A 144,179-nucleotide genomic window follows, 5' to 3' on the forward strand; every position below is an offset into this window, starting at 1 on the left:
TTATAAAAAAATTGCCCCCCCCCTCCCCGAAGGCAATCGTGAGGAAGTGCGAATGCATTTCTTGCGCCGAGAGTACACGGCGTAGCAATTCTGCCATCGCCTTGAGAGGCGCAGTACCGGCGAAGGGGAGCTGTCAGGCGAGGGGAGAGGCGCGCGCCGAGGGTGAGTGCAAACCTAACGGGGGGAGAGGCGCGCCAGCTGCAGAGCATGTGACGTCACGGCGCGAGGAGAGGGGGAGCAGACGCAAAGGCGCCAGCGCGCGGTCACGTGGGAGTGTGACGTCACGGCGCGAGGAGCGGTGCGGGAGCCGGCGTGGGCGCGCGCAGCCACGGCGCGGGAGGCGGAGCGCGCGCGGGTCACGTGGGGTGTGACGTCGCTGCGCCGTTGCTACAGACGCTCCTCTCCGCTCCACGCGCCGTTGCTAGGGGAGAGGAGGAGGAGCAATGCGGACGGCGGAAGGTTCGGGGTCGCTTATAAAGTGCATCGCACTTTAAACGTCGGGGGTAAGGTTAGCTGTTGTCCGCCAATTTTTTTTTATTCTGAAGTGAAGTGCAGTATTACCCAACATCGATTGAATAATTACGGATTTTAACACACCGACGCTACACAGATGATGAAGTGCGCCGTGGTAGAGGGCTCCGAAATAATTTTCACCACCTGGAGATCTTAACGTCCGCTGAAATCTCATACACAGGGTGGCTTTCTCTTTTTGTATCCATAAGAAATGTGGCAGCCTATCATCCAACATCAAGCGAACAACCACCGATAACATACTGTACCGACGTTCGACCGCAGCAGCAACGTACAAAGGAAAGGACTGTCGGGACAAAAACGGACGACCACAAAGGAAGAAAAAGTTTGGCTCCGATCCTCGCTGTGAAGGTGGTTGGACTGCGAAACTGTTAACAACAGCCACAACGATAACCCATGAGACGTCACTTGAATTCACACACGTGGCTTTATAAAGAGTGAAACCGGAGACTCTGGTAGCTGTTCTGTAGCTTTCGCGGTAGCGGAGCCCTGACCGCAGCAGTTACAGCACACAGAAGATGGACACGAGTGTCTCGCCACGAGTAGGAAGGTGGACGGCAGGCATGCGCGGCTATGGCGTCGTGCTTTTTCTGCCTTCTCCACACACTTGTTCACACTTACTTGGTACCGGGGTACCCATGATCATAGGTGGGTGCCAAAGATCACCCTCGCCACCTCCCTCTGGCCAGACGCTGTTCGGTTTGCTGCTATTGCAAACCATGTTCCCGTCTTTATTATACATTACGCAGTGTGCCCTTCAGTGGTGGGATTAAAATGAGAGCAGGTGGTAGAGCCGTTACTGTGATCGTTGAGAACACCATTTGTCTCCCCGTCTCCTCGTGTGGGCGTATCGTAGTCAGTAAGGCGACGGGCTATCGCTTCATTACTCTATTGAGGTCCCGGTTCGATTACTGGCGACGCGAGCAAGCTCTTTTATTTAGCCTCGGAGTTTTCTGGTGACGCGGACACGCAAATTTCTTTGTCTGATAGTGGTATACCGCTTGCAGTAAAAGCCATTATCGCGGATCCGAGAAGAAAAGCTACCTATGCGAGCTAGTTCGGCCAATGAAAATGGCGTATCAACCTACCGGGCGGCCACGAAGCGATTTCCGCTCGTTCAACGCCGTCGGTGTAAAAACCGTTCACGTCCTCCGCCGGCTGCTCCCGTCCTCCTCCACATCACGATCTACCCGCATTTTGCTTCCTCATGTAACTGGGAAGAAGGAGACAATACCACGAAATAAAACAACGAAAGGCATTCTTTGAACCCAAACGCGGGTGTAAACACTTGGACTGATGATGGAGCGACGAAAACCTCGTCTAAAAAAAGAAACATCGCACAGCGTTGCCCTCAAACGTCCTTCTGAAAATGTCCCACCAATTACTTTACCGAAACATACTACTTCTTTGCACACGTCGGAAGGCAAAACACGCGCGCGCAAGTTTGCTGTGCAGCACAGTTCATGGCCCGAACACCTCAAAAAAGCTCAAAAACACCTCAAAAGCGGCTCGTCTTGGAGGGCGGGCACGTGGCTGACACCGAATGAAACTACTCACGAAAATACCCCTCAATCACTGGGAAGAATACGAACTCGGCGAAGGCCGAATGGAGGACTAGGTGCCCTTCTAGCATTTACACTCATGGCCTTTGACGCGGAAAGGCATGAAACAAGTAAAAAGGAAAACGAGGGTACTTTATCTACTGCTGCTTATGGTCGATGAGCCGAGCACTCAGCGAAATGTTGCGGCCGCGTTTAATAAATCCCTTTATAGGTTATTGGCCGTTTCTTCTTTCCCATTACAAACTCATATTATCATCACTATCATGATTCTTTTTTCTCCAGTGCAGGTCGTACATTGCACAAACATATTGAACAATACTCCAGATGAAGTTGGTAAGAAATCTCTTACGATATAAAAATTTTGGCCACTTGCAGGCTCGACCAGAAGGGAAGATCCATATTCAGCATCCTGGTACAGATGTCGCTCAATATGAGTTCCATTCGCCTGCATATTCAACAAACACTGCACTTTTTGAATGTCAAATTATTCTACAAACTTTGGCACTACAACTTACATTCATGATCGCGATACCACCTTTGGTTTTCTGTTGAATCAGTATTACAGGGGACAAAACGCTGCTTCTTTCCAAATTTATACATGTGTTTTCCTGGAGGATGAGCGTCTTGCGTCTTTCGTTTCCGCGGTCTTCGTAAACCACTGGGTACACACTTACTCCGTCAACATCTAGGCCTTCAACAGTGAGGGAGCCTAGAAAACAAAATATAGAGAAAAATTTTGTCACCAAAAAAATCATTTGTTAACTAAAAGCTTCAATTTGGTATGATTTGCTGTCATCATCAGTAGATCTACCTTTAAATAAAGTTCTAGACAACGTGTTTTTGTAAATTCATCTTCCTAGGAGAATTTTTGGTTCACTATCCGCTCGTATTGATGTTGTTCCTCTCAACATTGTTCAGACATTTTTTGCCATGCTACTACACACTTAAAAAAACTAATTGAGGCGGCCAACATATATACATCTTGAAATACTTCGACCTATTTTACGTTCTTCCTTCCCAATCCAGCGTGGGAAAATGATTTTGGTTGCTACACACTAATAAAGGCCCGTCAACACTTTCCACTTAATATTCTCCGCTGTCTGTACTTCTCGTTACTACACTGTCATTTATGCTACTGTAGTGAATCGTGGGTGCGACCTATTTAATTCCACTGCAGCGATTACAAAAGCGAGCGTTAAGAATAATAACATATTCTCCATTCCATCACCCGAGCAACACATTATTCAATGAACTTAGAGTGCTTTCTTTCACATCTCTCCGTGATTACAAAATTGCCCTTGTAGTCAACACCATAATAAATTGTAACTATCCCCTGCCTTTAACTTTGTTTTCTTTACCCGTTCGTAACACTAGACAAGCTACAAATGGTAATTTCAACCTCCCGATTTGTAAAAATGTCTATGGTGAAAGGTTAATTGAGTTCTTTGGTGCGAAAATCTGGAATGTGCTAACAATCGAAACTAAACTTGCAAGAAATTTTCAGTTTACCTGTAAAATGGTTTTCTTGTCTAATCAACCTGTATAGTTTTATCTGATTACGTGTGCCTTGATTTTCTGGTCTAAAATGTTTTTCTTGTCTAAAGAACTTGTGAAGTGTTTCTCTGATTACGTATGCCCTGTATTTTTCTTTTCTGCGTTGTGCCTTGTTTTGCTATTCAATAATGCATTTATGCTTTGGACCGGACACTAGCCTTCGGCTATCGGTCCCAATATTTTTGTATTGTTTAAGAGATGTGTTTAATAAAGTTGACTTATGAAAAAAAAAACATGAAATAAATCGTCCTGTCCGTGCTCGATAATTCGCATGTCGTGACACCCCTCACGTACTGTTTGAACCGAAAAGATAAACGCTCAGTCGCAACTAACCTCAACTGCATTAATTTGACTGCGAGGTTCCAAATTCAAAGATAAACACAGAAAAACGGAGTGGGGCCGCACAACACCCCAACATGCTGCAACGAAAAAATGCCCATACTCCAGACGTTCAACAGCTTCCCATACACCGACGACGACCAGCCCCAAACCGCACCCAACGCAAAGCTGCCTTGATACCATGCCACTACACAAAGCCTTGAAGACAAACACGTGATGAATCAGAAGTCCATTTCACACATACATTATTGGTGATGATGTACACGTTCCGCGACTTTCCTCACGTGCGGAAAATTTTCGTTCCAGCAGGCAACTCTGCCACAACGGGAGACAGTGGCCATATAAAAACCGCCGAAGTTTGTCTACTTACGCCAATTGAAAATGGCGCAGCACAGGTAAACCCAAGAGGCTTTGCCTAAAATGACGGTCTTTATTGAAACCCTTACTTTTTCCGCAACTAAATTATGAGCCCGCAGTTAATAGTGAATGGCATCAAAAGAGATCAATGGCTAAAGCCAATAGTGTACACTATGGCTAAGCCTATGAAAATGTAGAAATGGCGCGAACAGCGAGGACAGAGCGACGCTACTAACCACGTCAATTGTATTGTAAGCATGAAGAAGCTCCCTCCACTGTTAAGACGTTGGCCCCCAGTTCGTTACACTTAGAAAAGCCGCCAAAATTTGATTTATATCAACAGGGCACAATAGAAAGGGAGATATTAAATGAAAATCAAGAAGTTTGTTCCAACCAGTCTGTTACAAAATCCAAAATATAAGACAAATTCGCGAAAACGACAGACACTATAGATACCTGTAATAATTTTATATGGCAGAATACGCAAACTGACGCAATATGCCACAGATGAACACAACCGTTGCAAATAGTAGTTAATTTCATATACAAAAGTGGGATGGCCCGTCGTCTGTAGGCCTAATGTAGTACACGCAGGTGAACGTTTGTAGCCGTTACCGACAGCTGTACGTAGGATAAAAATGACGTTGATGTCCAAGCCGTAAGGATGTTCGCTGCTTTACGTTAGGGCAAAAATCGCATATAGTGGTTGAGGATGTTCTGCCTAAAGTCACACTTCGAGGCTTAGCACATTGAGCTGGCGCTCATTCAAAAAAAGTTAATTATGATCCCACCCTGCTGAAGGGGATGCCCAGCAACGCTTATGTAAAGCACTCCAAATTGTGATGGACGAGGATGTGAAATGTTTTTCATCCTCTCAACAGGCTTTTCGATTGCGGTGGGTTAGTGTCCCTATATAAGGGTGCGAGTATTCGCCCGCTTTTCCGCTATTGTTCTGTGCCCCTACAATGATCACTAGAGAGTTCGCATTACTTGACTTTTTTTTTTACTGCGACGGTTGATGGGCCCACCCATTATGTTGTTTATGTGCTTTTAGTGGGTAAACTCTGGTAGGCTTAGCTTGTCCTCCCTATCCTACGCCTGCGTGTAACTGACTTCATTCCAAATGCCAATCAAAGATAATGCGTGTACTAGCATTTCAGCAGGAGACGTTTGTCCAAAGATGCGGCAAATGCTGGGTCCTGCCTAGCCTGATCCATGAGTTCGGTGTCTTCTGGAAGAACTGCTCTATTGTATGACAATAGTCCGGCCTATCGTGCAAACATAATCTGGAATCATAATCTTTACTATAAATCAAAAGGTGAGAAAGAGCCATTGTTCAGAGGCGCCATATTATTCATAATGCGATTTGCATGCTTGTTTTGTGCTTTCCTTAAGAAAATTCTGTGCAATGTGCGTTATACCACATTAGCCTGCACATGTGCTCTGAACTTTAGGCATTGGAGCCTTGGCGTTTATCCAAAGGAGATCATTATTGCCTCTGGCGTTGAAACCACTGGCGGGTAGAGGTATACAGCTTTTGTGTGAAAGTACTCACAGCACGCTAAGCACCTGGTACCGAATCGTGGAGATTGTCACACATCAAAAGGTTGGTCCTACGGAGTGCGCACTCAAGAGTTGGTGCTCTTATTCTCTGAAAGTGGTGCATACATGCAGAGTATCACGTAATCGCAGAGTGGAATGGGCCAGCGAAGGAATCGCTCAAGTGAAACCTTCGCGTTCAACCATCTTCGTGGTTAGACGGAAAAGTTGCCTTATTTCTGTTTGCCGAATTCTCACTCCTTCACTTAAACAACTGTGAACCTGATAATGAGTGGTAATTTCTGCTCATAAGCTACGTTTTACGTTGTAAAAGCAAGGTAAAATTACCTTTGTCTCAAGATTCTGCCCTTTCATTGTTACTGAATTTCTGCATAAAAATGTATGTTTGAATTGCGAAAACAATAATCACTGGCGTGTAAAACGCAATGCAAGAGTTGAAGGTTCCAAATTTATAGCCTTTGCGTGGAATGTGATTAGTTTGTAAGTAGCAAATTTACGGTCTGCCGCCAATGCTGCTTTTATTGTTTAACGTATGTCGCCGTAGGGTTACTTCGTGGGCTCTTCACTCCAAATTATTGTTTTATTAAAACATAATTGTGAACGCCAAAAGGCCCAATTTTATTGCAACCGTGTACCAATTTCACTCCCGCTGACGCGTTTACAAAACCTGGCAGTCATCGAGTGGGTAGCAAGCTGCCAGAAAAGCAAAAAACAAAACGACCAGGTATATCCACGTGGATCAATAACTGATGCTCTAAAAGTTCTTCAATGCCGTCCTTCGCCACCTTTTTGCACAGTTTTAACGGTACCACAAAAATTGTGATCTTTGGCTATCGTTCAACAATAACTCCAAAATGGCGGCCTCTTTTCTAATGTTTATTTCCTTACTTCACAAAAAATACCGTATTTGTCACATAATGTTGACCTCGCATTGTATCACCTACATGACCTTCATGTTCCCTACTAAACACGCAAAGCGCAAACTTCTGCAGATTTATTAAATGCCCGCGTTATCAAAGGATGGCAGCGAAATTCATGGCTTGAAACTCAGTAATTGTATGGTATTCTCTTTTAGGCAACAGGTATAGCTAAGAAGAATATATAACAAAGGTTTCTGTTTTTCATTTCCGGCTGGTGGATCATTGTCATATCCGCACTCAAATGGCGAGCAAGTGAGTGTATCGTAAATTTTCTTTTCGTTTTTATCCTTCCCAAGAGAATGTCTTTTTTAGCAAAATTTCGTTCATGTGCTAAATGACAGAAAATGTCGCGCGCGTAAATAAGGTTTTTTTCAGGAACTCAACCGTGACGTCAAATAGCACTCCCAGAAGGGTGGGGGGGGGGGGAAGAAAGCCATGTTAAAAGAACAACTGGCTTTTACTCACGAGTGAGCAGCGCTGCTATGAAACTGCCACGATAATACGTCCCACGTGAAGGGTTAAAGACTTGCGGCTGCCGCACGATCTTCTCGTTTCATCGTCCAGAATCCAGCATCGTCTAGGTCATTCCTTACCAAACGCGAGTTTAATCTACTCACTTTTCCTTCATTTGTTTAATCATGTAGTATTTATTATTTAGTTATAACCGCAAAGACAATGGCCTTAAAAAGGCGTTTCTCTCCGCAGTCACACAATGGATATTAAAGTCCAAAGTGATATTTTCTGAAGCTACTTCGCCGCTCATGCATTAACTACGCGGAACAGAGGGCCTAGACTAAAACATTCTCATAAAGTGTCTTAAGCAATTCTAAAGATCGTTGCTGCGCGTAATCCTGTCTAAAACGTTGCATTTTAGGAAAGAACCGAGGCTAGGAAGGAAAAAATTATTGTTGTATTTTGGATATTTTTTTTAAACTTCTGGCGGTCACTTCCCTCCCTGAAGTCACTTGCCCTTGGAGGAATCAAACCTTTAAAAAAAGGGCAATATAAAAAAAAACAAGCTTAATAAATATTGCCAATGCCTTGTTGACACGAGTTCTATATTTTAAAGATCGTTCTATTTGTGTTGACCCACAACTGCCGACAGATTAAAAAATGCCGTAAAGGTGCGGCCCCAGGTAAAGGAATACAACGTGCTCCGCGAAGCACCACGATTGGCGCTGCAGAATTGTTGAGCTGCACGCGCAATCACAACCAGAGGTGGAAGTAGCTGGCAAAGGGAGGCATTGGCTACCAGAAAATCAAACACAGGCAAACGGATTGGCACCGGATTCGCGAAACGAGCCTGGGCACCCAAATCACGGACATTGAAGACTGGGCGGAGATTCTGGTAGAGGCAACTTCGCAGGCTACCACAGAGGTGGAAACGGAAGACACCATTAAGCGTATGGACCCTCGCCTCGCTCACATGATCGAGGCGAGAAAAGCATTACAGAAGAGATGGAAGCGGCAGAGGCACAACCGCAACCTCAGAAAGAGGGTAGCGGAGCTGAACCGCAGCATCAAAAAATACAGCAGGCAGCTCTGCGCTCAACAATGGAACGCCATCTGTAATGAAGCGGACGGGCAGTTACACGCTGGCCGAACGTGGAATCTGCTCAGGCACCTGATGGACGAATCCAAGAGCAAAGACTACCACCAGCACATACTCTTACAGATTGTCTACGCTACCACCAAGCAACTCGGAGAAGAGGAGATGTGTAAACGCTTGAACGAGCGTTACCTCCCCAGCCCCCCGCGCGAAACGCACATAGACTACCAGGGACCGCCCAACCCCCTGCTCGACTAGGATATTGAAGAGTGGTAGGTTCGCAAGGTGGCCCAAGACCTCAACTGCAAGTCCGCAGTCGGCCTTGACTAAATCACCAACAAGGCCCTGCGAAACCTAAATGACGAGGCCATAACGGCCCTCAGCAACTACTACAACAAGTGCTCGCGCCGGAACACTACCCAAGCAGTGGAAGGCAGCCAGAACAATCCTAATACCAAAGCCGAACAAGTCACCCGGCATTGAGAATCTGAGGCCCATCTGCCTCACTTCGTGTGCGGGAAAGGTATTGGAACATGTCCTAAACAACAGGTGGCAAAGGTTCCTAGAAGTCCAGAACAAGTACCCGCACATGATGCTAGGGTTTCGAGAGAAGCTCAGCACGCAAGACGCATGCTGCTAATCCAGCACGAAGCCATGGACACCACCACAGTCAACACCGGGGACAACCGCGTCATCCTCGGCCTAGACCTACAGAGCGCCTTTGACAAGGTACGCCACTCTGCGATACTGGCTCACGTCTACAGACTGGGGCTCGGAGAGAGGACCTACAACTACATCAGGGAGTTTCTGTCACACCGCACGGCGATGCTGCAGATTGGAAACCTACAACTGGAAGAGCGGAAGCTGGGCAGCATCAGAACTCCGCAAGGCGCAGTCATCTCGTCATTTCTCTTCAACCTGGTGATGATTGGAGTCGCCGAACACCTGAACCAGCTTCCTCAAGTCAAGTACACCATCTATGCGGACGATATTACCCTCTGGGCCCCGGGGGTAGTGACGGCCACATTGAATCGACACTACAAGAGGCAATCGACAACATCGAAGACTGCCTGAAAGACACGGGACTACGATGCTCTCCGCAGAAATCGGAGTTGCTGATACTACCACCGCCTGGGCGCCTCCGCAAGCGAGCAGCGGAGGACGCCAAAAAGATCACGCTGCGCACGGTGGACGCACAGTCATGCCCCACGTGCAAATCATCAGAGTGCTCGGCATGGACATCGAAGGCAGCCGCAGCAATACAACCGCAATCGACCGCATGGTCACCAAGATGGGGATCGCAACGCGTCTCATCAAACGAATATCTACGCACAGACAGGGAATGCGAGAAGCTAACCTGCTGCGCCTCTTGCAATCATTTGTCATGAGCCACGTTACATACATTGGTGCGTTCCACTACTGGAAACAACAGGAGAACGATAGGATCAATGCGGCCATCCGCAAATCCTACAAGGCAGCACTGGGGTTTCTCAACAGCACGAGTAACCAGGCCCTTGCCGAACTGGGGGTACACAACACCCTGGACGAGGGGAGTGAATCCCAGCAGGTCTCCCAGCTCGAACGCTTCGGTTCCACCAAGACCGGCAGGGCCATCCTCGAGAGGCTGGGCATCAACCCACCTCAAGTTGACCAACATCAAGATAGGATCGTTCCCATAGAGGACGACATCATTCGCAAGATCAAAGTGCTCCCCTTGCCGCGGAACGTCCACCCGGACAGGAACGCGGAGAAGAGAGCGGCGCGAGCCCGAGCGCTCGCCGAGGCACACAACAGTGACGAGGGGGCAGTATACGTGGATGCAGCCAAGTACCGCGACCGCCCCAACACATATGTGGTGGTGGTCGTACGAGCCCCCAAAGGGGAACTACTGAACGCCTGCAGCATCAAGGCCTGAACGGCCGCGCAGGCACAGGAGGCTGCCATAGCCCTAGCGCTAGCGAGCAGCCCCACAATCACCACGGTGCTCAGCGACTCGAGGACCGCAGTAGCAAGCTAGGCCAGGAACGCCGTGTGCGGGACTGCAGCGAGCCTGCTCCCCGAGCGCAAGGAGACTACAACGCACATCCGCTGGTTCCCCGCACACGTGGAGGGCATTGCGGGTGGCACCGTCAACTGCAACGAGGAGGCGGACGCCATCACACGCGAGCTCGCGCACCGTGCGGTGCCCCCCTGCCCATCGTCTGCGGCGGAGATCATGGAGCCCCTGACCAACTACGGGGACATTCTTCACTGGCATCGTGCGGGAAGACGCACCCTGCACCCACCTCACCCGAGGCTCAAGAGGGACGAAGCCGTCCTCCTCCGTCAACTACCGACTGGATCCGTGTAGACTCCAGCGCTCGCGCACCACGTGTGCCCTGGAACTTACGAAAGTGCAGTGTGCAGTGTGTGCGCGTTGGTGAATGCAGACCTGGCCCACATCATGTGAAGATGTGAAAGACACAGTGCAGTGGGGAGCCCAAAAGAGCTACCACAAGACATTATAGGACTCGTGAGATCGCCGAATACGAACGGCACCTGCTGGCAGTCCAGAGGCTTGAGGCTGCTCTGCTACGTCAAAGGCGAAAAGGAGACCCTCCTTCGGTAGGGGACTCGCCGAGTAGACTGAACCGGTACCCAGGCATAGCTTCGGGGTCTGCTTAGTACATAGACAGGGGTTGGCGAAGCCCTGCGGGGCCTGACCCGCCTCCCCGCCGGAAATTTTCAATAAATGTCATTTTCTCTCTCTCTCTCCCACTTCGGCGAGTGCAACAAAAGTACCAAGAGTTACCCATGCTGCTGTAAATAAAAATAAATTCAAAGTTAGCTGACAAAATGCTTATTGCTTCAGAAAAAAAATTAAAATTCGCCGTACGCTTACCCGGGAAAATTTTTGTATACAGAGGTCTAGGTTCAGCAATTCGGTTATGCAAAAAAAATTGTACAAGGAACAACGTTGATTTAGGAAATCCTGGTTTCACACTTATGAGACAATGTCTCTTGCATATGTGCCTCGATAAATCAGTTGGAATACTTCTAGAGGCCGCCATGGTAGAGTGCTTGTATACAAAAGTGAGCGCGGCGAAGTGGAAGGTAACGTAGAGGACGACGCACAGCTGCCTCCGCCAGTGCCAATGATTGGGCAATACAGCTCAAGGTCGTGCAACTGACCGAAGCTTCCGCTCGAGCCCAAAACGTTCAGGTTGCAATCTGAGGGGGAGAAATCCAAGAAGCCATCCACATGCCCTTTTTCTTTTCTCACAATTTTGGGAAAAGTCGAGTAAATATCATCATTGCGCTTGTGCCGCAAGATTAACGCGTCGCCCGCTTAGGAACTTCGCTGAGCGCGAAATACAAACGCCGTGTCAGCTCTAAGTGACCGCAGCTGCACAATGCGGCGTAAAGTTGTGCAGAAAATGCATGGTTTAGGGTGCTGCCCCTGTAGCAATTTTAGAATCAAGAGAATAGAGAACGAGCACGTTTCTTCGAAGTTCGAATTATGAACAAATATGTTGTGCTACTTACCAAAGTTTCTAAAATCGAAATAAAATGCCTAAATTATACAAACACTATATTTCTGTCTGGAATGACAGTTTGTTCTTTTTTGCATGATTAATGTTCCAAATAAGGTTTCCCTTGGTGACATGTCTCCGGTAAATGTGTTTTCCCAAATCAGAAGACAGCATGCATGAGCGAATGCGGCAAAGGTTCACAGAAATACGTTCAGAAAAACAGAGAACTTGGTACTTGCGTAAAAGTGACGAGACCAACGCGATTTCAACAAGAAATAACCTCATCCAGCGGCGCAAACCGAAAACTTTGCTCATCTAATCTTTCTGGAAATTCTTTTTTAAAGATGCGTTTAGCTTCAGTGTGGAACAGTCGCCGGAAGTATAGTAGAAGTGAAGAAAAAAAGCCCGAATGTTTCCAAGAACTAAAAAGAAAACACCGACGAGGCTCACTGCTAAGAAGTTTGAAAAGGAGAAACGTAGTAATATTTCTCTTTAAACGGAGACGTGCAAAAGAAGCCTCTGATATACCCAGAGAAAGAGTGCGTTGACCCTTGAAGAATTTAGCTCAGATTTTTTATTTTGATCTCAACTAAGTGGGAAACATCGTTTGGAAGATGATTTAGATGGCCCTTATAAAGATCGCAAAGTTTTTTGACACCAACATTTTATCTGTGGCTGCCCTCTTTTTGAAGTACATTGTTTGCGGTGATTAAGACGGGCACAAATATAAATGACTACTTAGGTCATCACGTGTGATATTCTACTCGCGAAGCCACGTGGTGAATACAATTGTCGCAGTTTGCCAACGGAGATAATGGTCGGCGGTTTTCGGAGAATAGTGGTGATAACGATGATAAGCGCTGGCGATGAAACACAGATACACATATTTTTTGAACGGTATGCCGTCGTTGTATGAATAAAAAAACGGAGTGAATAAATTTATCTGATCTGCCGCTGTCTGGGCTTGTGCCCCATCTCCTAACGCAGAAGCTTGGGATTTAAACGATTTAAGGGGAGGATCAAGACTGCGCGACGGGATATTTTTCCTGTGAACAACGCCCTATTGCGGCGGAAAAGCAACTGTTCCGACACCTTAAAAAACCCAACCGCCGAATCCCGTTACAAAGCGTCGAAGATATTGTCACGTAGATACACAGGACGCAGATGTCTTAAAAGAAAAACGAGTTTATTGGAGTGAACTTGTGCTCCCCTAACAGCTAAAACAATACACAAGGGGCGAAGCAGCAGTCACCAAAGTGAAGTTCGTAGGCGAATGTAGGCGAATCGAATGCCGCTCCGTCGTCTTCGCGGCAATTTATCTTTGGGCGTGAACGTTTCTGGAACCGCCAAATTACATAAAGAAAAAAGAAGATTAGTCTAGGCCCTTCAAGTTAGTTCGGAACGCTCTCCTTATCAGAAGAGATAACACATTGGGCATAGAAAGAAAGAATGGAACACATGGTTTCCTTGGCACCGAGATAACATAGATAACAAGACCAGAGCAGCCGGGCGGCAAAAGCAAAGCACAAATAAACAAACCCAATGCATGCTTCGCGATATTACCCCTGACCCTCTAAGAGTACATCGACCCGATGCTAACATAAGCGACAGTACGAACAAATAAAAAATCAAAGTATGTTATCCTGCTTAGAAAGGTTTCAAGCGATCCACGTGGACAACTTCGGGCCGCGTGCGTCGTCATCATGTTCCGGAATCACCATCGGGGATCACCTCGTAGGTAACTTGGCCAACACGTCGTAAAACAAGGTAGCGTTCGAAATACCGTTGTAGAAGCTTCTCACTGAGTCCGCGTGGTTGGACGAGAAACCAAATCAACACTCGATCTCCGGGTGCTAGTCGGCGTTTCGCATCCACCAGCTGCTGGTTCATTATGCGCACTGGAGCGACATTTCCGGCTTCCCCCGCACGCTGCCGGTATCCTTGGACGTCGGTATTGGGGTCGTCGTCTTCCACATAAGGAAGCATGGCGTCAAGCATCGTAGTCGGCCGTCTTCCGTAGACAATGTCGAACGGTGTCATCAGCGTAGTTTCCTGGATAGCCGTGTTGTAGGCAAACATGACGTACGTTAGCTCTTCGGCCGAAGTCTTATGTTCAACTTCGACCTACATAGACAGCATATCCGCATATCCGCGTTCAGACGTTCAGTTAGTGCGTTCGTTTGGGGACCCCGTCTTTCTTCGGTGATACGTGTTGCTGTAGTGTAAGGTTTCTTGCATGAGCTCCGCAGTGAATGCCGATCCGCGGTCCGGGATTAAGACTTGAGGGGCTCCATGTCGACGCTCAACTTCGTTTATGAAGAACTTGGCGACTGCTTTTGCAGTACCCCTCCGAAGAGCGGTGTTCTCTTCGGAGCGGGTTACGTAGTTTGTCGCTATGACAATCCGCTTGTCCTGGGAACGTGAAGACAGGAGAGGGCCCAGGAGATCCATTCTAATCTGTTGAAAGGGCCTCATTGGGACGGCGATTGGCTTTAGAAATCCGGCGGGTCTTGTCGGTGGCATTTTTTGTCTCTGTCTGTCACCGCACCTTCGAACGCAGTGGGTGACATCGGATGTAAGACTGGGCCAGTAGTACTTCCGCTTGATTTTTCTAATAGTGCGGGCGGTGCCAAGATGTCGGGAAGACTGGTCGTCATAGCACGCTTCCAAAACTTCGTCACGAAGGTCTGGGGAGATGACAAGCAGCAAATATTTTCTTGTTCCAGTTCTGAAATTCTCTTCACAAGGACGGAGTTTTTGAGGCTGAATGCTGGTAAGTTCCGTTTGAACGCCCTAGGTACGGTGGCGTTGCGACCTTCCAGGTAGTCGATCTTGACGCGCTACTCCGGATCGAAAAAGCTGCTGGGCGGCTATGTCACTCTCCATCACTACTACGAAAAACCCGCTGTCTTCATCGGAGTCTTGTGGTGGTGGGTTGACGGGGGCGAGGGATAGGCAGCCAGCGCCGGAGTGTTTTCTGCCGGGTTTGTAGACGATTGTACCGTCGAACCCTTGCAGGCGCAAGCTCCACCGCCCGAGACGACAAGAGGGGTGCATGAAATTGGCGAGCCAACACAGCGCATGGTGATGTGTCACAACCTTAAAGGTTCTACCATACACGTGTGGGCGAAATTTGGAAATTTCCAATTTAATTGAGAGGCACTCGTTCTCAGAAGCTGAGTTGTTTTTCTCCTTCTTCAACAGACCAGCGCTGACAAAGGCGATCACTTTTTCGTAACCGCTTTGCTTTTGGTCGAGGACGGCACACAAGCCCATATCGGTGGCGTCCATGCGCATTTCGTTTCGACGCTTTTGTCGAAATGAGCGAGTACGGGCAGATTTTGTAGGCGTTGTTAGAGTTCGCAGAATGCTTGTTCTTGGCTGCTTTCCCAGCTGAAAAGGGTGCTATTTTTGTCAAGTGCATGAGTGGCTGTGCAATGCGTGGGAGAGTTTGAGACGAACCGCCGGTAGTATGCCTAAAGCCCGAAAAATCTTCCGAACCCCATTTTGTCTTTAGGTCTTGGGAAGTTCGCTATTGCTGAAGTTTTCGCCGGGTCCGGCAGGACTCCCGCGGTGTTGACATCGCCCAAAAACTTCAGTTCTCTGTAAGCAAAGCGGAATTTTTCAGTGTTCAGCGTTACCCCCCCCCCCCCCCCCGAGCGAACAGCCTCCAGTACAGACTCGAACTCTGCAAGGGGTTCATCAAAAGTCCTGGCGAATACCACAACGTCGTCGAGGTATACGAGGCAGGTGTGGCAATTCAGGTCAACCAGCATAGTGTCCATGACTCTTTGAAACGTTGGTGGCGCCCTGCTCAGCTCAAGCGGCATCACCTTGAACTCGTATAGCCCCTCCAGGATTAGAAATGCAGTCTTCTCTCGGTCTTTCTCGTCCAAGTCAATTTGCTAGTAGCCTGTCTTCAGATCCACCGATGAGACGTATTTCGCGTGGCAGAGGTGCTGAAGGGCGTCGTGGATTCGTGGCAGTGCGAACACTTCCTGTTTGGTGATTTCTTTCAGTCGTTTGCAGTGAATGCCGACCCTAATGTTCTGTCTTTTTTCTACTTGAGTATGACCGGTGCAGCCCATGGGCTCTTCGATGATGTAAAATTACGTCGCTGAGCATGTTGTCGAATTGGGAACGGATGGTTTCCCGCTCGTGTGAAGACACGCGGTACGGTGACTGTCGTGTAGGTCATGCTGCGCCTTCAGTAATTATTCGGTACTTCGCTAAAGGTGTCTGCCGTATTGCTGAGTTCGACGAAAAACAGTCTCTGTAGCGACGAAGCAAAGCCAACAAAAAAAAAACTTGCGCTTTTCTTGCGGTACTGTCGTATTCATGTCGAAGAGATGCGGAAGCATGAGTCTATCTTCGGATGCGCGTTGAAAGTAGACGACCGCGATCACGTCACGTACTTTTTGCGTATCTCCGAGGAACAAAATTTCACTCTCATGTTTCAATGCTGCTACTCCTCTTAAAATTTTAACCAAAACGTGGTATTGGCGTTGCTTAAAGCGCGCAATGCCTCTTGCGACGGAAACACCCTGGTCGAGAAGCAACCTTTGGTCACTTGCTACGATAGAGTGTAAATCAAGAGCAGCATCTTTACAGTCGACGGTGATCATGAAGCTTGCTCGGGGTGGCAGTGTGACATGATCATCGGCGATCCTTACTGCGGCACGGTGTTCGGGGTTCAGTTCTGGCTTCATGGAGTGAACGGCAGAAAAAGTTATCGAATGGGTCCGCAGAAGAAACATTGCAGCCTCGTCCGTCAAAAAGTTCATTCCAAGGATTACGCCGCTGGAGCAGTTAGGCAAAATGACGAACATGGAGGGTTACGTGGTGCCGTCGATGGTGACGCGTTATGTGCACGTTCCACTTGGAGTTACGAGATCGCCTCCTACTGCGCGTATGTGCGGGCCTCACATCTGGACGTAATTTGGTTCAGCTTAGACGCAAATGACCCGCTCATTACTGAGTAGTCGGCTACAGTGTCTATGAGGGAGTGAGTGAGTGAACAACTTTTACTGAGCTTCAAATAAAGAATGGTGCGCACAGGCACCAGATGGGGTGGTTCCCTATTCGCGGGACCCATATGTGTCCAGTAATTCTTCTCCTCGAGCCACCAGCTGTTGCTGAATGGCGAGGTCAGAGCTGGACAATAAAGTCGCCCATCGCTCGACGGGTTAGAATTGGGGGAAGGGGGAAGGGTTTAGGGGGATGTCTTGCGTTTTTTGTACTCCCCAATAATGTGTGCGAGAGTGCCGTCTCCACGGCAGAACGGACTTGTGTTGTCGTGTTCTGCAGGGTACATTTTGTGCAGAAGCGCCGGGTGTGCGGGCGACCCTGCCTGTAAGCGGCGCCATATCCTCTGCTGCCATTGCTTAGTTGCTTGTGTGGCTTCGGAAGCCTGGATTTATTTTCTTTGTATAGGCGGACGATCTCCTTATAACTCGTGACAGGGTGCGGTTGCTCTTCCTCGGCCCGGATGTCTAGTTCTTGGGCATAGTGGTCGGCGGTGACGTTGCCTTCCACGAGCGAGTGAGCCTGGAGCCACACGAGCTCGGTGACTCGTCCCGGTGTTGTGGGATGTTTCTCGAGTATAGTTGCTGCAGCAGAGGAGACAATCCCCTTCCGATAGCTTGCGTACGCTTTCTTGTAGTCGTTAACCATTGTGGGTACCTCCGGTATGGCTAGGGCCAGCGCTATGGCTACCTCTTTTTGCATGGTCGGGCCCGTAGTCTTCCCCGACGTGCAGGTCTTCAGCTCGTCGATGTCCGCCATGCCACCACGGCCTTTGTTCCGTGTTTTGGGAGTAAGAAGTCCACGTACCGGACCTGGGGGTGCTCCTCTAGCTTCCGGGCCAGGGCTTTGGCCCGCGCCGTCCGCGTGCCTTTGTGCCGTTCCACTGTTATGTTGCGCGGTAACGGTTTGGTGGTGATGGTGTCAAGTCATCCTTGAGGGAGTGGTGCCTCTTCCGTCTGTGGTTCAACCTGCCATCCTATCTTGTGTAGGACGGCTCTTTCGTGTCTGTCTTGCTCAGACGAACTCTCTGGTTGGACAAGTGTGCTTGGATGAGTTCATCCGTGGTGTAGAGGGTGCCAATGTCCATCAATCTTTTCGTTGACCAGTACATTGGCAGACCCATGGCTATCTTGGTGACTTTACGCATCGCCGTGTCCAGCGCTTCCCTGTCCGCCTTCGTTAGCCGGAGGTACGGGGCGGAGTAGGTTATGCGGGACACGACGAACGCCTGCACTAGCCGCAGTGCATCTTCTTCTTTCAGACCGCGGTTGCGGTTCGCAACTCTACGTATCATGCTTGCGATCTGTTCAGTCGAGTGCTTCATCTTGGTGACGGCGGCCGAGGCTTTTCCATCTCCCCTGAGTAACAGGCCCAGGTTCCGAATCTGTTCAGTCGGTATAATTTGCGTGCCGTCGATGGTTACAGTTACGCTCGGGGGTCCTTGCTTCTTTGGCCTGCCCAGCTGGACGATGAGCAGTTCTGACTTATGCGGGGCACAGCTCAGGCCGCAGGACTTGGCGCATCCGTGGACAATCTCCGCCGCTCTCTGCTGCACTCCTTCCATCCAGGCGTCAGAGCCCACGCGCTTGGTCCACACCGTGATGTCATCGGCGTATAATGCGTGGCTCACACCGTCTATTCGATCGAGTAACGAGGGCAGCCGAACAGGTTGAACAGCAGAGGCGACAAGACAGACCCCTGAGGGGTGCAACTGACCCCGAGCTCCACGGGTTCTGACTTCTTGCCAATCCCGATCATTGCTGTTCTTTTGGTCAGAAAGTCTTTGATGTAGCCGAACGTATGCCGGCCGCATCCCGTCCTTTCTAGATTTTCCAGCATGGCCGCGTGCGACACGTTATCGAACGCCCCTTTCAGATCTAGGGCCAGTATCGCTCACGGTGCTGTCTTCGTTGCTTCCTTCACCACCAGTTCACTAAGCTGGATCATCACGCCTTGCGTGTTTAGATGTCGTCTGAAGCCCTACATCGTGGCCGGCATCTGTCCCGTCTTATCTAAATGAGCTTGCAGCCTCTTGAACACCATGCGCTTGACCACCTTCCCCACGCAGGAGGTCAGCGATACCGTTCGCATGTTTTCGATCTTGAGCGGTTTGCCGGGCTTCGGTATGAACCTGAGTTCGGCCGTTTTCCATTCGGGTGGTAGCCGCGACTTCTCCCAGGTCTTGTTGATGTGACCCAGCAGTTTTCTTGCCGCCGCATTTCTGATGTTACCGAGCAATTTGTAGGTGAACGTGTCCGTACCGGGAGCACTCCTCTTGTTACCTTCGTCTATTGCGGACCAAAGCTCAGCCGTGGTGAAAGGTTCGTCGAGGTCCGGGTTCTCCGGCCCCACATACTCGTCAGGGATCGGATACTGGCCGTGCTCTGTTTTGAAGTATGTCTGTTCCAGGTCATTCTGCAGGCGCTGTCTGTCCCCGGTGTAGGCGTTCAGTGTCTTGATCAAATGGCGATCGCCGGCTGTCTTGCTGCTCAGCGGGCCCATGACATGTCTCAGGAGACACCATGTCTTGCGCGCCGACAGCTTGCCCTGCAGGCCATGAAACACGCTGAGCCAGTTTTCGCGGCATAGCTTGCTTCCGTATTCGGCTATTTTCTTATTCAACCTCGCTATTCTTTTGACAAACTTCTTATTCTGATGCTGCCGTTTCCACCTTCGCGTGAGCGAGTGGTGCGCCGCCCACATGTGCGCGAGCCGGGCGTCCACGAAGGGTGTTTGCGCAGTCGTCGCAATTTCCTTAGTGAATTTGTCGAGCCTTGTCTTTTGCTGCCGGGCCCACTCGGCGTACGTTTGGTTGCTTCTTTCGTTCCAGCCGTATTCGGTGTCCGAGTCTTCTTGATTGGCTTTCTCTGCGGTGTGCTCTCGCATCCGGTCCCAGTCCGTTACCCTGGCCCTGCCCAGCTTTGCCCGGTAACACGGTCCTTGAATTTGAATGTAGATAAGGTAGTGGTCGGACCCGAGGTCTTGGTCATCGCACTGCCAGGCCACCGGTGCCGTTCCCCAGAGCCACGATAGGTCCGGCGTGAAGTCTAGGCAGGCGCTGTTGCCTCTCCGGGTGACCGTCCCCAGCTCGTTCAGGAGTACCATGCCTTGGTCTTCAATTACTTGCGCTAATTTTGTCCCTCTCTTGGTTTGATGCTTCTAGCCCCATTTCGAATGAGGAGCGTTAAAGACGCCGAGTATCAGGAGCGTCCTGTTCCCGGCAATGTTTTTCGCTTCTTGAACAATCTTGTCGAAATCATACTGTTTTTGCAAGGGTCTGCGGTACGCGCGCATAATAAACATGTTTCCGGCATTGCCAATCGTTCTCGAATGTACCTCCATCAGCGTGTGCTCGCAGCCGCTCTGGGCAGTTACGTGCTGCGTTGTGGACACGTTCTTTCGTGCAAGCACCGCCGTGCCGTGCTCCGTCGGGTCGGTGTATGTCACGTACCCCAACAGGCGCTCTTTGGCGTGCGTTTCTTGCAACGGAATCACGTCTGGTTTGAGGTAAGTACATTTAAGGAGGGCCAGCATTTCAGATTAGCATACATAGTCCCTTCACTCGCGTTCTGTCAAACAACACCAGCAGTAGATCAACACGTGTGAGAACAGCTCAGCCGGGTAACAATGGAGGTACTCTGGGGGTCGTCACCCCTAAGTAGCCATCTCTACGCCCCGTGCCCTTCCACTATTCTTAAAAAGCAAGAACGGGAGGGGGAGGAAGGAGGCGGGCGTGGCCACTGCCACCAGCTACAGGTGCCAGACGTGGGGCCTGGTAATTTTTGCTCTCAGTAGACCTCCGCCCGAAGGAAACCGCAGTGGGCAGAGAGTAGTGATTCTTTCAGTCGCTTGGCACAGTGGTTCGAAAGGCACGAAGAACGCAGGTTTGCCCTGAGTTCTATACACGTATAAAGCACCGGGGGAGCACACGTCTATTAACTTCTACGTATAGTAATTAATACAATTGTCCTGGCGATGATAGTATCTTCTTAGGTGCATAAGGTACTCACTTGTTTCAAAAAATTATCAACAGACTGTAGTATCCCTCAGGATGCAATCAATTCTTCTACTTGCTTCCCCATAGCAGGCCACCAGTATTGTTCTCGTAGTAACTGTTTGATCCTTGTTATTCCCGTATGGGACTCGTGGGCTAGGGCAATAAACAATGGTAATAGAGACATAAGTACAACAAATTGGTTTTCACGAAGGAGGAGGTCTCAAACGACTGAGAGCTGAACCGGCACCTGGCCAAATGCAACTGCCTCGGCAAGAAACGCCTTCTCTGGAGGCCCTGCTAGAGTCACCCACTTTATGACCTATTGAAGCAGAGGGTCGTGCGTTGTTTGAACGATAAACCCCTGATTACCGCATCTAGGGCCAACACGAACCATCTGTCATCTCTATCCCACCTCTATATAACTCCGAAGTGGCACCCTCACAACAGCACTTGTAACAATGTCGTTGTCACCCTTCTGGTTTCCAATGGTAGAGTTGTATGCTAGCAGCCTGGTTGTTGTGCCACCTTGCAATCTCGAAACGACTATGACCTACTCCCTTTTTTGCTGATGAGTGCCACCAGAGCCTGTTTGCTGGTGCGCATGTCAGAACAAAAGCTCCTGACTTTTTTCAGCCAACCCTTTCCACAGGGGGAACTTCCCGTGCAAGCCGGGTGAACTTTCCAAGCGTTGTTTCCCACACAAGGCAGAGTGCCAAGCCTGGAAGTCGCTTCAACTTCCCAACCGCTGGTGTCCCACACAAGGGCAGAGTGCCAAGCCGGCGACTTGCTTGTACCTATTTTACCAGTAGGTGCTCGGGGCCACCAAGGCACACGAATGCACATGGTGCGTTCCAAAGCAATGGTCGACGCTCAACTCAAAACGCCCTGTTGCAGGACATGCCACCAGAGTCTTTCACCCGGCAATGGCGCATCGCCGAAGGATTGCCGGGTCCCAGCCAGACGAACCAGGTTCAGGGGCCTCTCGCAAATGCAAATGCAGCTTTCCAGGTGTGATTCCGCCTCTCCAAAGGTCCGCACTCAGTCAGGGACGCCTGAACCCAATAAAGAAACCGGTGAATGCCTGGGGGTACGCGGATTATAACCTGGTAACTCCCCCATACGAGGCGAGTGCTGTACAGTGGTGATCTCGCTAAGGGTGAACACGGGAGCGCGGGGCCGCCGGTACTATCAGAGCAGCCTACCGTGCCCAGCGCGAACCATTACGCATGCGCTATGCGTGCCTAGCGAGACTATGCTTTCAGCGCGCGCACAGCGTCATCTCAGCGTCTGCGCGTCGTCTGCTATGTTTCTTGCGCGTGTAGCGGTGGAGCTATCAGCCACAGTGTGGATAAAAGGAAACTAGAATTCACATGAAAAATGTTTCCGTGTGAGCGTTAATTCGTTGTTTAGGTTCAATATAATGGTTTCGGCACAGCAGCGTAACTCGCCAGCTTGTTTCAAACAGGTTCAGTCAAAACATCACGCAGATTTTAACAGCACTTTATTTTTGCAAGTGCTTACAAAAAGTCTTTGAAATGTACATTGAAGCACGCAATTCAAGGCTTCGAAGGTTGTTATTCAAATGTGGCGCAGGCGCTACGACGTTCATTCAATATACGGAGAAAACTATCATACTTTATATTTTTATATTTGGGTGTTTTCATGCAAAAATCCAGGCATCGCGGATCAAAGCAAGGTATTATTAGCAGACGAGACGCAACATAGCAGACGACGAGCAGACGCTCCGGTGACGCGATGCGCGAGCTGAAAGCAAAATATCGCTCGGCCCACACAGCGCATGCGTGATAGTTCGCCCTGGGCACGGTAGGCTGCTCTCATAGTACCGGCGGCCACGCGCTCCCGTGTTCACCTTTAGCGAGATCACCACTGTACATCTGAGCCATCGCTGCGGTCAAAGTTACGACCCCTTCCACAGGGGCATTTCACGACAAAGTTGAGCGAATGCTTGTTCATCAGTGCTTGTACCAATTTTTGTACTGCTTGGTGCCGAGCAGTACGAGAGTACCTACGGTTTTTTGGTAACAAAGGATAGGGTAGAGGGATAGGGTAATACCCTTGTGCTATTACAGTTTCCAGAATCTCCTGCATGGTAGGTGCCTGCACCTACTTTTATTCGGGTAAGTCACCAGGGACTCAAGTCGGGGAGCAGAAACCTACCATGTCTGCCGCAGAGGTGCTGCGTGTTCAAGCACTTTATCCCCTTCACAGACAGTAGAGAGGGCACTTGTCCCCTTTCGACTGGTCGGTGCGCAGTGGTCTCTCACCCCACCCATAGGGGCTTAAAGGACCTCCTACATGCCCCCCCCCCCCCCCGGCGGCTTGTGGCCCTGGTCCAAGCGAGGATTTCCACGTCCAAAGCGTCCAGGGGCTCCGGGGAAGTTTGTATACCCCTTTAAAAAAACCGGTTGGTATCCGGCGGCCCAGGATCCGATCATGGTACCTCCAGCATACGATACTAATGTTTCACCACTCGACCATCACCGTAAATGTAATTAAATTAACTGAATTAGCGTCTTGACTGGGGCCAGTTGGTTCATTCTGAACTTAAATAACAGTGCAAAAGACAAGAACTAAGGAAGAAGCACAAACAAGCGCTGACAAACTGAGCGTAATTTATTGCGGCTCGCTTATAAATACGCTTGTAACACATAAAATACAAAAAAAACAGAAGATTTACACAACCATCAGAAAACGTAATCACGTCTTGTCGTATCTACAGCCACACGTTTACCCATTAAGGTAATTTATCTCTTTTTGTGTTAAAGCCACCGACGGCTTACTGACCGGCCTTGTCTTTTGCGCTGTTGTTTAAGTTGAGTAAATGTAATGTATATGTATCGCTGATTCCAACATAGGAAAGTTCATGTTCGCAAGAAATATCGGCATTTTTTACGTTGTTTTTGTTGCAACGAGGCATGTTTGCAGCAGTTGCACATAAAGTAGGTTGCAGATGCAGGGACGTAATCATGTTGTTGCGCTTTAATTATTCTTGAGATACGGCTTGCTTTACCATCTATGTGCAGCTGTATAGTGAGCAGTGGGCCCGTCCTCTGCCTTCTGCTTTAGCGGATTGGTTGTACAAAAGCATTCTTAGATATAAAATCCTCTGTTCAAATAGAGATTTAACTATTTCGAAATTTAGAGGAATGCAATTAAAATCACTGTAAGAAGTGCAGAGCAGTGATTCCCCATTATGGGGTAAGGTGCCGTTATCCGCTCACTCCTACCACCCATCATGCTCTTCGCCGCCCTGCCTCTTTCCTTTTCTTATGAATTCAAAGTAGGTTTGTCCAACGCAATTCAATATGCCGCCGTAGCAGTTCTCTTTCACCCTTACCAGAAACTGCACCAGCAGGAGTTATGATCTTTGTCTGCTTGCTTTTATTCCCGAACGTGCCAGCGTTGCCGTGCCAAATTTTTCGCATGCTATCGTAAAAAACCCACCCAACGAGCGTTCCAAACTAAACGAAGTTGGCGCTTGTGGTTAATATAGTACATTTTGCCCCAAATGTACCTGCAGTTTATTGCGCTTAACAACAGGGAGATGAATGCAAGCGCCAGTGGTTCACGAGATTGTAACGCTTCTGACCATATAAATGAGCTTTGCTCTCGAAGCCTCTGTGCGACGCCGCGACGCAGCCACTATGACGTATAGCCGTGTGGTTCATCTTTGATCCTGCGATCGAGATACGACGACAACGGGTGCCCCTTAAATGCTCTTCAAAAAAACTTCATTTTTGTTAATATCACAGCTTCCTTCTCAGCACAGACACGACCGAAAAACCTTGTCATTTGTGACGCCATTTCTAACAATGCTCATTGGCCTATCTATTATCCTGCTCACGGTCAAATTTAGGGAAACTAGTTTATCGCGGTGAATACTCGCGGTGAGTATACCTGCGCGGGTGAAAATTTTCGTCAGTAGAAGAAGTTTTTTTTTACATTGTCTTTCAAAGTAGGATATTGCTCTGCTTCAAATAAAGAAACGTCTCTGTGTAATATAATCGGATATTTTCAAGTGTCACCTGTTAGTTTTGGGTAATTGCTACCTAAAGTTGTATTTTCTTCTACCACACTACAATCAGGACAAGTCAGCTCTGCAAGCTTTGCATTTCTCCCAAAAAATTAAGCATAAACAAAAGCTTCTACGGCAACCCCAATCTAGCTCAATCTTACGAAAGAAGACTTGTAAAAAAATCGTGGTGATATAAACCCAATTTTAAGGATTTAAGATATCATGCTTTACTACAATTGAGCAGGATAAATAGCTATAGATTATTATAAGATATCCACTTCACTACAAGTGAGGTATATAAATATCAACAGATAATTCGTTACCTGGTTGATATAAAATCTTCATTCACAGGCTCATCCTGTTACAGGACGATTAACGGCGTGTGGAAAGAATATTAGAGAAAGGGATACGCACGTTCAGCTCTTAAAATATAGCCGCATGCTTAATTTAAAAATTTAAATCGATTACCCTGAGATTACTAATAACTAATGAAATGACAAAGTAGACAGTCCTCTTGCAGCTCATCTATAGAACCACAGTGCTCAGATGTCCTAGAACATTGTTCAATTTTCCCCAGAATTTTCTCGTTACGGAACCCTTGAAGATTGTAGAGTTTTGTTGCAAACAACACAAATGATGCAATAGCACCCGAAACCAGAGGAACGTTTAACAACGGATGGCAAGGATGTATGTAATAATTAGGGTTTTTACTATTCTGGACTCCGAATAAATGATTTTGAAACATGTTTTTTAGTTTTCTACTTTCAACCAAAAACATCGCCGCGTCGTTTATTTGCACATGCTCTTCAAAGAGGTAAGTTATCCCAGAGTGTCATCCAGGCTGTTTTCAGTCATTCCACACCACATTTTTGCGTGACACTTGCCTTTGCAACACCAGCCAAGTACGTCTAAGGTGTCCGTCTGCAGAAAAAAAAACCAACGTAATACATTTATAATTGTGTATGTATTCCTGCCAAAAAGCACAAGCAGAGCAAACATGACAACCTTAGGGTAATTTTGTGAAATGTTACGTTAACGCTTGAAGCCAATTTCAAGTATATATTGTAGCTATTTAGGGAAGGCGCATGGATTCCTACATTTTGTGGTTGTTCCTTTCAGATTTTTTTATACGCAGTGTATTCTTTTTATTTTCATGTCGACAGACTAACATCACGTATCTGTTGATACAGTACATCCTGATTTGTAAATGGTTACCTGTGTTAGAGTATTACAAATTTGGCCTCGATAGGGCCTACTTGTTGTTCTCGTTTGAAGCAAGTCTACTTTATCTAGCAGTAACGCTTTGATCACATTAAAAGAACCATACCAGTTTATGTTTTCACGTGGTTCAGAAATGCCATCCAACGTACTTCCTGTGCTGTCTTGTAATTAGCTTCAATGGCGTGAACCAAAAATATCGGACTAGGTGGCGTAATTTTAAGCACATGTGTAAAGACCCTCGTACCGAAAATACCTTCATCCTCACTGACCCAAACTCAGAGGGCGACAGGAGAATTACCGCAGGTATTAACTGAGTCACCTAACTGTGCAGGAAAGAAAGCATGGGTACTCTAAAGATGACTGTAGAGAATGACAGCAAGAGCACCTAAAAATAGCATGGATGCGTCATTTGCTGCGCGGCCTCGGAGTTATAAGTTGTAGACAATGAATTGCAGCTGGTCTTCACTTCAAAATTTCCCAAACGACAGGGACCCCTGGTAGAGATATTTAATACGGAATGCACAATTTAGCCACGCAATTTCTTGACTAACAGGCATCAGCGTTACAGCTGAGGTTAGAGAAAAATTCCCCCGGGGGCAGGGTATCAACCCACCAGTCTTGCTCTTTTCTTTCAAAAGTGTTTAATTACAACGTTGCGGCGTAGCTGGAAAATATATGTTCACGTTTGAGTTTTGATTGACATCAGTATTGTGAGGCTTTAACCAGTGCTTCGCCTTGTTCAATGCCCGTTGCGTAGTGTCATTGTAGGAGAACGTTCGCCGTATGTTCGCCGATGCGTTTATCACACCCAATGGACTATTTAAATTTATCGTTATGCCATTTGGACTCTGCAACGCCCCCGCCACGTTTGAGCGTTTCATGGATACGGCACTTCGGGGCCTGAAGTGGGAAGTGTGCATGTGCTACCTCGATAAAATCGTTATTTTCGGTCGCCCATTTCGTGAACACAAAACGCGCTTGGCCACTGTTTTCGACTGTTCAGAAAAGGCGGGTCTTGTCTTGAACTAAAAAAAAATGTCGATTCGAAGAGCGGCAAACACTTGTCTTAGGCCTCGTCATCGAAAAACATGGCGTCAGACCGGATCCACACAAGATACGAGCCGTTAGCTGCTTTGAAGAACCCACCTCTGCGCAGGAACTTCGCAGCTTCTTGGTACTTTGCTCCTATTTTCGTCATTTTATCTGTGGCTTTGCTGACATAGCCCACCCTCTGACATGTCTTCGGCGGAAAAACGTTCCATCCAAATGGAGTACCACCTGTGCCGTCACTTTTCTACACTTCAAACATCTTCTGACGTCCGGACCGATTCTCCACCATATCGATGCCCAAGCGCCTACTGAAGTTCACACCGATGCCAATGGGGTTGGAGTTGGGGCTGTGCTTGTTCAGCGCCACAGTAATGGTGAGCATGTTATTGCTTACGCCAGCCGAACTCTCAGCAAGTCGGAGCGGAGTTATACCGTCACGTAGCAAGAGTGTCTGGCAGTAATTTTTGCCGCGCAGCGATTTCGCTCCTATTTCTATGGGCATCCTTTTATCATCGTCGCAGACCATCACTCACTCTGCTGGCTCGTCAACTTTCGTGATCCTTGTGGGCGGCTGGCACGCTGGGCTCTCCGTCTGCATGAGTATGATTTCACCGTATCATACAACAGCGGCCGCAAGCATGCCGACGCTGACTGCCTCTCCCGGCTGCCACTGGAATCAGTGGCCTCTGACGAAGACAACTTTGACCAGTATCTCGCCTCCATTTCGACACCTTTCTCTGATCCGGCTGTTCTCAAAAAGGAGCGGTGCAACGACAAAACTTTGGACGCGCTTTTCGCTTCAACCGATGAATCGAAGCCTACAGCCGTTTCTGCATGCGAAACAAAATACTTTACAAGAAGAACTATTCCGCTGTCGGGCCTCGTATCCTACTTGTGCCAGAAACCAATGTACCGCTGTCTTAAGTTTTGTGCATGACGACGTCACATCGGGCCACATGGGGCTCGCGCGCAATCTGAACCGCGCTCAACAACGGTTCTACTGGCAAAGGCTATTGAGCAAGACTATTGCGCAAGACTATGCGCATGACTGTTGAGCGCTATGTCGCTACTTGTACCCAATGCCAACGGTACAAATATCCAGCAACTGCTCCAGCAGGGCGACTCCATCCTGTTGACCCGCCAAGTCGTCATTTCCAACAAGTTGGGATTGACTTGTTAGGGCCTCTCCCCCGCTCATCGCATGGACATCGCTTGATCATTGCATGCATGGATTAACTCTCTCGCTATGCTGAGACGGGTGCTCCACCATCTGCCACTGCTACAGATTTCGCCGTCTTTTTGCTTCGCTACACTTTGCTACGGCATGGACCACCCCAAGACCTAATCAGTGATCGTGGACGTCAGTTTACTGCAAATATCGTTGAAGAGTTGCTTCGCCTTTGTTCCGTTCAATTTCGCCATGCTACGCCGTACCAAACACAAACAAATGGACTGACGGAACGCTACAACCGCACGTTAACGAGCATGTTATCTATGTATGTCAGCTCGGACTACAAGAACTGGGACGATCTCCTCCCATTTATCCCATACGCGTACAATACTGGGAAGCACTAAACCACCGGCTACAGCCGCTTCTTCGTCCATTATGCCCGGCAGCCCGATAGCCGTCTCGACACCATTTTCCCTTTCTTCAAGCATGACGACCCTTCCTTAGCTAGGATGCTCTGCCTTGCCGAAGGAGCACGTCCACTTGCCCGCCTACAAATCCTGGCCTCCCAGAAGCGCTCTAAGCAGCGTTACAACAGTCGTCGGCGTCATGTAACATACACACCGGGTGATGTAGTGTGGCTTTGGACACCGCTGCGTAAGCGCGGCTTGTGTGAGAAGTTTCTGGCTCACTACGTAGGTCCGTTTCTTGTACTACAACGTCTCAGTGATGTCACATACGTCATCTCGCGATTGACTTCGACTGGCCGACAGAGCAAAAAAACCCAAGTAGTCCATGTTGCCCGGCTCAAACGCTGTGAAGAGTGCTCCACAAGCTGACTCGCCCTGAGGGCTTCGTCTGCGACGTGGGAAATGTTACGCACACCATAAGTGCCGTATATTCGCCGATGAGTGTGACATTTCAACGGTCAACCATCTGAGCAAGCTGATCGGAAGAAGAGGAGAACGAGATTGCACACCGGCTTGGCACCATCATTCACGGACCGCTCTACCATCTACGCTCGTCCTACACCGTCCGAGCTCACTGTAAATAAATCCATCTCGTAACAATATATTAGGAGAGATAACTTAAAAAGCCTTAGAGAGACTCGACGCATCTGCGATAAGAAAAAGCTGCGACCTTTCTCAACACACAGCAAAGATACAGCAGTTCTCGAAACAAAATGAACACTTTTTGCGGTGTAATATGAGCTGTGCGTATGGTATCTCCTAGAGGACTGCCATCATGCGTACGAGGTTTCCTTCAAGCGTGACTAAAAATGCAATGATATCCGATGTTGTGCAGACAACACGTCAGAACAACTTTATGAGCAAATCTTTAAGTGTGTAACATTTTTCATGCTAGGCGAAAATGGATTCTTTGGCTTCCAGTTCACTGATCAGTTTTTTTATTTTTTTTGCTTATCAGGGCGGTAAAGTTACGGGATTGGGGTAGCCTACGAACAGCAGCTGTCAATCCCACATAACTGGTAAATATTTATTATGGCCACCTGGTTCAGCTTTCCGTGTCTTGAACAAACAATCGTAAAACGTATCTTTATGATCTGCGAAAAATACAGCAGACCGCAATGGCTTTTATGAGGACAAAAAACCTGGTATTGTAGCATGTTTTCTTCTTGCCACGGTTTTGCAATGTGCTTTATACACGCTGTATGGCAAAGGTTATTACACATACGGCTCTCGTTTTGTTTGCAACATCATCGCTGTTATTATAATGTGGTGTCCTACCATTCCTAGAGCAATAAAACAGTCCTCGAGACATGCAACATGTACAGTACTATTGGGTGGTTTTCGAGCTAAACTTATTGTTTGCCAGTTATCAGCCAGTTTCAATATTGCTCTGCGGTGGTACCAGTTTCCGGCGGAAAACAGCATTGTGTGTCATAGATACCTATGAGGAAAGCTAACATGATTCTTTTCGCCTGTGCATCGCCTAAAAAATTAAGAAAAAGTTCCTGCAACAAAAAGCTAACTTTATTTCTAAACCTTTGCAGCTATGAATGATCACACAAAAATATTCTTCCCTACATAGTAATTGTCGGATACCAAAGTTAAGCATTGTCCTGAACAATATTATAAGGCACTGAATTCTTCGTTTTAAGCGAACAGTGGACGCGAGAATGAGCCTTGCTTTGGTGCCAATAAATTTTCTTTATAATTTTTTTTTAATGAAGCAAATATTTCAGAAAAGAAAAAAAAGTTATTGTACACTACCGGATTAGGAATATCAGACCTCGCCCGCATATGGGGTTGCTGTATTAGTGCACATTTTATAGGTGTAAGGATGCCGCTAGAAAGTTAATGCAAAATAAGTTTTGAGACGTCTCTCCATGGAATAGTTTTACAACATAATACAAGTATAGGATTTACCTGACATGTAGTATTGCCCGTGTATGATCCGTGGAACCAGAGTCCATCTTCCTTACAGTAGTTATGGCAGTCAAAAACTGCATTTCGCTGCAAAGGTGATAGCCAAATATTTGTACGCCAAAAACCGCTCACACTGTTTTGAAAAAGTGATACCAAAACATGCGTGCAGGAAGGTTTAAATAAATCAATAATAATACACCTGCTTCAAATTGAGAAATTTTATGTACTGGGATCTTTATTGTACAATTTTGGAGCGGAAGGTTGACAGAAAACAAAACAATTTGCAGAATGTTTTTTTTTTAATTTTGAACACTCCAGCGGCAATTCAGCCGCAATACGGTTCTTGCGTGCAAGACTGACATTTTCGACGAGATTGTGCACAATTCTGCGCAAAAATTCATTCATATCAAAAAGTGTCGGTCCAATTAAACAGTGTTGCAAACATATTTTAACCAATTACTAACTCATATTAAATGAAGAAATTGAATGAGGGCAGTATAGGAAAATTTGTGGCAGGAAAAAGATAGTTTACAATTTTGTTAAGCCCGCGAAAGAGTAGAAATACGTAAATGTAAGAGTACATTGAAGGAAAATCTACTCATCATGCGTTGCGGATACATTTCAAACAAATTAGGGACAACGCTGGTGTCGGCTACATCTTGAATGCTATTACAACACCGAGTATTCCGCTAAAAAAGACTGTTCACAATCAAACATGTTTCTTACAAACAAGAGAACAAAATGTTTCAATACTTCTAACTAATTTTCTGAAAATCAGACGTGGAACAAACCAACACTGTAGACCTAAACGTTTAAAGATGGCATAAAAGCGAGTGTTCAAGCAATCTCGTGACTCATAGACACCGCACCTGCCGAACGCATGGTGTGTGGCATCCCGCCAGCCCGTGTCTAATATTAAGCTTGGCTGCAGAGCCGCACTACATGCATTGAAGAGAAAGGTGCGGTGAACACACTCTTAGAAACGTTTTGTAGACATGCGAGATTTAGGAAAAAACTTAAAACTAAGCAAATACAAATATAAGCGCTTTGTCTCAGATAATGAGGGGATGATGTTAGTTGGGAGGAGAGGCTTGTGAAAGATCAGTTAGAAGAAACCAGATGGAGCTAATTGGTGAAGTGGCAAACATCTATGCATTTGAGAGATATTTGCGTCTAAGTAGGAATAGCATTCAATATAAAGGCGAATATTAAAAGAAATAACCCAATAGAAAATCCTAGATGTGATGATCGCCGTAGGGATATTTGGTATAGAAAATGGCCGACACTGCAAAGAATAAAACCAAATATTTTTGCCTTAGTATTGGGATTACAAACGGCTGTCTATAGCCCTAGCCGAACGTGGTGCTACTGTAAGGGGTAAGCATGTTGTCAGCTCAGAATAGACAGCTCGTTCAAAGTATTGGTGCGTGAGATCCCAGTGCGTTGCACGTCTATGTACCTGCGCGCGAATAAAACAGGTTAGCATGAGACCGCCAATTTGGTCTTGCGGTTCTGGGGTGCTTATTATCGCTACTCTGTCGCCCCAAAAGCGGAAGCAGAAAGCTGTCAAGCAAATAGAAAGAGCCGCAAAGCAATCGAGCAAAAATGTGTTTTCTTTGTTTCGGAAAAGGAAGCGATAATTTCTGTCTTTTTTATAGCACGAAGGCTGAGGAGAATTTCTTGGATTACTCCCTCTATTCTAGTTTCAGAGTTTGGAGCTTATAATCGTGAGTTACATTTTATTTACCGAAACTAGTAGTGTATTATATGTACCGTACTCGAAAAGTGCTAGAGTTTGCCCATAATCACAAATTATTGGTGCGTGTACGGTACGAAAGGTTTTTAGTTGTCAAGGTACTTCAAAGCGGCGTTTTCGGTTAAGTATATTCACCACGTAAGAAGCCAAATTGCGCTATTCAATTGAGAAATAACTTTGAATTCAGTAAAACATCGCTAATGACTTTTAATGCCACTAAAAGTAAATGCTGGGTCATCATTGCGTGTTATAAGTAGCCGCAAAGCCACTGAAACTATACAAAGGGTGTCGACTACAACGGGCGAGCGATGGCCGTTAAATAGTCGGCACGGGAAGCCACTAGGCAGCGCAGTCAGTTTCGCATGGCCAAATATTTCTTCCAGAATGCAGTATTGAAATAGATACCTGTAACCGTCTGTCATATTCTATAGCTCGAGGAAGCTCGCGCCGTGAGTCGCGACATTTACACAGCTAATCAGCAAGTCAGTAGTAAGAGTCGTGTTTTCGGAGACGTTACTAGAAAACAAATTTGAGAGTTTATCCTCCTCAATATATTGCTGAGCAGGGTACAGTTCACCGGGAGTCACTCCTGCAATGTTTATTTAGGGTTAGTAAATTGTGATTATCACTTTTTTGTGGCGGCCAAGTAATCAAACGCAGAACTGTATAATCGGTGCTCTGCGCGAGTGCCGTCGTGCTGTGGACATTTCTATTGACCCCCGATTTTCGCCCCACGCAACAGAGAACTAATAGAATGGTTGCTTTGTTGGAAATGTAATCGTCCCCTCGTTTGGGAAGTTTCACTGTTTTTATTGTTCGTATAGTATAGCTGGAGATGTAATTGTCTTGGTTATTCAGGAACAAGCCGAGGCTTGTGTTTTTCTTTGTATACAAACTCTACGGTATAAAAGGTCGACGAGGTGACTGGGACAGGTCAACGTACTGATGTTGAAAGCTGTATCGTAGAGGCGGGAAATACTTGCTTTTCCTGGCCCTCTGGTTGGGCGAATAATTATCATCTATTAGGTGAAAAAAATAAGCAGTGCTACATTGCTGTAGCAGATGACCGGGCCGGTGTGATTTACCGAGGCGCAATACAATCTCCTAGGCTGTTTGGCTGACCTACAAAGACATCTGTTTTTGAACAAGATACATTTGCGTAGCGGATCACAGAAATGCTGAAACACCATGACATCTGGTCATACCATGTTTTATAATATCCCGCATACAAAGAACGCTGCTGAACAATACGCTTGACGTACATACCTGTGAACAACGTCAGTGCTAACTGTAGATACACATACCAGCCGCCCTCTCTTGAGGGCCGTTGCACCCACAGTTTGAGGTAGTGCAGATCATCTTTGGGCTTTTGAGGTCGATAATTTATATTCTTCTTATAGTCATATTTTATAATATTTCATATTATGTGCAGGCCACGTAATGAAGCAGTGTCTCGCCCGACTATTTTGGCCAGTCCAGTACCCCCTCCAGCAATGTCAGATTTGAACAACAGCTGAAGGTTTCTCGCCTTTTACTCTCTCAAAATTGCCGCAGGATTATGAGGAGCGAGCCCAGCAAGCAAGTCCGTCCGCATATTTTTAATAAACGCGTCCCAATATTTCGAAGACTGGCCCCATGCCACCTTGTAACTCACACTTTTGTGCCGCACCCTTTTAGGTCGCTCAATATTTTCTGATCTAAAGTTTGTATACGTTTCATATATTCTGCGAAAAAAAAACAGGCCACTCATCTCACCTTTATAGACTCATTGCAGTCTTTTCTTCAGTAGACCGTCGGTTCGACACCATTGCGGATGCTTTTGTGGCAATACAGCTCTTTCCCAAGCTTCATTTCATTTCCCTGACATTTTCCTAAATTGGTAATCGTATTTCGTTCCTCCCCTTTTGTCTCGTCTCTCCTACAACACTTTTTCGCTTTGGTAAATATTACAGCGAGGTGTGAACGATCAAAGTTCGGGCCAGTGTAGCCAAGCACGAGTACTGAGATCTTCAGAGAAAACTCTTGTAAACATTTTTGTAGGCTTGTATGCTTTATTAAGAAAGCAATACATCTTCTGTATATACTAGCAAAGTCTTCTGTATTGATACCTAGTATTACATGCGTTGAGGTGGTGTCATCGATGCTTTTGTTTTTCCATAGGTACTGATTCAGCGCGAGTGGCGACACTTTATATACCATATTCCAAAGTTCTCAAGAATAAAGCCACTCTGACAGCCCCACACCACTTCTACTCATGGGTGACCACTTCTCGTACCATACATCAGGATGTCATGCCGCCGGCACTATGCCAACTCTCATTTTATAATTGGGGAGGTGCGGAGGTCGCGTAAAGAAAACACATTCGGCCCCTTCTGTGGAAACTTGGCTTTAGTTCTCATTCAAACTGAGAGTTGCTACTTTGCCCAACAAACACAAAACCAGATGTTTTTCGCAGAATAATGCACTATTGGCTTGCGGCTGAAACTACCCCTTATCAAGCGAATTTGTGCATGCAAACAGCAAAGTAGAAATTTGTAAGCGGTACAAAAAACACTCCAGTCACTGCCACATCGCGCCCTCGCATTTCGAACTAGTCTTAATTATGTTGGAGTCCGGATACTCAGAATGTTTGTCGTTGTTTAAACTGTACACAAGAAAAGATTTGTCGAAAGAGGTGCTCGTTTAATCGTTTAATTGGGCGGCAATGAAATATCGCTGCGATGAACATGCCCTCATCACTTAGATAGCACCCTACACACCTAGTTGTCCCAGAATACCGCCAGACAGCTGCTGTTACGGGTCTGCCTATTGCCCATGCAATGCGCTTACAGTTGCAGAAGCATGAAAGCTAAAAGGTTTGTCATATACCGGTCTATTTGCACATACAAGCTGCGCAACAAGGTTCAGTAACAGGACGAGTGCAGATATCCTATTATTGTTGAACACAGGCTCTTGGTATAAAGGAAAATGTCATATAATCAATGCTCCACTTTATAACTGTATTTTCGAAACTGCCATAATGAGAGAAATTCGGGTTTGTATGAAGGAAGGCGGATACGTTGTTGCGTGTCACGTCGCCCCATGTCAAAGATTAGGACTTCAGTTTAAATTCCAAGAAATACCTCAATCCTGTGAAAGAGACCTGGAAAGTAATGACGCGGACACTTCTCGTAAAGATGTAATAACGTGGATTGTTTCAAGCCGCCAAGCAGAGAAGGAAAGGGGCTCCATGAAGGTGAAAGTACGTTGGAACCGGCCACCACAAATGTGAAATCGTTGACGTGCCCCTTGGACATTGTTTAATAACAAAACCCAATTTCTTACCTGGTAGAATAGAATGTTTTGGCTAGTTATGTACCCCAAAACAGCACTCAGAATTGAAGCAAAGAAAACGATTTTTTTATGCAGAGCCTAAATTTTGACTGGCGAAGTTGCCGACCACACAAACAAAAAAAAACATTTCAACCTCTCACACTCACCGTATGCTGGGAGAAACCTTGTAAAATAAAACATAGTGGACGTTTTCTAAGGAATGTTCATTCACGCAAACACTTGTATATATTCAGGAACATAAATTAAACAGCATCACATGCCAGCACTGTACAAGCCATACTTACACCCAAATAAACCTTCTCCGGACACCTATACAGGTTTAGCGGGAAAACCTTGCTCATCACCGTGCTGTATTCACCGCCTGCATATAGAGATTTTCAAAAAATAAGACAACACTTCTCCCGGGTAATATTTCATTGGTGTTTGCAAAACACGGAGTAAAAGTACGATTATATATTCTCGCCGTGCTTTTCCACCGCTTCAAACTGAATTTTAAAATACACATTTCTTAAAATATGAACAATTGTGTTAATTCACCGTATCTATTACAAGAAAGGGTACTCATGTGTTAAGCACTATATAAAGCACCACAGGTGGATGTATTTGATAAGGGGGTTATCTATTTAACAATAGATGTCAGCATATTTGATTCGTGAATGTTTCAGTATTTTAGACAATTAGGTTCTGTATTTGGCAAGAACTAAGAAATATAAACCAAGTAAAAATATTATTACACTTTTCGATGTTATTTTGTAGCTTACGAAAAACCGCCCATCAATCATTCAACTTGATCATGCCTGTGAAGGCAGGCTTCGTTATTCACTACGATGAGGTGCACTAAATTGCACCCCTCTCTAATATTTATTTCGAAACAAATACATGTCTTCAAATAATAAAAAAATTGATTCACTCCATCAGAAGATATTATAGTAGGCTAAACCGGCTGATTTTGATGCTAAAGTGAATGTTTATACTTTTTGTTTAAAGCAGGTGTTAACGTAGAGATCAGATAAAAAGTCTTTACGCTTAAAAAAGTTGAATCATGGGCTTCGTAAGTAAGCGTGGTATCCTTGAAAATTTTATGAAACGTTATTTATATAAAGATATTTTTATGGCCATATAATTACAAAAACTATCGCAAACTGCTAGGATATTTGAGAAAAAAGGGGGACCTCCAAATCAACCTTTATTAGCGACCTGTTGTCACGTCAGAATATTTCAGCATACGTTTATGATATTGCCACGAACCATGTATGGGCTTTCTTATTGATTGTTTGTTTTTTCTGCCGGCCCACGCCCGGCTGTGGTATCTGCGTTCCAAGCAAAGCGCGTCTTCCATTCTTTATTTTTATGCCAGACGGGCTATCAGATTCAGATAAGCAAACTGTTTCGCCCTAACGTCGCTAGCCCAGAATAATCGTCTGTGATCTGCAATGTTCTGGATGTGAATCGACGGTTCCAGAAACATTCGCGGCAAAAGATAAAAAGCCTGCAGAGCAGGCGTCTCCGCATTCGATTCTGCGACGCTCGCCGACGCAAGTCACTTTGTTGGCCGCGGCTTCGCCGCCTCTGTATTCTTTTGAGTTGTTAGGGGAGCACAAGTTGCTCCAAAAAACTTGTTTTGCTTCAAGACAACTGCGTCGTCCTTGGCTTCATGACATCTGGTGGAGGTGCTGGGTACTCACCCTTTATGCTCTCTACGACATCTGGAAGCCGCCAAGCCAGCGCAACCAGAGAAAGCCGCCGACTGCAAGGATTGCCACCCGAGTTCGGTCTCATGCCAGAATGCCCAAGAGAAGAAACTCTGCAACCAACACCATGGTGCAAGAAACAACGTCGCCAATCGTCCTGCAGCAGCTCCGGGAACCGCCATCGTTCCGGCGAGCCCCCGCTGAAACCCCCGAAGAATGGTTGGAGAAGCTGGAGCGCGTCCGCATCTTCAACAGGTGGGACGACGAAGAAACTTTCCGGCATGTCTTCTTTTACTTAGAAGATGCTGTTCGAACTTGGTTCGAGAACAATGAGAGTTCTTTGGCCGACTGGACTCAATTCGAAAGGGAGTTCCTTAAGACCATCACTACCATTGTGAGAAAAGAGCGAGCTGCGCTTTTGCTTGAAACTCGAACGCAGCACCCCAACGAAGGTATCGTGATCTTTGTTGAGGAGATAAAGTGACTTTTTCGCCGTATGGACCCCGAAATGACCGAAGAAAGGGAGCTCTGGTTTCTAATGCGAGGAATGAAGCAAGAACTTTTTGCTTGTATAGTCCGTAACCCGCCGAAGACGGTGGCTGAATTCGTGTCTGAGGCGCCCGCGATGGAGAAGACGCTGGAAATTCGAACGACGTAGTACGACCGCCCTGTCAACGCGCTGTTCTGGGAGTCCAACTGTGCCGCAACTGGAAGCTCCAATACATTGCGCGAGACCATTTGAGCAGTGGTCAAGGAGGAGCTTCAGAAGCTTTTTCCAACAACGCCGCCACCTCAAGTGGCTTCTCTGACTGACGTCATCCGTGAAGAGGTTCAACAGGCGCTGGGAACTTCTATGCCTTCCTAAGCACCACGTCAGCCCCAAGCGGTGACCTACACCGCAGGTCTTCATCAACCCCGCCCTGCTCCGACCCGTCGTTAAGAGGCCCAGCCATACCGCCGTTAAATGCCGCCCGCCCGACGCCCTGTAGACCAATACCAGGCGCCAAGGAAGACCGACGTGTGGCGAACGCCCTCTAATCGCTGTGCTGTGCACAGCGATTATCGGGCGTTTGCTGTTATTATTGGGCGTTCGCTGTGCACAGCGAACGCCCGCTGTGCTACCACTGCGGAGAGGCCGACCACATCTACCGTTGCTGCCCTTAAAAGATGCTCGGTCTGCGAGGTTTCCCCGTCGACGCACCACGCCCGCGACCCGGCCAGCGCCCTACTGAGATCAACGAATACCTGTCCAACACGAACCGAGGACCTGCCCGCTTGAACCGTTCGCCGTCGCCCTACCGGTACCAGTCTCCAAACCACCATAACACCGCTGACTTGTGACGTGGAGGGTCCCCCAGCCCACGTGGGGGAAACTAAAAGCAGCAACTTCTGGAGGTGAAGTTGCAGAACGGCAAAAAAACTAAAACCCTCCAACGACGCATGGCCGCACCGAAAACCGTACCTGCAGCACAACGACTCGATCTAACCCGCACGTGACTCACTAACCCGACGTCAACACGACGCGATGCGTATCCGAAGCGACAGAGCCTGCCGGTGAGAAGATGACGAGAATGACGACGCATGGTGCCCGACCGTCAACACGCACAAGCCGAGATACAATGCCCCGACGCACCAGAAACTCGAGGAAAGTGGAGTCCGATGTCCAGTTGTCCATCGACGGCTTTGACATAGTCGCCCTCATCGACACGGGAGCCGACCACTCGTTAATGAGCGGCTCATTCGCGTTGAAGCTGAAGAATGTTACGACGACATGGGACGGTCCGAATATACGCACATCAGGAGGCCATTTCGTAACGCCAAGTGGAACGTGCACATCAAGCGACACCATAGGCGGCACCACGTACCCTGCTGAGTTTGTTATTTCGCCTAACTGCTCCCGCGACGTAATTCTCGGAATGGACTTTTTGACGGACAACGGCGCAATAATTGATCTGCAGACCAAGTCGATAACTTTTTCCTCCGATCACTCTACGATGCCGCAGCCGAACCCCGATCACCAGGCTGCTGTCAGGATCGCCGACGATCACATCACCATGCCACTCCGCGCAAGCGTGATAGCCGCCGTCTACTATAAGGATGCTGCTTCTGACATCAACGCTATCGTTAGAGCGATCGAAGGTTGCTTCTCGATCGCGGTGGCTCTGTCGCAAGAGGCATCGCGTACTTTGAGCAACGCCAATCTCCCGTTTTGGTCACAACTTTCTCCGAAGAGTAACAGCATTTAAAAAATGGATCTGCAGCGGCGTTCCTCGAAGAAACGCAAGAAGCAAGTGACCTGATCGTGGCCGCCAACTTTGAACGCACACCCGATGACACCTTCAAGCTTCCGTAGCCCTTCGACGTGAATCCGGCGCTACCGCGAGAAAAACGTAACAAATTATTGGCTTTGTTGCGTCGCTACAGCGAGGGTTTTTCGTCGAGTTCAAACTTACGTCAGACACCCATAGCGAAGCACCGTAATATACCTCAAGATGGAGCCGGACCTACCCGACAGTCGCCATACCGCGTCTCTTTCCACGAACGGGAAGCCATCTGGACTCAAGTCGACGACATGCTGAGCGACGACATTATACAGCCATCGAAAAGCCCTGGGCTGCGCCGGTCGTACTCGTAAAGAAAAAAGACGGCACAATAAGGTTCTTCGTTGACTACTAGCGACTAAACAAAATCACCAAAAAGGACGTGTACCCCCTTCCCCGAATCGACGACGCCCTCGACCACCTCTGCCACGCGAAGTACTTCTCATCGATGGACCTGAAGACCGGCTACTGGCAAATTGAAGTGGACGAGAGAGACCGAGAGAAGACTGCATTTATAACCCCAGACGGCCTATACGAGTTCAAGGTGATGCCGTTTGGGCTGTGCACGGCGCCAGCAACGTTTCAAAGAGTCATGGACACTGCTAGCTGGCCTGAAGTGGCGCACTTGCCTTGTATACCTCGACGACGTTGTGGTATTCGCCCGGAATTTCGACGAACACCTTGTAAGGTTGGAGTCTGTACTCGAGGCCATTCGTACATCGGGGTTAACGCTGAAGCCTGAAAAGTGTCGTTTCGCGTATGAGGAGCTGAAGTTCTTGGGCCACGTTGTCAACGTCTCGGGAGTCCTACCTGACCCGGCCAAAACTTCGGCCATAGCGAACTTCCCAAGGACGAAAGACAAGAAGGGCGTGCGAAGATTTCTCGGACAGTGCGCATACTACCGGCGCTTCGTCGCAAATTTCGCCCGCATTGCAGAACCACTCATATGGTTGACGAAAGGTAGCACGCCTTTTAGCTGGGAAAACGACCAAGAAAAGGCAAATCTTCGAGCTGAAAAATCGCTTGGAAAGCCCTACCGTGCTCGCTCATTTCGACGAAAACGCAAAAACAGAAATGCACACCGACGCCAGCGATATAGGCTTAGGTGCCGTTCTCGTCCAAAAGCAAAGGAGGTAGCGAAAAAGTAATCGCCTTTGCCAGCCGTGGTCTGTCGAAGAAGGGGAAAAATTACTCAGCCTCTGAAAAAGAGTGCCTCGCAATTATATAGGCCATTTCAAAAATTTCGCCCATACGTATATGGTAGACCATTCAAGGTTGTCACAGACCACCATGCGCTGTGTTGGCTCACCAATTTGAAGGACTCCTCTGGCCGCCTTGGGCGTGGAGCTCGCGCCTGCAGGAGTTCGACGTTACAATCGTCTACAAATCCGGATAGAGACACTCCGACGCCGACTGCCTGTCCCCCGCCCCCGTCGACCGGCCACCACTAGAAGCCGATGAAGACAGGCCTTTTTCGGAGTCGTTACGGAGAGCGACCTACCCGCCCAGCAGCGTGCCGACCCCGACTTGCGCGTCATGATCGACTACCTCGAAGGACCAAATGTCGCCGTGCCTAGGGCGTTTAGGCGGTACTTGCAAGCATTCAGCCTCAAAAACTCCGTCCTCGTGAAGAAGAATTTCTGCCCTAGAACAAGAACGAATTACCTACTTGTGATCCCAGCAGAGCTCCGTGACGACATTTCGGAAACGTGCTACCACGACATGTCTTCCGGACATCTCGGCACAGCTCGCACTATTGCAAAAATCAAGGCGAAGTACTCCTGGCCCCGCCTTACATCCGACGTCACACACTACGTTCGGAGTTACCGTGACTGCCAGCGACGAAAAACGCCGGCGAGAAGACCCGCCGGTTTTGTGCAACCGATCGCCGTCCCGTCGAGGCCCTTTCAACAGTTTGGAATGGACCTTGTAGGCCCGACAATCACAGAACAAGTGGATTGTCGTGGCGACAGACTACATGACGCGCTAGGCAGAGACAGCCGCACTTCCGAGGGTAACTGCACAGGAAGTCGCAAAGTTCTTCATAAGCCAAGTTGTGCTGCGACATAGAGCCCCGGAAGTCCTAATCACGGACCGCGGAACGGCCTTTACTGCGGAGCTAATGCAAGGAATATTACGCTACAGCAACACGGATCACAAAAGAACGACGGCGTACCACCCCCAAACGAACGGACTAACAGAACGTCTGAACAAGACAATCGCAGATATGCTGTCAATGTACGTTGTCGTTGAACATAAGACTTGGGACGAAGTGCTCCCGCATGTCATACTTGCGTACAACAAGATTATCCAGGAGACGACGCAGCTGACGCCGTTCGAGCTTGTCTACGGAAGGCGGCCAACTACGATACTCGACGCCATGCTTCCGCACGTAGAAGACGACGACCTCAACACCGGCGTCGAAGAATACCTTCAGTGTGCGGAGGAGGCCCGTCAGCTGGCTCGAGTTCGTACAACGCGCCAGCAGCTCGTGGATGCCGGGCGCTACAACCTCCGACGCCGAGACGCCGAGTAGCACCCAGGGGACCGTGTTTGGGTTTGGATTCTCATCCTACGACGCGGTCTCAGTGAGACGCTTCTGCGACGATATTTCGGACCCTACCAAATGCTACGACGTGTCGGCCAACGTAAGTACCAGGTGATCCCCTATGGTGATTCCGGAACATCACGACGACGCCCGTGGACCGAAGTCGTCCACGTGGTTCGCTTGAAACATTACTATGCAAGATGAAGAATTTTTTAGTTGTTGTTGTTGTTTGTTCGGACTGTCTTATTTTAGCATCGGGTCGAGGCAGTGTTAAAGGGGGGGGGGTAATGCCGCGAACCATATATGCACTTGCTTTTTTATTGTTTTAGTTTTGTGCCGGCCACGCCCGGCTGTGTTATCTGCGTCAAGCAAAGCGCGTGTTCCATTCTTTTTTTTTAAAGCCGTAAGGGCTATCACATTCAGATAAGGAAACTGTTTCGGCCTAACGTCGCTAGCTCAGAATAATCGTCGGTGATCTACAATGGTCTTGATGTGAATCGACGGTTCCAGAAACACTCGAGCCGAAATATAAAAAGCCTGCACAGCAGACGCCTCAGCATTCGATTCTGGGACGCTCGCCGACGCAAGTCTCTTTGTTGACCGCTCCTTCGCCGCCTCTGTATTCTGTTGAGTTGTTAGGGGAGCACAAGTTCGCTCCAATAAACTTGTTTCCCCTTCAAGACAACTGCGTCATCCTTGGCTTCGTGACAATATTTCGCTAGCATTGTACGAAGCCTTGATGTATTGTATGAGAAACTATTCATCGCGTCTGTCCATAAAGTTGCACTGTTGCGTACTTTTGTCAATCGCTAAAACGCAAGGTACGTTGCATTTTTATGACTCCAGAGCATTTTATAAAAGCTGTAATTATATTTAAAATTATTTACGCAAATGATTACAAATGACAGAAATATTTGTTGTAAAAATACATCTCTACAACAATCCCATTTCTTGGTTTAATATATCGCTACATCCTACGAAAGTCAAGGCAGAAGGTGTGAAAGCGTTTTCTCCAGTTACAAACTCATAATAGAACGGGGAAGCAATACGCTTAGTTAAAAACGATGTGCTACCTTGTGGAACTTTTTAGGGGTAACCTGTAAAATTAGCACACGTGTGTTGATTTAAGAATAGTATCAAAAAAGGCGGTTATAAAAATTGTTTTTAACATTAAGAAAACATAACTATTGTCGTTGGTTCTTAATTTGTGGGTTACTTAGAGATATGTGCTGGTAAAAATATTGGCGACACGTAGATTACATTTTTAGAAACTACACGCTTTCTTCTAATAAAGTTATGATGGTGGTTTTCGTTTAAAGAATTATAAGTATATGGCTGCAACAACATTGGTGCTTGGAAGTTGTGTCCAATTGAACAAAGTAGCGTTTAAAACATTACTCATTCCACACATAAACGTTCCAGTTCTTACATTTTTTACATATTCTTAGGTAGGTTGGTCTTTCTCAAAGTATAAGTTAAGCTCTCAATTTCTGTTAAATATATAATTCCCAAGATTTATCACACGAATAGTGCTTGACAAACATGTAGGAGTCAATGTGGTATCTTGGCCGTAATGTTTGTCAAAAACCATTCTTAAGACGTTACACATTTAAGAACAGAACAGCCAAAAATGGAAAGCACAAAACAGGCTTAAGAGGCTAAACAAGAAAAAAAATATGTGCAGGCTCTGACAAAATCTTTACGAATGTGCCCGTTGAGGTGTATGAAATCTTTGACGACAAGGCCACCTGAAGGATAGGTGGCATATTGAGGACTACGCCATGAGTGCCACAAACATGCTTGAAGGTTCATGTTACTATTGCAAAGGAAGTGATTAAGATAGGCAGGTACAAGTGAGGCTTTTAGGAATGTGAATGGAGTTTGAGAAGCCAGTGTTATACACTTAGTCTGGTTAATCCATTTCGTTTTTGCAAATATAGGAAAAGGCAACAAATTGGCGGAAGTATAAAAAAGAAACAAAGAAAAACGGTATCAAAAGGAACAGTGGATATGAAGATCTTCTCTAGCTGAAACTGCATAGTCAAAAGCCAAAGTTGCCCAAATCCAAAATTTTGTTGCCTGCGTCTCACCGGGCAAGCATCTCTCGCCGCTTTGGAAGCGAAGCGCCTGATCTCGTATTGTTTTTTATGCCAAACATGCTGTCTCGTTTGAAAGACAGAGTATGTCGCGCTTTCGTCCCAAAACTTGAAAAATCTTTTAATATCGCCAGTATTCTGCCGATCTTAAATGGCTTTAGAAGCAATCAAATCTAGTTAAATGGCTCCACAAGGAATCACACGGAAAGAAAATGGCTTGCACTGGAAGGGTCGCGGAATTCACCTCGCCGACGCTCAACTGTGCATGTCTCTCTTTACTGTATCCTCGACGTGGGGGTTTCTTAAAGTACGCTCGAGTGCAAAATCTTCATCCACAAACCCGGTTTACTAGATGAAGCTTGCTTCATCCTTGGCTCCGTGACGCCTGGTAAATTTGTGGCGTACATGAATGCCAGGCACAGAGAATTCGACGAGCAAGTCCACTTCGTGTCACTCACAGACTGCATGGCTTGCATCCCAATTATGGGCACCTTCTATGCAACACGATGAAAGCGTATACAGCGAAAAATGACCCACCCTGCGAATGTGTCCCCCGTGGCTGTGCAATATCCCCGCCAACCATCTTTGTTCCGGGAATGAACCGCTGAAGATGCAGAGCTCTCGGGGACATTGAGCCCGTCTGGATATTCGACAGGTTGGAAGACGCTCTGTATGGCTTCTTCTATTTTAAGATGCACTAACAACTCTTTGCAAATCACGCATGCTCCCTTGTTAACTGGACACTAACAAAAGACTAGTACTGTAACACATTCAGCACCACAGTTCAAAAGAAACGACCCGTGCATTTTCTTGAAACGCGCACACAACACGACAAAAATGGCGTGACTTACTTTGTTCAAAAAATGAAAAGTTTATTTTGGCGTGAGAATCCTGAGATGACGGAATACAAAATATTAGGTTGGGGATATGAGGGGTAACGAAATATCTATACTCAAGCATTGTCCGGAACACCCGTAATACGGGGGACCGATTCGCGTGTGAGGCGGCCGCAAAGGAAAATACTGTTTATATTCAAATGAGGCCGTACGACCACCCAGTTATTGCGCAGGTTTCGAAGACTACCGAGTGAGGGGATATTACTCCGATACACGAAGTGAGACCATACGAGCAGAGGTTAGCGAAAAGTTCCGGAAACTCTTGTCAACGACGCCGCAATCCAACGACGCTTCCTTTTGTGAAAGTATCCGTGGAGAACTCCGACAAATCAAAAAAGTAAACCAAAGACGAGGTATGGTTTGCGGCACCATGCAGTAAACATACAGATCTGACGGCGGCACCAAAAAAATTGTGGTTGATCTGTATTTCATAGGAGTACGTAAAACACGTAAGTTAAAGGTGCCTTCACAACCGCAGTTGAATGGTCAAGGAACTTCCTTCATCTGCGAAGGGTCCGTGAGCCTTACCCCTCCAGAGGAAGTGACGCCGTCACGCGAGAAAAAAAACGGTTTATTCTGGGACCACAAAACCAAAACTGAAATGCTCATAAACAGCAACTTGAAACACAACGGTCATGGGAATAATGCCAGAGCGGAGTTTTCCTCAATTCACACGTGTCCCCCGTACACAAATGCCCTGTCATCGCGATATAAAATGTCGGGGCTCATTAGGGTCATGAGGCGCTACTTTGGTTCGTCTCTCCTAAACGGCAGAACGATACGAATGAGTCGGAGCGAAGGACGTAAGGCCCGTTCGTGGAGCTCCTCCCGTCTCCGCTCATAGCGCATTCGGTAGAGTGCCACCTACTTGCCGTTCCGGCGGGAGTGCTTGAGAGAGCATCTCTTCGAATCCAGGCGCCGCAGCGTCAATGGCACTTTTCCAGGCTTCGTGTACTTCTTCGTGTAGATCTTCGTGTACCCGGGAATAAAACACTTTCGTGTTACAAAAGGCTATAAGTGCAAAGCGTTTTGTGGGTATCATCTTGTGCCACCCCGTCCTTAGCGCTGTTACGCTGTCTTGATGTTTTTGAGCACCGCTTTTTTATCGGATAGTCATGTTTTAATTGATATCAGAAAATACGCGTATTGAAATATGCGTGTGACATATAGCATTTGATTGAAGGTGTGTGTGCCGACTACGGCTAGGATTTTCTAAGAGATGTTGAAGCAAACATTCCAAAGCCCAAAGACAGACAATGCTTAAAAAGCGGAATGAAAAATTCGCTGTAATACACAGGCAATAGCGAGCAGTTTTACCTACTGCTTTGAATATTTGTTTCCCTGTAGTTTCAACAACCACTGCATAGGGCAAGCTTATTTATGGCAAAGCGCATTTTGGTGATACTTGGAAATTTTTCACGAGCCAGTACTTTGGATTCTGGAGCAGTATTTACAGTTGTTCAAAGCCCCGTAGTTCTCAGTCATTGCAGAAAGTATAAGTAACCTTCCACCGGCCGTTGTGCTTGGGGTGCCTGATTTTTTTATTAGCAAATTCAGGTAACAAACCTCAGCTATTAGTTTGTAAAAATAGCTAATATCTGATTACCGCTGTATGCTCTTCATTTCAACCTCTTGAATTATGAGCGCAGCGATCGACATTTTCAGGCAAAGAAATGTGCTAGGTAGAAAGAGAGGTACCTATTTTTGTTCATGCATCTGCCGTGAAGTCTGCTACGAATGTATTTACTTTCAGCTCCAGCTCGCTGCCTGTTTTAAAAAAAGTACGGACACCTACGTCGTCACAATTTGAGCTGTAAAACGAACATTTGCCAGGTTGGACGACCGAGCAACTGTTTATTCTGCACTGTCAAAACTGAGACTCAAAATATCTGATTTAGATATGGTTACTACACACACCAGGTCGAAATGTACAGAATAGAACATCAATATTGCCTTGGCATTTTTTAGCCCTTTTTGAGTGGTTGACCTGTTGCTTTGCTGTTGAAAAATGAAAGTGTGGGGCTGTTTGCACGCCTTGTTGTCTATACTTAACATTTTCCGTGCTTCGTTTTTGCTTAGTAGTTGATAAGACTAACTAATATTTAAACTGTAAAAAATCATGTTACCCTGAACCCCAGTTTTCTTATTGATATTAGCCGGGAAAATCTCCGGGAAACATACTATTGCTGTGCTGCACTGTGGTGTGCGACGTGCCAATTCAAGTTCATTTCATCTCAGCCGGTCATACTTGTTTTATATTGATAGAGAAGTGTTCCCTCAGGGGCTTGAAGTTTTATTCTGTCAGCGTTCTAAAAAGAGAATAGCAAACAAGTGGGCGGGTTTATTAAATGGTCATTGCTTTGCGTAAAAAAGAGCGGGATAATAGGTGTATTCGTTTTATTAGGATTGTTACTTCGTATACTGTGTGCTTGACAAGAAAAGGATTTTGGATGATAGAGGCATATGAATATACACAAGGGAGTTCACATAGTTCGCTCTTATACGCCCGTGTACCAAGCAGAGTAAGATTCAACACTATTCAGTGACTTTTACACTTACCTTCCGACTGCAGCTCTCGCAGAACTAACATATTCAGTTCTTTAAAAGAATTTTGTGGGGGGCCAGTCGATTCATGATTCTTAAATGTATTTTCGCAAAAACCGAAGACAGGGCGCAAGAAAGGACACAGACAAAGGACACAACTTTCAACTTAACTTTAATCACCGCCGTAGCCGGTAAATATAGAAACAAGCAGAGCATGCGCAGCATGCGCCATAGGAGGGCATCACGACTACGCAAATGTGTCAATCAACCGAAGTGCACAAAGAAAGACTTCTTCTAGTGAAATAAACGCGTATTTGCTTCATGTAAATGCTTCCAGAAGTTCCCGTGCGGTAGGTCGCATCTCTGCTCCTACCCAAAATCCTAATCTCCCCCAAACATGGCTCAAACTTGCAGGCATCGCCATGCGGGGGAAAATGCGCCTTTTATTTAGGAAGAGAATAATTACGAATATTCAGTTCTTCATACGGTGCAATTTAAAAAAAAAAATAGCGGGTAGGATAGTACACGTTACTGCACTGATTAGGAGAGAAAGATAGCTCACCTATTTCATAGTGCGGAATGCACTGCTCTCCACTGCAGAGTCCAGCCGGTCCCACTCGCTTCTTCGGTCCATCAGAAACCATCTACATATAATCATAATATTACGACCACAAAATACGAATTAGTACTGGTGTCTTCGCAGAATTGGGATCTTAATGCCTGCCGGCAGGGGAGTGGGAGAGTGGGGGGAAGGATGCGGTTGCAAGTTTGTCTCAAACTGCACTACGAATGATTTCTTGGGATATGTATGAATTATCTTGATCACACTCCGTTCCTTGACCTATAGTTTAAATAAAAATGGCCTCTTTGTTTAAAATATTGTGTTTAAATCTTGTGCGAGGAAGTTTTAGAGTTTAAGTGTAGCACGTTTCCGAATGTCGGAAAACGGTATAAAAAAACGGAAGGCGTATGACAAACGTTTTTGGTTACCCTTAGCTTTCCTAATGGTTTTCAAGGCAAAAGCACTGGGACACTTATTTACGTATTTACTGCTATCTCAAGTTTTTTTGTTTTTTGTACTTCGTGTTGGTATTTTAGTGCAACTTTTGTCAGCAAATCATACTCCCACAAGATTTATCTTACAAAGTTTTAGAATTCGATGGGGCTGGGGGCGCGACTGTTAGTCATGCGCCATCGCGTCCAGGTTCCACACAGCAGGCAATATTTTACAACTTTATTGTTTAAAATTTATAATTTTGGAGAATTTGCGCAGTGCAAACACTGACGCTCAAAGCTCGTGCTTCCTGTATAACCCCCAGTGCGTACTGGTAACAAAGAAAGAACAACGAAAACAACTACTGTGGCTCAACATCGGCAATGTGCAGAGATCTGGGACAACAAATTAGTTGTTCAAGGATTGCTGGAATGATATATTTTCTTTGACGTCATAAAAAATATTTAAAAAAAATTCCTCCCCAAACGACACGGCCACTGGTTAGTCACCGTGGAAACTCTCGACAATATTGATATTGCCGCCAACCATACATTGTGTTTGTTTATTTGTGTTTTGCTTTTACCGCCCGGCTGCGCCGGTCTGTGTTATCTCTGCGCCAAGGGAAGCGCGTGTTCCATTCTTTCTTTCTGTGCCGCATGAGTTATCTGTAGTGATAGGGAGAGCATTCCGATCTAACGTGAACAGCCCAGAATAATCTTCTTGGATCTACTATGTTCTCGATGCGAATCGACGTTTCGAGAACCACGCGCGCCAAAAGATAAAAAGCCTGCAGTGCGGACGCCGGGGCATTTGATTCGACCACACTCGCCTGTGCAAGTCACTTTGTTGACAGCTGCTTCGCCGCCTCTGTATTCTTTTGAGTTGTTAGGGGAGCACAAGTTCGCTCCAATAAATTTGTTTCTTTTCTAAACAACTGCGTCGTCCTTGGCTTCGTGACATCTGGTGGAGGTGCGGGGTACGCACCCTTCATGCCCACTACAACCTCGAAAAGCCGCCAAGCCAGTCCAACAAGAGCCAGCCCCCGCCTGCAAAATTAACCGCCCTAGTTCGGTTTGATGCCAGAAGGGCCCAAGAAAAGGAACGCTGCAACCAACACCATGATGCAAGAAACAACGTCGCCAATCGTCCTGCAGCAGCCCCGGGAACCGCCATCGTTCCGAGGAGCCCCCGCAGAAGACCCAGAAGAATGGTTGAAGAAACTGGAGCGCGTCCGGAAATTCAACAGGTGGGACGACGCAGAAACGTTCCGGCACGTTTTCTTTTACTTGGAAGATTCGGCTCGCACTTGGTTCGAGAACCACGAGAGCTCCTTGACAAACTGGGATCAGTTCAAAAGCGAGTTTATTAAGTCCTTCACTACCGTCGTGCGGAAAGAAAGAGCCGCCCTTTTGTAGGAAACGGGCACGCAACACCCCAACGAAGGTGTCGTGATCTTCGTTGAGGAGATGAAGCAGCTATTTCGCCGCGCGGACCCCGAAATGACGGGAGAAAAGAAGTTGCGCTTCCTAATGCGCGGAGTGAAGGAGGAACTGTTTGCTGGACTAGTCCGAAACCCGCCCAAAACCGTCGCCGAATTCGTGACCGAAGCCAGCACCATTGAGAAAGCCCTCGAAATGCGTGCTAAGCAGTATGACCGCAACTTTGTTGGCGCGGCCAATGCGAATGACTTTGGCAGCCCGCGGATCACGGCCGACAGCCTACGAGAGACTATCCGCGCAATTGTGAGAGAGGAGCTGCGGAAACTTCTCCCAACGCCGCCGCAGCCCCAAGTCGCTTCCCGCACCGACGTGATTAGAGAAGAAGTGCAACAAGCGTTGGGAACTTCTACGCCATCCGAGGTACCCCGAGAGCCACAAGCTATGACATACTCCGCGGCTGTTCGTCGACCCCGCCCTGCTTCAACACGCCGTCAAGAGGCCCCGCCGTACCGCCGCCCACTGTCACCCGCCCGACCCCCGGTAGCCCGAAACCAGACGCCGAGGAAGACGGACGTATGGCGAACTCCCGATAACCGTCCTCTGTGCTACCACTGCGGAGAGGCTGACCACATTTACCGTCGCTGCCCATACAAGAGACCCGGACTGCATGGTTTCTCCGTCGACGCACCTCTCCCTGGCCAACGACCACGTGAGATCGACGAGTATCTATCTGAAACCAGCCGTGGACAAGCGCGTTTCAACCGTTCGCCGTCGCCCTACCCCTACCAATCGCCGAACCGCCGTAGCAACGCTGACTTCGCCCGTGGAAGGTCCCCCAGCCCACGCGGGGGAAACTAAAGACGGCAACTTCTGGAGTTGAAATTGCTCTACTGCGAAAAACTAGAAACCCTCCAACGACGCAAGGACGCGCTGAAGACAGTGATTCACGACATGCCCTCATCCCGACCACCCGACCTAATCCTGACGAGACTCCCGAACACGACGACAGCTACACGGCGCGACGCGTACCCGACCTGACCGAGACGTTCGTTGAGAAGACGACGACAACGACGATGCACAGTACCCGACCATCAACACGTACAAGCAGAGATACGACGCCCCGACGAACTCGGAACTCGAGGACGACTGCATCTGACGTCAAGGTGTCCATCGACGGCTTTGACGTAGTCGCCCTCGTAGACACGGGAGCTGACTATTCGGTAATGAGCGGACCATTTGCGTCTAAACTGAAGAAAGTTATGACCAGATGGGACGGTCCGCACATACGCACAGCAGGAGGCCACCTCGTGACGCCAAGTGGAACGTGCACATCGCGCGTCACCATAGACGGCACAACGTACCCTGCGGCGTTCGTCGTTCTGCCTAACTGCTCCCGCGACGTGATTTTCGGAATGGACTTTTTGACGGACAACGGCGCAATAATTGATCTGCAGACCAAGTCGATAACATTTTCCTCCAATCACTCCACGACGCCGCAGCTGAACCCCGATAACCGTGCTGCTGTCAGGATCGCCGACGATCACATCACCCTGCCACCCCGCGCAAGCTTGATGATCGCCGTCTACTGTGAGGATGCTGCTTCTGACATCGACGTTATCGTAGAGAGTGATCGAAGGTTGCTTCTCGACCGCGGTGTCTCCGTCGCAAGAGGCATTGCGCACTTTAAGCAACGCCAATCTCACGTTTTGGTCACTAATTTCACCGAAAAGTACCAGCATTTAAACAAGGGAGCTGCAATTGCGTTCATCGAAGAAACGCAAGAAGCAAGTGATGTGATCGCAATCGCCGACTTTGAACGCACACCCGTAGAAACATTCAAGCTCCCGCAGCCGTTCGACGTGAATCCGGCACTACGGCAAGAACAACGGAAAAAATTATTGGCTTTGCTGCGTCGCTATAGCGAATGTTTTTCGTCGAGCGCAAAACTGCGTCAGACCCCTCTAGCGAAGCACCGAATAATAACCGAAGATGGAGCCCGACCTACCCGACAGTCACCGTACCGCGTCTCTTCACACGAACGGGAAGCCATCCGGACTCCAGTCGACGACATGCTGAGCGATGACATTATACAGCCATCGAAAAGCCGCTGGGCTGCGCCCGTCGTACTCGTAAAGAAAAAAGACGGCACATTAAGGTTTTGCGTTGACTACCGGCGACTGAACAAAATCACGACAAAGGACGTGTACCCCCTCCCCCGAATCGACGACACCCTCGACCACCTCTGCCACGCGAAGTACTTCTCATCGATGGACCTGAAGACCGGCTACTGGCAAATTGAAGTGGACGAGAGAGACCGAGAGACGACTGCATTTATAACCCCAGACGGCCTATACGAGTTCAAGGTGATGCCGTTTGGGCTGTGCACAGCACCAGCGACGTTTCCAATTGTCATGGACACTGTGCTAGCTGGCCTTAAGTGGCAAACCTGCCTCGTATACCTCGACGACGTAGTGGTATTCGCCCGGACTTTCGACGAACACCTTGCAAGGTTGGAGTCTGTACTCGAGGCCATTCGTACGTCGGGGTTGACGCGACGCTGAAGCCTGAAAAGTGCCGCTTCGCGTACGAGGAACTGAAGTTTTTGGGCCATGTCGTCAACGCCGCGGGAGTCCTGCCTGACTCGGCGAAAACTTCAGCCATAGCGAACTTCCCAAGGCCGAAAGATAAGAAGGGCGTGCGCAGATTTCTTGGACTGTGCGCATACTACCGGCGCTTCGTCGCAAACTTCGCACGCATTGCAGAGCCGCTAACGCGCTTGACGAAAGATAGCACCGCTTTCAGCTGGGAAGACGACCAAGAAAAAGCATTCGGCGAGCTGCAAAAACGCCTGCAAAGCCCGCCCGTGCTCGCTCATTTCGACGGAAGTGCCGAAACGGAAATGCATACGGACGCCAGTGATATAGGCTTGGGTGCCGTCCTTGTCCAAAAGCAAAGCGGTTGCGAAAGGGTAATCGCCTATGCTAGCCGTGGTCTGTCGAAGGAGGAGAAAAACTATTCTGCCTCTGAGAAAGAGTGCCTGGCTATTATATGGGCGATTTCAAAATTTCGCCCATACGTGTATGGAAGGCCATTCAAGGTTGTAACAGACCACCATGCGCTGTGTTGGCTCGCCAATTTGAAGGACCCCTCTGGCCGTCTTGGGCGGTGGAGCTTGCGCCTGCAGGAGTTCGACGTTACAGTCGTTTTTAAATCCGGCAGGAAACACTCCGACGCCGACTGCCTGTCCCGCGCCCCCGTCGACCCACCACCACAAGACTCTGATGAAGACAGCGCGTTCTTCGGGATCGTGACGGAGAGCGACCTAGCCGCCCAGCAGCGTGCCGACCCCGACTTACGCGTCATAATCGAGTACCTCGAGGGATGCAACGTTGCCGTTCCTAGGACCTTCAAACGCAGCTTACCAGCATTCAGCCTGAGAAACTCCGTCCTTGTGAAGAAGAATTTCAGCCCCGGAACAAGAGCGAATTACCTTCTCGTCATCCCCGCGGACCTTCGTGACGAAATTTTTGAAGCGTGCCACGACGACCCGTCTTCCGGACATCTGGGCACAGCCCGCACTATTGGAAAAATCAAGGCGAGGTACTACTGGCCCGGCCTTACCTCTGACGTCACCCACTACGTCCGGAGCTGCCGTGACTGCCAGCGAAGAAAACGCCGCCGACAAGACCCGCCGGACTTCTTCAACCGATCGCCGTCCCATCGAGACCATTTTAACAGATTGGAATGGACCTTTTAGGCCCGTTCCCTACGTCACGATCACAGAACAAGTGGATTGTCGTAGCGACAGACTACATGACGCGCTACGCAGAGACCGCCGCTCCTCCGAGAGGGACTACACAAGAAGTGGCGAAGTTCTTTATAGCCAAGTTGTGCTGCGACATGGACCCCCGGAAGTCCTAATCACAGACCGCGGAACGGCATTTACTGCGGAGCTGATGCAAGGAGTATTACGCTACAGGAACACGGTTCACCGAAGAACGACGGCGTACCACCCCCAAACGAACGGACTAACAGAACGTCTGAACAAGACAATCGCAGATATGCTGTCAATGTACGTTGACGTTGAACATAAGACTTGGGACGAAGTGCTCCCGTATGTCACATTTGCGTACAACACGGCTATCCAGGAGACGACACAGCTGACGCCGTTCGAGCTTGTCTACGGTAGAAGGCCGACTACGATGCTCGACGCCATGCTTCCGCACGTAGAAGACGACGACCTCAACGCCGACGTCCACGGATATCTTCAACGTGCGGAGGAGGCCCGCCACCTCGCTCGAGTTCGTATAACGGACCAGCAGCTGGTGGATGTGGGCCGCTACAACCTCCGACGCCGAGACGCCGAGTACCAACCAGGGGATCGCGTGTGGGTTTGCACTCCCATCCGACGACGCGGACTCAGTGAGAAGCTCCTGCGACGGTATTTCGGACCCTACCAGATTCTACCACGCGTTGGCCAACTTACCTACGAAGTGATCCCGGATGGTGACTCCGGCACATCACGACGACGCACGCGGCCTGAAGGCGTCCACGTGGTTCGCTTAAAACCTTTCAACGGACGATGACGAACTTTTATTTTCATTTGCTCGGACTGTCGCTTATGTTAGCATCGGGTCGATGCACTCTTAGAGGGGGGGGGGGTAATGCCGCGAACCATACATTGGGTTTGTTTATTTGTGTTTTGCTTTTACCGCCCGGCTGCGCCGGTCTGTGTTATCTCTGCGCCAAGGGAAGCGCGTGTTCCATTCTTTCTTTCTGTGTCACATGTGTTATCTGTTGTGATAGGGAGAGCATTCCGATCTAACGTGAACAGCCCAGAATAATCTTCTTGGATCTACTATGTTCTCGATGCGAATCGACGTTTCGAAAACCACGCGAGCCAAAAGATAAAAAGCCTGCAGTGCGGACGCCGGGGCATTCGATTCGACGACACTCGCCTGTGCAAGTCACTTTGTTGACCGCTGCTTCACCGCCTCTGTATTCTTTTGAGTTGTTAGGGGAGCACAAGTTCGCTCCAATAAACTTGTTTCTTTTCTAAACAACTGCGTCGTCCTTGGCTTCGTGACAATATGTAATGTTTATATGCTGTTGTGCGCGTATCGTGTATGGCGATGTATGTTGAGTGTAACGCACTCCGATGTTGATGCGATTAAGGTGTCTTATTTTATTCTGAATATTTTGTAGCTCCACAACCTGTATAATAAAAAAATATTTCTCGTCTGAATGGCTCTACGAGACCCGGATTTAACTGCAATTCGCCATAAGTAATATTTAGTTTATTTTTACGGCGGACCATTTTCTTCAGTGGACTACTGCAAAAAGAAACACGTATCTTTCCTAATCGGTCAGTTAAGCACTTTATCTGTAAACAAATACTGGCTCTTCGGAGAGGAAATGTCTTTGCACTGACGCGGGAATAAAATGTTATCACAGATGGAATAAAACTTGTGCAGACGCCCTGGTAAAAGCGACTGAATGGAGTAATGCATTGTGCAGCGCGAAAATATTTCTTAAAATTTCTAGCTGCGAAAGAGCTGCAGGATAACGTTGACGAAAACGTTCTAGAGGAACCATTGATGTCAAAGTTTCGTTCATTCGAAAGATTTTATACATGGAATAACACTGACACTAATTTTGCAGGCAAGGTTACCAAAATAATTTATATGATAAAAAAGATGGTTATGTAAGTCACTGCTCATTGCACACTCTAAAACCGATGACTTATTATGCGCAGCTTAGCAAACGGTTGAGACCGGCACAAGTAAGCCAAATTTAGGCAAGGCTTATATTCTTGTAGAACGAGCAATGTTCGTTTGAATGCAATGCACGTTCATTGTACAGCAGTATAAATGGAGGGCTGAACCACGGAAGTTACGAACACAGGAGTTATCATTAATGCATTGGTGCGTACAGATCGCGCTAGGCTCGTTATATCTGCACAGTAGTCTGGCGGTTCTTGGTTGTCTCACACGCCACTAAAATAAGCGACTTTGTCTTTCGTGACCCTGTGTATACAGCATACCACATGTTTAACAAAACGAATATTATCAACCCTAACAAAAACAATCCCGGCGATAATACGGGAAAGCGAGTGCCGACAGGGGGCCTGAGCGATATTCTTGAGCTGTATACAGGAGGGAAGCAATGAAACACATTTCGCTGTGTGCTGGAGCTACACTCTACATACGTAAGATTTGTTCAAAAACCTGGTTGAATACATCTCCGCTTAGGTCACGCAACAGACAATTCAGTGGGAGAATTGAAGTACTGGAATAAATTATGTATTTCTCGTTGTTTAAATCTATCGCCCCAGGCCAAGCACTGGAGACACTAAAACCACCTAATATTGTAAGTAAAATACAATTTATTTTGTCGCCATGTCCCCTTTAGTACGGAGGGTGTGCACAAGTTCTTGTCGAACAACAAGCTACCATGATTAGGTTAGTGACAAGATCTGCAAAGTTGTTATCTTAACGAGTGTGGGCACTGAATGTCGCAACGTGATTAGAGGATTTAACGCAGAAGTTTGAATAGCAAAAAGCAAAGAAACGTGTTTACAAAAATTATAATTGCATCACGGTGTCGAAACAGCTAACTGCGCGCAGGTTAAAATCTTAAAAGAGCTTCCCATACAGGCGTAACTGGAATAAATTGACACGGAATTCATAGCAAAGTTGAGAAGTAAGTAACGTACTTTGTTTTTCTGCCATGTACACGTATCATGCAGGGCAGGTTGTGTCAATGCTGCATAATTTTTGGAAAATAGTCTGGCAATGTTCCCGAGAAATTGCACCATGGCACAGAAAGTATTAATACTAAATTCTAGTTTTTCAACAAAAGTTCATATGGTGTAAGTAAATCACTCATTTCAATAAATTTCAAATAAGCATTCATTGTACCCTATAGCATTTTACAATGTGGTGCAAACCGCCGCCACCTTTCCCTTCCCGAAGACCGCTATGCGAATTTTACACACCATATGATGAATTGCGCACTGAGGTATTTTTATACTGAGTAATATCACTGAGCTATTTCTCTTAAAAGCATGAAATCTGCAAATTTCCGTAAACATACGCACACAAGCACTTAGCATCGATCGCATCGACAATTCCGTTGAAAAAAAAAACACAACATCGCATGGTGTTTTGAGTACGAAACTTCCGAAGAGCTCCTTGATCGCTAATACAAAAACGTGGGAGAACTTCAATATGACATTACAAATATAAAAGCACAAATAAAAAGAAAGACGTGAGATAAAAATACGCCACAACACAGTTCCTTGGTGTACTTCGACCTGAATTATTTACAACAGCAAACTGTGATCATCAAAAAATAAAAAGACAAAGACGTCCGCGCTAGTATGTTTTCGGGTAATGAATGGTCTAACTATTTCCCTTTTCTTTGCCTGTGGGTCAAATCACTTGTGTATTAATGGTGCTACACCGATGAAAGCGTAACGTGATTAGACAAAAATAACGGTGATGGCATTACTGAACTGGAAGCTCGACACCCAATGCCGCCACCCAGTACCAAGCTTCTAGTCAGATGATTGTCAAGGAAGGTAAGCTGACCCGCGAACTTTATCAACAACGCAAAGTCATCACTCTGGACTTCAGCAGCCTCAGTTTCAACCTATGTGAATACTGAAACGGAGCAATGAATCGAAATTGAAGCGACCTTCGAAAAAATGACTTTGTTGTTTGAAAGAGCGATCGAGCAGAAGAATGCCTATGCCTTACAGGCCAGGCGCAGTGCTTTCGCTTGTTTTTACAACAGTCAACAAATACACAGTCCCTAGACGCTTAAGATTGGCAAATTTTTATTTAGCAAGCCAAACTGGCCTGATATCTAAGAGCAACTCCAACAAAATATTTACGGCAATGTATACATATATTTCGTAATACCAGGCGGTTATCCAAACCTTACGTTCATGCTAAAAAGATAGAAAACGACGCATAAAAAAAACGTGATGAATGCAGCAGCTCGGGCGCAAAATGGGCCGACAATTGACGCAACCAAACGGGGTAAAATATCCCCAGATAGACACTTTTGAGGAACCACAAACGCGAGGACGATAGTTTTTCGAATACTCTAGCACCTGGTTTTGCTCTGACCGCTTATTAGGAATAAAAAGACGTTTTTAATGAAGTGGTGAGGCATTTAAAAGAAACAAGGCCGTTCGCGTCCCCAAGCACTTCATATTTCAAACTTTTAAGCGAGAAAGGAGTTAGGCGATAAAATTGATAAAGCGCCGGCCCCGTTGTTAACCTCCTTTGTCAACATTTTTTCGCCCAAATAACCTTAATGACGTCCAATGCTTCATTGCTTTGAAGTTCGCGTAACTAAAAATGCGTTTCCAAACTGACGAAAATCGTTTTTTGCTACTTTGATACACCTTGAGCAATGTGCCGCTGACCAAGTTTCGAGATTCCGACCTGACGAGATTCATATAAATGAAATGCGGCACCAACTCTAGGTAATTTAAACTGAAGACGTATTTACCTTGAGTCAAAGACCTCTATGATCTGATATCGAGTAGTTATTGTGTTCATATTACAAACTTCAAAGAAGGATCATTTGTTGGGTTGCTTCTGTGAGAACGCCACTAACGCCGCTGAAGTCCTCACGTCTTCCCTGAACAGGAAGCCGATTGTTCAATTCTGGCGTTGTCTTATGTGCCGGGTGTTGCTTTGGTGAAAGCTAATGATCGCACTACTTCACGCTGTTGCATAAGAATTTGGACAAGCATAAAACATATTCGTAAAGGCATCTAAAAGTGCATACAGGAGGAGTTATGATATCAGTAAGTTTATTTCAAGCCGACTGATCGCTGTAGCATTTTTCCGATTGCGCACTTTCCTAAAGGCTAGAAGGCTTGACCGACCACCGTTTTTGTGATATGTGTACGTTCGTAGCCTTAAATGCTTTGGTAATTTGGTGCATTGAAGTGGTCAAATTTCTTTGTAGATGTCGACTTGTGCGAGTGCTTGATCTTATTAGCATTGTCATGGTACCTTTATCAATGCTTGGAATGGTCCCGCAGGTCTAAACTTTTTTTATATTACGATAGTTTATTCCACCTCACACGGGACAACATGCTGGAGGCGTGCAGAAAAATCTGAGGACAGACAACTAGACGCGATTGGGTCATCGAATTACCACAGTGTCAGCATTTTGGTTTTGTGTTGCCTTTGTTAGTTTCTTGGTTTGTTTGTTTTTTATCCATCTGTAAGTTTTTGTCGTCACCAATGGTAGGAGATTGTTTCTTTTGTATTATTATATTTTGTGTTGAGAAGCGTTCCACACTTTAAATATCCACTATGAGTGCCGACGTGCTTGGTAGTATTTTATTAGTTTACTCTAAATACTCCTGTAGGCTTTTGTACAGGGTAATAACGCACGATGTAATGTCCAAAGCCACAATGCTTTCATTAAATATACCTTTTCTTTCTAAGCAAAGGGTCAAGGGTGGTGCATAGATCAGTACTGAACTCAAATTCCGTAGGACAAGTGATCGCCACAACAACTACCTATTTTAATTACTTGTATTCGACAACAACAGGAGCGGCACTTTCGCCTAATTTCAATACGCAGCCGGCAGAGTGGGGATCGGCATGCTTTGCCGTGCCGCCCGCTATTGTGCATGTAGATAACGAAATCTGTCGCTCAGGATCTAGGGCAGCACGAGCATACCGCGTTTCTCACAGAGTACACATGCTCAAGACTAGCAAGACCATCTCGCTTAAATAATACAAATTTTGATTTGCCGTGGCAGAACAGAAGTAAAATATACCTTGTTTCAGAGATTTGTAAATGCCGCAAGCCTCAGTTTTTATCACAGAAGATGTCCCGAGGAGTCCCTTTTTTGCACGACCAGCTGGTTTTTAGTAAATGAGTGCAGACTTGCTAACAAAGCCATGAAAAAACTATACATTAGCATTGAATTCTTTTATTGCCAGAAAAAAAAGCATTACTGAAACTGGACACCGGTAGAGCAGGAAATAAATCGCGGCGTTTGTGCTACATTGATAACTTTCACTTCTGCCTTGCCTTAATATTTAGAAAAACGAATTTGGTTCTGAAAAAGCGCACGCGAATATTCAGTACCTAACAACACCCTATCAATCGGAGCGAACAAGATGGTGCTCCAAGCACAGCAAGCAAATTACATCCTCCCAGCAAGAAATCTAGTTTCCATTGATATTTGGAGCTGCCGTATTGACTACGCTGACAGTTTTGGTCCCGTATTCGGTGTGTCGGTTTTTCTCTCTTGCGCTCCACAAAACCAGGCCGCTCTCAGGCTTAACCTCAAACTAGTCAACTTCAGTGATTCTGGACGAATCAATAACCCACCGCAGCAGCGCTCTTGAAGAAAGATGTAAAATTCAAGAAGATATTGAGGGGAAGTAGCAAGAGCCACTTCGGGAAGCAACTTTTTTTGCACAGCAGCTTTTTGTGGTGTCTTTCGAATCCATCTCCTGTAGGTTCTGGTTTTTAGATTTCACCTTTGCTGCCGCCAGTGCCAGAGGGACCATAAACACGGCAGAGGAGCTTGAGGCCGTTATTATGGTGGCTCAGCCTAATGTTAGACGTAACCGTATATCACACCTTTGAGATCATTAGTGATTATGTGACTGTAACGTAATAACCCCGTATATGTTCTATTCTCAAAGGTGGATATGCTTCTTATAACGGATATTTCGGAACAGTGGTCATAATAGGTATGATGGTTTGTTATCAATATTGGTTATAAGGACAGATAATGTATTGTAATTATTATTTACCACACAGAAAAACGATTGGCTTCATATTTGCTTACTTTCGTGCCGTTGTCGTCGACGCACTGCGGTCTTCGCCGTCTCCGCCACGTCAATCCCCCTTTCCTCTCCTTCGCCCAACTTTCATGCTTTTCGTCCTCATTGAAATCCTTTCATGAAGAACTCCGAGGAGGATGGCAAAAGTCAATTCAATTTCCCCCGTTCTGCTGCTCCTTCCAGCTATCCCTACTTTTTGTTATTGCTGAACATGCAACACTGCCGCAAGGTCCACGCTTGCCATTCTTGTAACAGAAGAGCGGTTTAGGCTTTTAAATCAGCCGTCGATTTTTACCGGAAAATGCAGCCCATCCAAGCACAACATAAGCGGGTACCTTATGAGGAGCGGCTGGCGCCATCGAGGTATTGTGCGTGGCTTGCATCATGTCAGGAGCTCACAAAATACACCAAACAAATATACCTAGTGCAAGTGAGCATGCTCCTCCGTAGAGCAGCCGGCTTCGGCAAGCACAAACTTCGAGAACACTCTGGCAAGAGATCTATCTCGAGCTGTTATCCCCCGCCAATTCACGTGCGTTCGCACCTGGAGTGTGCAAAAAGGACGCCTAGTTCGGGAAGCCGGTTGCCGCCGGTTGTATACCGCGTCGCGTGCTAACGCTGTCTACTTTGAATGGAGTGCGAAAGGCTGCGGACAAAATTCTAGTGGCCGGCCAGTCATGGAGAAATTTCAACAACAAACTCCGAAGTACATGTGAGGAGCGATAACCGGGTCCTCGACTCAACGAGGGCTGCCGCCAGTTCGGCTGTTTCTGCAGCCTTGCGCAGCTAGTGCAAACTGCACCAATTTTTTTAGTTCGCGCCGATCTTGATCCACGCCCGCCTCATGGGTCGCACGAGATCAGCTCTGCTGACCTTCAACGGACTCCGCATCCCGTACTATATTAAACTAGACTGTGAAATGGTGCGCTGCCGTCCATACCGCCGTGCCGCCCAGACTTGCCAATGTTGTGGTGAGATAGGGCACCGTCAAGACGTGTGCCCGCACCCCGACAAGCCACGCTGCCCGGCCTGTGGTATCGCCAACCCGTCACCGGACCACTCCTGTGCCCCTCGGTGTAAACTGTGTGATGGACCCCATGCCACTGCCAACAAAGAATGCCCCAAACGCTTTCTACCAGTTCCCCAAACACGGAGGTTCCGCCATCCTTCCCAGTCCCCATACCAACCAATCGGCCAGACCCCGCTGGCCTACCACGAGCAGGACTTTCCAGCCCTACAAGCCCAATCCTCGACTACCCACCCTGAAGACCGGAACGCCATCCAACCGCAGGTGAGCTGGTCAGATGCTCTCCGCTCTACTCCCACTGCTCTAACTTCACCCTCCCTCCCCCCTCCCCCCCCAAAACCCCAACCACCAATCCACCCTTCGTACTCCGCTGCTATTGCTGAACTTAAACAGCAGCAGCAACGTTTCCAGGCACAACTCACCTCTCTAACTGCCAAAATTGACGCCCTATTAGCCTCCCCCCTCCCAGCCCCGCCGCCCCCACCAGCACCCCTTCCTGAACAGATTCATGCACTCATTGACACGAAAATAGCGGAAGCCATAAAAGAACTGATAGCATCACAAACCGAGACTCTGGCCCCCATATGTAGTGGCATCCAGGCAATAACTGAACGACAAAACAAATTAGAGCAGACCATCCAAGGCATACAGAACTCCCTGGCTTCGACTCACCAACCCAAGAAACTCAAACATCACCCTTACCATGACTAATCCCCCGGATACCGACCTCGTCGTACTCCAGTGGAACTGCCGTTCTCTCAACAACAAGCGACACCAGCTAGACTTGTTTACCAAACAAGATCCTCCAGATGTCATTGCCCTGCAAGAGACCAACACTCCTACCCCCCGCCTACCGCATTATACCGCCTTCACGCAAGACCCCCAGCATCGCACCGCCACTTTCGTACATAACTCCCATCCGGCCCAATCACATTGTCTTAATCAAACCGTACCTCATACCTTTGTAGAGCTCATCTCCACAAGGCCGACTGGCTCCAGCATCTTCATCCTGAATATCTACAGTCCCCCATCTGATAACCTCCACAACATTGAGGCACTGATTTACGAAGCCGCATCCCTGTCCAAGGACGCCCCTTTACTTCTCCTCGGAGATTGCAACGCCCCACATCCTGCATGGGGCTACCATTTTGCCTCCAAGAAAGGCACGGCCCTCTTACGCGCCACCCAGAACCACCAGTTGATCCTCCAAAACGACCTCACCTTTCCAACCCGCACCGGCAACAGTGTCACCAGAGACACCACACTTGATTTATCATTCACTAAAAACATCTCCAGGATCCAATGGTCCCGACTCGACGAAACACTCGGCAGTGACCATCATCTCCTCTCCCTTCGCTTCCCAACCAAAAAGAAAACGACCCGGACGGGCACCGCACGCCTGACTAACTGGTCCGCCTTCCGTGAAGATCCAACCCCTCTCCCTGCAATAAGCCAAAATTTAAGTGACTGGACCCAGGCCCTCGAACACCGGGTTAAAAAGCACACCCAAGAAATCGCACTTACCGACAGCACTCCGGCAGTCGACCCCCACCTTATGCACATTTGGGACGCGCGTCGTAGTCTTACTAAACGCTGGAAACGGCAGAAGCATAACCGTAAACTTAAAAAGCGCATAGCCCTCCTAACCCAGCAAGCGCAAGCATATGCCGCCGATATCCAGAGACAAAATTGGCACTCTTTCTGCAATCAGCTCCAAGGCACTCTCCACTCAAAGAAAACGTGGCATCTCCTCCGTTCCCTTCTCGACAACACCAATACTAAGAGATACACAAACCATAGAATCCATCAACTAATCCGCAACAGCGCTCTCCCCTCTCAAGAACTCCTCAAGTCGATCCGTGACCATCTTTTTGGCGACCCTACTACCTACCCACCCATCCCCGACACATGCTATACGGGCCTAGCTAACGAAGCACTAGACGCCCCTTTTACCTTCACTGAACTTCAAGCTGTCCTGGCCCGCCTCACCCGCAACACCACCCCAGGAAAGGACCATATTACCTACCGCACTCTCCGCAATCTCGACGAGGACACACTCCAAGATCTCCTCGAACTTTATAATTATCACTGGCAGGGGGGAACTCTACCTGAGCAGTGGCGACACTCGGACATCATACTAATCCCAAAACCCAACAAGCCACTGACGCCGACCACTCTTCGACCAATCTCCCTGACCTCATGCATCGGTAAACTCTTCGAACACCTAGTACATCAGCGCCTCACCGCATACCTGGAAGACCACAACCTCTACCCTTTCACAATGTTTGGGTTTCGGCAACACCTATCCACTCAAGACGTCCTCCTGCAGCTCAAGGAACAGGTGGTGGACCACCTGAGCCGCACCTCTCCCAAAACAATCTTAACGCTCGACGTCAAGGGTGCATTTGACAACGTCACCCACGAAGCTATACTGGAAAACCTGAGTACCACGAACTGCGGCGTAAATACCTTTCGCTTTGTAAAAGCCTTCCTTGAGAAAAGAACAGCTACACTCCGACTCGGCCCTCTACTCTTGCCTACTTTCCACACCCCGGCAAAGGGAACACCACAAGGATCGGTTATTTCGCCTCTTCTCTTTAATATAGCTCTGCTTCACCTCCCTGACAAACTGCTAGCCATTCCCGGCCTACGCCACGCATTCTACGCTGATGATCTGACTCTCTGGACCACCCAAGGCTCTAGCGGTGCACAACAGGACATCCTTCAGCAAGCAGTCGACACCACTACTGCTTACCTTCAGCCCAGGGGATTGACCTGCGAGCCATCTAAGTCCGCCCTACTGGTCCTCCGCGCCCGCACAAGAGGCCGCCCGGCTGCGCCCACCCCTGACCCACAGGTCACCATAAGTGGCTCTTTTATCCCCCAAGTTACCACGCTCAGGATATTAGGCGTTCCCTTCCACTGGGATGGTTCAGGCTCTGCCCTACTCCCCCAACTGCACCGAACAGTCTCCCAGCTCATCCACCTTATACGCCGAATCCGGGGATCGGCATACGGTCTAAAAGAGCCAGACACTTGCCGTCTTGTCCAAGCCCTCATGGTCAGCCGTCTCACCTACGGAACCCCGTTTGTGAATCTCAGACCCCAAGAAACCACCAAGCTGGATGCCCTAATCCGCAAAACTTACAAAGCTGCCTTGGGCCTCCCTACATTTACCTCTACTGAGCGTCTACTCCAACTTGGGCTGCATAATACCCTCAGTGAAATTCTGGAAGCCCAACGAACCTCACAGCTACAACGGTTGGCCCTTACTCCCACTGGCACGAACGTGCTTCGCACCATTGGGCGGTCCACCCCGTCTGCAACTCACGAACTTCAACGCATCCCTCTTCACATTCGCCAGCGGCTTAGGGTCGCCCCAATCCCGAAACATATGCATCCGACGTTCAATAGGGGAAGGCGAGAAGCTCGTGTCAGAACACTCACAAGGCGGTATCAAACCGACGCCCAAACGCGCTACACGGATATCGCCCATACTCCCAACGGTTCACACACCACCCTCGTCACCCTGGACTCTACCGGCCATCTCGCCACTGCAGCCACCTACAAGCAGCTACCAGTTCCCACAGCAGAGGCACTCGCCGTCGCTCATGCGACCACCACCCACCAAAAACAGCCCTACCTAACCATCATCACCGATTCTCAGCAAGCATGCCGGTGGTATCAAGCTGGCCTGGCACCCCCTCAAGCTCTTCCCATCTTTCACTGTCTCCCCGAAGAAATAGAAATAACAATAATTTGGACCCCTGGCCACTCTGGTCTTGCTGGGAATGAAGCGGCCCATGCCGCAGCCCGCGCTCTCCACAACCGGGCACTCCCCTCTGCAAGGCTAGATACCACAGGACGTCCAGATTCTGCAAGCACCACCTTAACACCGCTGGACTCTACCTATAGCTCCATCCTTTCCCACTACACAAACAACAGAAGAAGGTACCCTCCTCCCCACCCATCCCTTACCCCACATGAAGCCTATGTCTATCGCCGCCTTCAGACGGAAACTTTCTACAATCACACGATTCTCTCACACATCTCCCCATCCCTCTTCCCCCATAACTGCCAAGCGTGTGACCTTCCTCTTACCACCTTCCACCTAGTCTTCTCCTGCCCGCAGCACCCAACCCCCCTTCACTCCCCCACCCTTGAGCAGTGGGAGTCCGCTCTGACCAGCTCGTCACCGGAGCAGCAGCTCTGCCTGGTGAAACGAGCTCTGGAATCGGCGCGGGCTCGCGGCCTCCTGGACATGGGAGGCTGACCACTTCCCCTTCCCTCTCCCCTAAAGCTCAAATAAACGTTTTTACCACCACCACCACCGCCGAAAATCTTCATTTTTTGGCAAAATATTTGCTTCAACAAGTCCTTTTGTTTGCTTTCGTGAGCAAAAAGAACATGCTTCTATTGTAGTAAAGTGCACTGCAACTACCAGCTGTGCATTTATGTTTTGCCTCAAATATCCCTAATGTATATTTTTGCTACGCTTTTGGCACGTATGAAGTGTCTTGCCATATTTAGTGGTTGCGAAATATTTGGCTTTCTGTGACACACTGCTTTAGGTATTCTTTTTTACGTTTCGGCTGGATGACTGAATGAAGGTACAGACAGACAGACAGAATGACAGACAGACCGACAGACATGATATTTTAACAGATTAATATTTTTGTGTTGAAGACCGGTTATGGGGACTAGGCGAAGCAGAACAACAGCTATTGTGTTCAACTACTGCAGTACTAAGAAGAAACTAGAAGCGTTCAACGAGATCACGAATTTTAAAACAAAATTCTCTAAGTGTTTTAAATTTACTAGAAGGATTTGATGTTTTTGTAAAAATGGCCCTTTGAGAACAACCCACCAAGTATTACGAAACGAGCCTGGTGATGAATTTATTCAAGTATCGGAAAGTTATTGCCACGCAACTAAGCTGTCATTGAACCCCAGCTGATAGCGTCCACAAATTTCCATCCAAACTACGGTTGAATGATTGGGTTACCTCACCATACTTGAATAATTTTATGGGCGCTTTGTTTTACTAGACACCGCGACTCTCTAATGAGAACTACTCGTCTATTCCAAAACGTCGACATGCAAGGCTGTGTTTTCTGAATGACGAAATTGTTGATACCGACTAAGCACAAAAACATTTTAACAAAAATCCACATTAGCCTTCTTGGCGATAACTGCCCGGTGACTTGCTATTAATGAAATGGCGCATTGAATATTTGTGTCTTTATTACCAGGTATTTTAGAAGAGCATACGAGGGAAGTTTTGAAAAGAGCTTGAAAGCGTGGGTAAAACACTGCATCTCCTACAAAATTCGATGACCTTGGCAACGGAAACCAGGATATCATATACATCTGCATAAGCCCAGAAATTCAAACGCTCAGGTGCCAGATTACTATACGTGCCAAGCCACGTCCACATTATTTAGTAGGTCGGTGTTGTTCACGTTTTTGTCAGGGACTAAGCCAGTTCGCCAACGTGACCCTCAGCAACACCTACAAGAAGGCCATCTCTGATAGCGCGTTCAGCGATTTTGGTACTGGCATAAGGCCTGAATCATGGAAACGACCGCAAATCAATCCAGAAAGAATTACGAGCCAACCTTGCAACCGAGATACCTGCTAAAGAAAGTGGATAACAAAGTTATTTTTCAGCCTTCCGACTGATTTGTAGAACCCTTTGCTAGTCAAAAAATTTGTAATGACCCGCTTAAAGGCATTTTGTGGAAGCGAGACCTTTGTCACGAATGCCGGATTAGCTTGCCGGAAAGACGTTTATCAAACATGGGGAAAACAGCTGTAACCGTGGAAACTGAACAACTCCTATGGCAAAGGAGTGATCAAAAATACCTAAGCACGCGAAGTATTCTGTAAACACAACAGCAAGAAAAAAGGCAAACTTGAAACGGCGCCTCCTGTGTCTTTCTTATCGATGCAGCATTAGCCTCAATGCAAAAACCGGAGACACAGGATGCTTATAATGTTAAAAATCATGCCAAGGGCCGCAGCAGTTTAAACATATCCCTACAGACATGGTCAGACGAGGATGGCGCTGATATCCTCGTGTTCGCAGATCTAAAAGTATTGATTTTAAATATGAAGCATTGAACCATGAAATTTTTGTCCATAGGTCGGCCAAAATTTAGGCCAGGTGGCTGCATATCAGGCAAATTTACAAAAACCCAGAATTTGTTAGAAAGCTTGCTGAACAAAAATACTTATAGAGCTTGCATCATTATTTAAAAAAAACCACACAAAACTTCAAAGCAGCCTGAACTAGAGAAAAAAACTGCGCCTCTGTATTACATGTTCACATTTCTGCCACCCACGTTAATACGCACGCTCAAAATGTTTTTTTAAGGTCAGGACGCGCTGTCTATATTCGTTATGGTTAGGGGTCACTGTATCCATTGCTTTTGTTGGGCGTAATTTGTTGCTTTTTTTCCGTAATCGTCGCTTCACTGACTCGCCACGATCATGGTTAACTCTGCTTAACGCTCGGCTTAAGTTTCCAATATTTCACCAATACAAGAAAGTTAAGAAAGAAAACATTGAACTTATAATAACGTACAAACTTGGCCACCGCAGTAAAGGTACGTGACTGACAAAGCCTAAGTATGCTTCGAATATAAAAAGTGCATCTCGACAGGAAATAAGGCCATTATCCACTGTAAAATTTGGACCGGCCTTTTTTTTATTTTATAAAATGGATGCTATTGAATTATTTAAAATGGAACGGAATATGTTTCACCCGATACCCTGTGGTGCTTTAAAAACAAAAATTAAACTTTTTTAGAGTAGTATAGAGAATTTGCATGTGACCACGGTTAACTTACATAATTAATTCCATACAGATACTTACAAGGCAACGTGTGCCTCCAGGGTAAGTTTGCGTTTCTAGACTACCTGAAAACGAGCGGCAACTGTACGTGCAACCTTCTGTATAACCAACCTGAAAATAGAAACAGTTACCTGTTAGCAAACTTGCAGTAACAATTCACTTTCGGAACACAAAAGTTTGAAGAAACATGCAGTACACAAAGCTCAGGAAAGAACATCTCAGTTATTACAATAACCCTCTTCAATTGACAATCTCTCTTAACACAAATAGATTTTACCGTTATGTGTGTCCTGGCAGAATATAACTATCAAGCCAAATATTAGAAAAATAACATTCATTGGAACCTCGATAATACTACTTTGAAGGAACCACCAGAAAGCCTCGTTTTACCGGGTGTCGTACGAAGAACGTGCGGGTAAATGCTGGCCTAGAGGGTGGCCTCACGCAACAGGTGTGCTAAGAACTTATTTAAGCTACTATATTAAGGCGTGCTGGCGTGATTTCCGAATCTTTAGGTAAAATCTCAACTAAAAAAAAGCAATGCCCTCTCAGCAGTGACCGGTCCCTATAGACGACGAATTGTTGATGAAAAGATAAGATTCTTTAATGGCAGGAAACGTATTCATGTACAAAAGCCGTTGGGAATTTGGGGTGTAAAGTAGTCATTTATGGTAAAACACAACATTTAGGCACGTAAATGCGCCAAAAATATTATTCTCATTAACCCGCTTGCGGCGTATGACTTACACTTTATATGAACACCACTTACAGGGTTGGGAATTTCATTGCAAGAGGGAATTGTTCCTGGAGGGCTAGGCCGAGGATAGGAAGGTTGCCCGGGAACAGCGCTACCTGAGAAGGAAAGACGGTCACAAAATTGGATTGACTATTCTTAGAGAAGACGCAGGCAAAGAAAAAGGTATATTTGTATTGCATAAAAACATTATGGGTGATTCGCCAAAAAATAAGGTTTTAAATATTTCGGAAGAAAGGCGCTTTTTAGATTGTTTACACAAGTAAAATATTGTAGTTTTTAAAGCGCCAACGGTGTTAATGCATGTTAACATGAAATTTGCTAGTTTGCTGCTACATTACGAATGTTGAACACGTTCCAGTGACATACTGAATATAAGGCGATCAATAGAAATATTTTGCCCCTGAAAAATATAACAATACACTTAAACAACAATTGTCTCGAACCAGAAAACACCTGGGAGTATATGAGTAGAGTAGTATACACTAAAATTGGTCATTTTCCATGGTTACCCATTGCCTGCAGCGCAAGTATAGGAATTCTCAATTGTAATACTTATTCTAGATTGAATACACAGAGTTGCAGAAACTTATAGATAATTATGAAAATATATTATTTTAGAGATCGGCCTCGTGGAGTAGCTTTTGTTTTGTCAGTAGTAAACTTTTTCCTGTTTTGATTGTGAACATGAAATGTATTCATCCTTCTATTTTTTCTGTCGTCTTAAATTGTTGCACTGCCGCTGCCAATGTTTATTCAACTTATTACCTCTGTATTTACTCATCCCAGCATAACGGTGCACTCACTGACTTTAGGACCCTTGTCTTTGTTTTTACTTATGTACTTTTCTAACGCGAACTAATATTTCTATTATTCTTCTTCTTGTCCCTCGTCTTCTGCGTACTTTAAAGAGTGAACATGCTTGGTGCTTCCTTACTAAGAAATCGAGATTTATCGTATTGTGACGCTGAGGCCTTCGCACCGGCAGCCGACGGCGTACAGTGATACCCGGAAGTGCCGACGCGCGTCATACCCCGCGTTCGAGCAATGAGCGCTCATGGGAGACGTCGCTATGCTGATCCAGGGGGCCCAGTGGAGGCATCAGCTATGCGCACAGAACGCAAACAACCAGGCAGCCGCCAGTTGCCCGAACCAGCACCAACTTCTTGCTTCTGTCCAATCACAAGCAGAGGGCACAAGAAGGCGCACACGTCCCTACATCGCTGTCTAGTCACCCGCCGTCATTGCAGATGCCGTAGAAGACATCCGAAGGCACTCCCGGATCCCGGACGAGATCGACATGATCATCCCTCGTACACGTCTACGCAGACCAGTGAACACGTAGCAGCACTTTAAATTTGCCCTTACGGCCTTGCAGTATGCGTGGACGCCCCCTTTCCCCGGAAAGAGAGTCTTGACCTTCCCCGCCCAACAGAGAGCGAACCCGTGCTCCCCTGCTAAAGATCGAGAGGCCCCATCTCCGAAGTCCAGCGTCAGTCGCCTTCACGAGCCGCTTCTACGAGTCACAACATTTTGACCGGTGAGCGCGTGTGCACTAGCAAAACTTCGCCGTTAATTAAATTGTTTTTATAGTCCAACTTGTGTTGCCTTCCCGCTCCCCCCCCCCCCCATCTTCGTGTGGACCCACCTAGTGTGTAGCATCAAGCTATACAATCACCGAGGCGTCAATAATAGTCAACAGGAACGCATAAAAGTGACAATCCACTAAGGCAAATAAACAGGCCCACTGTTTCAATTTATATTATATTAATTTTGGTATAAGCGATGCTTACAATATTCCACCAGTTCAGTGAACAGAGCTGCGGGAAAGGTGCTTCCCTAACATAGAGGTGAGGGTGATGAAAAAACATTATTGTCATCGTCCTGTTCCAAGACAACGGGTTCATGGGTACAATTGCGATGTGTTGGTGAAGCGAAGCCCTTGTTGAGGAAATAGAGGTTTACAGGTGGCACTGTCTTGATGACCCAGTTTGGGCTCGAACGCAAGCAATATTTTAGAAATTACTTGTTCATGTGTTGAGTCAAGTTATAGTAACCTACATAACTACTATTTTTGTCAAACAGGACAACCACGCATTAGCAAAAAAACATTCCTTTAAAGGTGCCTCAACACAATTACAAAGGTGGAACTTTTACGTGCCCAATCACTGGAGTAGCTTCCGAAGAACGTTCTGCCACAACAACGGTTTAAAAGCGTTGAGTATTACCCGAGTCATCGTTCATTTAAAAAAAGCCTGCAACAAGGACTGTACGTCTTAAACTTTCGTCGCGCCTCCAAAGCATTATGGAACCTCTGACGTCACCGGCGAGGCGCAATGGCGTTTTGAGAAACAAGGCAAGGTTCGGGATGCGCTCAGTCATTAGCTCTGCTCGCCGTTACGTCACATTTTTAGCAGCCGACACAGAGGCTCCTCCTACAACAGCTGAGCGGGTCCGGTCGGCCCGCTTGAACTGCTAGGCGGCCGTGCTCCTGGCATCAGCCGTGGTCGCCTCGGCACTTAAGTTTTATAATAGGGGAAACGAGCGTTGAAAGGCCAGATAGGGGGTTGGAGGAAAGGGTTGAGGAAGGGGCGGTCCCAAACACAACATTCTCGCTCATGACAGTATTGCAATATTTACACTGACAACTAACGACGCGCTAGCATTTCCCCATGCGGCGATGTCGCGAATAACAGGTCCCTCCGAGGCCCAGACGCCAAGAAAAGGCATATCGCAGCAGATATACAGCCATATACAGCCGCAAATATACCGCCGCAGATATACAGGTTTACAAAGTCTCCTTGACAACGATCACCAGCGCAATATTTTATTGCACTATCGCTCCCTGTTATGCATTTATAAACCAATTTCAACCATTAGTCCTGATCTGGAGGATGGTGACAAGCTGTAGCTTCTGTGGTTTCACGCATACGTCGTATCGTTTCTCGGATACATCGCAGAGCGGGTTCCTTGTCGACCGTGCAGGCAGATGCTTGCCGCGGTCGCGTGAGCGGCGTAACCGCCTGCAGAGGCTCTACGTGTTTTTAAGCGTTATTCATACCTAGTAGACGACGGGCTACATTTCCAAACTCAGCTGAGCTCGTGTGACGGATAGTGACGCAAGACATTCGCCCCTACCGAGGTACGCCGTGCAGCCGGTTCCGGTATGCCGCTCGGCGGAACAGCAGCCGCGTTTCATCCGGATCCGGCAACGCTGACCGAGTACAGTCTTAAAGGGGCCCACAAAGAGCAGCGCGAACTGTTCAGCGCTTCGTGCTTCATTGCCGCTGCAGCAGAGCGTTTCTTCGCACGTCAGATTGCGGCAGTGCGTCGGCGTGAAACCGGTAGGCAAACAACCCAAAAAAGTGTTGTTTTATCTTTTTGCGGCTGCTGCTTTACGTAAAACTGTAATATTTGGTATACGCTGTCGTGAAGGGGTACTATACCAATTTCGTGATACATATAACTGCTTTGGGAAGCCTATTTAGGGGCCCTTTAAGGTACAAGGTCATATAAAATCACAGGGTCATGCGCAAGCCAGGGATCATTCGCGCATAAACAGCCGTACCCGCAGAAATGGAGAGAGTAACATCCACGAGTAAGTAACACCCATAATGTTCGGTTTTATTTTCTGTTACTTATATTTTGTTAAATGGTTTGCTCACAGCTTCAGAGCTTGAGCAGTAAAGACCCTTACAGACGTAAAAACACAAATATTTAGTTTGAACCAACCAATCTTTATACTGGGGTACAAATATAACACTTTCCGAAAACATATCCAAGCAGGAACTTGTACAGTAAAAACCAATATCATGATGGTTTAGGTCTTCTATTGCCCACATTTGTTTGAAAAACACAAATATGTGAAAACTATGCAGAAAAAAAACAGATACCGCCAAACGAAAATGCAGAAACAAGTCCTCGGCCGCCTAATATGCCAGCTTTTTTGGGATTTATATTAGCAGAATAGTATTTAAATTGCCCTAAAAGAGCCTACATAATTGAAAATCTTGTGTATTCTTTCAATTTGTATCACACAAATATTACTACGATGTAGGACCACGCACGTAGCAGAAGTCACATAATTTGCTTCGTAAAATTAGATTGTTAAGAACCACTCTGTGCGTTCGGTGCGAATATCCTTCTTACCTGGTGACGGAACGCAAAATCCTCGATTACACTGGCCGATACCAAATCCCTGGCGTTTAAGCTGTAAAACAAGAAACGAAGCAGAGATCGTTTGGGTCACATCCCCCATCAAGACATCGTACTAGTACAGGTATACAACGTACGCCAGGAAATTCAGATTATATACATGTAGTTGGGAAGAGTCGCTCCCATGGTTCCCACAGAAAAAATATCAGATGACCGAAGCCAGCAGGCAAAGGAAAAAAGAAGTGGTAGATGCCACGCGACAGCAAGCGATGCAGAGGGCTGGTGCATAGCACTGGTCAGCTGAGGAGTAGTGACGGAGCTCCTGCGGGTCCAAGATGGCCAGATTGGATGTTCGAGGTTGGCCACGCCAGAGGTGTCGTCCTCAAAGGCCCGCCGCTGCTCTCTGAGTGGCTGTTCTCGAAGAGGGCTGCTGTTCCAAGAGGAGCCTAAGGCTGGCGAGCTAGCAGCGGCGCAATACTAGGAAGTTCGTCCCTGGTATTGCCGGATATACTCAAAGGCTCATTCATGTCTCTGTATACTGTGGTGCGCCCTCAGATCGTGAGTGCGCGGTGATGCCTTCGTCGCCTCGTCTACCGAGCAGCGAGTGGACGGGGATTGAGCGCATGATTTCGTTTTGACCTCTTGGTCGGACTTGTTCGCGCTCTGCATTCTTTAAGTTGTTGGTGCGTAACTGTACTCCATTCGTAGTTCCCTTTTGTATATGTGGTCCGCGTGAGATTCTGTATGCCGTTTTTAACTCTTACTGCGCCATAACGACGGATGTGTCCTCTTAACGACTGACGTGTCCTCCATGGAGTGAACACACGTTCGCGCGCTAAACCCCTATTCATAGTAATAGTCATTCAATGGGTCATCTACATGTTACCTGAGTAGTGTCTTTTCAAAATAAGGCGAATCCAGCCCTACTAGCCAACCAAAAAAACTGCAGAAAACACTTAAATTTCGCTACGGGACAATAGAGGTGCTGCTAATTCTATTAATTGACAATATTTTACATGTGAGCTAGGAGAAGTTTGTGGACGAATTACCTAAAACGTACGTATCGAACAATTAGTTCTTAGTTTCACAATGTTTCATTTCTAACTTCTAATATATCTGCCAGATTAACAGTCCGAGATGTCAGGAACGAATTCACAAGGAGGCTGTCACGTTGGTAATATGACGTAAAATAAAGACACACTCGCACTAGAAAAATGAATTTCGCACAATATAGTCAGTGCCGCATCCCTATAAGGCTCATTTTCGATTGGAAATACTGTCTACGCAGCCGCTCACCGGGCATTATCTGACCTGTTTTGTTGCAACTTGTTTTCTAGTGGACAGTGGCGGAGTTCTTTTTCTTGATACAGTATCACCTGAGTTTCTTTCAGTTTCTCAATTAGGCAGTATTCAAACAAATTTCTTATTTGTACATATCGAAAACTGTAAAATACCAATCGCTACTGTTAAAGGGCTAAGTTTCACGTTCATAAAACCTTAGATCTACAAGTATATAGCGGTAATACGCACTAAGTCTTGGGGCAAAATTTAAGTACAGGTTCGAGGCAAGAACTCTTGGTACGGCCAAAACAAAATCATTGTTGTCTAAAGCATGAAATGAAGTTTAGTTTTTGTACCAACCATTCATTTTTATGGTGCTATTTTCAAGGTTAAGGCAATTTAAGGTCTACTTGCAGTGTTTCCACTCTACGCTTTCCACGTATATGTAAAGTATTTTGGAGAATTGTATTGATAATTTTGCCTTTCATTCTGAACAACCACGTATTACGCAGCTAGGTCATTTATATATGAACCGCAGAATCTGTTGTGGTACAGGACATAAGCTGTGTCCGGAAATGTACAAAGCGCAAATTATATCTGATGAATAATCTACAACTTATGTGGCACTTCTTCCTTTCTTTAACGCTAACACTATACATGTTGCCTAGTGTTGGTGACAGAGGCAGCGAGTACACTGTAAAGGTTGTTGTACAGCTACGGTCAGAATACCAAAGCTCCTCAACTTTTGCGCAAATGATTTCATTTGCTGAGCTCACTTACGTCTGCAGAATAGCGACACTGCATTTTACTTCAACGCAAAAAAATAACCATATGCATTCCCATTCAATGGGATGTTTACTAAGGATATTACGACGTGCCGACATGTAAGACTAAGGGTCGTATTCTGAGTCCGTCCTCCACTCCATTTGCTCCCTCCACTCGGCTGAGGGGAGGATTCCGCAATGCTTATGCATGAGGAAATCGCTTTCGAGGACCTCCTCCACTGGAGGACTGAGTGGAGGAAGGACTCAGATTACCAGGGTAAGTATTACTTCTATAATTTTTTAGCATGAGCTACACTGGCCAAGGTTGAGCTGTTTCGCGAGGCTCCTGGAAAGACGTGCTCCGCATGCGCGAGGAGCAGTGACGTAACACGGCGCACAGAACGCTGCTCGCTGACTGGCGTCTCTCACACAACCCACGCACCCGGCGTCTTCGCCGACTTCCGTTCCGCACGGGGCGGCTCGGTACACTTGATGATCATGCGAGAGGTGGCCGGGTGAGGAATAGATGGCTTGTGCGTAGCAGCAACACCGGCGTGCGCCTGTGGAACCAGCTTAGCCATGGGGCTATTGGAGACGCTGCGGTGGAGGATCTGCTTGATAAATATACGTGTGTCACATAATGCGTATACGGTGCGTGTGTCAGTGAAGCAGCAGTAAGCATGATAATCAAGCTACTCCTACACAACCAGGAAAGCTAAGAATAACCAGCTGAACCTTTGCTCACGCTGCTTATATCCTGGCATAGCGGAGCTAAGCCACTGTTAATTTTTTCTTAAGCTTTTGAAAGGCATCGCAAAGGAAATGGTTAAGCAACATAAACATTTTGTGTCGCCATATTCCCACTAGGTTTTCGGGTGCTTTTAGAATTACATTTACATTTACAAACGGATAGGTGTCAACACAACCTCTGACGACGTGGCTTAGGAGAGGAAGAGGAAGCACCAGTGCAGGTGCCCGCTTATCAATAATCTCCGGAATTTATCACTCCCAGTTCTTAGGTTTTGAAGGTTGCGAGGTGGTGAAGGGAATGCCTACTGCTACGTGTACATGTGTACTTGCAGCAAGTTTCTGCAGGTCGCGTTGAAAGACAACGACATTTTTAAACAGCAGAGCTGTTTAATATCTTGGTTGCACTGTCACTATTCAGGAAGAATACCAAGAAAATGCCGAGCGCCAGTCAGCATGCACCTTGTGAGGAGTGGCTGAAACATATACCAAGAAAATGCCGAGAGCAAAACATTGCGAGAATGAAGAACCCGGCACTCGAGAACTCACCATGTTAAGACAAAATATAAGAAGTCCACAATAAGAATATCGCATTCCCCAAGTGTTCCAGCAAATATGGCTGCCATGGTTGGTTTCTTAATTCCAGCCACCCCGTAACACGTTTTTCCCCTGCTGTGTGATGTGTCCGAGAAAAAGCAGGGCCTCAATTTCTCTGCTCTACTGGTAAGAATTGTTGGACAACGGGTAGGACGGGTAGGTAGGGTAGGACAACGGGTACGAATCGTTATTTCCGCAGATATACCTGGGTCAGGTGCGTAAGAACACGTAAACACCAAGATCAGGACATTTTTAACGACAAAGAAGGAGAAAAAGATGAGTGGAAACGCTTCGAAAAGCTGCAGCACCACTACCAAGAGATACACCACTGCCTTGAACACATCGCGTTCAATGACATCGAACGGCTTTAGCGCTATTAAGCGTGTGCAACCAGATACGGTCTTTGGAGGTTCTCTGAATTGTGGATAGTCATTACTACATCTTGTACAAGAGGCGCCCTGGTCAGAGGTGCCCCGGCCTCCAGTCTCGACTCCCACAAGGGATTCAAGTCGTCCTCTATCACTATACCAGGACCACGTACGTCGCCAACTACGTGAGCAAGGCCGCCGCGGAATACCTAACCTGCACATGGTGGTGGCGGTGATGTTGGAAGAACGCGGTGACATGGATTGCGCTGATGTGGTCAAAGCGCTCGCTATCGACATTCTCAAGGGGGTCGATAGGTAAGCCCTAGAAGCCGCGTGGTTTTTCCTCCATCAGAACACGTCTGAGAAGAGTGGGATGGTCACTTACATGTCCACGCGCTACCCCGAGGAGCGAGTTCGACTCTCCAAGACCACCAAGAAGCTCAAAGAAATTTTTTGTCGAGAGGATGCCAACTCTGCTCTTTGTACAGCAGTTCATAACAGGTGCAAGCTGCGAGAAATTTTTTATGCAACAAGGCGTTTTTCAATTGTTTCTAATTTTCTGAACATTTTCCCACTTCGTGTCCGAAAATGTTTCCTAATATCTCTTCAATCGCTTCCAAATCTGTTTCCTGAGATTTATATGTTGTTTGTATTCTTCATGTTTATTACTTCATAATTTATTTATTTTAAACTGAGCCTTTCTTTGCTTGCAGTGTGAAGTTACCTAGGTTTACGGTTTCTAATACTTAAACTTTTAGAAAGAGGTGCACAAAGCTTGTCATAAAGCCTACTTGAGCTATATTTAATATATTGACGGCTATGTTTTTCAGCGGTTGTGTACAGCTGACACAGGTTGTTATTTTGTGTCTCAACGTTGAAGCCATTGCCAGCAACCTTATAATGCAAACCGGGCTGTATAGCATACGCCAATCTTACTGTTCATTTTGCATGCTCTTGCCTTTATTAAAATTCTAGTAATTTGATGGGTGTCATTGAATTACGCTGTTTACCTTGTATCACTTCACGGATTATTATGCTTCCCGATATTATTGCTATATAATAATGAAGTGAGGTTAGAATATTTGAACGCTCCCACTGACAAAACAATCTTTTTTGAAACATGTCGATGAGCATGAAGTTATCACGAATTCTTTTGTAAAAAATACAGCAAAGTGACAGATGCGTTCGGAATTCAATTGTAGGCTGTTTGGAATGTATTCGAGTTTATTGTGCAATACGTTAGATGTGTTTTTATGTTAAGGTAGTTATCCAGAATTTGCGGTATACCATGCACAGTGTAAGAGAATCCGAAAAATATAAAGGAACATACCACCGACAGGAATGACTGTCGCTTCATACTGTTTAGCCCGTTTTCTCAGGAGGATTAAACACTATTAAAGACGATAGTCTTTCTTGGGCTACTTAAACCCAGAAATTTTGGTCTGTCTGTGTGTCTGTATGTCTGTCCGTCTGTCTGTCTGTGACTCGATTCAGCCACCCGGCCAAAGCAAAAGAATGCCTGCGCAATAGTCTTAGTCATAGCTAAATTTACCCGGCTTGGTCCGGTGTAATGTTCATACTTGTCAACATTGTTGAAGAAGAACAAGACATTACGCAATTATGAGACAGCAAATCAATACAGAAGTGATATTTGCAGTGTTCCTTTATAAAAAATCAAACATGCTTGACTTTTGCGAAATGAAATACTTCATCAACTGCAGAAAAAAAATTCACTCCGCCGTCGCCTGCTGTCGCCCGCGCCACTATAGCTTCTGGCGACATTTTAAGAACTCAACCTTTAACAGTTACGCAAAGTTCCACTGGATAGTTTCCACGTTCTGCTTGCAACGCACGTAGAGTAGGGAAACGCGGTTCTATAAACGTTGAAGTAGGGTGCCTCGATTAACGCGCGTCTTCGCCGTACAGCAGCGTTCGCATCGAGCACCCGGTTTGGAGCAGTGGAACGCGCAAAATTTAAAATGATTTAAGCAAACATTTGGCCTCTATACCATGGGAGGAGCGCGACGCAAGAGGAACAACATGAGAGGTAAGCAGTAAAGCCAAGGGGGGCATTTACTTCGCAAAAGCGGATAAAAACTATCGTCTTTTGACATAATTTGCAACGAAAGGAGCAGACACGCGGCCAATTTTATTAAAACTTCTATCATCAGTTTTTGACCGTCATAAAATCTACATACTTGCTCAGCATGATATCCGCAAGTATAAATTGTTTGAAGTGGTCGTTCTGCTAAAACTCATTACATATTTGTGAAGTAATGAGTTAGTGCTTGGATTGTTTCAACATTTCTGGAATGCCATTGATCTTATAAATCTCGAAACTGTACTAGAAAAGCAGAAGTATTCGTGTAATTGGGCCGTAGCACTTGCTTCAATTTGTATTATACAACACAGGAACCGACATGGAGCCATCGCAAATAAATATTTGCAGAACAGCCAGTTGGATCAGTTGTTTCCCGATGATTTTCTGTAGGCGTTTTTTCTTCGTACTTTATCACCTCACGTTGGAAAAGCTTCCAAATACGTGGTACATGTAGATGACAGCACTCTGTGAACAAGAGCTTGTGTGTGTGTGTGTGTGTGTAAACAGCAGCTTTTTTGGGACAACAATGTAACTCCGGGAGAAAAGGACCAGAAATTTTGTGATTAACATTGAAAGCATGTTCTAGTTCAGCCACTTTTGGTGACAAAAAACTCTGGTGAAGTGCAGCGTTTTTTTACAAGCTTCTAGAACGAAACGGCACAAACAGTAGCACTTCATTCTTAATTTTTATAATAGGGCAGCAGTTATTACGCTCCCACGGTTGCTGCTTCCTGCCTTTCGATATAATAAAAGCTCATTAAAACTTATCAGTTCAATTAAACCATTGAACTAGTTATTGGCCCACTTACAGATACGCTTTAAAAATTCTCATTTTTAATAAAATAAACAAGAATGCACACTATGTTTGTTTTCTAAAAATGTTTCAGTTGTTCTCTACAATTGTCTTCAAGAATCAAACGAAATGTTCGTAACTGTTTGTAAGGTATCATCGTTTAAAATATCTCACCTTGCAACGTGTACCATCAGAAATCATGCCCCTGTGCCACCGACCATGGTGACAGCAGGTGAAGAAACACGAGGGCTGTGGAACATTCTGAAAATCCGAGAACATATTATTCGTTCTTAAAAAAACTTGGCCACAAGTATCCCTAAAACAACTTCAGGTACTACCTTCGGTCGTGGCAACAATATTAAAACCTATTTATATTGTGTGCAAATAAAATATTGTGAAAGCGGAGAAAATTTGAACAAACACAAACGTTCCTAAACAATTTGTAGAAATAAATAAACCAAAACAATTTTTTGTGATTGTGGTGAAGCAAGGACGGACGTTCGCCTGGATTGAATATGTAGCCTTTTCTACTAATTGATGAGGTAATTTTGTCGCCAAAAGTTCAGAGATATGTTGTGAAACGTTTTTCTGAAAATATTTCATTTTTGGGGAATATTTTCTGAAAAAGGACACTAGATTTATCTCCCTTCTCTTCGTGTTGGCCGCATGAGCTTCTGGACATTCAGAAATAGCGTGCGAAAACTGGACACGGATAGTAAGAAGGGCCACAGAGATGCTTTACCCAAACTTGCATTCCTAAAATTATATGAGTGCAAGTGATGGTGGCATGAAGAAACACAAAAACAATACAAAACCATAAAACAAAAGAAAAACTAGTCACGACATAATGAAAATAAAGGGTCTTCATTCTTTGGCCCAAAGCAACCGTTGCTAATCAAACAACAAATCCGGCAGAATGAGTATCGCCTACCTGCCCTCCGGTGTGAGAAGGCTCCCGCGCACAGAGAAACTGGGTAGTGGCGCCCTTTCGCCGCGCCATCTACACTGTGCTCTTTGAGTGAAAAAGGCCGTTTCCCTCCCCACCAGCGCTGGGAGCTTCTTGCTGCGCACGCCATGAAGAAACCGTTGGCTGGTAGAGGTAGGACGCTTTTCTTTAAAAACTTTGGTGTGGCCCATAACAAATGAAAATCATATGAACTTCGCGCGAGCACTGAGGTGCAGCTATAAATATACCAAATAATGGGGACCTCGCTACTAAAGATGAAGCCATCTTGGATGCAAGCCGTTGCTGTGAAATAAGTTGTTTAATATTGACTAGAGAGGGAGGCAGCAAACAGACAGACATGAGAAACCGGTAGCATCTATTATAAATGGGATAAATACTGTCAAGGCATACTGCGGCGAACATAAGTCCATGAGACAACTTCCCGCGCCGCTGCAGACTCCGCTTCTGCTTTGTATACCACACAGCGTTCGTGCCACAAAAATAACTTCCCTGGCACGAGAGCTGTGTATTTCTTCCTAGGTTCAACAGTAGTAAACTAAAGACAGCTGTAAATGAGAACATCAAATTAACTAACAGCCTCCAAAGCGGGTCTGTTTAATTAAACAACCATAATTGCCCGAGAAATTTTTAGCTCATAATTGATGCCTCCGTGTTTTATGAGTATAATTAACGTTATAACGTCGTTTACCACAAAATTACGCCTGGAGATACCGGATACGTAGAGTACACTATGGGTCCCGTGAACAGGACTTCTATTGTAGCGTTTTATAAAACGCGAAAAAAGGATGGTTATGAGTGAGCATAGTTTTATTGAAAGCAATAACGGCGAATACAGACGCCGTTGGGTTCGGCGAGCACACTTGTATAGCCAGCGCTACCGTTTGGAAACGGTATCACGGAATCTGTTGCGTTTCGGTCGGCAATCCAAAATGGTCACCGCTATCCTGCTCTGTTGACTTCTGTGCGGACGTTTATAGCATTAAACCGGGCTTTTCTAAGTAGGCTTGGAACGGCGACCAAAAAGCAGGTAATGTTTCTCAAAAATCTTTATTATATGTCTTTTCTCTCCTTCGTACTTCAAAACGCCGCCTGTTCGAAGCGGACGCTTTCTGTAAAGCACATCTTGCACGCGGAGCTTGAGCGGAGTGTGATATACTTGAAATCTGTGATTCTTAACCCGAAATGATGAGTTCTAGGGCTTACAAAAAATTTCGGTTGGTATTGCAGCGCGCAATAAATGTATTTTTAATTCATGTGGAAATTACATACTGGGGTATAAAACGAAGCTTTCGCTATCAAATTCGCTTGATGCTATCCCACACAGCAAAAAAAAAGAGAATCGCATCGCTGGGCATTTAAAGGATTAAATCCTTCCGACACCATACAAAAATAGTGCGACATAAAATTTTTCGAAATAAAAAGGGCGGTATAAGTATATTTTCGGAGTATAAACTCCAGCCAAATATGTGTCCGGGAGCATGTGTATTTTTCGAGAATTGACATTTAATAATTGGTGGCGCATAGGAAGAAATGATCTCTCCATTGTGACAGAGATCAGCGTCCGTGATTATGAGTGCGAAGGCCTATTTTCGTGAGAATTTTACCTCTTCAGCACTGCCTTCAGCTGTTTCGCGTACATACACAATAAAAGATAGACATTTTCTGAAACATATATTCAGAAGAAACTAATGATTTTAACAACTTCCTGATGTTTCATCAATGCATTTGGTAAAGGGTAATATATACAGCTATAACGTCTTCATTACAATTTTATATGATCTTCATTTTGGTTCCATGCAAGAAGAGTGGAGTGTAAACTTTCGGAAAAGGCGCTTATGAAATCTAATGTTCTCCGTTTTATCGGGCTCCCAAATCACCCACGACTTCGTCATAGCCTGTTAACAGGTTTTGGGTAGATATTTCGACAAGCTGTTGAATATACACGGGTGTAATTTGTATTATTAGTTTGCTCGAAAAGCAGAAGTACGCTTCAAGTCTGTTTGTTTTTTTGTCTCGTTCGTTGCAGTATTTTATGTTGGGTAATATATACCACATTGTTATCGCCTGTAGGCATATGCGCTAAAGTCAAGCATTAGGGTGTCAGTTTGCTTCCAAGCATGACGGTATGGAATATTTTAGGAAGACAGCTGGCATAAATGGCTACATGGAGAAGCTCAATTCAAACTTATCTTCTGAAGGTGTCTTTGCAAGCGAATAAGTATTTGTGGGCTGACACTCGGGGAGGGGGGCAAAAAATGGACACGACAAATTAGAGAAGTGCATTGCTACTTTTCAAGAACCCAGTGTTAGAACCGGAAGAATCATTTTAGTACCAAAGTTACAGATTTCGCAATAGAGCCATTTATGAACATTATTGAAAAGTGTAATATTCTCCATGAAGTACTGATTTGCTTGACAGAAGGCGAACAGCTGTGTTTCTTCTAAATACTGTTTTAAAACGCAGACGTAACACTAAAAGAGCTGTTAACTTAAATTTCTTGTTTTGGAAACCACTTTCGTTTAAATATGCAAAAGGTCATTGAAACTCTGTAAAGTGCAATACATATGACGTTTTCCTTGGCTAGGTGCAACAATTTTGAGGCAGTTTAGAACAGCACAGGAAACTTGTTTTCAACCGTATTTAAATGTTCGTTACTTCCAAGGCCTTTTTGTGACTTTTACGTAATATTACCAACGCCAAAATAGCCAAAATGTCCCCTATACTACGGTGGCCTTTTCTGCCTAATTAGAGTAATACATGTGAGAGGGCAGTAAAAACAATAACCATAAGTTTTGCAATTCTCTCACTTCTAGGGTTTTCTGTAAATACTTCTACAATTGTTTTGATACAAAATAATGTTAGGGGTCTTCATTGCCTGCTTTATAATAATATTTACTTTTGGAATTTAATAATTTTGTTCATTGTTGGTAGTTTTGAGGAGAAGGCATTTTTACAGATAATTTGAATTTCCCTGCTATAAAAGGACATGCTTAGACAACAGAAATCGGCACCGAAGAGAACAACCTGCCACCAAACTGCTTTAGGTAAAATGTATTTTCTGAACTAGTTTCTTTCTTTGTTACACAAGCATTCGCTTTATTTATTTGCAAAAACACCGGATGTTTTATCTAACAATTTTCTATATTTCTTGTTTTCAGACAATACGTAGGTGCACTGGCAGTAGTTATCAACAAAGCTACATGGGACAAAATAAGAAGAAATAAATCATGAAACCAAATAGGAAGAAATAAAAACAGCTATTTCGGAATATCAATCTGGCATTGGTTATAGTAACCATTTTAAATTGTACTGATGAGTTCAAATTTTTAACTTTAATTGTTGCCACATAGTCTCCTGTCTTAGTCAAGCGATTCCTAGGAACGATAATGCTAACTGTATGTAATAGATTTTCTCTCTCTAAAATTTCTGGTTGGGCAAGAAAGATGAAATTTTTCTGCAATACTTTTTTGTGACAGTATTGTACGTATTCACCTTCCATTGCGGTGTTCGTGTATTAGAAAAAAATTTTTCTGCAGTACTATCAGGTGTTTAAAATTACAATAACCAATCGCTTCGTTCTGGTGTGGAAATATATAAACTCCTTCTTTAATACCTAACCTGGGGTTTCTTCACCTCAAAATTTCAGATTACTTCGCCTGTGATAAATTGTTTTACAGTGTCGCTTATGGGGACCGTCGCTGATTTTGTTGTTTTGTCGTTACAAGGAAACAAAATTCGACGCTACAGAATGTTCACTATCTGAGACATCCCGTTTAAACTATTTGTAATTTAGGTAAGTTTTATCCCCCAGAAAACCGTAAAAAGCAATGATATTGAACCCATGCATCCTACTGTTGCAATATGCCTTGAGGTATCTAAGGACTAGTGTATGTTTATTTTTTTATTCAGGTTACCACTAAAGGCCCTCTAGAAGAGGGTATTACATAGGGGGGGGGGGCAATACTACATGGTGTGTACACTACAACAGCAAAAAAACAGGAAAAAACAGAAAAAAAAGCAGTACAACAAGATACAATGCAACGTAACAACTGCAACAAAACGCAAACCATGAATACGGGCAGCAATTGCATGGCGTTATACAATAGCTAAAAAAGAGTATATAAAGAGAAATATTTTGCAGAAAGCTACCAAAATATTTTTGAACGTATCTATGTCCGTTTTGTACTTTTGCTTCACGTCATTCTTTAAAGTAAGTAAAGCCAAGTCAAATACTCTGTAAACCAATCACTTTATGCACAGGCTGAAGATAAACGTTTGTCTAAAACTACTAAACATCTTTACATTTCTTGCTGATATTTAAAACTTACTTTTAGTAAGCGAGAGCAACGGTATTCCAAAGGACAGTTGTTATTCCAGTAACAGCTTGCTCCTGCGTCAAAAATTAGCATATTTAATATATAAGTGCATATAAAAAATTCACAATAAAAGTAAAATAAATTATCTCCGTGACTAAAGCATATCTTTTGCGTCAATTGTGGATGTGGAGCACCGCCAGAGAACCAATTTAGCATTTGAGACAACAGGTGCCGTTAGAGCCCACCTTACTTTTTTACCTTGAAAACATGAAACTACCCCGCATCGGAGACTTTCTTCCTGAAGCGTGAAGTATAATTCCTAGTTCACCTATTAGCCGTTACCTGAAGCAGGCAACGCAAACGTTTAACTAGTAACATGATTCCGCACTAGGCAGATATCGGAGACCTCCTTCAGAATGCATGATATATATTCCCTAGTTGGCGTATTACTCGTTACCTGAAACAGGCAGTGGAAGAGTTTTGAAAGTAACATTTTTGCACACTAGGCGCGAAGAATCACGAGTTTTAGTTTTGTAAGTACGCAAACTATCCAGAACTTCTTATTTGAAGTGGATTCTAGAGAAAGAAGTTGTGGAAGCATATAAAATTCGAACAATTTCTGACTCATGTGTTAGCACTCCGTCTTTGTCGCTTTAAGATGCAGAATTTTCGTATCTTCATGAGAGCGCTACATGAGAAAGTGTGTCTGCGCAGTTGCTTTTGATGGGTTCATGTACCAAATTTTGGTTTTTTTTTCACCTTCAATGACTTTATATTTGTGTCTCTTAAATAAAATTTTTAGTTTTCGTTCAGTGCTTGTTCAGTGTTATTCTCCCCTTTGTCCCGTTAGTTGGGCGCTGCGAATATGAATCTGTACAAACAAGCCCGGTTTTCTACACCACTTCAGAATAAAAACCCTCGCGCCGAGACAATGGTTAAAATGATCGCGTTATATTGCTGGAAAAATATTGCTTTATTCTGCTACGCAGCACCCATTACTTCTTGGCAGCTGTCTCACGAACGCTCGTCTTAGGAATGCCTTTTAAGGTGCTCACGGAAAAATGTAGCGTAGTCAAGGAAAAGAAGAAAAACCGTTCCGCACCTAACTATTACTGCTGGTCTTGTATACAAAATTTTGTGATACCGATTCTTCGATTCCGACGCCATTTGCTTTGTGTTTTGTGCATTTCACATTTTTAGTTGCCTTGCTAGGTTGTTTCCCTGTGGTAATAACAGGCCTTCTGTAACGTCCGCGTAAATAAGAAAAAAAACATTTGACCTTTGATTTTTATAAATATTGTTGGTATTTCAGAAATTATGTTCATGACCAAACGCACAACCACACTCTTGATTTCCCAAATTTAAACCGTGATATCAACAGAAAATGCAGCCTCATATAGTCAGAAACAAAACAACAGGCCACGTATACACACCAGAAATCAGGAACACACTCCAGGCTATCCACGTTGCTAGTTTGCACATGGCTGATGCTGTGATATGCTTAAAGGAGAAATAAAGTGAACTCGTAGGTGCTTCCCGAAAAAATAGTAAAATTTCAACTTGAACTCAAAAACCTTGCCTGCACAAAATGTGCTCTTTGCACAATAAAACTAATCCATTGCAATATCATGGCTACCATCTGTTTCTTGCTTGCAGCGTGTCCACATTCATTGTTCCGCATACAATGCCAAGGTGGCCATATTCCTCGAAGCTCTCTGAACCTAAATAAGAAAGGATACCCGCTATATTTACAGAAGTTATTGCAAGCGGTATTTATGCACCGTCAAATAATTTTCTTGCAAATATTGGCTGGAGGAGGCAAGATACGCTAAACCGGATGAGCTAACAGACTTAAAATTGACTAAAACGCCGTAAGATAACAAACAAGAAAACACTATAGATCTAGGAGGACGAGTTTCTTGGTGGTTGAATGCGGGTGGAGGAGAGGTGGTGATCAAAAGTGTGTGTGGGCTTGTTGAACGCGAGGAAAAATTTGAAGACCATAATGGACGAGTTTTCGGCATTGTTTCTTCGGGGTCAGGCTCAGTTGGCGGTGCTCACGAGGAGTTGGTGTTCAAACGCGTATCGTCGGGTGGACCTCCCCGGGTGAGGTCTGAGGTTTCCTACTTGAGCTATAATACATGCGCTGGCACAGGATGGACAACCTTGACTTTGCTCTGGGCATTCGCTGTGTGTTCAACTCAGAGTTCGCGCGTTTTGCCAGCTTTGAGGGAGACCTTGGTTCATGTTTGGTATTTGTCGTGGTTGCCGAGGGAGGTTCAAGGGACAAGGATCCAGAGAAAAGGCTGTAAGGCGGATTTTCTAGGGGGGGGGTGTTGGACAGGAGCTTGTGTGTTTTGTTGAGATTTTTTCTAATGTGGCCATATATCTCTCACCCCTGCTTGCCAAAGTGATAGCTTGATGGCTGGGGTACACGGAGAAGTTGTTTTCTTGTTGCTGTCTGCAGTGGTGAACCGGCGTTGGTCTGAGGTAGACACGGGACGGGATGGGGCCCTACGTGATGGCTGTGGTGCCAAGAAGTGATGTTGGTTTCGGCTTAGATAGAACTTCACCAGGTCCTACCCCTGCACGTCTGGCCAAGAACATTTCGAGGTGCAGCGCTAGCTGAAATCTTTTAACTGCAAAAGCTAAAATTGCTCGAGGAAATTTGTCACTTGCTTATGTACAATGTCATTTTATCAGTTGGTGTGTCGGTCTGTTTGGCATTATTCGCTGTTAGGGCTGTACCCGCTTTTGGAGCTGAGTTGTTGGGGGGGTCGCGTTACCGCCCTGAGATGGGTCTGTAATGCTCTTGATGCTAAGTCAGTTTCCCAACTTTCAAGCTCTCGGAAAAATGAATAACTGGGGTGCTTTTTAAGTGCCAGGAAATACCAGGTGACCGGAAGTTATGTTCGTGTTGGCTTAGAGCGACCTGGATGAGGCCCTAACCCATCAGGTCTGCCCAACAAAATTACATAGAATGTTTTTTAATTTGCTTATTTACTCTGGGATTTTCGCTGTCCTTGTGTATGTGCGTTCAGCATAATATCGCAGTTAATGCTGTGCTCCGCTTTTAAGAGCTACGTTGCTGCGGGCTGAGTTAGCACTCCGAGATGGTTCCGCAATGATCTGAATTTTAGGTAAGGTTTTGAAATTTTGAAATCCGATGAAATTACATAACTACGCTATTGATGAAGTACCAGGAATTGATGTTGGTATTGGTGTACAGCGACCTTGATGAGGTCGTACCACTGCTTGTCTGGCAAAAAAAAACTGAAAGCATAGTGCGGGCAGAAATTGTTGATGTCTAATAGTTGAAATTGCGAAAAAAATCTCAAATCTGCCTATATGCAGTGGTATTGTAGCGGGGGGTGTGTCCATGTGTGTGGCGTGGTCTCGCAGCTCGTACTATGCTCCGCTTGTTGTGCTGACTGCCTGCGGGCTGCGTTAGCACCCCTAGACGACTCCGCAAGGCTCTGGATACTGTTTCCCAAATTTCAAATACCGATAAGAAATGAATAACTGTGCTTTTGAGTGGCCCATTCTTACGCTTCAGGGGTCCCCATTTAGGTTACGTGACGAGGAAAGCGTTTTTAAAATTTTAATGTAGCTTGGTCTTGAGACCTAGGTTTTGTCAATCACGTGTCATGGTAGCGCCTTTTCATAAGTTTTCAACTCGGGTATTGGGGAGAAAGCAGTGTTTAAGAAAGTGCGCTTGGTGTACATACGTTCTCACTAAGGCAGGGATGGCCGTGATGTCCTTTGTTTCTATCAACGTTAGTTTTTTGGAAGAAAAAGCGTTTCGCGCATGTTACCTTCCGCGGCTTAGGCGACCTTTTGACAAATAGTTGTGTGAAATTGTTATTTACGGACGGATTCTGTTTGTTGGAGTATAGTTGTGTTCGAAATTATGTAGCGGTTGTGGTTGAGTTCAATATGTGCAAACGTACAGAGAACATTTTCTTGTTGAAAGATGTTCTGTAGATTTTTGTTCTCTTTGAAAAATATTTATCCGCATAAATAAGAACTGGTGTTCAAGTCACCGGGCGGTTCTGAGACATAAGTTGTGGTAATTTGGTTAGTGTGCGTTAAGGTTGCGCTATTAATGGGGTTGTAAAAACGGTGAGGAAAAGTAACGAGCTCACTGGGGTGCGCTCTCCTTCGACGGTGGTTCGCTGACGAGTCTCTTTCATTGTAACACGTGACGATTTTCTTTGAAATAATAAACGCTTCCACCATGATACGCCGACATAGCAGTAAACGTTAAGCTGCCGACTGAGTGGTATTTTGATCTGTGGGGGTTTAATATAGGGGCACCCAGGCAGACGGTATCGGAGGTAGTGCTCACTACGACGAGGGACGCAGCCACCATAGTAAAAGCTAACACGTTGTCACTGTAGCCATTCAGCCACCAAGGGAGCTGCAATAACGCTACGATCAAACTCAGAAACATAAAAAGAAATATATCTGTCGTGTAGTAACGATTCACAATTACCAGTTGTGCATGGAGCAAGCAGCTTGAGCAAAAAGCTTTCCCATCTGGAATCTGAACACCGGGGTTTTAGGGAAATCCAGAAATGCGTGAGATATAGTTGGAGATTGTTCAAGCTAGGGGCTGCAGAGGCGTTCATTATGCGTCTTCATTCCAAAAATAATTATCCAAAATGCAAGCTACCGGCCTAGACTTTAACGGGAGGTTTACCTGATTTTGGGAAAAAAATACAGTTCATCCTTGAGAAACAGCAAATATAAGAAGAAAGACACTATGACAATTATCAGAAACATTGAACAGAGAATATTAGCTAACCTCATCTTTTAACCTCCCTAGTAAGCCATGAAAATTGAGGGAAGGTGGTAGCGAGAGAAAAGGCGATTGACAATCGTACCACATTCCAACGGTTAGAATGAGAAGATCACCAATACACTATCAGGGAGGAAAAGCTACTCCAGGTTGTCCGCTAATTATTCATTTAAGAACAAGAAAAACATTTATGGTGCTTTAATGATCATTTGTTGTGAGAAAGTCTGGGATATTTGCAGTGGCCACGCTACCACAGACGGAGGGGGCCACAACAAGGAGCCTTAATCATTCAATACCAGCCCTTTAAATAAGAACGTCCGCACGTGTATCTTCTTTTATTTTCCTCGCGTGAACTAATAAGGAGGGCGTCTAGCCATGCTTATGTTTCAATCGAGGCCGAAAGGCCCTGCGCCTAACCACATTTCTTGTAAACGCGCTGACAAAAAATGGAGTAAATGGTGTTTCAGTAGAACAATCTGCCCAATTCGGTCGTAATCACAGCAAAGAGAAGGACAATACGAAGTCTCGTTACAGAGAAGTTTTGAATAGGAACACTTTTTAAAATTTTGTGTGAACATAAATACCAGCTGCAGCGAAAACATGTATTACTAATGAATCAGCGCAGGTGTGTGAAAAGGTTAGGCTTTACACGCACTACTATGGCACCCGCTAGGGTGGTTTCCCGTTTCCTTCCAGAGGTAGACGAGGGTAGGGAGAATAAAAACGGAGGGGGAAGTGCGCGAAAGCGTCACGGGAAAATTCCACGCAAGACATGCTATCCTGCTACACTGCGCTACGATACACCCGAGAGCGGCCTCGTGGATGCCATCGGGTTGCAGAAATAGCATCGTATGTAGGTACCACTACCAGACGCCATGGATGTCTGCGGATTCTAACAACCCCCCACCCCTGTTGTACCCAACATGTGTTAAGCATAGCCACAGGCCATCCGCCACGAGGCGGCCATCTGCTGTAGGACGAGATATGCAGCTACCTCAATCATTCCCCGCATGGCTCCGTAAAACTCAGCCCTGGCGAGGCGGCGTCAGCGTAAGTTGTGCCTGAGCTGCAGCACGGCTTTGCATGTATCCTCCACCCGCCCGGAGCTGATCCGACTGCACCCAGCTGCCCAACCCGAGGCCACGTCGCCACCTCACGATGTTTATCCTATCTCAATCTTGCCCTGCATTACAGCGGTATCACGCAGCTGACCAGCCCACCGAGAGCAAATGATTCTCAGAACTCTCTCTTGCTGACAAGCTGCACACAGTGGCCTACCAAGGAATTGGTCGGCGACTTCACCAGGTGTAGGACAACGAGAACGTCGACGCCCTTGAATGGAGTCCCACCACGTTGGCACCCCGGTCTCTCGGGACGCCGCCACCTTCCACGAGGAACCCACCGTTGTGCTATGCGTAGTGCAGGCGGTGCACGCCTAGCCTAATTGTGCTGATTTGGCGCCGTGGCTCGTGTCTTCGGGCAACACCTGAGACGCCCGATGACTGCTGTTCCGCGTTTGGCTCAGCTGGCGCAAGGTGGCAGACAACCAACATCGACAGGAGGGCAAGGACTACCCCACATGTCCGGACTGTTTGCAAGAAGAGATGCTGGAGCGTCTACTCTGCTTTTGCACCCACTACGAGGAGCCGAGAGCAAAGCTCTACCAAGTGCTCCAGCATTAAAGCCTTCCCTGGGCCAACATGGAGGACCTTCTATTCCTGAAGTCACCAGTGAAACGTCAACCGAAGTCTTCGCGCGCCTGCTCCTCTATCTGGAGACGACAGGTTTCCCACAGCAGTTGTTGCCCGGCCTGTCTTGTTTTTGACTGATGTTCCCAGACTGGCTAAGCGCTATCGTTTATATTTTCTTTTTTCTCAATCTCTTTAGCATTATGTCCTACGCTTTCACTCCCATTAGTTTCCTTCCACGAACTACGTTGTAAGAAGGCGAGTAGCCTGATGAGCTCAAAAATATCCCCAGTGCACTTCGTCTTCCTTTTCTTTTCTCAAAGCATATTCCGCAGTAAATATGACAACAAACAGGCTACCAAAGGAAATGCGAGCATGAAATAGAAGGATAAAAGTGTACCGAACGCGTAAAGGGGAAGGCGGTGTGCCGAGGCAGCCATAGATATGCTTTATGTAGCGACGCGTTATGACAGAACTAAATTGTATAGCGCGCACTGTGATGTGTTCTCCACGCTTGCGCCATATTCCTATATCCACACTCAGATTCCTGGTCTTGCGGCGGTAATACACGTTTTTAAGTAAATCTGGCACACACCAGCTCTGCGTTGCCCTTGAAAAAATCGCACTTCGCCATGATCTCAAATTTCGCATTGCACTACATTGTAATCGACAGCCAATATTTATTCAATCAACGCTAGGCATAGACTTTACAGCACAACCTGTTCAGAAGTTTTTTTTTTATTATTACCGGTGTTATTAGGTGAACGCATCTTTTGAAAACTAAACTTTTTTTTAAAATGAGCAAGGCTCCTCGTCTATATCTGAACATAAAAAGATTGTTTTTGCATGTATAATTCTAGAATGTTTGTGACCTTTTTCGCGTCTTTTAAAACTCATTTTTATGACATGTTCCGGTTTCCTCGAGAAACTGGTTTAAACAGTTCTAACGAATGTGCAGATAACGCCTTTTTCTAAATTAAATCCACTGCTTATATTCCAACCACAGTTTTTTCTTCAAGTGGCCGTTGGATTGTTATTGCTAACATTTTCGTTAGGTAATTCACCATTCAACTTCTATAAGCATCACTGCCCTCTACAGATGGAATTAAACCGGGATTTTTGTTTCGCGCATCAATGATCCCTTCAGTATATTTTTCTTGTTTGCGCTACAAACTTTCTTTGATATTGTCACCTCTTTCAATATATTAGCATTAGAACAGGCTAAAAGAACAAACTGCTCCAATAAGGATTATTACTCCGTTTTCAAACATTCGCAAAGCACAATACACGCGCATTCCAAAAAAAAAACAATATAGTACTATCTAAAACAAAGTAAGCGCATTTACACATCCTGCATTTTTTGAAATCAGTGTGTTTTAGCTGTTTGCATTGTTTGTATTTATTGTGTTATGTGGGCTCTTGATTCCTTCACTACAATTTCTTTACTGCCTGTACATCTTATTGCGTTGGAATGTTCTTTAACATATGGATGCTGCCTTCGGGGAACAGAAGAGTCTCTTTTGAACGTGGACAAAAGAATTTTTATTTGACAGGCGTCAGCTACACGTTTGTATTATCTTTGCTTGTAGGCGCAAATCCCTTACTTCAAAGTCGGTGACAGCATAAATTTCTTGTATTTGTAGTTTTCTAAGAAATATTGTAAAGAATTTCTTCATTTTGCCCGGACTGATGCAATTCTGCAGCCAAATGTGCAAAACCAATTTGTATTTTATTTCTCTAAACGCACACCGCTCTTTCAGATGGACAAGGATCACACAAGAAAGAGCCTCTGGGCACTATCCACCGCTCTGTCTGAATCCGGGACACTATCTTCGCTGTAAACCAAGATGTGAACCCTCCTTGCAGAGTCAGTGTGACATGCCGATAAGCAATGTTTACAGCCCTACTTGTTTAAAAGCTCCGCTATGCTTTCAATGGGGGAATAGGAAGATAGTTATCATCTTAGCTCTAAAGAAAATTATTATCCTCTGGTTATTCAAAACGTTCATATTAAAATTGTGTCCCGGGAGGGGTTCGAATAAAAAACCCAGCAGACTACGTGATGGAGTCATGGTTACAGACGATGTACCAGTGCCGCTAGGCAAAATTAAAATGACCGTGGCTGTTGCGATGTGTAGACCATTCCGACCACTGTATACCCGCTTCAAGTATCAAGTGGAGCATTGGAAAGGTTTCGCAAGTAGTCCACAAAAAAAAAGGAGAGGTGTGTTGCTCCTTGCTGATTTCTTTCCTAATAGTCTATCCCAAGACCCCGGAGAGGCGACATCGACGTTAGAAGTGCGTCGGATTAATTCTGCATGCCGAAATCAAATTTCTTTTTTTTGGGAGGGGGCGTTATAACGTGTTTCAAGAGTTGAATTCGAAATATTGTTTCTGTCCCACCCACCTAAACACTACGTATATTCAGAAATGAACTGCACCTGCGTGTTCATTTGATGCATGCCATGTTCATCTGTGAACTTCACAAGCCGCTAAGCGGGCACCGATGTTTCACATCCAATGACTATTTGGTCACCATTCTCCAACATGGCCACGTACCCATATAGATGAAAGCGAGAGCTTTGTGTAAGGGGATAATGCTATTCATTAGTTCATTAGTGCAGCTTCTTCAACCAGGCTGGGTTGAGATGTTCCTCTGCAACAGTTTTTTTCTCTGATTGAAAGGAGAGTCACTGCTTCATGAAATTCACTTTCGGAAGTCCTAAATAATATAAAAAAATAAAGCCGTTCATCTCAATGTGAAATCTGTCGGAAGTGCAGAGCTGTGATTCGCCATAATGAGCTGTAATTTAAATTTTCCGCCTCCGCTGTGCTCGCGCTGCTGCTGCCTGAAACTGCGCCAGCGGGAGTTGTGTTCTTTTTGTGCGCTCTTTTCGTCCCGCACGGGCCGTTGTTGAACTGACACATTTTCGCTAACTATCGCGAAATCCAACCCAACCAGCTTTCCTAACTAAATGAACGTGGGGGTTGGCGGGTAATTACGTATATTTTGTATAAAATGTACCTGCAGTTTTCTTGGCGCTAAAAAACGGGTAGATATATGGTACGTGCCAGCGGTTAACGAGTTTCGAACGCTTATGACTATATAAACCGCTTGGCTTTCGTAGCCTCAGGGCTACGCCACGACGAAAGCCGCTACGACAAAACACTGTGTGGTTCTACTTCGGTCCAGTGAGCGAGCTACGATGACAAGGCGAGCCTATAAAGTGCTCTGCATTTAGAAGCCCACTTTGTTCATACGTGTCCAATTCGCTACGAAGGAAACAATTCAGCAATATTTGTAGCAAAATGTACGTTTTTATAGAGAAAATCACCGTTTTTTCATCTCCGTGGTATAGCTCTGGTATTAACGGTAACAAAGTAAAACCGATGTTCTAATTTACAAGTACTTTGTGTTCGGCAAGCACAAGCACATTACCAAACGGTGTAAGCTGTGCTAAAAAAGACACGAAAGAGAGAAAAGCACGCATAGACAGGCGCATTATTTTAGTCTACAGTGGGGCCGAAGAGAAGAGACGTAAAACCACGCACAAAAAAAACTTACGCCGTGTATTTTCAATAAAAAACCAAAATTGGAAACGGTCAACACATCCTCTTACAAGAAATGGTTTGTTAACAATTCAAACATGGGAGAACGTCATTCGAGAAACTTTTGTTTCATCGCCGTAACAGAAGTGCGAGAAGTGCGAGGCAAAGTAAGTGGACACATGCAGCTGTTTGTCGCATCGACAAATAACAGTGCTGTTGTAGGAACATATCCTACGACGCAGACGAATGCATGGACATTCGCTCTCTTATTCTTACACTACCACTGCCCGAGTTTCCCTCACCCTTTACCATCGAGCGTTAACCTTATAACAGAACGAAGAATCAATGGCATCGCGTGCATTCGCAAGCGAAATATCTTTCGGTAATACGGCAAAGCCACCTTCCTATGAGCTGCCAGTAGGAACAACGATTTTTGTTTGAGGTAAGACACGGTTTGTTGCACGAGCAACTTCCAGGAAGCAGATTATCTTGGAGGCAGGACTTCCATACTTTCCGAAATGCACCGTTTTTGTTCCGAATAAGGGGAGGCCCTGGATACTTGCCTTCTTAGCGATACCATTTCACTAACGAATGATCTTGGGCCTGTTGGTATAGCATTCTATCATCGCTGCCCCTACAGGAATCTCACTTTGCTAGGGTTCTACACCGACGCACCACGCTCCTTACGTGGCCAGCGTACTAATGAGATCGAGGAACGCCTGCCCTACACCAACCAGGTCCAGCGCGCTTTAACCGTTCACCGCCGCCCTACCCATACTGATTGCCAAGCCGTCGAAGCAGCGCAGACTTCACGCATGCGGGATTTCCTAGCCCAAGCAGTGGCAAATAAAAGCAGCAACTTCTGAAGGTGACGTTTCACGGGGCGGGGTTACGACGAATGGGATTCACGACACGCCTTCAGCACAACTCGATCTCACTTTGACGTCACTCCAAAACACGAATACCGAAACACGACGCGACGCTTACTCGACCTGACAGAGCCTGCCGCTGAGAAGACAAAGACCGCGAAGACGTATAGTACCCGACCTTCAACACGCACAAGCCGAGATACGAGGCTCTGATGAACACGGAACTGCAGGACGGCGGCGTCAGACCTCCAGTCGTCCATCGACGGCTTCCATGTACTAGCCCTCATAGACATGGGAGCCGACTACTGAGTAATAAGCGGATCATTTGAGTGTAACATAAAGAACGCCACAACCAGATGGGACGATCCGCACATACGCACAGCAGGAGGACATCTACTAACACCAAATAGAACGTGCACATCGCACATCACCATTAGCGGGTGCCACGTACCGCGCTACGTTCGTCATTTTGCCCAAGTGCACCCACACCGTAATTATCGGAACGAACTTCATGACTGACAATGGGCAATAACTGATCTTGGGAAAAAGTTGATAATTATTTCCCTTGATCACTCCTATGAGGCCACAACAGAAACTGACTGCGGCTGTGAGGATCGCTAATGATCATGACAGCCTGCAACCCGCGCAAGCTTGATGATCACCGCCTACTATGCAGATGCTGTTCCTGTCGTCGAAACTATTGTAGAGAGTGAACAAAGTTTGATTCTCGTGCCTCCGTCGCAAGACGCATTGCGCGTTTTAAGCGACGTCGATCCCACGTTTTAGACTCTAATTTCACTGAGGAGTACCAGCATTTAAACAAGGGTGATTCATTTGCTTTCTTTGAAGTAACGAAGGAAGGAAGTGACGTGACAGCCGTTGCCAACTTTGAACGCGCACCCCTAGATGCTTTCAGGCCTCCGCATCCCTTTGACGTGAGCCCGGCGCTACCGCAAGAGAAACAGAAGAATATATTGGCTTCGCTGCGTCGCTACAGTGACTGTTTTTTTGTCAAACTCAAAATGATTTCAGACACCTCTTACAAAGAACCAAATATTAACCTAAGATGGAGCCCGACTTACCCGACAGTCATCGTAACGGGTGTCTTCACATGAACGGGAAGCCATCCGGACGCAATTCGAAAACATGTACGACGACATTATACAGCCATCGAAAAGCTTCTGGGTGGCAGCAGTCGCACTCGTGAAGAAACAAGGCGGCAAATTATAGTTTTGCTTTGACTACCACCGAAGAAACGAAATAAGAAATAAGGACGTGTGCCTCTTGCCACAAACCGACGCCGCCCTCAACCACCTCTGCCAACCGAAATAACTCTCATCGATAGACCTAAAGACAGGCTACGGGCAAATAGATGTGGGCAAGTGAAACGGAGAGAATACAGGCATTCATAACACCCGGGCGGCCAATGCAAGTTCAAGGTGACGCTGTTTCGGCTGTGGACAGCAACAGCAACATTTCAAAGAATCATGAACACATCGTCAATGTCACGAGAGTCCTGCCTGAGCCTGTGAAAACTTAAGCCATAGCGAACTTACAGAGACAAAAGACAAGAAGGGTGCGTGAAGATGTCGGGGTCGGTGTGCGTACTACCGGCACTTCGTCGAAAACTTCGCACGCATCGCAGAGCCACTCACGCGCTTGACGAAAAATGGTACCCCTTCAGCTGGAAAAACGGCCAGGAGGAAGAATTCTGCGAGCTGCAACAACGATAGCAAAACCCGCCACTGCTCGCTCATTTTGACTAAAAGGAAGAAAGTGAAATGCACACAGGTGCCAGTGATGTACATTTGGGAGCCGTCCTCGTCCAAAAGCAAAGCGGTTGCGCCCCCTTGTGCCCTGTATATGTGGCCTTTCTGTAGTCTCACTTCTCGCACTGTTTTATAAATTTGTTATGAACCAGCCGGTATGCCTTCAATCCGTCTTCTAATCGCCAATACAAGCCGTGATCTGTCGAAGGATGAGAACTACTCACCCTCTAGAAAGAGTGTCTCGCTCTTATTTGAACCTTGTAGGAATTTCGCCTATACGCCTAAAGTAGATTATTCATGGCTGTAACTGAACTACATGCGCTGTCTTGCTCGCCAATGGGAAGGACACCTTCTGGCCATCTTGGTAGGTGGAGCTTACGTCTGCAAGGATTTGTTCTTACAATCGCCTGTATATCCGCAAGAAAACAGTGCGAGGCTGACAACCTGTCTCGCGCCCGCGCTGACCTACGACCACAATACTCCGATAACGATAGCGCGTCCTTCGGAGTAGTGACGGCTAACAACATAGCCCCACAGCAGCATTCCGTCATCAAGTTGCGCGTCATGATCGACTACCTCGAACGACGCCACTTTGCGTGCAAAGGTTCTTAAAACGCAGCATACCTGCATTCAGCCGCAATAACGTGGTCCTTGTGAAGAAAAATTTAAATCCCGGAACGAGAACAAAGTATCTTCTTGTCATCCCCGCAGTCCGTTTTATGAAATTTCGAAACGTTCCACAACGCCCCATCTTCCGGACTTTTCAACACAGCGTCCACTACTGGAAAAATCAAGGCAAAGTACTACTGGGCGCAAATTACAACCGATGCCTCCCACTACGTCCGGTGCTGCCGTGATTGCCAGCGACGCAAAACGTCGCCAACGGGACCCGCCAGACTTCTGCAGCCGGTTGCCGTCCCACCTAAACCTTTCAAACAGAATGGAATAAACCATCTCTACCCATTCACTACGTCACGGTCTGATAACAACTGGATTGTCGTAGCGACAAACTACATGTCGTTCTATGCAGAGACCACCGCATGCAAAGGGGGACTGCACACGAAGTCACGAATTTCTTCATAAATGAAGTTGTGCTGTTACATGGAGACCCTGAACTCCAAATCCTGGACTGCAGAACGGCCTTTAAGGCCGAGCATACGCAAGGCATCTTGCGCGACAGCAACACGGAGAACTGAAGAGCGATGACGCGCTCCCTCCAAACGAATATAGTAATTCAACGTCGGAGTAAGACGATCGAGCATACGCTGTCTATGTATGTCGACGTTGAACATAAGACTTCGGACGAAGTCCTCCCGTATGTCGTTTGCGAGCATCACCGCTATCAAGGAAACTACGCAGGTGACAGCGTTCGAGCTTGTCTATGGAAGACAGAAAACTACATTCGTGGACGCCATGCTTCCGCACGTACAACACGACGACTTGAACTCCGACGTCCACGGATACTTTCCGTGCGGGGAGGAGGCCCGCCAGCTCGCTCTGGTCCGCACAATACACCGGTAGGTTCTGAATGCATGGCGCTGGAACCTCCAACGCCGATACGCTGAGTACCACCCACTGGATCTTGGATGGGTGGGGACTCCGCTCCCATCTGCTGACACGGACTGAGTGAGAAGATTCCGCAATGGTATTTCGGACCCTACCGTATTCTAGACTGTGTTGGCACACCTACCTACGTTGTGATCCTCCATGGTTATTACGGAACATCACGACGACACACGCGGCCCGAAGACGTCCACAGGGTTCTCCTAAAACCTGACTACACAAGATTGCTTGTTTTCGCTTGTTTTCGCTTTTTGCTTGTTTTCGGACTGTTCTTTTATTTTAAAATGGCGTCGATGCACTCTTAGTGGGGGGTAATGCCGCGAACTATGTGTTGCATATGTTTCTATTCCATATTGCATGCATGGCATACGTTTATATATTGCATATGTTTTGTTTTTATAGACCGTCTGCGACGGGCTGTGTTCTTGATGTACCCAGCGCAGCACGTGTTACGCCGAACAGTTTATTTCATTTGATAGGGAGAATGTTTCGCCTTAACGTCACTATCCTATATTACTCCCCTTTACCTAATTGTACGGTTTGAGTAACACCCGCTCCAAAAGGGAAATGCCCGCAGAGCCGACGCCGCGCCATTGGATTCATCGACACTAGCCTGGGTACGTGACTTTGTTGACTGCTGCTTCACGTCCTGTGTATTTTTTGAGTTACTAAGCTACCACGAAAAGGATCCAAAAAACTTCTTTTTTCTTCATGCCAAGTGTGTCTTCTTTGGAAGTATGCTTAGAAAATAGCAAGTGTACGTTAGTTGCAAAAGCAGGAATCAGTGTAGTACAGCCTCAGAGGTGATCATATACCCCTTTCGAAGCGAAAAGTTTGAAGGAAAAATTTGTACTTTTACAATTTACAGCAGGAACTGTCGCATATACGATAGCTAACAGCAACGCCCAGTCAAGTATGGGTCAAAATAATAAACAAGCAATCAGAACTCGGAGACTGAATGCGACGATAAGTTTTTGTTTTACAAAATTAGAAAAATGGGAAGATTCCCCAAAGAAAGTGTTGAATGTTTTTCTGAAAAAAAATTCCAACTGCTGGTTTCTAAAGATGTCATATGACGGATAACTTAATTGGCGTGTTTATGGGGGAAAGAAAAGGCAAATGACTCAAAACATTTCTCCTTGAAGCTAAAGCTCATCAGACTGCTCTTTAGAGCACAGTATAAGCATACCAGTAGAACCGTTAGCGAAGATTATTTCTTTAAATAGCGTCAACCAAAGAAAAACTCGTTGAGATCGTTAACATGCAAAGGTTCGCATTCGAGGTGCGGTATAAAACACTTTATAGGAGCTACAAATGCCGTGCGCAAAACGATACCGGTAATAGCTTGACATGACCATACTGGCACCTTCGTGAAATTTACATCAATTTTATTGATGTAATATCATTGGTTCATCTGGTCACAGGAACAAGAAAGATCAGTGACGGGTTGTAGGCAGGCGCATTGGCACACTAAACCTTTCTCTCCTTGTTTTTGTTAATAAAGAAAGCTGTCAGCGGAATGGCCACTATGTCATCTCCATCATCGATTCCTCTGATGCCGCTATTGTAAATTTAATAGTTTTTTTCTTTCTTTGAAAGTAATTTGCAGAGACCCTAAAACTGTAGCAAACGTTTCGTCGTTAGTCGTTATGACTGACGACAGAGGTGCGGCAAAGGCGTTTTGATCGCAGCCATGAATAATTTCAGTTATTTTGGTTCGGCTTTGGTTCGGTTTAATAGATCTTCACTCGAGAAGACTTCAAGCTCAAACCACTTAGCCCACAAGCTTCGCGTGCGATATCCCGCAAGTAACTACACAGGAAGTACAAAGGCGCTTAAGGGCATGAGAAGATGCAATACTCTATGTGACGACGGCATAACCGTAGACGTCCTCAAGGAAGGTTGATATCTAATAACAGAAAACGTTGCTGAACTATCGTCAGAATACCTAATCGCCTTAAAAGTACCCGACTCTGGAAAAACGCCAACATAGTTTTAATTAAGAAGAAGGGAGATAACAATATTCTTATAAACTACAGACCCATTACCCTTCTGTCGGTTAGATACAAGCTGGTTACCAAGGTAATAGCCAACTACTTAAACCATAACCTAGACTTCCAAAATCCAAGGGAACGTGCTGGGGTTACAAAAATAATACTCTACAACGGATCACATTTATGTCTATTACGCTGCTTCACATGAGGTATATAGACTAGCAAAAAAACGATGTATTCTGCAAACACCACTGTAGTCACGGCCACGTTAATGGACCGAGCAATAGAAGAGTCCTACAAGACGTAGATTCGAAATGCAGGGTGGGGATATTCCTTCACATGCAATGCGAAGAATTTCTAATCGGAGGAGGGGTACAAAAAAAAGACACCTAGTCACAAGCAGTGTTCACAGTGTGTTTGTAGAGTGTGTTCTGGAAGCTTGACTGGAAAAACTGAGGTTAACGGATAAATAGGAAATGCTTGAGCAATTTGCGATTTGCAGCAAAAAAAGTCTCGCTCCAGTCATCAGCTGGCCAACTCCAAAAATAAATATTAAGCTACATTTCAGAGTTCCACCGTCGAGCTTAGGACAAATATAAATTATTCGAATTTTTCCTAAATAAACATGCTGAATGCTTCCTTTGCAGCAGAGATAACAAAACACTGCAACCAGTCGAAGAATAAAGCTACCTTCACCGTATGGCCAGGGCTGAAAAGAACCAAACGAAAACTTTCGGCGCTCATTAGGATATGTTGGGTTGCAGACAGCGAGCACTCGCATCTAATGAAAAATTGTCTACCTCTATTCCTTAGGAAAGGTATTCCATCAGTGTATAATGCCCGTTATGACATACCAATCGCAAAGTTGCCGCATTAACTAAAGAACTAGAAAGCCAACTTAGATCCGCCCGACATGCCACGGAGCGAACAATAATAGCAGTAACGCTTAGCGATATGAACCGAGCAAGCTCGATTACAGGAAGCTCGAGTAATAAATACTATAGGTCAACTTAAAAAAATCATTCACCTCTCCATCCGAAAATGACAATGGTGGAAGGCGAACTATGTGCTATTCTGAATGTACACTCTACTTTTCTAGAATACCCACAGCAACTTTCGAGTGTGCCTTCTGTTCGGAAAACGTTTCGTTGGTGGTGCACTTCGCGAATCCGTACCTGCTGCTTGGCGTTGAGTAAGCAATTTTTGAGTGGATGCTGGTTTGAGGTGTGACACCCTAGTATGTGATGTTAGGCTTAAAGTCCTAGACCTCAAAAGGGGAAATTCGGTTATCATCTTGCGGCTAATTACCTTACGGCAGGCAGAGTAACTCCATCCTCATCATGCGTTAGCCTCTGGATAGCAGCTGCCGACGTTCACCTAGAATAACGTTACGCGTATTTACGTCGCGCTTCGCATGCCTGCGTCACGTACTCTCTGCTGTACAGCAACTCAATGCGCAGTGGGCGTAACAGAGCTCTCGCCAATATTATCAGCGCAGCATTTTTTTTGCTCCACTTCCTTCGCAATAATCACCATCGTCAGAGAATGTTGGATTTCCTCCCCGGCACAGTCGGGATGCTGATGGCATCAGTGAAAACAATCAAGCTTCGTTTTTAAAAATGAACTTGGGCTGGCCATATAGTAGGGCGAATTGACTACAGGTGAACTATGTGGTCCAGAGTGGACACCGAAACACGGGACGAGAAGAAGGCGAGACCATTACTTGATAGAGAGACGAAATCAGTATGTTCGCAAGCACAGAATGAACTCGGGCAGCGATGAACACAAGCGGGTTATATCGATAGTAGAATCCTTCGTCCGGCAATGAACCGAAATAGTTTATTGATGATGGTGATGTTGAACATACTGAAGACTCATTTTGGCACTTCATTATCTTCCACAGTCATTCAGCCCCACATTTAAAAATGGATGACACTGCGCTTTCATAACACTGATGTACGCTTTACTTAGTTTCTGTCCTTTTAGTTGGCGATTTCAACTATCCGCCAGATTGTTTGGTCTAACGTACCTTCTAACAGAGCTTTGTAACAGCGAAACTGTTTAACCAAACGTAATTTTTAGTGTCCGCCGTTAAAAATACCAATAAAGACCCAGCGCGCGATCGTGTTCACGGGCCTTGCGGCGACCACCAGGCAGTTTCCAAAACGAAGAAAATCACTAATGCTCGTTTGTACGTGCCTCGCGACAACCGGCCAACGTCGCCTGCACATGTTTGTCAAGACAGGCATACCCACTCAGAGTGGTTGCGAGGATTGACCAAAAAATTATGGCCTTCGCCATAATTGTGGTAACACATACCCCGAACTGGAAAGACATGTATACGCATACACCCCTCCAAATCGATGTCCAATGACTAACGCTTCCTAAAAAAATGAAAGAGCCTCACACACAGCCACTATTATACAGCAAAGGTTATTGTGGCTGTAAAGAAGCAAATCGGCAGAATCGTGTAGCTAAAACTTCGTGATTGTCGGCAAGGTTGCGTACAGCTTTACAACATCGAAGTCCTACGCATTTGTGTGAGCTTCCGTGTTTTTTTCTAGTGAGTGCTAGAGCCTGCTTGGTTTCTTCGCAATCTTGAATGTCTGATACATTGTAACTACACAAACCTTAATTAAACAAATGCCGTCAAGTACACAAGACCTTGTAATAACTACCTTGAAAGAAAATGTTACTCCTACATCTTATTTATGCAGAATAAGGGATCATCTACTCATTCAGTTCACTTTATATTTCCTTGTACTTTCTGTATAAACCCGTCCTAAAAAATAGGAGATTCCGCAAAAGCTCATTTCAGAGAAAATATTAGTAAATGTGCTCTTTTCTGGAACTTTTCTAATTCAGTTTTCTCAAATTTTTCCTACTGATGAGTAGATTTTGTTCAGAGTGGAGGTTGCCTTGCTAATTAAAATATCTGCTACTGAGATGGCCTTTGTATCTAGCAACGAGGCACCACTTTCTAAAGAGCTTCTGAAAAGACTCATCATCTTCATAAGCCTACTCAGGTCCACTGTAGGACGAAGGCCTCTTCCCTTAACTTCTAACCGCTGAAGAAAAGATATTCATTAATCACATTGTGCAGTGATCTTCATATTTATCAAAAACAATCAGCTCCATAAGACATGCATACCGATTTTTATAGTCTGGGTAACCATTAAATGCACTAAAACTAGACGTTGAACGATGTAATAATATTGCGAAAGGCTTTGTAGGTGTCTCATCAGAGCCAAAAGTGACTTTAATTATCGCAGTCGTAAGAACAAAGGGCCAGAAAACAGCCGCCGTTGCAAAAAGACAAAAACTACAGAAAATATTGGGTTGGTACTTGATTTTTTACCCACGTCGCCGTTGCAGGAGCTCCGTGCGCTAATAACCTGCCCCAACGCGAACCACGCCTCGATGAAACTAAAATTAGCCTGGTGACTGCACCGTGAAAGCTAAAGGTTAGCGGAACAACGCGTGTGTAGAAAAGGCGAAACGAAAAAAGTGTTCTTAGTGTGTCACAGCATCCGCGTGCAATGTCGATAGCCTATCAGTAGCGGCAATTGGCGTGAATGAAGGAGGAAATGAGAGCGGGGAGGTGTAAACGCGATGCAAAAGTAGCCTAATATTCACTGGCTTTCAAATTGATATTAAGCAAACAGACTTCAGTGCCAAACGTTTTTTTTTTTTCGGAGTGTGAGTATGGGGCGACGAAGGACAGTAGGGGAGATGGGGTTACGGTAGCAATTTAAACCACGTTGCCTGTTCTGCATGATATGAAATAGAAGAACTCGGTTGTGGTGTTCTTTGCAATTTTTGCTCTTTTTTTAGGGCTCAAAAATGTCCGTTCGTTACGCGTATCATCGTGGCTAAATAAGTAGACTTTCCTTTCACATTGGTGTCCGTTGTTTATTGCATTTATGTAGTACTGCGTTTGCGTCCGCCTCCAGTCGCGGTACTTTCGTGGCTTGGGGCTAAACGGCACAGCAGGCACCCGCGTGGGGCTGTGTTTGATTGCCACAAGCGAGCCAACCACTGAAAAAAAAACTGGTACACGATACACTTTCACCTCTAAGACCGCAATGCCATAGCGGTATTCTGTCAGGCGGCACTGTATTGGAACTGGACCAAGTTAACGCAACGAATGTACCACACACGAATAAGGATAGAAGGAGCCCTCCAGCATATTGGTACCAAGATATTTACCGTCCTAGGCTGCACAACCGGATGCGGAGGTCGACTACGGTAATGCGAGATAGTAATTTCACAATTGAGCAAAACGATCTCCTTGATACTTCAGTACGGTCAATCTAGTTCATCTTGAAGGTGGAAGCGCTCGCACAACGGGGACAAAAGGTGCAAAACAGAGACGACACGGCGCTACCTTTTCGACCTTTTGTCCCTGTTGTGCGAGCGCTTCCACATTCAAGATTAATACCTACCAACTAGCCCAATTTCCCGTTCTACTACGGTCAATGTTGGCCTCGGAACAGTACTGCTGTGCAGTATCCGCAAATTATAAAAAAAGTTAGTAGACAGTTCTACAGCGGTTCCAAAACTGCACAAAGTGTTAGCGTACGCTGTTGCCTTGTGGCATTCGCAATGCGCAATGCGCAGTACCCAAAGTGGTATTTGCGTTTAAAGGACTTAGACGACGCACGCTACTATATCAAAAAGCCTGCGTAAGCTATGGCCATTCCGGCCCTCGTGTATCCGTGGGTGTTCAATATGGCGGCCAGTAGAGCGGAGCACCTCAACGCATGCGCTGTTTTGTGCGCAGTAAGTTGCACTTCATAGGAAGATTTTCACCCTCCTTTGTTCTTATATTGGTTCCGTAGTGTGCAATTGTTCTCGCGGCGTTTTATCAAGATATCGTCTGTGGTTGCCTGAACGAAGCTCCTGCATGCAAGCCTAGGAAACTATGAATGTCGTCTGGTGATGCGTTCGCGACGCGGAGGAATGCGGCGCTGTGCTACCGCCGGTGGACGTTTATTGCTATGTCCAGAGTTAGTTATCAGCAGCGAGGACTCAAGAAACTGTGTCTCGCCAAAGCCTTCTGCTTTGCGCCATCTTGAAGTGGACTCACTGTTCGACACGTAAATCGCATAAAGTGGGGGCCGTTTTTTGTACGGGCATCAATCAAACGATCGCATGTGATTCCTGCGCTTGCAAACAGTTCTTTCGTTACGTCGCCCTGGTTCGCAACGAGTTTCTGGGTTGTTTTTTTGAGCCGAATCATACGTGTACTTCCCCCCGCACGGGGCACCTTGAGTATTCATGGTGACGGTGTTGGCGACACCACGGACCCCGAGCCCCCAACATAAACTGTAACCTACCGTGGTGATGTGTTTAAAGGTGAAGGGTAGAAGCCTCAAACGGTGGCCGTCGGAGCCCAGGTCAAGCTCCGGCGGATGGGCTCCCTGTCTGTTTACCACGCAGGGAGCTCCTGGACCTCTCTCGGTATCAGGGTAACCCGAGCGAAGAAAGTACCCCCGTCCCCTGCTTTTATACTATAGCTTATGGTATTATCTAAACCCTCCAAACCACATGATCGGGTCCTCAATAGGGCCCGCACCGAAGTAACTTCCAAACCTCTTCTGAACATTGACCTCCGCAGCAATGACATCTTTCCTCGCTTCCTCATTATGCAATCTCGTGACAAAGAAACCCCTGTAAGTGGAAAATCAGTCTTCCTCGTTGCAAAGTTTCTTGAAAGTGTTGCTGAAAAAAACTACAAGGCGAAAAAAACTTACTTCTGGTGATGTGCTCATTGAAGTCAGCCACAAAGAGCAGGCCAATAAGCTCCTTCAACAAACTAACATCGATGGTCTAGAAATTACGATCACACCTCACAGAACCTTAAACTCTTCTCAAGGCGTCATCTCCGAACTCGATCTACTCAACGAAACCGAAGCCGACATCCTTGAAGGACTGCGTGACCAAGGGGTCACAGCAGTCCGGCGCATCACAATACGACGAGATAGCAAAGAGATTAAAACAAAGCACGTAATTTTGACCTTTGACAGAACCCCACTACCAGAATTCGTGACGGCAGGTTACTTGCGATGTCCCACGCGCCCGTATGTGCCAAACCCACGCCGCTGCTACAAATGCCAGCGGTATGGGCACGGTACAAACTCTTGCCGGGGGAGACCAAAATGTGCAAAGTGTGGTCAACCTGACCATCTCACAGACAACTGCGACGGAAGCAACTTCACCTGCCCTAACTGCCATGGACCTCACGCAGCATATTCACGATCATGTGAAACATTCAAACAAGAAAAACAAATCATCACATTGAAGCTCAATGAAAACATCAGCTTTCCGGAGGCCCGGAAGAGGTTTGCACTCTTCAGCTCCGGAAAGTACGCCGACGCTGCTCGCCGGGGGGCGGAGCGGCGCCTGGTTTCGGCGGCGACGCAATGCAGCTCAGCTGCATTGCGTCGCCGCCGCCCCCCACGAGGCTGCCGGTGGCAGCCGCCCCGGTCACCACGCCACTTGCTGGACCGGCAGTGGTTCAGGTGGCCACTCATGCTGATGGGAGCGTGGTCGCTCCTGTTCCTGCCTCACAGGTCTCGAGCACACCCGAGAGCCCTGTGGAAATGGACACGGAGGAAACCACACCCTCTCCAAATCTCGCCCCACCACCTGTCCCGTGCGTGGCGCCCACTACGCCCTCGGCAGTGGTGGTTGAAGGGAAAACCGCCCTAAAGGGTGCTACATCCAGGTCCAGGGAGCCCAGTCTGTCGGGCACACCCAGGACATCTGGAGATGAGATGGACGTCGGGCCGTATCTGCCTGCATCGCAGCGCAAAGAACGGCCTTCGACGTCCAAGCCAACAGACAGGCCCAAAAAGCCCCTCCCAAGAGTACAAGCCCTAAGAGATAACACATGAATACACACTCATGCACAACTCCAGTTGCTCTTAAATGGCTATAATGGGAAGACAAAATATCATCCAATGGAACTGTAGAGGCCTTCTTAAAAATCTTGATGATGTATACGAGTTACTGCATGCTAACCAAACAAGTGTCATGTGCATACAAGAAACACATTTAAACAGAAAACATGCCAACTTCCTCAACAATTATCTGGTTTTCAGAAAGGACAGAGTTGGGTGCCCAACCTCTTCTGGTGGTGTGGCTATAATCGCACAAAAATCCTTACCATGTCATCCGGTCATTCTGAGCACTAACCTCGAGGCTGTTGCCATCCGAACGATAATCTTTCACAGGCTAGTAACAATATGCTCCATATACATCCCTCCTGATCATCGGCTAACAAGCTCTGATTTCGAAACTCTGATAGATCAGTTACCTGAACCTTATCTACTATTAGGTGACCTGAATGCACACAACTCACTCTGGGGCTCTTCTCTAACAGATGCGCGGGGGCGCCTCATTGAAAGGTTCTTAACATCATCAGGAGCATGCCTATTTAACAAGAAACAGCCTACATACCATAACATAGCACACAACACTTATTCACACCTAGACTTAACTATCGGCTCAGCAGTTCTCTTCCCTTCTCTAGAATGGGAGGTGGACACCAACCCGTATGGTAGTGACCACTTCCCTACCTCCCTGTCATATATAGGCCGGAACAGTTTCGCTTCCCACAAGAAGTTCAATGAAGTGAGAGCTAATTGGAACACATTCACAGAAACATCTAAACTACACCACACATCCATAACACACCTACACATAGAGGAAGCAACCCAACTGGTCACAGCGCACATTCTTGACGCCGCTGAAAAGTCCATTCCCCAGGTCTCCAGTGCCCCACGCAACCAAAGGAGGCCCTGGCGGAACCAGGACTGTAGGCAGGCACGAGAGGCCCAGAACAAGGCGTGGGGTATCCTTCGTCGATACCCTACTTCAGATAACCTGATATCTTTCAAACGAGCGAAGGCCCGGGGGAAGCACGTGCGCCGTGAGGCTAAGAGGGAGAGTTGGCGTGCCTTCCTCACATCCATAAACTCGTACACTGACACCCACAAAGTCTGGACAAGAATACGGAAACTTAAAGCGCAACAGACACACAGCCTGCCCCTGGTTAGCTCAACAGGAGACACGCTCGAAGACCAGGCTAACACACTCGCACAACATTTCCAACACGTGTCCAGTTCCGCACATTACACAAACACTTTCCTGAAACATAAAACGGCCGCTGAAAAGAAGCCATTATGTGATTACAACAGATCAGCCACTTCATATAACTCCGAGTTCTCGCTTCATGAACTAAAGGCTGCTCTGATCGGCTGTAAGCCTTCAGCTCCGGGCCCAGACAACATAACATATACAATGATACAACACCTGCACACAGACACTCTTGTTACACTCCTTCACCTATACAACAAAATATGGCTCTCGGGGCACATCCCGAGGTCTTGGAGGGAGGCTATAGTTATTGCTTTTCTGAAGGAGGGGAAGGACCCATCCTCCCCTGCCAGTTATCGCCCTATCGGCCTGACAAGCTGCCTGTGTAAGCTTCTCGAGAAGATGATTAACAGAAGGCTTGTGTACTTTTTGGAGTACAACGGACTTCTCGAGAGCTGCCAGGCAGGCTTCAGGGCAGGTCGATCTACAAATGATCAACTCGTTGCCTTAGAATCCTACATCAAAGATGCATTTATTCATAAAAGTATTGTATGACAGTATTTTTCGATATTGAAAAAGCGTATGATACTGCATGGCGCTATGGAATTCTCAGCGACCTTAAGTCTTTTGGTGTGTCAGGCAACATGTTAAATACGCTTGCAAGTTACATGTCAGAAAGAACTTTTCCTGTGAGAGTGGACAATACATATTCTCGAGCTCACGTTCAGTAAAACGGTGTGCCTCAAGGGGGTGTTTTCAGCTGCACGCTGTTTATTATAAAAATGAACTCTCTTGGGAAAGGCTTGCCACCAACCATTTCTTACTCTCTCTATGTAGATGATGTTCAAATATTCTTCAAATCCTGTAATCTGTCGGTTTGCGAGAGGCAAGTCCAGCTTGGGGTCAACAAAGTCGCTGACTGGGCAGACACGAATGGATTTAAGCTGAATCCAGAAAAGTGTACTTCTCTTCTATTTTCAAGGAGGCGAGGGATTCATGCTGATCCTGATATTAAGCTTAAAGGTGTCTCAATCCCTCTCAAAAAGAAACACAAATTTCTAGGCGTGGTACTTGATGAAAAACTGACATTCATTCCGCATATAAAACAGCTGAAACAGAAATGCCTGAAAACCATGAATATCCTGAAGGTCCTCTCGCATTGCTCCTGCGGAGCGGACAAACAAGTGCTCCTCCGCGTTTTTACCAGCCTTATTGGCTCACGGTTGGACTACGGGAGTGTCGTCTATGGGTCCGCCTGTAAAACTGCTCTGAAAATGTTGGACCCAGTCCAGCACTTGGGTGTCCGTCTTGCATCTGGAGCGTTCCGGACGAGTCCCATTGAAAGCCTGTATTCAGAGTGTGATAGGTGGAGCCTTGAACACCAGCGTTCTTACACTTCCTTGCTGTATGCTATTAAGGCGACTTCTGTAAAAAATCACCCATGTAGCTTTATCATAAACAACATTTCATCCGGTCCGTTGTTTGCAGCACGGCCGTCGATACCCGTTCCTTTCTCTATACGAGTGAGAGCCCTCGCTGAGGAACTAGGGATTTCATTTGAGGAGAGAATAAAGTCTTCCATTGCTGACCTCGTTTCGCCTTGGGAGAGGTCAGCAATTTCGTGTGATATTTCTTTCAAACACATCGACAAACGAAATGCGCCCAGAGAACTTATACTACAGCACTTCCTACAGTTACAACACAAATACCCGCACACCGCCTTCTACACCGATGCTTCAAAGTCTTCTTCGCCCGTCGCATGTGTTGCATATGGCCCCAACTTTACCAGTACGAAGACATTACACAGAAATAGCAGCATTTTTACGGCAGAAGCGCATGGTATCCTCTTAGCAGTACAACACATTACACAAACCAGAACAGAACACTCCATTATCTTTACAGACTCTCTAAGTGTGGTAACAGCCTTGCATTGCTTCAGACCTACGAAAAACATTGTGCTCCAGCATCTAATTAAAGCTCTAACATTTGCTGATCACGCAAAACTAAAAATAATTGTTTGCTGGGTTCCAGGTCACAGTGGCATTCGGGGGAACGAAATTGCTGACCAGGGTGCCGCTGTGGCTGCTCTCCGCAGTAGCATAGATGTACCGTGTGTTCCCTACCTCGACCTGAAGCCACTGGTACGGACAGCCTTGCGCAAATCTTGGCAGGAAACATGGGACACACAAACAGACAACAAACTCTACACTATAAAGCCACACCTAGGTAGATACATAACAGACAAACAAGACAGACACACGGAAGTAGCCTTAGCCAGTCTACGGATAGGCCACACTTATGTAACACATTCACACTTGCTCACTGGGTCTCAGAGACCCGTGTGCAGCAGGTGTGGAGAAGGCCTATCCGTAGTTCACATACTAATCACATGCAAGGCACTCCACACCACACGACGCAAACACTTTCCGGAAATCTACAGACAACAAATCCCACTCCACCCTTCGTACTTCTTAGGCGATGAACCAATGTTTACAGTCAAACGTGTTTTTAAGTATCTATCAGAAGTTCAATTTCTGAAACTGATATCATATCAGGCATAATCACAACCTGGCCCTCTACACCAGCCATCTCCATTGTCTTTGTTTTTACCTCTGTTGCTATTCAATTTTAGTATACACATTTAATCTGTTGTAGCTAACCATCTGTTTTTGGCGCTCTTTGCCCCAGCTGGCCTTGCGCCATTAAAATGCAACCATCATCATCATACGTGTACTTCCAACCCGGTTTTTATTTTGCTTTGCGTTTTGGGTGTGACTGCCCAAAAACAAGTAAGCTCAGTGCTTCCATGTTTCTGCTACAGAGTGTACTGGTATACGTAAATGCCCGTATTTTGATACGGATATGACTATAATGCTTTGAATTCAATGTAAAGGGGGGGGGGGTGTTTGGTTCCGGTTGTTTGGCCGTCGTAGAAATTCGCAGGCGCCCGTTCGGTAACACTACAGCCTCGCTTCGCATTTGGTTCAACAAATAGTGCAGTAAGCCTGAGCGCGTCGCAGCGCCAAACAGCTGTAAATGTCCTAAAACTGTCCTCGCCATGGCGACGTAGCCTGCCGCAAATATTTAACGTTTAGCATACGCAAATGCCACAAACCCTATTCTAAAACGGCCTGAGTTTAGAATGAGAAAACCACAACCTACCTCAGCCAGCCGTAGCCGATACGCTGTGATACGTACACAGTGCATTCCATGTGCAAGGCTGGCGTTACCTGTGCAGGGAAGAACACCACACCTCGCCTCGCGCAAGTTGCCCCAGTTGCTCCCCGCCTGCTAGTGCCTCATCTGTAGTGGCAGAGCCAAACACTTTGTAGGTTTCACTGCACGTCGCAAGTGGCGCTACTGGATTTCTTACAAAGAGTCTGCACAACTGAAAACGCCGGCTTGTCAGCGGAAATTATAACTTTGGGCTCCGGCACTGCGAGTGCTCGGTCGTCAACGAAGCGGTAGATTATAATTTTTTTTCGCGCATTTGCGGCCACGGATATTTAAAGCCACGTCAGTTGCCATCCCGAACAATTCTGCATTCGTCCAAGCCCAATTTTTCAGCGAAGCGGTATGTGCGTAATTCCAAGTTTCTGTGCCCGTGTGGCGCGAAAACTCGGTGAGTGGTTTCGCCTTCTGGTTCGCATAAGACTATACGCCTCTCTTCGGTAGTTGACGAATGGGATCGTGAAGTGCTGAGGTTACTGTACGGCGTATTGCGACGGAAAAAAAACTATAAAAACTGTTGAGGTTTCAATAGTTTAGGGTGTATTTCGTTTGGCCGCACAAATCTCTTATACATTTATTGCGGGTTTGAAGCTGAAGCCGACAATTTTTCCCTTCACAGCATTCATGCTTTTGAGTAGCTTTTTCTTCCTTTTGGGGATGGCCATTTCGGTTTCGCTACTTCGCTTTTCAATTTGCAATGAAATGCTACCGGCCTATTTATCCACAGCCGGGCAATAGATCTGTCACGAGTATAAGGTAGCGTGCTTTTGTATCTTGATTATCCCGTTTTAAATACAGTATTCTTAATGTGCTCCGCATTTTCTTTTCTTCTCTTTCCCCGTGTATTCCGTTTTTGAGCTCATACAGTCAACTGCAGCGCCTAACTCATAAACTTAAACCGCTCGGCCAATTTCACAGGGCTTCCGACATGCCACATGTGGAGGGCTGAGATTTTTCCCTGCAGATACTAGGCTACCAGCACTAGCATACGTGTAGGCATTTTATTACTTGTTCTTTTCTTTATTATGGCCGTTCAGGTGGCAGGTACTATTACACATTTTTTTCATTAGTGTTGCTCCGGAAATTAAGTGTAATCTTGAAGCATTTCGCAGCACGGGGCTGATTAATCAAAATAGATAAACTACGTAGCACAGTTCAATGTTCTGGACAATAGAACGGCTGACCAGCGAGTACAGGAAACTTGTGTAAGCGGTCAACGGTGACTGTGAACGTATAATCTGAACACTTATAGATATATAAATCTGAATCTGAACAAACTCCTGAAATATACTCGGACTGTTTGTAGAGGCGTTTAGCTTAGTGCGTGAGATTTCTTCGCTAGGGTTTATTCTAAGTTTGCGATTTAGGTCTTTACAGGGTTGACAATACCATTCACGGCCTTTTACAGAAAGCTGGGCGAACGTTCAGCGAATGGTTTTAAGTACTTTCAACGCAATATATAGGTAACAAACCTTTCGCGCTTTTTCAACTTTTTTAGGAACGAATGGTAAAGGGTATTACTTCCTCAGAGGCAGCGCTGTCTGCTTATCGAACGCTATTTGTTCTTGTGCCCCTTATTATACGCAAACACTTTATTGCATTGTGCTTTTTAACAGCTAATATGTGTATTTTGGCTTTCCCAGTTGTTTTTTTTTTGGTGAAGGTGCTTTGCTCGGCATCGCTGTTTACTTCCTAATAGCCAGAGCCGCCGCTTTTTGGCAAGCGTCTTACGCCTCGCCACTACCGATGTCTTTTATCACAAAGTGCGCAATTGGCCGTCCTTGTGATGATCTGGCGCCCTTTTCCGTAGCCGCACATTTACCTTGCTTTGGGATGGACGCGTATCGTTCACTGTAAGGAAGAAGAGCTGCAATTCGCCAAGCGTTGACGAGCATAGAGGCATGAATAGGCACAAAGACAACAGAAAAACCTACGCAGGACGCCAAGACACCACCGTATGTTGCTTCGCAAACGGATGAGAATGTTACAAGTGAAGAATAAAGCTTCCCAATAAAATTATTCTAGTACCCGCCGTGGTGGATCAGTGCTAAGGCGTTGCGCTGCTGAGCACGAGGTCGCGGGTTCGATTTCCGGCCGGGGCGGCCGCTTTTTTCATGGAGGCGAAAAGAACAAACGCCCGTGTGTTCGAGATTTCGGCGCACCTTAAAGATCTCCAGGTGGTCAAAAGTAATCCGGATCCCTCCACTACGGCGCGCCTCATCGCCTGCGTTGCGTCGGCGCGTTAAACCCTACACTCAATCAAAAATTATTCTAGAACCAACACAAGCAACTGGCGTGTCTTATTTCTAAATATTTACTTGTATATAAAACGAGCCTCTTCAGTTCCTTTTTTAGTATAATGGGTGTGAATCGTATTGTTTGAATTTATGAATAATTTACACTTTGCTTCCAACCATTTGACCCTTATCATTACTTGTGGTGACGCGTATGCACATAAAGTGTACTTTACACTGGGGTAATCAAAGAAACGGTGGAATACTGTGTACATACTTGCAGGAAGCTACTCGCATGGGTTCCGAACAGACGGTTATCGCTGTGTCAACAACTGACTATTATTGTTAAGTAATCAGCATGTTCTTAGATGCGACATGAGAATAAAGATTCGCCAAGAGAACACCATGCGCGAAGAGAGTAAAATACCGCTTGAGAAAACTCTATTTTACTTTCTAATACCGCGAAATACACGTCTGAACTAAAAAGAATCCTTAACAAAGTGTTAATAAAAACACATTTTTAAGTTACCTCACCACATTCTCTTAGCAATTAATCTTGAATAATTAGAGCACAGGCATCGGATGAATATGTTCCTGAGGGGGGAGGAAGGTGGCCAAACGTCATGAATTCTATTTGTTGCAGTTACATTATTCAGCGAAGCGGTCGTCTTCACACTAGAAAAAATCGGCTTATTATAAACACTGAAGTTTGGGTACGTCTTATCTGTGTGATCGTTAGGTGCGCCGAAAAAACAATGTTCACAAAATAAATTCGGAATCGGCTGTAGCAGGTACCATTTGTTTGTGAAAAGAAAAACGGCACGAGTGTCCTTTCAAGCGCGGGTTTCAGAGCTACGCACAGATCAGTCGAAAAAGTCCATCACTGTGCAATACCTGTCGCACTTTTCGCGTCGACATATGTTGACCGTAAGCATGAAGGTTACAAGAAGGCATGTTCCTGACTTCGAGCTCTCGCTTGTCAGGAAGCCATCTATTTATTTTTTGTTTCGACTGGCATTATAATAAACTTTTTCTCGAATTTACAACGCACGTCTAACGCCACCCTTGCTGTATTGAATTGAGTGTCGATGCTTCTAAGGACCTGCAAAAATACATATTCACAGTATTATAGGTTTCCTTGACAGAGTCCTCAATATTGGTAAAGAAAGCTGCCTTACGCTCTAGATTGGCTTTCCCGACAGTGTCAAGACACCTCCTGAATATCAAAATATGCATCTGCTTTGCTCATATTTCGACAAAAAACCACAGCTTTTATTACGTTTTATGGTACAGGACAGGAACTTGTGTACACAGGAAAATAACGTCGGGAAGTACAATATTTTTTGTACTCTTGCTTGCATCGCATACTTGGCTCCTGGGGCCGCCAATGAGCGACTACTCGCATTTCGCATGCGGGATCTTTGGCGTGGACATAGTCTGCAATGGTAAAAGGAAGCACTGGCAAAACTCTCGAAAAATTCCTACACGGTTTTACAATATATAAGTCTTAATCAAAAGTGGCGGAACGTCCTCAATACTTCTGGATGAATCTGGGCGTCAGAAGGGTGTTGAGTCCCAAAAGATAATATATATAGGAGGCATCATCAAAACAAAAAGACACGAAAAAGGCTGTAATATGTTTGAAATAAAAGCCATACAGGAAAACGGCGGTTTTAACGAAATGTTATGTCTCCACACAAAGACTTAAAACTGCAAGACGAAGGACGGAAAATCAAGAGGCTGTAGTTTGGAAACTTGCATATAGCGTTTGAATTGAACTTCTACGGAAACGTAAACAAGATATCTAGACCCTTAGCATACAGCGCACTTCAGAGACACTAATAAACGCTAAACTGGAAAGAAAAAGTGCAGAACAAAAGTTGATATTCTGAGCTACAAGTCTAACAACGTGCAATGTTACGGCATCATAGCCATTTTACACGTGTCGACCCACTTCATATAACCTTGTTCGAGTCATCAGCTCTAGCAGCAGTGAAGTATAGGTTTAACTCAATTTACATAAATTGAGTAGTCACCCATCAATACTACTTTGGACCGTATGCCTATATTCACTATTACTACGTTCTAGCAATAGATATCACATAGTTAGACAAAATATATAAATAGAACCCTTCTACGACGCTAGAGTCATACTTTATGCTCTACGTACTGGCCCATCAAATCTCTTTATATATCGTATCAGTGTTATACATCTAAAATCCTTTTAAAGCCGATCTATCTTTAAGGAGTTGGAGCTTTTATCATAGTAATTTTCTGCACACCCAATGATAAACCTAAATACCATATAGACTTTTATACAAGCAATTTAAACAGTGTTCGAACATGCGCACCATCGGTCGTTTGTGTGAAGAATAACTATAAAATTTTTAACGGGCCCCCCTAGTGAAGCATTTTTGGGGTGACGGAACCTCTTTATAACAAGTACCATTACACCAACCAACCGGCTATAGCAAACCGGCTGTAGATTTCAAGTTAACGGGAGAGGTCATTGCCATGCAGTGGGCTGGAGTATGGTGTTGATTATGATGATGAGGATAATGATATTATTGAAAATAAAGTTTAAGTTTGGGTGAGAGGTATCATCAGGTTTATTAGCCAAAGTAAGTTAGCTGCGGAGACGAATGTAATTTAAGGTCGATTCTTCCTTTGTTAGGTGAATAGGGGAAGTTCCGTACTTAGTATTATCTAAGCTAAAAGGTCCTTGCATGATATTACTGTAGCGGTAGTGGCTATTTTCACCACTTTTGTTTGATGGTTTCGAAAAAATAAAGTCACCACATGTTCTTTGAAGAACTAGTTCAAGGGGAAGGTAACAGTCTAATATTCGAACTTTGGAGATGAACTGACTACTTAGGCCAAATAAATAGTATTTGGGGCAATGATTGTATTGGCTAATTGTGTAATTGTGTTGTTTCGGGGGACGGTGCTTGATAAAACAAGAGTCTAATATCATTCCCAGTAAATTTAGTGCTTCGAGAAGCCGTTTTTGCATTCGTAACCATACTGTGAGGTACTAGGCCCATTAACAGCATTGCTCAAAAACGCATTTGTATAGTTTCTCCGCACACGTCTACCCTACAGCGACCAATCAGAATTTATGCCCTAAATTTGTGAATTCGATGCAATGAGAAAGGCAGAAAAATGTTCCGAACGAGAAACGGGGAAAGCTGAGAGCAAGAATAATCACACCAAAGGGCGGGTGCTGTCTTTACACGTTACGCTTCTTCGAAACTGTGTTGAATGCGGAGCTCGTTTGAGGTGTGGTTCTGTTACCCTGATATTTTCGATATAATATAAAAATAACCATGGCCGTATTTACTTTTTTTGTGATTGTACTCTAGTGCGGAAATATGGATAGTTGAATGTACGCTTTTTTTACGAGAAAAACAGTCTCCTTAGAACTTGAAAAGTTATATTGAATGGGTGAGAACAGGTCCACAACCATAAACCGCGAGGGTAAGACTGGCTTTAGGGTAGAGCAACACCTCGGTATGAAGATTGTAATCTGGAAGACAATACATTGGTTTATTTGTATCTGAAAAAATGCTTGCAGAGAAATGAGTTCAGATGGCTGACCAACACTGTTCGCTCATGGAGCATCCACGCCATAAATAGGGCTCCGCGTTTTCGGAGTATATTTCTCGTATAATTACGAACATGGTCTTCCCGGTTTATTTTTACAGAGGTTTTGCGTTTCTCGGAATTTAAATCATGTAAATATCCAGTTCGCCTAAATGCAGATTTTGTTCCATTTCATTGCAAATACTAGAAAGTGTAGATGAATGATACCTGAACACGAGCCCTTCGGAACGCCCCGAACACGTGTTTGTTATAAATGCTTGGATAGCAGACCAAAACATTTGTACGCACACACGAAAAGTTAACGAAATAATAAAGGTATTTCCGATAAAAACCTTAACGCGTTTTGTATTATAGGCTACCGTACTTTATTACATTTTTGCACTTATTGAAGCGCAGTGCATATGGATTATATTTCTCAGCATAGAAAATGCCCTTCCAACGTTTCGAAGTCGGTAGGCTGAGAAGGATGAGTGCTCTGCGACAAAGTAGTCGCCACTGTTCCGTATGAGCTTTCCGAAACGAGAGAGGTCCCACAATGTTACTTGTTTAATATTATTAAATTACGGAAAATCTTTTATAAGCTAGCTTATGTACGCGTAGAGAACTCTACTTTTTATAAGTGTACTTGCTTTGAAAGAGGACAAAGGCGCCCCCTTTTGGGAGCAGTGCCCAGTCGTAGTTATTGCCGAAAAGAAAGAACGATGGGTGCCGTAAATATCTTACCGAATGCGGATCAAGCTTAGAATATTTTCTTTTGCTGGCCTTCCGAAATAACACGGGGGTCTATATCGAAAATAATACGGACGGGTGGTTTTTGGACTATTCTTCGGTATAAACGCTTTAGCACTTCCTGTTCAGTAACTCCTAAACAGCGTGTTTGGGCGTGTTTCTGCACGCTCACACACAAGAGAGTGTGAGCACGTTTCTCACAGCGTGAACTTTCGCATATTGGTACGGGGTGGCGGACACAATACATTAACCATGAGAGATGTGAACGGTCTGCTTACTATATTACTTGATGTCCATGACAGATTCCGCACAGGCCGTGCCCCACACGACTTCGTTGTCGGGGAATACGTTCATGCCTCTTGTCTGCACTTTCCTGTTGGTCATCTCCGTCTGACATTTTGCACTCTTTGAAAGCAATCATTTTAGCAGAGGCAGCGACAAAATTACGAGTGGGATGAGGTTGGGTGGTGTGATGAATAATAAACACCAAGGCAATGTCACCACGTATAACGATGATGGGCTTGGTGAATGCTCTTCCCCAACATCGACGTTCGAAAGGCAATGACCAACTGATGAGAGTTCAAGAAACCACGCCGGAGAAAAGGAAGCGAGCCTACGCATGGTCCGAAAGTTTGACTGGTCATATCTTATGAGGTATCGATTGTTTTTTATCGGCTCGTTACTAACTGTAGAAACGGGGGGAAGGAGAAGGGGGGATCTTCGAGTGGTGTTCGTGGCGGGGCTGGGAATGACCAATACGGCCAACGTACCCTCGGTGATTTTGCTGTTGCTGAGGCGCTGCAATACGGGGACCAAGATGCAGGGGCCAAGTAACAGCGATAACACTTGTCTGCACAAATATTTCTATACCCAGTAGCAACAGAACATTATTAAAGAAGGAAGCACCCAGATAACAACAGCCGCTCAACACTATTGGACATAAATGATAAAATGCGTAAACGTACGGTGGAACGCCGCGTTCTGCCGAACAGAGAAATTGCATTGTCTAGCTGTATTAGGCTGAAAAAGCATTTGTACCTGCTTGCAGCACCAGAACGTCGCACTGGAGAAAGAGAGATTGGGTAAAGATTGTTTTCGTTTCAGCGGAATTTTCTTCGAATCCTCATCAGTAAATACGATGTAGCGTGGCTAAATACCGCGGCAAAAAATTAATTGTTGTTATAACACCAAGGTCCCACATTTTATTCGAGAAAGAAGCAGGTTAGATTTTTGTAACCCCTATTTAAACAATTGAAGCTGATTTAAACCAATAAATGCGATGAGACTTTCGAACCTCGCTTTTGCGGTGCGTTTAAAAAGGAATACCAAAATGGTGGTGGTAACGTGTTTAATACAGCACCGGGAGCGGCCACAAGTCTTGACAAATGCAAGTAAAAAAATGCTTAGCATATCACCGAATATTATTGAACTGGTTACGAAATGGTGCATAAACGTCGCCTGATGTGATGTGGCCAACGAATGAAGCACCCGAGTTGGTCCACACCATCATCAAAGCGTCCGTAAATTTGCCATTTATATTTGCGTAGTATTCCTAAATCGTTCTGGCAGCTCGTTTTGTGTTGGTCATTTTCATACATACTTAACGTCAACGTTAGTTACTAGGGCCAGGCCGCCACTGGCGTCTAATCGGTCGATGCGTGAGTTAGTAAGAAAGTCGCCCGAATTTCCATTGCGTCTCTATGCAACGTTGGAGTTCGGGAAAAACAATTTTTAAGTTAAGCATTCAGTTTTAGTAAGGATTTTGTGATGCCTTGTAATACGCTGACACTCTTGGAGTGGATGCCGAGTGAAATATAATGATTGTATTTTGCAGGTTAGAGTTACTGAACACTTTGGTGTTATCGTCCCAGAGAGGTTGACTCAATATCCCCCGCACGGGGCACCTTGAGTAATCTTCGTGACGGTATTGGCGACACCGCGGACCCCGAGCCGCCAACATAGGCTGCAACTTACCGTTGTGATGTGTTTTTAAGGTGAAGGGTAGAAACCTCCAACGGTGGCCGTCAGAGCCCAGGTCAACCTCCGGCGGATGGACTCCCGGTATGCTTCCCAGGCAGGGAGCTCCGGCACCTCTCAAAATGTCAGGGTAAGATTGAAGAAGAAAAGACCCCCGTCCTCTGCTTTTATACTATGCTATATGGTATTTTCACCCCCGCTCCACCCCAAAAAAAACGTGATCGGTTCTCGAAAATTGGCCGCACAGAAGTACCTTTTCCCCCATTGCCATCAGTAACCTTTCCTGACCCTGATTATTTCCTTCGATTTCTTCTCTTGGAATCTGTCAGTCCAGCCCACGCTATTGCATCGCAGCCGGTCTTCTTGATCGCAAACTATCTTCAAGCCATAATAAGAAAAATGTATACTGCCGAAAAACAAAAGTCTGGTGAACTCTGACTTAAGGCAACTCACAAAAGCAGTCCACAAAGCTTCCAGCTCAGCGTAAACTGGCTGATCTAGACGTCGGGGTCACGCCCCATCGAGCCTCTACAGCTCGCAGGGTGTGATATCTGAGCCAGATTTTCTGAACGAAACCGATGCGGATCTTTTTGCGGGCTTGAAGGATCAGGGCGTCACTGCCGTGACACGTAATACCATTCGCAGAGACGACAAGGAGATTCCCACCAAGCACATCATCTTGACTTTTGACCGCGCAGTTCTTCCACAACACATAAATGCAGGCTTTATCCGGTGCTCCATCTGTCCCTACATCCCGAACCCGCGGCGCTGTTTTAATTACCGCTGTTTAACGTGGCATTCGGCCGGATCCAAACATCGAACTCAATAGTGTCTTAATTCCTGTCAGAAATGAAGAAAAGTTTTTGGTGTAGTCCTTGGCGAAAAGCATACGTTCATTCCACATATAAAACAACTTAAATATAAATGCGCAAAGGGTATGACTATACTAAGGTTCTGTCCCACACTTTATATGGTGCTGACAAACAACTTTTTTTACTTGTTTATACTAGCCTGATAAATTCACAATTGCTCTATGGAAGTGTTGTTTCTGTGTCAGCAAGTAAAACCTCCCTCAAAATTCTGTACCCGGTGCTTCATCTAGGGCTTCGCTTGGCACGTGGCACCTTCCGCACTAGCCCAGTCGAAAGCCTCTATATGGAGTGTAATAAATGTAACCTACAACGTCATCAAGCATACACAGGTCTCCTTATGCGTTTAAAATTTCATCCATGCCTCACTATTCCTTTAAATCAGTTTTTTATGATACCTCTATGACTGAACTCCTGTAAATCGACAATCGTTCTCGGCGACTTTCCCTTACACAGTTAGAGAGGAAGCGTCACAGCTTGCTGTCTCCTGTTTAGATATCATCCAAACTTCTCTAACAGATTTTATAGTACCATGGCATCTTCGCCCTGTATCATGCGACACAAATTTCACACATATAGATAAAAACTGACCTCCCGGTTGTGCAATTCTGCAGCACTTCTTGTATTTGCAGCAGAAGAATCAGTGCTCTGAATTTTATACGGATCCGTCTAAAACTGCCACCTCAGTGTCCGGTGCAGCGCATGGACCCGGTCTTAATGTCACTAAAACTCTGGATAGCATTACTAGTATCGTTACGAGAGGCCTATGGTGTACTTCTTGTTGTTATTTATATACTTCAAAGCCACATCCCACAATCCATTATCTATACAGATTCCCTCAGGGTTGTGCAGGCATTTTCGGCAACAAAGTCTTCGAAAAACCATGTTGTCAATCTGATCATCAAGGGTATTAGGTCTGCGTATGTCTAGAAATTTGAACTTGTCGTTTACTGAGTGTAAAAGAACTTGTTGTTGGGCGAGTTGCTGCACCTTGGTCAATGAACACGGGCCTTCCGCGAAAAAGACCCCACACACAAGATGGACGGGACGAGCGCAAACTCTCAACTAAATTTTATTGAACCGATCACACACCTATAAGTACACTACTATCTGGTCACACCTGCGCATTCCTTCAATCACTACGATCTTTACAGGCAGCTCTATCAAAATACCACAGACCGGGCAGACCGGACGCTGTATCAATGACCGTATGCGTGAGCATGACCTCTCTATCAAGAACAAACTAATGCCCACTTGCCCAATCACTGTCTGGCCTTCAAGAGTGATGAGTGTGAGCCACTGTTAAAAGAAGTTAAAGGAGCCATGAAGAGAAAATACAACTTCGTTTAATTTGAAAGAACTAGGATACAGTATCTCACTCAGCTCCATTGCAGCCCCAAAAGATGTTTTTTAACGAAAAAAAAGCAAGAAGTATTTAATAACTTTCAAATTTTGCGCCACAGTGACGTGTTATGAGCGAGATTGACGTCATACGGGCCAACAATAAAACATAATTTTCAGTCCGTTAACTGCACGTTAGCATTCAAGTGATGCGGTAAAATGGAACTAGAGACCCCATTACAGACGTCCAGTCATGTGTCGTCGCGACAGGTCAGTTAGGGGGCGCCAATTGCACAAACAAGGCTCCGTGACGTCATAGAAAAGTTGCGGGAAATTGGCTAGGGGGTCGCCACGGCTTCACACGTTTTCGTTAATATCTCCGTTATTTTTTCGAAGATTGCGATGATATTGGTATCATTGTTATCGGCACTAAGCAGTCTTTCTAATAAACCCAACTTGTATTTTCTCTTCATGGCTCCTTTAAGGTTCTGCGCAGGTCCAGCAAAACGAAGTCACAAGAAATTTTGGAGGCCTACCATATGAGAAAGAACGGAGAGGGATGCGTGAGTGTTACATCGGTGTTTCTTCATAAACCAGAGATTAAGTTTCTTGACATGTCTAGTATTGTGGTAGAGCTGCGTGTAAAGATCGTAGTGATTGAAGGAATGCGCATGTGTGACCAGATAGTAGTGTACTTATGTGTGTGTGATCTGTTCAATAAAATTTAGTTGAGTGTTCGCGCTCGTCCCGTCCGTCCTGTGTGTGGTGTATTTTTCGTGCAAGACCTGTGTTCATTCTGCCTTACTGAGTCCCTGGCCACTGTGGTATAGCTGAGAACGAAGCCGCGGATAAAATCGTTGCTGCTGCTACACTCTTCACTAGAGGAGACATAACCACATTAACGTACAACAGCGTGAAGCCACACATCAGGCAACAATTTCGCAAAACATGGCTGACACACTGGAGTGAACAAACACAGAAAACGTTACACGCAATAAAACCACACTTGGGACCACACACCACCGACACACGCAATAGGTACACAGAAGTCGCCTTGGCTAGCTTACGGATAGGGCACACACATGCAACGCACGCGCACCTTCTCACTGGATCTTTAAGAACTCTGTGCAGCAGGTGCGGAGAAGCCCTTTCCGGGATCCACATCCTCATACATTGCAAGGCACTGGAAACAACACGACACTGACACCTCTCAAAACTATACAGACAACACATTTCATTACACCCCTCATGCTTTTCAGTGGACGACCCCATAATCACCCAAAACCATACCTTTAACTTTCCTAGCTAGGTCAAGTTTTTCAAACCCATTACTTACAATGCATATTGACACCCTGGCCCTTTAACCAGTCCTCTACATTGTCTTTTATGTCATTTTAAGTATAAGTTAGGTTGAATTTTAGTTGAATTTAGTAGAATCATCTCGTCCTCATAAAACAACTTCCTTCGCGCTGTTTGCCCGTAGTCGGCGTTGCGCAAAAAAAAAACCAACCATCTTCATCATTGACCAAAAATCGGTATGGCTTGTGCAACTTCTCCTAAACCGGTGGTCTTGACGATATTGCATAGCTGCTTGCAATGCTTGACAGGTATTATTTGGAAAAGCCAATACTCAGTATAGCTACTGTGTTTTCAGTAACTTAGTGTATTTTATATCTTTTCTTGTAAAATAGAAGGAGACGTACAGTACGTTTACACAGTTGTAGGTACCAAACGTAAAGCGCAATGCTATGATGATTAGGTTATATTGCTTAATAAAACGTAGTAGCTTCGATTCACGCGTCTTCGGTGGAGATGCCGTCCGTAAAACTTTTGTGGTGCACAGGTGAAAAATGTTGGTTGTCAAAAATGTTTGATTTCCGGCGTGCTCGCTTCGAATCATACTTCAATCCTAATTTAGACTTCCCCTTCGATTCAAACAAAGTGGAGGAAAACACACCCTCCCTATCTCCTTAGTTATTTTCCCATCGGAATGGTGTTTTGAATGGCGTAGGATTGGGTCCCACCCTAGGAGCCTGTTTTTTTTCAAATTTCGGTATTTCTAAAATAATTATGTCTGTTTCAAAAGCAAAAAAACTGGGCCACTCTTTCGTAAGACTTTCCCACCGTTTTTGACCAATGGCCTTCGCCCTTTTTACCAAAGAAGTCCCTAATTCCAAGTTACCATGAAAAAAAAAACCATACCAAACATGTGCTAAAGCATTTGTCACGTACAATGTGAACAATTCCAAACAAAGTGAATGGAGCCTTCCACTGCATAAAACACACTTCTGCACTGCCTAGATAATATAGGTTGTGGTTATGCACCTGCGTTAGCTACTCTGTACCACAGGGCGTAATAACAATATTTTGCATATTGCATATTAGAGAGTGCCTGTCAAGGCTACTGTCCTAACAAGACGGTATGCCAGTGTTCATTAAAAATGGTTAGGTTAAAAAATTGTCCCATATACTGTTTCCGAGGCCTCAAACGTTATTAGTCAGTCGGGATGGTTTTGTTATCGGTAAAATGCTATATTGCCGTTTTTAGACAGACAATTTCACCTTGACTGCGCTACCTGTTAGTGCTCATGTGTCCCTGTGGGGTCTAGTCTTAAATGTTGTAATTTAGGAGCGAATCTCTACTCTGCGACATGATAGCGCATACGTCACGACGCATTGCTTTCCAGGCGCAGGCACGCTAAGCTGCGCATTTCTTTTTTATGTTTTCAGTTGTTCAGAGCTTCTCTCCCATTCAGCTCTACCTGCTACTCTAATGCGGAACAGTTGCTTTGCCTCCACATTATCGCCCAGTGGCGGTGGTGCCGTCTGTAACTGCAGTTCACCGCAAGCGAACCACCTAAAAAAGCAAGAGTATAAGGGCTGATTCGGCGCTGATTGAGTTTACAGGGAGGAAGGCAAGAAGAATACACGAGGAACATGGGCGGAAAGTCTTTTCTGGCGGTCTTGGTTCTGCAGTCTCGGCATGTATGGAACGCGGGCTGTGCCGTCTGTGAGCCCCGTACAGGGCAACAACAAAGGAAGATTTATGAAAAGGGATGGCTCAAGGCCGCATGGGGAAGCGGAGGGGGCGGGAGGTGAAGATCTCAATAGTGTCCCAACATGGAGGACTCAAGAACGAATCGCCACAGAGCGGATAAAGTCTGTTTGATGCGACCCTTCGGACGGATCCACTCTTCGTAAGCGAGTACCCAGGCAGGCCGATGTGTCTCACGTGGGCCTACGAGACCTATGCAGTCCCATACAAGGTGATGGATGGTTGGCTTCAGTGACTGCTCACATGCGTAGCAGACGTACGAATGGTCGGATGGTGATGCCGCCGCAGATGAAAGGTCTAGGCAAGCTGGTGCCGTGGAATTGCCTCTCCTCATTGTTCTAGCCGAGGCGTGCTTCCACCTGGCCACGACGTCATCAGTTAAAGTGTATACGGAACGCGCACGGTTAAGGAAGACATGTGCGGGGCGGGGAAGCCCAGGCGGCACTAGGTCAGTGTTGATGGGCACTGTTGAAGGGATCTACTGACGGCGGCGCTGTTTGCAAAAGCGGCGTTCACCATCGGGATTAATGCAGAACTCTTTATTGCGGGAGCCGTCAAGCTACGGGCAGAAATTCAGACAAGCCTCGCTCGCCAGCTGATCAGCCACAAACTACCGAGGGCTCTTGCGTGCCCACGTGTTAGGCGAACGGTCACAGTATTCCCAGTGCGCAGTCGCAACGTTGCACAGGAACCATTAATGTTATGAGCCACAAAGTGCCGTCTGGGTGGTCCATTGAGATACCGTAAAACCTCTGTGCTGTTCGTAAATATGCTGACGCTTCGGTACGGTTTGGGATCAGATGCCAGTAGGCGTGCAGCCAGCTTGACCCCCTCCTCGATGACGGGAACCTCCAGCGCTGTGGCGGTATGTGGTATGGTCATCTTGAAGGTGCGGGTTGTGTCTACGGCCGGTACGTGTGTAACGGCGGCGAGGGACGCCGTTTGTTAATGGCGCCTCCACGAAGCAGCCACGAAGACAGACAGTGTTGTTGAGTCTTCTGTGTTCAAGGGAGGTGTGCTGACCGAAGGGACATGTCTATGCGATGGGTAAGATCCTTGGTGACGTGGAGTGGGTGCTGGCCGTTGCTGAGTAATGAGCTCATCCTCCAAAGGTGGAATGTGCTTATGTATGGTTGGCACAGACGTGTCGAAATCCTCACCGGCATGGCACAGTAAGCGGTGGCCCTGGTGAGTGAGATTGCGACGGTCTTTCGCCCTCTCTGCCCTGGATTGGATTATGCTTTCGAAAGTAGGAAGACTGGCGTACCGATAGAGCTCCTCAATCCGTGTGTGTCGTGGAAGCCCAGTTATAGCTCGAAGCACTTCCCGGTAAATGACCTCCGGTAAAGTAAAGGTAAGGTATTTGGTGAGGGTATAGCACATGGCGCCATATGTGGCTTTGGACACAAGTACACCTTGCACCAAACGCCGAGCTACGTCCTGAGATGCCTTGCCATAGGTGTTGGAGATGTGGCGAATGAGGTGCAGGAGGCTACGCCACTGCTGCCGAAGTTGCTTGATCCATTCTGTAGTGCCACCGTTCTGGTGAACGGACACCCCGAGGACAGGCACCCAATCCTGTGGAGCAGGGTGGAGCGAAACGCCTTCAATGGGTAATGAATCCGGGAGCGCTCTACAGGCGTGCCCCGAATGACCAGGAAATGTGTTTTCGCCAGCGATATTTTTATTCCAGTGGGAGCTAGGAGAGCACGGAACGTGTCTAGGGCCTTTTGTGATTGACACATCACGGCGTCGGTTGTGGGGTGGTCACTTGCCTCGGTTAAAATTGTAGTGTCATCGACCTAGGTCGTTACATGAACACCTTCCACCACAGACACCCCATGAATCAACTTCCTGAAAGCCAAAATAAAAAGAATATGGGAGACGATAGCCCCCTTGGGCACCTCGCAGCACCCCTTGGGCACCCCGTACAGGGCAAGCCGAACGATGAATCTAGTGATCCATAAGTACAGCACAATGACATGTTGTGAAATCTCAAGCAAAGATAATGTTTAACTAAACACCGTGTGCATACGCGTTCTTGTCGCTCCGCATAACCAGGCTGAAGAATTGAACCATCCTTCGTTGTTTTCCGACCGTCAATATAAACTGCGTCAAAAAGTTCTGCCCGTGCGCAGCTTGATGTATAGTTTTATGATGGCAGAATTGTCTTCTTTTGCGGTCTTCCTTCTGTTCACTTGCGTTAAGACAGGGCTACTAGGTATTTGGAACTAGCCAGAATGACACATGTATTGGTACCTTGTATTCTTGCGTACGTTTAAGCAACATAAAAGGCTCCGCCGTTTAGTGCCGTCCGTGGGCTGAGGGGCGTCGCCGTCAAATCATCGAGCAAACCATGGCGACCCTGAAGAGTGAAAAAAGGCTACGTTTCTACGTAAGGGTGCTAGGATAAGGGGGGTTTGTCGGGCCCGCACGAGACGCTTCACTGAAAACGCTTGGAGATCTGAACAATAAACGAGGCAACGGGTGCATTGGAATCGTTAGCCACGGCAAATGCAAATTCTCTGTAACCATAAAAATAAATTCCGTCTGACATTATTTCACCCAACTTAATTTGCGCGGTCAAAAAAGCTAAAAAGCTGCATCGAAAAATCGCATTAGTGATCATCGTAATCGCCAGCCAATTTTACTTATAATCTCCCACATTGCTTAAATATGAATGCCCACTTTATGTGAAACATTTTCTTCTGTCTGTGTTTGATTTTTTTGTTATTCATCGAACACATATTTATATCGACGAGTTTATTGTCTTTTTTTCCGTTGTGCTACCTTGGTCTTCAGGTCACGCATTATTGAACGCTTTATTTCTGAATTTAGATGAAAGGCTTCTCAAATTCAGGTGAAAGGCTTGTTGGATGGTCAATTTCAGATCAGAGGGGTGTCGGGACGTGAAAGCTCGTCTAGACAGGAAGCGAGTGTCGCAAATTACTGAATAAAATCTTCGGAGTACGATGCCAGGGCGGGGAAGCTCCGCCGATCTTTAAGATAAAGTGTCCGAAGGAAGTTGACAACCGCGGCTGTCTTGTCTTGGTCTGGACGCATTCCCTGTTCGGAGGCGAGCTGCCCTATAACTGTGTGCTCTTGCACAAAAACGCCATTTTTTTCATATTGTGTTGCAGGGCGGAACAGACACGCAGGTCAGTTCTTCGACAAGGCTCGAATCGATCTATTCATGGAGCGAAATACCGCTTCTTCCATGGAAGCTCGGGAGCCCCACTGGGCTGGCTGACACGGAGGGACTGCAGATCGTCGAAGGGCTGACATATCGTTACGACCTGGTCAGCGCTAGTGGGGTTTTTTGCGACCAGCGCGTTAAATGCGAAGAGAGAAATTCCTTTACAAGACATGGCACACACGGCTGTCCTCCGGCATGTCTTTGTTTGCACGGTGGCATAATGCGAGAACGTCCTCAATGTAGGATGTGTGTGACTCACAAGGTCGTTGTATGTCCTTGTTCAATTGCTTTTTGGCGGCTTCCGTACGCATAGACGACGTGCCGAACACTAGGGGCAGCTCGGAAATAAATCACTGCCAGTCAATGAAGTCGCGCTCGTGATTGCAGACCCACGTCTTCGCTACTTCTTTGAGGGGAAAGGAGACGTCCCGGAGCTTGAAGGCATCTTCCCACCGATTGAAATAGCTGATTCGGTGAAATTCTGATTCGGAAGTAGGAGGCCAATTCTAAGAAACTGCGAAGTTCTTTATGACGGTGTGAGCGGAAAACTTTAGTACGGTATTGAATTTTCAGGGTCGGGCTGGATTTCTTCTTTGCTCAACAAGTGTCCTAATACCTTATTCGACTTGCTTGCAAAGTGGCATTTCTTTGTGTTAAGGGTCTACGAAGCGGGGAAGGAATTACCGCGTTACGGCCAACTCTACTGTCACCGGCCCCCGTTGTCGTGGCAATGAAGTCGTACATGTTTCCCGGCTGAAGCTTTTGGACTCCCGGCATCCGCCTTAAGCACCCCAGTCGGCCGCTTCAGCCCAGAAGGAAATGGTGTAAGTACTGACTGACTAAGGCAGACATTAGCAGCCGTATGTGGACATATTCCTTAGTGCCTATGCGCCATATGCTATGTCCCACCTGCCTCGCTCGCCGCGTACATCATCATCCACGCTATCATCATCAGTGTGTTCTGAAATTTCTGCGCTCGACCGGAGCTCGCTAGCTTGTCGCTTTCTGTGGGATTCGTGTGATAATCCGGTGCCCGAAGACTTCTGCCCTGTGTCTCACATTTGGTAGGGTGCGGGATAGAGCGAAGGCGGAAGGGCGTTCGGGAACTTAGTCTCAGTTCGCGTCAGCTGAGGTGCTCGTCCCGGTACTCTGCAGGTGACGGCGAACGTTGTGCGTTCGAGAACCATAAAAGGCAGCTGGGTCCCATTCACTGTGATACATTCGACCAGGGCTCGTCATTTCTGCTTTTGCTGTAGTTGTAAGCTCTGATTTATTTTTCGGGATGCACTTTTATTGAATTTTCTTCTCGCTACTCTACTTCTACTGCTGCTACTTCCCGTGGGTGTACTGCTCTCGACGAATTGAAGAGCATCTACCCAAAAACATTTCACCAAGTTTCGCTGGTCAAACTGAACTTTTAGGCTGTACGGGCATACTCCATCATAAAACTCCGCTAAGTAGTGGCCACAACGATGTCCTGCCGTTAGGCAAAATAATGGCATATTTATGGCGAAGCACATTTCTGTGATAGGTAAGGCAAAAAATATACTAGTGATCAGTTTAATCACGCACCTAATGCCCGTTATACTATCCTGAGGCTACCGACACAACAGCTGTATGGGGAGCTATAAACGTAAAAAAGGACGGTTCACGCTGTTTGGTTCGCTGAGTGAGAAAACGATATCAATATTTCAAAATGCGGCGGCCTTTGCGACCACAGTCAGAACCTGGCTTTACCTAAAGCTTTCGTTTAATAAAATTAATTTACTCTTCAGAAGGTGACACCTAAAAAATTAAAAATATTCTGGTTGACGAGGTATTTGATTTCGTTGGCAGCATTTACGAGGCTTCTGTAAGAATTCTACATATGTGGTATTAAATGCCGGCATTTGAACGTGCCAGTACGGGGCCTACCTCTAGTGTTTGTCGGTTAGCATGAGGTGCGACTGCTTAGCGGGGATTTTTATTTAAACAAAATAGGGACCAGTAGGTAATATATCCCGCCATCATTCCTCTTGGTGGTGGCGTTCTCTTGTTTTTACGACACATGAGGTTTGAGCGGGAAAGTATCTCGTACGTCATTGCAACAACATTGCAACCACAACTTCAAAAATATGTTTTCGGCACTTATAAAAGTTACACTTTGATCAAAAAATGGAATTGTACAGTATTTAGCATTGTTTCAGGCATAATAATTTCAAATTTAAAACAGGGTAACTACATAATGCAAAATCACTAATATCATCGCCCATTAGTTGCGTGAATACACAAAGTAGTGTGGATCCTGGATATTGTGAGATGATTACCTTTTCTTCGTAAGTTATTTATTTCCAAGGTTAAGAAATCAATCCCCCGATCACCCGTAAGGTTTATATTAACTTTTATCTGAAAATAGTCTTGATACATGGATTGAATAACATGGGTGGCGTGCGTCTCAAAACAAGCTGAATAGAAATCCAGAAGAAACTGCTTTGAAGAGCGATACTTACTTTTGGCAATTGACCAACTGTGTTCTTCAACCGTAATAGTCTCTGAAGAAAAGAAATTGAGAATTTGTTTGAAACTTTAAGGGAAACAAAACAAAAACATCATGCTGGTCCAGCACTTAGCTGGCTTTGGGGCTATGCCATTGTACGTCAAAAATGAATGCTTATTGCAACAAAAATTGTGGAGTTTTTTATCGAAGATTTGCCCTTGTTTTGTAGCTAATGTGTGACTTTTTTTTGCCTTGGGGGATTTCAAGTGCAGTTTTCCAAGTAATGTGCATCTCAGGATGAACAACATCTTTCTTGGTTGATAAAATTTATATTTAAACCTGCAAATTTATAATTAAGGTACTTCAGGAACACATACTAGAACAAGGTCTGTGAGTAAAATCTCCGCTTATTGTTCTTATTCTACCAGGGGTTTCGAACTACGCGGTATATTTGCAAGACCTTTTCAGCTGCAATCAGGTAATCTATCCTCAAGTCGACAAAAATTCTCATTGGTATATTACCGCAAACGGCGAAACAGAATACGAGAACATTAAAAAACCAAGGACGAGGCGCGGATAGGACAAGCACTATTTTCTGGGCTCGTTTTCTGTGCGGCTATGGACCAACACGCCCAAACCTTTTCCCTCTCTTGAGCGCAAACCGTGCTTCTGTAATAATTGTTCAGATTGGTTTACTGCGCTCAGGCGGCCCCAGATCTATTTTTGTGTGTATGTAGCATGTCGCAGGAATCGTACTGGGCATGTCTGTGGTAATGCCAGACTTCTATTACAGAAGAAAGGCCTCGCTGTGTGGTCGCTTTGCTATATTGTTCTTGTTTGCTCGAAAATAAACGATTTGATTCGGCGCTTCCAATCATCAGAGCACTTGAGATAAACAACCTATTTTTCTTATCACAAACCGGCGGGTTTGGTTTCATCCATGGCACAAGCATTTTCTAAGAAATCTGCATAATTTAAACGCATATATTACAAAATATTTACAAAATAATCAGGCTGAATCAGCGAAATTTCTCGTCCTTTTGACGTGGACTGTACACGTGGTTTTCGAATTAACAGTTCTGAGTTTACTCTGGCGAAAAAGTTTTCATTGTTTTGCAAGTTTCAGAGAATATGGGGGTGAGAAAGTCTTAGGGCGTAATGGAAGGTAACTGAAATATCAACAGCGCAGATCAAGAGAGACTCCCAAAAAGCTAATTAATACCGGGTGTTCTACATCTACTTTTATAAACCTTTTCTGCAATTCTTTGATATATTCAGTTCTACATTACCTTGCTGGTATTTCTTGAATGAAGAAAAAAGGTGAAAGATGTTACCTCGGAACGAAGCAGTTTGTGCAGTATTTAACATAAACGCAGATCACCTCGAAATCCGATTGAAAGCAACAGAAAACTCATCACATATCAAAGCAGGTAGACTCTACTTGATGTAGAGCAATGCAAAAACATGGTCAAGATTGAAATTTAACGAATCAAATTTGGACTCGGCGCTGTTTTATAAGAACACTAGACATAAGACAGAATGGTGAGAAACAAATGCGTTCTGGAGGAATGATCAGAAAAAAGAAAAAGAAAGGTAAACCATCTTCCCGTGGGGAACCCCGATAAGTATGCGAAGCATCATGGGCGTTTCGTGTGGTTCCATTGTGTTGCCGTTATGTTGAGTGATCTGGTGTGCAGTAGCGCCAGAGGGAATTGCGCGTCCGGGTCCACACCGGTGGCACAGGCACGCAAGTACTGTTGTAATACGGTGAGTAGGTGGTGGTTCTCGAAGCGCCCAAACTCGTCCATCATGTTCTGTCGATGTTGTCGTCTTTGTGGTAGAATCGGTAGTCTCCGTCAGCGTTGGTGAGGTAAAGGTTGTTGACGTTGGTGCACCGGCTGAGAGCAAAGTACACGCCCTCCTCGTCACAGCTTTGTCTTCTCCTTCTTCTTCGGCGGTTCTCTTACGGGAAGATGACGATGGTGGTTGAACGCGAAGCTATCTCGTGATGGATTCTTTGGTTGGCCATTACCTATGGGCATCCTGCCACAATCATCATCAGAGGCGCTTCGGACAGGGCACGGACGCGGGACATCCCCCCGAGCAAGAGATGCTTCATATCTAATAGCAAATATTTTAAACCCTTTTATTATAAGTGTAAAAGCAAGTAGAGGAGTATAATTGTTGGTTCTTTCTCGAAGAAAAAACACACAACTTAAAAATTTCTAATTTCCTACTTTACATTATTGTGGAAACGAATGTTCCTTTTTCAATTCTTAGTAGTGCCTTTTTCTGAATAAGGACGGAGGTATTTGCAAAATAGAGACAGTTTTTTGTAGTGCTTTATCAGTTCCATATTCGTGTACCGTCTACCTAAACTTTTTTTGGTTGTAAATTGTAAAATGGCTAATTTTTTTTCAAATGCCGTGTGATAAACCGGCCCCCGAAGACCCCTGTGCCTCACATGTGGTAAGGTACGGGCCGGAATATCATTGTTCAGTGATGTTTATTAAAATCGTTGGATAAAATTGTTCCAAAAACTACGTTGCTTCATCTGTACCGAATGATTCTTGTATCTGATAACACCCGCTTTTAATTATTATACGTCGAGCTTTTCTTAAAGTCACCGCGCGAAACACTTTTAAAATTTTTGCAAAATTCGGGTTCGGCCTCCCACCTCAGAGGATATACATTATAAGGATCTTAACATGAAATCACGTCACAAGTACTCGCTATGCACGGCTTTTATAAACGGTATGACAAACAGATTTCCGTAAAAGGCGAACAACATAAGTGAACGATCACAATTCAGCAGACGTACTATCATAAACAATATTGCAGGACACGACGCATCACCAACACCTTGCTTTTTAATAGCGCGCCTGTTGCATTGTGATCGTTCACTTGTGTTGTTCTCTTCTTACTGAAACCTCTGTGTCTCACCGTTTATAAAAGCCGCGAATACCGAATTCTTGTGACCTAATCTCATTTTGAAATTCTCATTCGCACAAACGACTTGGATTGTTTTTCGATCATTGTAGCAATTAGGAAACACCAATTTGTATAATTCTTTAGCGCATGTGGCTACCAAGATGCACGAAACCTTGATGAAAGCGCGTTTTATCAAGAAAGAAAATGATCACCAAGTACCAAAAAAAGGTACACTAACACGAAGTATGAAATAGGTTGTGATTTTAGTGTGAAGTTTTGCTTGTGTCATTGTTGCCAAAGCATCAATTTCTACCTCATTTGCTGCATTCTGAACAGGCTAATGTTGCGAATGCTCTTGGAACAATAGCAGATTTCGCGTGAGAACGTTATTAGAAAAAAATGCAGCATATATTCGCATGCATTCGGTATATTCTGTCTCTGACGAGATAAGTTTATTGTACACTAGCTTTGCCATATATTTTTAAATTGCCACGAAATTTATTTTGTTTAACTGTAGTAAAATATCCCCTATTTCGTTTTTTTACTTTTTAGGGGATACATAATCAGCACAATAGTGAAATATGGCAATGAACAATAAAAAGCTTCTTAATTTTTGATTGTACTCGCTTTGTTCTTCTTCCAGAGAAGGGTTGGACGAGCTTATATCTGCAGGCACTATTGTTTTCTCAATGTGCTTAGTCATAATTAAATGAAACTATGTCTACTTTTCGAGATATGGAAACTTGTTGGCCGTGGCCGTGGCCGAAATAGTTTTCGGCGTTGTTATAGCCCGCCCGCCAAAAAACATTTAACGGTAGCCTGTGCAAAAACATCATTTCATTTGCTTCTCCCTACACAATTTTAATATTTTTACATAAATTTACGCATGCGGAGTATGAAGAGCGAGAGGTTGAAATGTCGCCATAGGAAGAGACAGAGAGTAAATGCACCATTCTTGAAATTTCGGACGTTGTTCTGGAAAGGAAACACAACCCCTGAAAACTCCCCTGCTGAAAAGAATATTATTTCAATACGTCCAAACATTTACTTTTTAGCTGTAGTTTTTACACTCGTAGCGGAAACATGACAGGGGAACTTTTTTTTCTTTTGCCTACAATGGCGGGTGGCACAATAATGCACCTTTGTACAATTTACGAATTTCTGTGTGTCTATTGCAGGACACGTGCTGTTTAATTTTAACCTTAAACGGACGTCGTCGCACAGATTAGAACAAATTCTGTTCGTATTCAAACATTATGCAAAATAACTGAACAAGACTTGCTGAAACAATTTGCGTAAAACACTAGAATCTACCACCGGCAATCGAGCACTATTATAGGTGTTTATTCCCACGTCAAATATCTCAACAGTATACTTTAAACTTCAACAACATTTATTAGTAATGCTTTTACATGCTTTTGAAGGGTTTCTGTCTCTCGGATGGTTTTCTGGTGCGCTGTCAGCGTATTCCGGTGACACTTGTAACAAAACGGCGTATTTTTACAATCATCCTGTTTATTAATAACAATTATTCAGTTTTGACGATGCTCGCGGTGTGAAATATTTATAGCACAATAATATACTACTCTGACCTTCTTGGCTGTTAGGTACGTGGATGCATCGGTTCAGATTAGAGATAACCTTCCTACAAATTCTCCACAAAGTTGTGGTCACAATTTCCGATATTTATTCAATTCTCTGGTGGCGTATGCCTCTGTTGGTGGCCTTGGTGTTCACGCCATCATCATAATAAGCCTACTCGGGTCCACTGCAGGAAGAAGACCTCTCCCATTGGCACCCAATCACTTCTGCCCTGCGCTGCTAGAGTCCACAGTTAACCCCCGAAAAACCGTATTTCATCCCTTCTTCGAATCATTGGCCTTAAACTTCTACTAAACCGATCTCTTGGTTTTCATTCTTTTACCGTAATTGTCCACCGGATGTCGGTTCGTCTCACTACATGGCCAGGCCAAGTCTATTTTGTTTCTTTATTTGAACTAGGATATCGTGAACTATAGTTAATTCTCTGATCCTGATAGTATGTTTCGTTTCCGGAGTGTTAAACCTATTATGATTCTTTCCATGTTCAAGTCAGCCAACCTAGGCTTGATTTATAGTTGTTTAGTTATGCACCAAGTTTCAGCTCTGTGTGTCATTACCGCCAGTAATCACTGGTTGTAGATTTTTTTTATTGAAAGAGGTAGCTTACTTTTCATATTTGGCAGTGTTTGATGAGTGCATCTCAACCGATCCCGATTCTGCGCTAAGTTAATCTCTCGTCGTTGGGGTCAGCACTAACCATCTGTCCAAGGTAGTTGTATTTTTACTTCTGAACGTTCGTTCCTAAAGTAAAGAGGACGTCCTTGGCTTTGTTATTCCTCATTCTTTTATTATTATACTATTTAGGTTCAGCCACGCGGCCCTGCTTTCTGATTCTAATTCTTCAAGCATTGTTTGCAGGTGTTCTGCAGTTTACTCACTCACGGCCAGACTGGAGAGGCGCGCGCGCCTCCAGTTCGGCCGTGACGTGACTCGGTAATACTATTTTGTTCGCAAACCCCAAATTGTTCCAGTATTTTCTTTGTGTCCTTAATATTATGTTTTCCCATTCAAGATTTGTAAATGCCCCCTCCAGACAGACGATATCTCCGTCTTACTCCAATTCGGATTGGAAATCTACTGCCTTACTTGTGAAGCGTTATGTGTCGGTGCATTTCTTATATATTTTCAAGAAATTTATGTGTGTTTCCTCTATTCTCTGTTTTATCCCGTCTAAAACGAATGCGCTGAGTACCGAAGCAAAGGCGTTCTAGTACTCTATAAATGCAATGTAAATGTGTTCATTGGCTGTGCGAATTTTTTATCACTTGGTTGACAGCATGAATGTGATCCATGTGTGAGTACCGTTTCTTAGATTCGGCCTGCTATATAGGTTGTTAGGAATCTACGCAGTCTCTCAAGTGGATAAATATAATTTTGGTAAAGAGCTTGTAAACAACTAAGAACTTAGAGTAGGCCAATAGATCAGTGATTCATGAGGTCTTCGGGTTCTCCCTTGTTTTGAATCCGAATATTTGTCGGATTCAAAACAGCCTTCAAGTATTCTGAAAACAGTACAGCGAGCTTTTACAGTACAATATATTTTCCCTCCTTCAAAGGATACACGGTTATGCCGCTCTTACCTTATACCATTTGTGATTTCATACCTTTGAAAGCTTTTTATATTCCGCTTTCGTTATTGCGGGATCTCGCCAATTGAGCTTGTACACTCACTAGTTTACCATATTCAGCCTTCGCTGTTTAAGGGTATGGTTGCAATCGTTCTCTTATTTTTATTAGCACGTCCAAGTTGCGCGTAACGTGTCCCGGTTCACCTCTCATTTCGCACATTCTGTCTTTGCCAACTGCTAGATTGGCCTTAGTTGTATTTGTGATCCCCGCTATTTGCCGCGTATCCTCGTTGACTGCCATAATGTATTTACAAATGTTGCTTATTTTTGTTATCTTTTCATCAGTTACCACAGCTCGGCTAGTTCAATTTCATCGGCCGTACTTGATACTTTCATGTTCTTACGCTTGGCAATTAGTTCCTTCGCTTTTATTAGGTTTTTTGTTGTACGATAGGGACGTTTGCAAGTCAATCTCCTATTTTCTTGTTTGTAAAAGAATGGGTTCATTAACCTCAGTTTATTACTCTGTGCAGATCCTACTAGTGTATCTTCTCGTCTGTTGCAATTATCCATACCGAAGATTCCCACTGACCGTTCTGCCATTTGCTTCTTACCGACCATTGCATTAAAGTTTTCCATCACGATAATGAACTGCGTTGTAGCCTTCTTCACTGCTGATTCGGTATCCTAGTAGAAGCTATGTACGGCTTCATCATCATAGCTGGTTTTGGCACGTATGCCTGAAATATCTTGAGCCTGTATCGCTTGTTTAGATTGATCACGATAGCCAGGGCTGTCTCGCTAGTGCTGAAAATCTCTTCCAGGTTTCCTGCTATTTCTCTGTAGATTACAAATCCCACCCCGTGTTTTTTCTCCTCTTGGGGTCGTCTATAGCACAGAATGTGCCCGCCAGTGAGCTCTATGAAGCCTTGTCAATGAAGCCTTCTAACTTCGCCTAACTCTATGATACCCCACCTAAAGTCCAAGAGCTTCTCTATTACTACAGCTAGACTACCCTCGCTAGACAGAGTGCGTGCGTTGAAAGTTGCCAGGGTCAAGTTCTAATGGCGGCTGATCCGGACCCAGGGATTCTTAGCATCCTCTGTGTATCGCTGTTTTGACCACCGCCATTGACAGGTGCCTTACAGCTGCTGGGTAGAGAGGACAGCGAGTTGAGTTGGTTATTCATGGGAGGTTGCAGTCAACAGCTAGAACAGGGAGACCAGTTCAGTATGGGGTGATGCAGTGCTGCTTATTTCCACTAGAGGCTTCCTACATTATTGAACCTTTCTACTGTAGCCCGTTAGGTTTCCGGAGTGATGGTTACTTCCGTAGAAGGAAGCACTCCATGACTGCATGACTTGGGCATAGAGAGCCACATGAAAATCATGAAGTTGATGTTGCCTGGCCCCTGTAGATAGCTCCACGGGCTGCGCTAGGCACAGCCGGTTGTTGAGCAGGCCATCCTCACTCTCCTTTGTGGTGGTGACAAGCGTGGTTCCCGCTGGTATTCGTTTGCAGGGGGTCTCGATCGCTTTTACAATCCGGTGTGAACGACACCGGTGCTTGAATTGGAGAGGAGCAACTCTCCAGAATCTCCTGTGACAGGCAGAAAACCTTTTCCACAGTCTCTGCAAATCGGCTAACGAAGTGCACGCCCTAGGGTTCTAGCAAACGCCCCGCCTCAAGGTAGCTCACCTTACTGTTATAGAATGTCGGCTTCAAAATACCCACCCGAGTTATCTTTGCCTGCTCCATTTTTTAGCAAAGCCCTGTCAGCATAAAAAGTGGGCTGCTTCTGCAACTCGCTCGCAGCAGTAAAAGCTGCCGCAGAACCAAAGGCAACCACAATATAACTGGCTTATGAACTAACGTCACCGGTGTAAGCCGCCTGAGAGTCCTCGTCTTTCAAAAATTGACAATTCCTTGCGACCAAAGAGCCGCCTTCAAAACCGAGGAAATTATTTACTGCTTCAATGCAATTTTCAGCGGAGTCTCCATCACATGGAGAAGTAGGCACTCCGGAAGAATGGAAACGGCGATTCCATTGCTCCCGCTCTCCACTGCATCAAAGAAGACATACCTTCTCGCTCTTTGTCATGCATCGAATCAGCAAACGCTCCCCCTCGAACTCGTATCTAACTTCTGTCTTGTCAGCAAGACACGTTCACTGCGATTTGCAGAATATAGAGCGTGTATCTCTCAGGCGTACCATCTGGTACACGTACAAGTTTTGCACACGTGACGTCACTGCTCTATCGGGAACGAAAAATGTCTGCTTGCCGCGAACAGGCGTGAGGCGTTTCGTCCGGAAAATATTCTGCAACAAGCGTAGCGAACTCCTTCTGCCGTGACGCACACACTGTCTAGCGAGGTAGCCTGAACCACGTCTGCGGACGATGTAGCAAACGCAGTATAGATGGCCAACCGCCTCCTCACCGGACATGTCCGCACACACAATATCCGCCGCAGACTCGACATTGTTCTCGGGGCCCTAGCGACCTCGAATTAACCTGAAGACCATCTCCACATTCGGCGCAATGTGGAATAGTGGGCGCCTTGGGGGTGACCTAGGCAGTTCTTTTGCGTGGGCCACCACACTATTTCCCGGTATGTCTACCACGCGTGCTCCCGCATCCACGGCAGCCACGCGAGGCTCGCAGATAACAGAACACCGTTGACAGAAGCGCCAAGGCCCAGCCCTTTATTTGGGAACTCTCAAAGCATGCTTACGCAAAGCTCAATGGCGTTCAGGAATCACGCCATCCGGTGGTCATTGTCAACTGGAGGCAGGCACTAACGGTGGGGACAACTGTTCCCACATTATATAAGCAGTCCGACGTGGCCCTCGTGTTCCGCAGATGTCACCCTGACCGGATCTTTGATGTGACTCTTCCGCGCCTCTCGTTCGCGCCCACAGCGCACGGAGCGCACGTGCCATCTATAGCGCACTACTGAACTAGCGGCTCGCCAGACCTGTTTAACAAAATCGCGTGTCTTCCCAAAGCGCGCACCGGTTCGGGATGACAGTTGTCCACGGTTTCCTGAGGTCCAAGCCTTGAGCGACTTATGGCAAGTTTCGCCAAGCTTTTTTGAGCAGCTGTATTCTGTGCCTTGCTGCGTTCATTTCTGGCATGTCTTTTCTCATTACGTTCATTTACTGCTATTTACTCGTTACATTTTTGTTAGGTGGGCGGTATAATCGTTCAGTTTTAATTCGGAAAACATTTCTCGCTGCTGCTTCTGACTGCCTCGTCTCTACACGCGTCAATAACAGTAACCGGTGCATGCGAGGGCTAGAAGCTGAATTCGGCTTTCTTTCTACACCAACAAGCGCCGGAATGACCCGTTCAACAAGCCTAACGGATCACTGCAGTGCCCCATCCTTAACGCTGTTTCTCCACGCGCCGCCTACGCAGCGGCAATTTCATGGTGCTACTTGAGAAGACGGTTGATATTGGCTCAACTGTTTTGATCGCGTCGACACATTTAATGCTCTGGTTGACAAGCGCAAAGTCATAAATGCATTCGTCTTGCCAAAACAGTGAGCCCGGACGTCATCCATGACGCAAAAGCACTCGCCCACAATCTTTGAGTTGTTTTGGCATCAGTTGCGATACTTACAGCAACAAGCAGAAGGAATGGCGAAACGTGCCCTTCAGGTTGAAGCTAAACAGTCAATTGATAGCGTTGCTATGTTTGCTCAACACCTGTTGCTTACCCTTCAGTGTGGGGAACCCACCGTGTGCAAAGGAACGAATGTGCACCAGCACATGCGGGTTGTTAAATAGAAGCATTAAAAATGGCTTGTTAGGAGCAAACCAATCACCACGCCCAAATTTATGGGAGCGGTGGGAACAATGATGCGCGCACGACAGCAAAGCGACACGCAGTTCTGCGGCCAAATGAATTTGCTACTTATAAACTACCCTGCTACTTTCCCAAACCACACCAACCTGTGCCTAGCGTGCATAGAACTCTAATTCCTATTTGGTGGTGACCAGGACCATCAGCTAACAGTCGCCATCATCTAAGCGTCCTCCGTAGTAAACCTCGGCGACAAGTGGAGCCCGTGAGAATACGTTGGGGAGAGGATTTCATGCTAACCAATTCCGACATGCTACAATCGCCATCTGCTATGCATTATTCAGTTACTGAGACGCTAGATTCCTGCCTCCTCCTGCCTTGGTGGCGCCTATGTTACTGCCTGTCGCCCAACAGCCGTTCCAGGCGTTCTTCAATACGACTCCTTATGAAGCAAGGTGACAAAAAAAAACGTATGATAGGGGACCGCCTGGCAAAAGGTGGAAAAACCCGTCATGTACTCCGCTGCTGCCCATATAACTGAATATGATTCCATTGATTTTCGCGGTAGCGCAGTGAGCGCAGAGCGCAGAGCAGTGAGCGCAGTGAGCGCAGAGTGGGCTCTGCGGAGTGCCCACAAGAAATTCTGAAGTATCTGTTCATTCATACCTACCTTTAACTCGCCAGATGACGCATCAGCCTAAATCTCGGTTATACCGATGCAGTTGTGCAACAGTCCTTCTCTGGTTTCCGGCCAGACGAGAACGAGGACCACCAGCACAGGCTGATGACACGAATGACGCTACCACTCAGCAGTGTCTATCCAGCAAGGCGAATTACCCAGAGTGAAAGAATACAAATATTTGGAAGTGTGGATAAACGAAGGGGATAACTCCTTAAGGACTCACGCGGAGCAACTTAAGGGTAAGGGAAAGCAAAACGCAGCTCTAATGAAGCATACAGCTCTGTGTGGGTATAACAAATATGAAATAGTGAGAGGAATGTGAAAAAGAGAAATTGTTCTGGGTCTCACATTTCCGAATGCTGTACTCTGCCTGAAATCAAACGTTCTATAGGGCCTTGAAGTGAACCAAAGAACGATAGGACGTTTGGCCTTAGGTGCGCGTGGAAAAATAACTAACGAAGCAGTACATAGAGATATGGGCTGGTCGTCATTTGAAATTTCACAACCACAGAGTGAAATCTGTTTTGAGATGAGGTTGAGAGCAATGGATCAACGAAGGTGGGCACCTAAAGTATTTAGCTACCTAGACTT

At 45.8% G+C, this 144,179-nt stretch overlaps 1 protein-coding gene and 1 long non-coding RNA gene across 3 annotated transcripts in view; both read right to left on the minus strand.

Moving 5' to 3' along the window:
• Positions 1-25,650: 25,650 nt before the first annotated feature.
• On the minus strand, positions 25,651-87,477 carry LOC144141857 (uncharacterized). 2 transcript variants are annotated; one of them, XM_077673342.1, is made up of 11 exons: positions 87,385-87,477; positions 85,964-86,025; positions 80,842-80,928; positions 74,011-74,071; positions 69,877-69,959; positions 69,129-69,218; positions 48,519-48,600; positions 36,145-36,221; positions 30,772-30,858; positions 27,747-27,805; positions 25,701-25,863 (listed from the first exon to the last, which is right to left on the minus strand). In XM_077673342.1, exons 1-11 carry the CDS (start codon positions 87,431-87,433, stop codon positions 25,851-25,853), a joined length of 750 nt encoding a protein of 249 aa, XP_077529468.1. In that variant the 5' UTR covers positions 87,434-87,477; the 3' UTR covers positions 25,701-25,850. The 2 variants fall into 2 exon arrangements, with proteins under 2 accessions (XP_077529467.1, XP_077529468.1); XM_077673341.1 differs by lacking the exon at positions 27,747-27,805 and having other exon boundaries at positions 25,651-25,863.
• Positions 87,478-133,011: 45,534 nt separating this feature from the next.
• The window catches only part of LOC144141858 (uncharacterized), a 33,344-nt gene continuing 22,176 nt past the window's right edge, over positions 133,012-144,179 (minus strand). Inside the window, exon 4 of the long non-coding RNA XR_013316719.1 lies at positions 133,012-133,053. This is a non-coding gene — a long non-coding RNA (uncharacterized LOC144141858). The remainder of the gene's footprint in view (positions 133,054-144,179) is intronic.

The sequence above is a fragment of the Haemaphysalis longicornis genome, unplaced genomic scaffold, assembly GCF_048455015.1.
Source record: "Haemaphysalis longicornis isolate Haplotype H1 unplaced genomic scaffold, Haemaphysalis longicornis Haplotype H1 scaffold_6, whole genome shotgun sequence".
Classification (NCBI taxonomy): domain Eukaryota; kingdom Metazoa; phylum Arthropoda; class Arachnida; order Ixodida; family Ixodidae; genus Haemaphysalis; species Haemaphysalis longicornis.

Excerpts from the sequence above, each read along its gene's own strand:
- LOC144141857 (XM_077673341.1), bottom strand. The coding sequence starts at position 87,433 with ATGTGCAAACTAGCAACGTGGATAGCCTGGAGTGTGTTCCTGATTTCT. Across the intron at positions 69,960-74,010 it reads ATTTTGCGTTCCGTCACCAG|GTAGCGCTGTTCCCGGGCAA; the intron begins GTAAGAAGGATA and ends TTTCCTTCTCAG. Across the intron at positions 30,859-36,144 it reads CGGAGAAGGTTTATTTGGGT|CGAAATGCAGTTTTTGACTG; the intron begins GTAAGTATGGCT and ends TCACCTTTGCAG.